This window comes from Ursus americanus, chromosome 16 (genome assembly GCF_024610735.1).
Source record: "Ursus americanus isolate L20-20 chromosome 16, mUrsAme1.1.p, whole genome shotgun sequence".
NCBI lineage: Eukaryota > Metazoa > Chordata > Mammalia > Carnivora > Ursidae > Ursus > Ursus americanus.
The window spans coordinates 59,019,666-59,122,785 of record NC_142142.1 but is presented as its reverse complement, the minus strand read 5'-3'; the positions used below and the strand labels follow the sequence as shown (position 1 = coordinate 59,122,785).

At 40.9% G+C, this 103,120-nt stretch overlaps 1 protein-coding gene, 1 non-coding gene and 1 pseudogene across 12 annotated transcripts; 2 read left to right on the top strand and 1 right to left on the bottom strand.

Annotated features, from left to right (window-relative positions):
• The first annotated feature begins 654 nt into the window (after positions 1 to 654).
• Positions 655 to 786, top strand: LOC123792744 (small nucleolar RNA SNORA61). The gene has a single exon (XR_006779785.1). It is a non-coding gene; the product is annotated as a small nucleolar RNA SNORA61 (small nucleolar RNA).
• A 19,784-nt stretch (positions 787 to 20,570) lies between these two features.
• On the top strand, positions 20,571 to 89,744 carry ELMOD1 (ELMO domain containing 1). Of its 11 annotated transcripts, none has more exons than XM_087868477.1 (15): positions 30,906 to 33,338; positions 35,911 to 36,697; positions 39,504 to 39,644; positions 42,409 to 42,510; positions 47,473 to 47,521; positions 55,778 to 55,911; positions 60,404 to 60,587; positions 60,727 to 60,755; positions 61,591 to 61,688; positions 65,348 to 65,477; positions 71,695 to 71,828; positions 75,131 to 75,199; positions 78,609 to 78,659; positions 80,108 to 80,241; positions 88,338 to 89,744. In XM_087868477.1, the coding sequence occupies exons 7-15, from the start codon at positions 60,443 to 60,445 to the stop codon at positions 88,508 to 88,510; spliced, it is 963 nt and encodes a 320-aa protein (XP_087724603.1). In that variant the 5' UTR covers positions 30,906 to 33,338; positions 35,911 to 36,697; positions 39,504 to 39,644; positions 42,409 to 42,510; positions 47,473 to 47,521; positions 55,778 to 55,911; positions 60,404 to 60,442; the 3' UTR covers positions 88,511 to 89,744. The 11 variants fall into 11 exon arrangements, with proteins under 11 accessions (XP_045653654.1, XP_045653648.1, XP_087724600.1 ...); XM_087868476.1 differs by having other exon boundaries at positions 47,426 to 47,521; XM_087868475.1 differs by lacking the exon at positions 47,473 to 47,521.
• On the bottom strand, positions 29,501 to 34,865 carry LOC123792456 (rRNA N(6)-adenosine-methyltransferase METTL5 pseudogene; annotated as a pseudogene).
• Positions 89,745 to 103,120: the final 13,376 nt, after the last annotated feature.

The window sequence follows — 103,120 nt, the reverse complement described above, 5'->3', positions numbered from 1 at the left end:
TGAAGACATTTATTATGAATTACTGTATAAATGAATTTAATCAGCTTAGTCGATACTATGTTTTAAGCATGGAAAAGCAGAGATCTGTCCCACAGTAGAGTTCCAGAAATAAAGGCTAGGAGCAACATATCATTCAGAATTGGTTTTAGTTGCCAATGACAGAAAACTAGACAGACTGCTTAAAAAAAAAAATAGTTATTTTACCTCAACTGACACGACAGCCAGACAAAAGCAATCACTGGTATTGGTCCTACTGTTCAAAACTGTCATCAAGAACCCAGGTGCTACCTACTCGCCCATCCCATCACCCTTTGTATGTGGACTTTTTGTCCTCATTCTTGATGTCTCCTTGTTACAAGGTGGCTGCTGCAGCTGCTCCAGATATCTTGTCCCCATACTCATGCCTCTAGCTGGAAAAAAAGGAGCGGAGTCTCTGTCTTTTCATCCAGGAAATGAAGTTCCCAATGGACTCCTTGTTTCTTTGATCATACATGGGTTGCACACTATGGGCGGCAGAATAATGGACCCCCAAAGATACCCCACTCTCATCCTTGGAACTTGCGAATACACAGGAATAATGAAGTTTGCAAACCTCAAAAGAGGGGATCTAGGGGCCTAATATAACCACGCAATTCCTTAAGAATAGAACATCCAACCCTCTGGTTCTCTTTCCCATCTGATTTGAACACTGGTCTTGGTGGTAGTTAAAGGAGGAAAAGGAACAATAAAGCTGGCGTCCCAGTGCTTATAGTCTGGTATATAGCTTGTGGGCTGTTTCAAACAAGGTTTGAATAAAAAACAAAAAACAAAACAGAACATCTACTCTGGCCAGAGCAAGAGAGATCGAGCAGAAGAAATCAAAAAGATTCCAAGTGTAAAGGATTCAACATACTGTTGTTGGCTCAGAGAGGTAAGAGTCTGTGTGCAGGGTCTGGAGAGAGGCTTCTAGAAGCTAGAAGCAGCCCCCAGCTGATAGCCAGCAAGGAAGTGGGGACCTCAGTCCTAGAACCACAAAGAACTAGATGCTGCCCACAATCTGTATAATCTTGGAAACAGATCCTTCCCACAGTATCTTGATCAGGGCCCAGCCTGCTGACACCTTGATTCTTTTTTTTTTTTTTTTTTTAAGATTGTAGTTATTTATTTGAGAGAGAGAGCATGAGAGAGAGAGATCAAGACCAGGAGGAACAGCAGAGGCAGAGGGAGAAGCAGACTCCCAGCTGAGCAGAGAGCCTGACGCAGGACTCAATCCCAGGACCCCAGGATCATGACCTGAGCCGAAGGCAGACGCTTAACTGACAGGGTCACCCAGGCGTCCCGACACTTTGATTCTTGATCAGGGCGCAGCCAGCTGACACCTTGATTCTGTCCTTAGAAAACTCAGAGCAAAAAAACCAAGCGAGCCAACCCAAACTTAGGGCCTACAAAACCGTGAAATAAGAACTCTATGCTAATTTGTTACAGTGGCAACAGAAAATTATTAACACGCTTACCTCCGACCAATCACTAGCTAAAGGGAGTGGGACTGCCACGGCTGCTTCAGGCTAGTCATGCTTAATTCCATGGGGCTGAGATGAGGCCCATGCTCCCTGTGATCAAGAGACCTTAACAGAATACACTGTACCTGGAGAAAAATAAAATTAGGGTTGTGTTAGCAAGAAAAACAGGAAAAACAGCTGTTAGGTAGACAAGTAACAGCATATTCCGTAAGGGGGTTGAACACTTCATCCGGCTGGATTTATCTCAAAACCTAAGAGAGAAGGATGCTAGAAGGATGAGCACTATACTATCATAAACTAATAAAGCATTGAAAGATAGAATTTTAATAACATTACGTTTCTACTTCAAGATTCCTCAATCGGAAAATACCAAAGATGCTCCCAATAGTCCTTGAGACTTATTATATATTTACTATGTTTCCAAATCATGGTATCATTTCACTGCAGTTTCAGATTTAAATCCTATTGAGAGGTTTCTAATTTCCCTCCCTCCCAACCCAGACCATTTGTTTTTGGCTACCTTCTGGCTTTTTCCCCACCATCGTCCCCAGTGGCAAGTGTACTACTTTTGCTTTTTTTTTTTTTTTTCCTATTTATGGTTTAAAAAAAAAAAACTTTCACTTCTCAGTCTTTCCACTTCTTCTTCTGCTACTTACTTTATCCCTCCTAGGTAAATGACAAGTTTGTATCAAATGACAAGTTTCCTTTCCAAACTTTTGTCTCTGCTGCTTCCCGGATTGCTGTCTTCTTAAAACTCCAGCAAGAATGCATTATGTAAAACCATTTGATGTTCACAGTGACATTTCAGGACTGAATGCATTATTCATGCTTTGGTGATAAAAATTCAATGAAAAGTTTGCAGTTTTGTAAGTCATATGGTGAAAGAATTCCCATGCAGTAATTAGAGGCCAAAAAAAAAAAAAAAAAGAAAGAAAGAAAAAAAGAAAAAAAAAAGAAAAGGGGCCAGTCTTCAATGTGTTACATAAAACATAAAACACTGCTTGGAGGATTGGTGGTTTTCTTGGTCAGGTGGAAAACATAAGATTTTACCTGTAAAACATTAATGTTTTAATGCCCACACCCCCCCCACACACACACACACAAAATGGTTTACTTATTACTCTTGAGGCTGAAGATCTGCTACTTCACAGAATAATTACTTATTTGCAACATACTTTTCAGGGAGATGTGGTCAGAGGACTGGGATTTGTGATTTATAAAATTATGGTCAAATGAGGCAACTTCTTAAAAATGTTTCCCTTTACAAGAATTTAAAACATATAATCTTAAAAATATATAAACAATTCATTTTAAAATGTCAACTTTGATGGCTTCCTACTATCATTAATCTCTCAAAAACGCACCTAACTAAAAAGATACTTGCTGAGAGACCGAGCTTCATCAGTAACTGTACTGGATGTAAATCCATACTTCATATCATCTTCATGATCATTTCTAATTTGGGGGGATTTCTTGTTAGATCTGATTAGATGGTCTTAGCTTTTCCTTTATGGCTAACGGAGACCTCCCTCGTGCCAGAAGCATCAATTTTGCCATTTTCTGTTGGTTGGGCTGGAATTATCTTTATTCACCTTCACCATAGGGAGTTTAGAATTTTCTAACCCACTTGTCCATTTTGCAAAAATAGTTTTTGGATTATGTAAGCAACTTACCAGGCACCAAAATCATGCCTCGCTTAAAGCAAAGGAGGGAAGGCACGAGAGGCAGCTCCTCTGCCTGAGAACTCCCACTCCGCTCTTCTTTTAGAGTATCTCTCTAAGTCTGCGACGCGTGACAATGCGACACGCAGACCTGATGAAGCCTCCAGTGTACCAACTGTGAGTGGAGTCTAACTTGCTCTGCATGAAACTGTAAATAGAATCTCCAACATCTTCCAGCTACTCTCAGCTGGGCACACGGTACATGAGCGGCCACAGCACTGGGGCAGGTTTCTCCAAGGGTGGCCCTCAGACTGGCTGTTATCAGCAGCATGGCAGGACCTGGTAAAAACAATTCCAAGCCCCACTAGACAGGAGCCAAATAAATGCAAATGTAAGTTTTAATAGCTTCTCTGAGCCCCAGTGGATTATAGGGTGCATTTCAAAATCTCTGCAGCCAGGGCCTGGTGATTTGCATGTTTAACAAGCCATGCGACTGCTTTTCAAATGTTCAGCCATCGAAGAAAAATTTTGCATGTTACTTATTAACATAGAGCTCTTTAAAAACCTTCCCCAGTGTAACAAATGGCCAGGTTTCTTATATTTTGGGAATTTATTTTAAGTGAAATATTTTCACTTTATAAAGTACGAGAGACAAAGAAACCAAATGGTACAGCACTCAGATTATCAAATTATTACAGAACCTGTAAAATGTATGTCTCAAAACCGTTCTAATTACTGTCATCTCCATATCCCATTTTACAGATGTAGCAGCTGAGACCTAAGACAAAGTGTAAGCTGGTTAAATAGGAGACATTTTTAGGAGAGTGATTCACATTCATGTCTGTGTGCTCACAGTGTTATATGTTAAAACACATCTATCTACTATCTTTTGGCAAGTACTAACACTGAACATACGTTATTATTTAACCCTAACAACAAAAACAACCCTAGGACTAAGTTTCATGCTCTCAATTTTACAAATGTGGAAGCAAAGTCTCCTCGAGATGAAGCGGCTTTCCCCAAATCACGCACTTAGTGGCTGAGGCAGGAGTCCATCCCAGTGTCCCTCCTTCCCCAAGCGTATGCATTATGCTCAAGGACAGCACTGGAGGAAGATGTCCGCTGGTATTCTGAAGTCTGTCCAAGCATCATGAGACAAATACGGACATGACAAACATGAACAATGTTTTGTTTAAATGGCTGCATCTTTAAGCAAGCACACTTGCAAGAATAATTTACACAGTATAACTTTTAACCTTCAATAAAGTAGTGTGTCCAGAATCCTAATTGCAAGTTTAAATACTCTCTTGTCAACTTTTTAAAAAGACAAGCAGTATTAATTGTCTTGTTCTCTTCGTTCCAGCTCTCAGCATCAGAAATAAGATTGGTCACCATAACTTTCTCACCTATTTATGATCATGGCTTCAGAGACCGTGGTTAAGAGGAAGTCAACTAGACCTAGAATTTACTTTTCAACATCTCTAGGAAGCCTGTTGACACTCTCAGGATGAAGAATTAATAATTAATTAGCACTGATTATGGAGCTCTTCATGAAATTTAACACACCATAATGGAAACAGATAGCTTCGAAATATCATTTGAAACAAGAAACTTAATGAACTTGAATTATTGAGGTGGTGATACAGATAGACCATGATCTCAAGTTTAAAAATGTTTTCCATGCCTGCCTAAATAGTTGTTTGAGGTTTAAGAGTCTCTGACAGATTTCTTATGTCATCCCTTCTGTTACAAATTCCTCCATAGTTTTAAATGTTCTTTCAGTGCAGTGACTATATGTTATTGTGACAGTGGCCTTGTGTTAACTAGTTCTGATCTAATCCAAGGAAACTGGGGTGGGGTGGGGTGGGGTGAGGAGGGTGGGCAGACAAGCCTTGGCTGGGAATCCAGGAGAGAAAAGGAGTTACGGATAAATTGTTAAACAATTTAGCGTCTAGGACCTAAAGAAATGCAGGAAGCACAAAGCATATCCCATTCAATGCAGCAGCACCTCCAACCAGGAGATGGCAGCAGTGGAAGCAGGAACTTACAGGAAAAAATAAAAATAAGTAAGAATCCATCCCTGGAAATCAGGAGCCTGCCTCCAGAGCTCCGGCATCACTGCAGGCTTCTGGCCGATATGGAAGCCTTCCAGAGATGCCGCGGCACTCAAGGGATCCCAGGCTTCTCCCACTCAGAGTCCCAACAGAAAGCGTTAGGCATACTGAGCAGACCTTAACCAAGCCTGGGTAGCAAAGGGTGTCTCAGAAGTCAGCCCACTTTCTACCAAGAAAAATCAACTACAAGTAACAGAGACACCAAAGCATTTCAGTAAGAAGCAAAATGATGAATAGGGATTCGGACCATAAGTCACAGACAAAGCAGAAAAGCCAATCTGACTGGGAACTAAAAATGTTGACAACGGTGGCTGGTGCTGAAGATCTAGGCTGGGCCTCCGGTTCTGCCAGTTCTTGGAACAGTGGTGGGGAGCGCCCCTGGGAGGACTCAGGTCAGCAGTCATGTGTTTGGGGGTAGTTCGGTTTCTGGAGCCATACTGAAGTGGTAATGAGAGCAGCTACAATCAAATGGTGCAGATCACAAACGCCCCCTTTCCATTAGCTGTTAAATAGAGCAAGAAGGAATGAAACCAAGGTGTCAATTAGTTGGATAAAAGAAGGTCAATGAATGTTTCTTCCCAGGAGCTTGAAGAGATTGTTGTTGGGGCTGGGGGGTCAGACCTAATCATCACAAGGAAAGATTACTACAGTAATGAATTCACTTCCAGTACAATGTCTTGCATTCTTGGTTGTGCCATTTTATAGAGCATGGCTTAGTCTCAAGATGATCTAGAATGGTCGTTAGTTCTTCTACCCAAGTCTATGACAGAGGTGATGGTTGGAGCTTTATGCTCCTAGAAACACTGACATTAGAGAAATGGGGTCAAACCACAAATTGAAGAAGAGCTGAAAACCTTTGTTTGGTGTTCTAAACAAAAACACTTGGGTTTCAGCAATCATTTCTATTTCCTGAGGGAAGATGTGGGTCAGGAACACTCCTTCCCTTAGCCATATTTTTCGGTTAAAGCAGCATTGTATCAGGTTGTCTGGTCCAGAGCCCAGGATGAAGCAAGAAATCAGTCATCCATCCTTTTTTTAAGGAATAGGGCCTGGTGCTTGGCCTCAGATACATAGCACAGCCTCAGCACAGCTCCTGCTCAGTCCAAAACACTCTTCTCAACCCTCTCCCCTTTCACTTCAAGATCCAAGGTCGTACTCTCCTGGTGAGTCAGGTTTGGAACAAGTGCTTGGCAGAGATGGCCCCCAGGTCAAGGATGGCAAGCAAGCGAAACCAGAGCACTCCACAGCCAGAGTACCCTTGCTTTGTTTCTTGCACAAACAAGAAAGGAAATCTGATATGTAGAAATTCCTAAGGAATTTGAAATTCAGACTTTGATCACCATGATCCAGGCCCTTGGACCATAAAACACAATGAGAACCCCGCCTTGCTCCCAACAACACTGTGAGGGAGACTGAGGATGCCATCCTACACGGACCTAGGAACTGAGGCTCCAGCCACTAGTCTATCATTAAACATGTAGCCACAGTTGGTAAGGGTCCAGCCCTATTAGAAGGGGGTAAATGTAAACCCCACCCCTCCAAACAAGGCACTTTCCATACCAACCATAGGCCAGGAAGCCAAAGTCCCAAGTCATACACAAATGCCAGGAGTGGACAACATAAGCAGCCCACACAGAGGAGACTGTCGGGCCTTTAATATGGAGCTGAGCCGTCTCTACCCTTGCTATACACTGGGCATACGGCTGGAAAATTCTCAGACTCTCACAGTGAACATAAGTCTCCTATCAACAGCTGGGGCTTGAGCTCCTCTCTGCCGTGATGCACTTCAATTTCAGTTGGAGAAAGACTTCTATTTGAATTTAAAAGCTGGGTTACTGCTTCTCTCTCACACCAGCACTGTTTTTCTCCCCCAGATTTGTCAGGGCTTTTCCATAAATGCGGTCCTTGGGGCGGTTACTCACATAGCAGGTTGCTTACTTCTTGAGACTAATGATCTTCAGCCTGATTTTCACCTGATCAGTAGAAGAGTCCATGACTAGATTCTAGGACCTAGAAAAATAGAAGAAGGTAGGTCAACACCAAATAGCTAGCCAGGACTTCTCTAACTCCTCCACATGGGTCAAACTGTCAGTGAGGTAGGCCGCACTGTAACGAGATGTCCCGTGTGCTGGGTCTTTAGGAGGTGGTCCTCCTGGGTGAGGAAGGAGATATAAGGCCTCAGAGCAATATTCTCCCATAGTAACTGCTGGTCTAGATGCCACACAGCCATAGTATTACCAGGGGGAGGTCAGGGCCTGGAAGGGACAGGTAAGGCTGCTAGTTCACTCATGCTCTTATTTGCAAATTAGGTTGCAAAAAACAACTCTCCACCCCTTAGTGACATAAAGGCCCGAAAGATACATATGCACTCAGGTCCACATTCAGTTAGACGGATTGCAGCTAAGACCAGGAAAAGCCACCAGCAAGGAGACAGGACCTCCTCGGGCACCATTGGCAAGGTCTGTTTCCACAAAGGGAAGATGCAGAGCTGCCCATCCACCAGTGTTGCCAGAAGACAGTCCATCCAGAAAGCAGGGCAGACTTACCAGTGCCATGCAAGCAACCCAAGGTAGCAGAGTCATCCCAAAACAGTGACAGAGAAGAAATCCAAAGCGGGCAATTACTGAAACTCCCAGCAAACCATCTTCAGGGAAGTCTACCAGCAGGGAAAAGCCCTCCGTCACCAGAGTTTAAGGACAAAGTCGACTCAGAAGAGCTCACAGTTTCAGGGAAAGCAAGTTCCCAGAACTTGGGCTCAGAAGCACGGGGCAAGAGGGGCCCCTGGCTGGCTCAGTCCGTAGAGCACCTGACTTTAAATATCAGGCATGTAGGTTTGAGCCCCACACTGGGTCTAGAGATTACTTTAAAAAAAATTTTTTTTAAGATTTTATTTATTTATTCGACAGAGATAGAGACAGCCAGTGAGAGAGGGAACACAAGCAGGGGGAGTGGGAGAGGAAGAAGCAGGCTCATAGTGGAGGAGCCTGATGTGGGGCTCAATCCCATAATGCCGGGATCACGCCCTGAGCCGAAGGCAGATGCTTAACCGCTGCGCCACCCAGGCGCCCCCTAAAAATTAAAAAAAAAAAAATTTTTTTAATTTAAAAAGAAGCAACAGGCAGCAAACACTTCTGAAGAGCTCATAGACTAAACCAGACACTGAGCAGCAGGGAGGAGCCCTGTGGGGGCTTTAAATCCCTCCTGGGGGAAGCAGCTGGGGCAGGTTTGAGCAGACAAGTGAGAGGTCAAGGACTCCAGGTGTGTTCAGAAGGCTCCCACTGTGGGGACAGTCCAACCCCTCTGGGAGCAGAGATGGACGGTGTCTGATTTATATCACTCCTGGCAGGTCCCGCCCCCTGGTCTCTTTCAACTATTCAACTTTTAGGTTATTAATTCAATTTCCCCCAAATAGGCTATAAACTCTTTGAAGGCCATAGCTTATACTTTTACATCTTGCGTTATTGCCTCCAGGAGCACGTACTGCATGTAAATAGTGCTAGTGTATATTCGTGTATCGATTCTGTTCACGGGTTGAAAGGCAGTGAGGTACATCCAAGAACATACTGCTGGGGGCACAAGTGAGGAGTATTTCATTCCTGCAAGTCTCGTCACCTTTCTACAACTCAACTGCTTCTCTGTGAAATGGGGCCTTTAGACCGAACTATTGATATTTCAGTTGTGTTTCTCAGAGATGTGTCAGGTAGTCACCAACCACAGCAGGAAGGGAGAGAGGGGAGGGATGCTGGCTCAAGCCCACTTTACGGACAGCACATCTGCTTCTATCCATCTTACATTGTGGGGTTCACAGTAGAAGGCCATTTATGCGGGTTCCGTGACTAAAATTTTTTTAAAATTACCTGACTCGAACATTTCAAAGGGCCCTTTCACTCTAACATAATAGGATTTTGCAATTTCATGGGACAAGAGTCTTACTAGGTAATAATCCATCCCTGTCCAAGGACCGTGCTTCCCTTCCCCACCCTGGCCTCCACTGCTGCCCTCCAGGTCTGCAGAGATGAAACAGACAGGGCTGGGTTGCATCGAACTGCATCCCTCATTTGTACCCCTCAGCTCACTCGTTCCTGACTTGAACCCACCTCCCACCTCCCTTTCCTCCAGCTTCGCAGGAACCTCATCGGTGTCCTGACAGGTGGGAAAGGCCCCTGGGATGCCCCTCCCTCCACTCCGCATGGATACATCCCTGGCTCTTTCAGCGTTTCCCTTCCACAGGGTTCTTACCTGTGCCTCCTTTGCCTGACATCACACTTGGCTTTCTTCTCCCACTCTGCTTATTTATACCTGAGAGTTCCCAAGAACACTAAGAATTTCTGCAGGTAATGTCTCTAGACTGACAGCCTGAGCAGTGGAAAAGGAAAAGTTGGGGCAGGAAGAAAAGGGAAAAGACAAAGGGGAGGAGGGAGCGAGAGCAACGGGGGAAGGAGGTGTGCGTGGTCTCAGCAAATAGCCATACGCACTCTTCCTCGCCCTCCTCTAAAACTCACCCCAGGCTGCCACTAGGTATGGGGCTGCTTCTGATGAACAATTAGTAAACAGACAAAGCCAAATGAAATATGCACTCTATTCCCTATCCCCAGATTGCAGTCAAGGCCATGACTTCGAGAGATGGTATCACCCAGTCAGTCGTTCAAATGCAGTTAGATTAGACAGCCTGGAACCTTGCTGGCTTCGTGACCTTGACCTCTCCATGTCTCAGGTTCCTCATTTTATTTATTTTTTAAGATTTTATTTATTTATTGGACACAGAGAGACACAGTGAGAGAGGGAACACCAGCAGGGGGAATGGGAAAGGAAGAAGCAGGCTTCCCACCTAGCAGGGAGCCTGATGCAGGCTCAATGCGGGGCTGAATGCAGGTTCTATCCCAGGACCCTGAGATCATGACCTGAGCCAAAGGCAGACGCTTAACAACTGAGCCACCCAGGCGCCCCTCAGGTTCCTCATTTTAAAGTGGGAATAATCAAAGGAGTCACCTTTATGGTTGTTCCGACGATGACGTGACAGAATGCAAGCACAGTGTTCTGAATTGAGGCTGGCCCAAAGCGAGGCCATACAGATGATGGACAAGATTCTAAAGAAATGTTTTGCTTTAAGACTTTTCCCCCATCCCTGTCTGCTACACTATGTTCCTCTATAAATGAACTGGTCCAGTCTCGGGTGGCCTTACCATGCCGACCAGAGCCTAATAAATGTTAATGGTAAGTGATGGCAAGCACTGCTTCTCTCTCTGGAGCGCCTATTAAACGCCCTTGCTGTCATGCTAGTTAAGGACTAGTGCCACTTAGGCAAAAAAAGGAAATAAGCACATTACAGTCTATTCACAATAGGCCTGTTCAAAAGTTTCAGCCTGGGGAAATGTACACATTTTATGATTTTACTGCAAGAACAGAATAAAATAGGAAACAAACAAGCTCCCGTTCATGCTTTTACAGAACTTGGCTTATCTCCTAAGTGTATGGTTCTTAATCAGCTGTGTGCATTAGAGTCATCTGGGAGAGTTTTTAAACACATACATGCCTGGGCCCCACACCCCAAGGATTCGGATTCCCTAGGCCTAGGTGATGTTCTGGCATGTTTATTTGGGAGATATTTACCCAAGCGATTCTGATGCAAAACTAGTGTTCCAAGTATTCCTGGCCCCTTTCCTCCCATTCAACAAAAGCCAATTTCAAGGAGAATGAAAACATCACCCGCAGTTTGGATGGCACTCTCCATACAACTAGGCAGACTGGGGATTTCTTAGCAAATTTTCCGATCACAGAAGAAAATGTCTGCAGTTCAGTTTCATCACAGAACCATGGAATCCTGTTCCATGAGGTCTGAGCTACTAGGAACTCTTCTAGCGGGTTCTTCTGCCATTTTAATGAGAACAACAACAAAACAGAGCCTTTGTGGATAATTTTGCGACTCACTTCCTCCAACTGAAGCTGATGTTGCGAGCGTGACAGCCTCGCTGTTGCCACTTTGATCTTTCCTTTGGGGGCTTCGCCCCCTACTTTCTTATTTTAGGGGCTTGTTCACATTCATATCCGAGGCACCCCAGTCACGCAGAACTTTGATCCAGAAACAACAGTGGAACAGGGAACAGGAAAAATGTAATAGATTCTCCTCTACTTAACTAATGCATGTGTTTTACTTTCATAAAGCGATAGATGTTATAAATAAAAAAGCCATATTGGTTCACCTACGGGTAGCTCCTCAGCACTGAAAGTTCGTATTACCATTGGCTGCTTCTCTGCCTTTAAAAAGTGTTGATAATCTGGCCATCTGTGCAGCTCCTTCCACACTGGCTCTACAGAAACACTGGCTAAAGTGATCTAGCAAACAAAACAGAGATTTGCAAAGAGGGCTGTATTTCCTCACATATTCAAACACAAATTTCTCATCTCCTTTATTCCCAAATGCACAGAAATCAGTTAAATCAGAGACGTGAGAGCCCCATGTCATTTTAGTTGAGCCAGTCTGTCGACTGCTTACAGCAGTGCTTGGCACATCATGAGAGCAATGTGGAGATGTCAGTTATTTTTATTATTTTGTATTACCTTCAGGTATTATTATTATCCAGGGGGCTACAGTTAATTTTCAGGACCCGACTATGTGGCCTCTCCCTAGAAATGTGTCTCATTTATAGTAGGATTTCAAGAAACGCCTGTCGAAGCGAAGGGAGTTAATTATGAATTTATAAGTAATGGTTTTGGACTTCAGAGACACTTCACAGAGGAAATGCCCTTCCTACAATAACAAAAGAACAGGTACTCTAAGCCTGGCTGTCACATGGAATTTCAAGAGCTGAAAAGTCGAACTTTCAGAGGCAGACTGCTCTACGTTGTGACTAATACACTTCAATACGAATGTAAAGCCACAGCCTTTTCCATAAACTGCATACCGACACTGCAAGAGTCACAGGGCACTGTCGTGACACGCCACTGAGCTACGAGGACACACGCGCTTTGATGGAAAAGTTCCCTTGTGTGTAGAAATTGCTGGTCCTTACTAAAGAGGGATATACGCAGACACTCCTCCCGGTGGGCTCCCCTCAGGAATCTGTCCATATCTCCAGTCCACCACTTACTCTTTTGCATTAAGTATGTCTGTTTCCATGACTCTTTTTGCTACCAGACTGCTACTATTTTTGAGGCTGGTCTCCACAGTATTTATCTTCACATCCCCGTTGCCCAACAGAACCTAGTACATAGCACTCAATAAATCCAGCATGAAGATAGGATGTCATGGTAATGTGTTTCTTTTTTTTAGTTTGCATATTAAATAAGTAGGAGAAATATCTCCATGTATATGGTAACACGACTTTTTTTTTTTTTAAGATTTTATTTATTCATTTGACACAGAGAGACAGCCAGCGAGAGAGGGAACACAAGCAGGGGGAGTGGAAGAGGAAGAAGCAGGCTCCTAGTGGAGGAGCCTGATGCGGGGCTCAATCCCAGAACGCTAGGATCACGCCCTGAGCCGAACGCAGACGCTTAATGACTGAGTCACAGGCACCCCGGTAACATGACTTCTGAACCAAAAATTGAGATTCATCATCTGAAACACAATCTGACAGTGAGAGACAATATTTGAAATCTGGAGAGTCTCAGAAAATTCTGGACAGATGAATGCCTTGTCCATGGTATTCATTTATCCCTTCCTTCCTTCCCTCCTCTGCACCTATCCACCCGTCCGTCCACTTATCCAGCCACTTATCCATCCATCCATCCCTTATTTACTCAAAGTACATTACCAATTCATACCTGTAAAATGGGGCAGGGGGTGGGATATATGTTGCTTTTGACATTAAATAAATACATAGTCACAAAGATTACTTTTTTTTGCTTATTAGTACAGAATTTCTTGCTAATACATCACATAATATGGGATTTAAATTAGTGAATACATTTGATTTTATTTTTAAAAATATTTTATTTATTTATTTGAGAGAGAGAGAGAACACGAGCAGGGGGCAGACACAGAGGGAGAGGGAGAAGCAGACTCCTTGCAGAGCAGGGAGCCCTACAAGGGGCTGGATCCCAGGACCCCGAGATCATGACCTGAGGGGAAGGCAGACGCTTAACCTACTGAGCCACCCAGGCGCCTCTAGTGAACACATTTTAAAACCTTCACCAAAACTTAAAACTTACACCAAATTCTTCTCCACCACATAGATAAATATCACGGAAAAAGCCACATTTTTATTATATTATTCCCTCTTACAACAAGCTGGTAGATCCTGAAGAAAAAATAAATTTAAAACACCAATGTCTATAACAAACTTGATCTTGATCTTGCCTCACCTGAAGATGAATGAATTACATCGATTTTCAGAAGAATCAGAATTATTCAGTTATGAAATAAAAATGAAAATTTCTGCTCCACAGACACACAAAAAAAGCCTTTAGTTTTGACATTGATTGTGAGGTAAATAGTATATTCAAGGTTAAGGCAAATGGTACAATACATATGTAAACATGTGGATAGTGTACCAGAAAATAGTTTGGAATAAAACAACCCCATAAATTCCCAATATGTGTTGAAATGAGAAACTTGGAATAATGTTATATTGTGTAATAGCTAATTGTCATAATGTTTCAGTCGTATCCTTTGAATAGTGTAACATGACCAAGCCATCTGTTTTAAATATAATTTTGCCAGAGGTTTTTTATCTCTATTTTTTAAATTATTATTCTAGGCCATACATCCAGATTCTTTTTTTTTTTTTTTAAGAAAGAGAGAAAGAGAGAGTGAGGATGGGAGAGGGGCAGAGGGAATCTTTTTTTTTTTTTAAGATTTGAGAGAGAGAGCACACACAGAGGGGAAGGGGCAGAGGGTGAGAAACCCAAGCAGACTCCCCACTAAGCACGGATCCCCACCCCAGGCTTGATCTCATAGCCCTGAGATCACCCTGAGATCATGACCCAAGCCGAAATGAAGAGTCTGTCCCTTAACCAACTGAGCCACCCAGGTGCCCCTAGAATTCTTTTAAATAAACTAGGTCCTAATACAAAAATTTTCACTGTATTCACAAAGAGTATGAAAAAGTCAGCAAAATGCTCTCCACTGGAAGTTTTACCATGTAAAGAACATAACATGAAAAATTATTTTAATGAAAACTAGATGTGAAATTAATTGTTGGGAAAAGTACAAATTTAAGATTTTCCATATGGCTCGTGACCCTCACTCAGTCCTTTTTTCCCCCCTCAATGGAAAATTATTTTCTTTCTAGTGATGAGAACTTTCCTTTTTTTTAGGAATGGAGACTCGTATCCCCAAAGAATGAGAAACAAGGAGCCACTTCTCTGCCATGCTGGCCACAGCCTGCTTGACTGTGTCCTCCTAGTCAAGGCCAGAAGCATCCAGGAGGTGGACACAGCTGCATGTGTGCTGAGACCCCTACATGTTGATTCCTTCAAGTCTGACCACAAGAGCCATGAGTTCTAGCTCTCAGCGGTTTCAAGATGCCATAAGCAATATAGTCAATTTCACTATTCCACCTAAAACCATGTGGAGCATGGCTCCAACCCTGGGATCAGCAATGAGCAATTTAAAAATGTAATACACCTGGGCCTACCTTACACCACTACTGAGATCCTAGAAGTTGACTGGGTTTTGACCAGCAAGGGAAATGATGTCATCTTTGTCTAGCCCAGCACCATCCACAAAACAAATGATATTCCCCTTTACTTTTATGTAGGTCATGTCATTTCCAAAAGATGCATTTTTTTAATTTGTTGTCCCTGGAAAATATGTGTTTTTATAGGTGACTCGAATTGTCCTGGAAATTTATCGTGGCATCCCAACAGATGACTTGTCTTTCCAGAGTTTCATCAAACGGTTTCCATGCAACCTAAGTAGCCTGGTTTTCATAGACCCATAGAAGCCTAAATTCTCTCCCATCCACTAAACGTGACGGTCCTCAAAAAACAAAACAAAACAACCCCTTCAAAAATGTTAATTTGCTCCTTAAATATATTCTAGTATAGAAACTGCTACCTATTAAACGTCAATGCCCCAGCTCCAGGCTGACCATCAGTAAAGGTCACTGCGGGTTGGGCCCAATAAAATTTCCAAGTAGAAGCATCATCCACAGAGTCAGTCACAACACAGTCCAACTTTTATCTTGCTGTCTGACATGAGTTTCTTGCTCTTGGATTCCTGCATGATCCGCCATCTTTCAGAGATTAACTAAACTCCATTGGACTTGGCTGACAAGAGTGGGGGCCTGAGCACAAGGACTCACAGATGGTTTTGGCCTGTGTTGTCACAGGGCAACGACATCTCAAACAAAAACCAGGCCCAGAGGAGTCTGACAGGGTGACTGAAAGGGGAGGAGAAAGAGGTTTGATAGAGATTTAATCCTGTATTAGCAAAAACCCAGAGAAAAGGCCCACACTTTGTGTGTGTGTGTGTGTGTGTGTGTGTGTGTGTGTGTGTGCGCGCGCGCGCGCACAGGTGTTTATGCTCTATGTGGATATGAGTTCCTCAAGATCACAGACAGTGTTTTATCCATCTTTGTCTCCCCAGTATCTAGTGTTAACACGTTATATACACTGCGTGTTCAATAAATGATTATTAAGTGGACTGCATTTTGGACCAGGGTTTAGGCCTTGGAAAGCCCTCTCTGTACCATATCCTGAGAACTCCTGCCATGGCAGCAGTCTCAGAGCTCTAGTGTATTTGGTTTCAAGCATTCTCTAGCATGATGATTAACTCTCATACAATCCCAGGCACAATTTTACCAATGTAGATATTAGGAGACATATTGGGTCCAACTGCCATGTCAGTTTTGTACCCAGAACTCCACAGGCTTATAAAATCCATTCTATTGGAAAACAGAATGGCCTTATATTAATTTCTAAACTTTATACAACAATTCAGCAAAATGAGACAAGGCCTAACACGTCAAGCCTACAGGTTGCCTTTCCGGTCTCATGATGAAGCCAATAAATACAACACATACATCCCCTACTACCAATTGTTCAAGTCACAACATTAAGACCAGAGCTAGATTAAAAATAAGTAAATGGGCCACGACTTCCACCCCACCCACAAAATGATCCAGGCGGGAAACTCCTACTTGCCCATTGTGCAATTGAACCTTGCTAAAGATAGAAACCTCTGGGTGGGGAGGTTTTTATTCAAATAAACACCTAAGGATGATGTTCCATGAGAAATCTCCTGAGCAAGGCAGCATAGCAGCACACCCACCTGCCTGGGAAAGACCCAGACTCTGTGTCACCTATAATGAGCTGCTGTGGACTCCCACAGATGACAGAGCACAGCACCCACCCACCCCAGCTCCACTGCTGTAACTGGGGCAGACTTTAGTGGCACAAGTTCCTCCTCTGTGGACCCTCTGCTCATTACATCTAAATGCTACATCAGATGATCTCAGTTCCTTCAGCTGCCACCTCCATTGATCCCATGGTAATTTGTTAAATACAAGTTTTATCCAAAAATAATGGAGCTCGAGTCATGACTAACATGTATCGAGCACTATGGGCTAGCCATGATGCTAAGCACTGTACAAATCATGCATTTAATCCCACCAGAAACACAACGAGGTAGACACTCTTACTGCCATCCTTACTTTAGACAGACGGCTGAAAACATCGAAGCCCAGATCCCTGAATTTCTAAGCTTGTGCTTTATCATTATGTAACATTGCTGTAGCAAGTGTCACCAAACACTTTACTTCCTTCATTGCAACAATTAATTGGTGCCAAACTACCTGGGCAAGGATCCCCATGATTGGGAAGCCCGTGAGGACTTCCTGGATTAATCCAAACAAGGTTATTACCTGAAATGCTGTACGTCTCTCTGTATGTCATTCCACTACACTATTAGTCATAGTGCTCCAGAGTTGATTAACTGGTGAGAAATGCTTTATTTGCCTGTGACAAAGCTGCATATCAGAGTAGTTTTCCTTGAGCAGTGCTTGGTTGGTACTCTACTAAAAGAAAACAGATGTCTGATGATGGAGATATTTAGAAAAGCTTTTTCAGTTAGCAGAGCATGAGGTCACACATCTTGGTGTACTTACAAGCTTGGCAGTTGTAACGGTAACCATGATGAAGCACAAAAGAAGTGCCTGGAGATGGGAAAGAGCCAACAAGGCTTCTTGAAAGAACCCCTGTGAGCGTCACACCAGACAGTCATTTTTAGACATCTTAAAGGGGCTTGGGTGTCAAATCAGGCTTCCCAACAAACTCTGGGTATGTTTATCAGAAGATGGAAGGTGGTTGAGAGAGAGAAGAGAAAGAGAGAAAGGTTGGTAACAGCCGGGAGAAAGTGAAGAAAATAGTCTACTGATATAGACTAGCACCCAAGAACAAAGATATTTACTCTGCTAAGATTGAAGAGGAAGAGGAGGGGGGTGGGTGGCATATTCACCGTAATGAGCTAATGCCTAGGGTGATGACCCTTGACGGTCTCTCTTCTCTGGGGCAGTGGGAGAGCCAGAAGCACATTGTTCAAAACATGGCGGGTAGGGGAGATGGAAAAGAGAAAAGTTTTACAGGTAGTCGCTGTGGACCAGAGGAAGCAAGAATGATACCGAATTACAGATAATAGGCTGTGGTTTTCATTATATCACACAAATTATTTAATGAATTAAGGTTTTCTTCAGAATGCTCTGTGGATGCTGAAGTGCAGAGATCTGTGGATTTGTGACAGGAGGGAAATTAGTAGAATAGAAAAGGGTGAAATTGAGCCAAATCGTAGGGGTAGCAGAAAGCGTAATTAAAAAAGAACTGTAGTCTGAGGGAGTGAGAAGAGTTGAGAACTTGTATACATTCATTCATTCATTTCACAATCTTTTATCGAAGATCTATTGGATAATGGTCATCTGCAAAGTGCTGTCTATGTAAGGGTGAATGAGATCCCGCCCTGGATTAAACATTAACCAGTGGCAAGGCTGTCACTAATTGCTGTGGAACACATATATACACATGTGCTTTGGAACAGTTCGTTCTAAGAGGTGCCAAGTCTGTCTCACACTCAGACAAGAGAATCAGAGAAAAAAGCTGGAGTCATTCTGAGAGCGGATAGATCCAAACAGTCCAATGACGTACAACAGAGATGACTACTGACATAAATAGAGGCCAAAGATCATGAGAGGGGAGGGATTGGAAGTGGTGCGTGATCCTGAAAGGTCTGGGACTCAGGAGAGCTGGGAATCCAGGTTGAATCCAGCCACTGGAAATGCCCTTCCTTGAATTTAGAGAAAGGATATAATTTGGTGTGGGGGCTAAACTCTCTAGCTTTACCCCATCCCCTTCCATTCCTCACATGGGATTGTAGGTACCTACCTAGAATGGTCTGGGATTAGGACTATTTTAGGTGAGGGAGTCAAATAAAAGGAGTAAAAATCATTGCTTCAGCAACAACCAGCCAGGGATCCATGTCCATGTAGTCTGGTCGGCCTAGTGCCAATATTAATATTATACTGATGTTCTTGGAAGGATGAATCTAGACTATGTACACTAATCTGAAGAATAACACAAAGACAAAAATATACATGACCTGTGTCCTTGGCGATTATCATTTAGGTGTTTATTGCCTATCTTCTTCCAACTAGACGATAAGTTACATGAGGGCAGGGACCCTGTCTGTCTTGTGTGTTGCTATCTTTCTGGTGCCTGGAACAGTGCCTGTACATAACAGTCGCTGGGGAGGTTGTTTCAGACGGCTTCGACAATGCCAGTAGATGGTGACACATGAAGACAGCAGAATGGCAGCAGGCACGAACTCTGCTGTGGGGATTGGGTAAGTCTTCAGAAAGAAGGTGGCAGTTGAGCTTGAAGAGTGGGTACGACTTTGTGAAGTGGAATGGAAAGGGAAGACTATTCCAGAAAGGGTGGGATACCATAAATAAAGGCAAAGTATCATAAAGAAAATGACATGTTCGGGAGATAATGAAAAGTTTACTTTTTTTTGAGAGAGAGAGAGAATGATCAGGGGCAGGGGTGCAGAGGGAGAGGGAGAGAGAATCTTAAGCAGACTCCATACCCAGCACAGAGCTGAATGCGGGGCTCGATCCCACCATCCTGAGATCATGACCTGAGCTGAAATCGAGAGTCAGATGCTTTATGAACTCGGTGCTATGTGGAATTTGAGAAACAAGGCAGAGGATCATAGGGGAAGACAGAAAAAAATGAAACAAGATGAAACCAGAAAGTGAGAAAACCGTAAGAGACTCTTAATCTCAGGGTTGCTGGAGTAGAGGGGGTGGGAGGGATGGGGTGGCTGGGTGATGGACACTGGGGGGGGGTATATGTTGTGGTGAGCACTGTGTATTGTATAAGACTGATGAATCACAGACCTGTACCCCTGAAACAAATAATACATTATGTGTTAATTTAAAAAAAAAAGTCAGATGCTTAACCAACTGAGCCACCCAGGCGCCTTTGAAAAGTTTTCTTTTTGAACATTGATACTTCTTAAGAGTGGGCAGTATTAGTGCAGAGTAAACTTCCTTCCAGACCTTACTTTGTGCAATAGTTGTGAAACAAGGACCACAGGGAATGCGCATCAATTAAACTACTTGTAGAAGACTATGGAGTGAAATTCTTATGTGGATAATCCTGCCCATAGTGAATGGCTCCTACCTGTGGCCGTGGTCTAGCTTTTCCCCAGAGGTTTATTCAAGGAAGTAGGAAGAAACTGGAGAGGTGAGAGAAAAGGTAACAGTGGCTAATGTTTTTTTAACAAAAAGTTAGAAAGATCCAAGTTAAAGGTTATTTAATGTGATGAGGCAACACCACAAATGTTCACCATTTCAAGATTAGCACAAACCCAACCTGTCATGAAAACGGATCAGTGGCCGTGGAACCTTCAGAGACCTACTTAGTGAACATCTGCTATACAGCAAGCACTCTGCCTACTTGCCTCACTTAATCCTCAGAACAATCCAGGGAGTCAGGATCGCCATTCTCCAGGCTACAGAGGCACAGAATGGCTAGGGAACCGGGGTGGTAGATAAACTGAGATCGAGGCCGACCTGGAGGCTCACCCTCTTTCCCTGACCCCACGCTACCTCTAAGATAAGAGGCGTCATTCCACACGCAGCCCAGCACAGAGAGCGTTCAGTGCGTCACTCTGGGCCACTCCTGTTGCACTGTGAAGCAGTGCTCCCTGAAGAGCCCCAGACCACGGTGTGTATCATCCATCCATTACAATTAACCCCGGGGTGAAGATACTGTTTCCGAAGCCCTGGTTGAAACGCAGATATGTGACCTGGGAGGCCTGACAGCATCTCTCAATTACACCTAATTAAAGGGCTGGCTCTTGGAGAACTTGACCCGGCTGGTCCAGGAGTCGGGAAAGGCGGGCGCTGCCGGCGCACCCGGGAGGCTGGTCCCCAGGCACAGGAAAGCAGGTGGGGCGCGCGTGCCTGGATTTCGGGAATCGCTCGGTGAGGCCGCAAGGGCCGGAGCTGAGCTAAAGCAAACTTTGCCTTCTGGACAATTCTCTGTGGAGCAAGCGAGGCGCACACCTTGCCCCTCATTGCAGGGCTTGCTGCAGGACAGACAGGTGTCCGGGTCCCCGCGCCTCCCGCAAGTCTGCCCGGCGCAACCCAAGCGGGCCACCGCGGCCGCGCCCCCGCTCTGGCCCCCAGCAGCTATCCCTCCCCCGGCCCCGCGCCCGCGCCCCCGACTGGGGACTGGGCATGCTCAGTCGCCGCCCGCGTCGCGCTCTCAGGGAAGCCTCCGCACGCCCTCCGCGGGCTGCTCTCGGTCGCCTCCCCGCCGCCAGCCGCCCGGCTGCCTCCCGGCTCGTTCCGCTCCCCGCGACCCAGATTCCTGGCCCGCCCCCGCCCCGCCCGCAGCCAGTGCGGCAGCCGCGGCCACCCAGTGCAGCCGCGGCGCGGGGGACGGACGGACCGCGTCCAGCGCCGCCGGCGAGCGCGCAGCACGAGCGCCTGCGGAGGGCGGGGATGGAGACCCGGCCGCTGCGCGCCGGGACCTGCTGAGCTTCCCGCCGCCGCCGGGGTCCGGGTGAGTCGCCGCGCCTGGGGCCGACCCCGGAGGTGCAGAGGGGCGAGAGGCGAATGCCCTTGGAGAGCTGGGAGGTGGTGATGAGGACGCGGCACCGTGCGAGCTGCGTTGCGTCTGGGGCGCAGCGGAGAGGTCGGGGCTGTGGCCAGAGAGGGGCTGGAATGAGAGTAAGCCCAGCCTCGGTGCAGGGCTTCAGGGGCAACCAGGACCGTCATCCTTTCCCCCTCCGCCCCCCCAGAACTAACGCCCGCGGGGCTGCGGGGCCGCGCGGGAGGCCGTTTGCGTCTCGGCCGGGACACGGGTCACCTAGCGACCGAACCGGGGCTCTGGAGGAGGCATCCCTGGCAGAGGCCAACATGGGAGGCGGGGACACTAAGGGCGGCCTGGCCCCGGCGAGTGACCGACCCGGGTCCTGCCCTCCACCCCAGCGCCGCGGCCTTGGGCCCCAGGGGCGGTGCGGAGCTGCGGGGCAGAGGGTCTTCCGCGCTGCGGTCCCCGAGGGGCTCCTGCAACTGCTGGGAAACTCCGCACTTGCGAGAGCACCTCTTTCCCGGGCAGGTAGAATCGAACAGGCGTGTGGGGAGCGACGGGCGGCGGAGCTGCTAAAAGCGGAACAGTGGAGTGTGGCGGTGGTGGGGGGTGCTGTTGCGAGTGCCTTTTTCCCCAAGTGTGGGTGCGGGCTGCTCGTACTCGGCGTGCTCCTGCTCCACCTCTCAGTGGCGAGTCCGGTAACACGCCTTGTGAATATTTCAGGAACGACCTCGCAGGCTCGCTTGCTTCAGATCAAGTTTAACGAGTGTGTGTTTGTCAGCCCCGCTGCTCTGCACAGCCAGGTAGAAGCCCCTTGCCTTAAGCTTTCCAAATTTCCTTCCTTTCTCGCGCCAACTAGGAAAATGCCGCTACTAACCCCCGGTGAGCTTTGGCATGGTCTCATAAATTGAGTGTGTCATTTGGAGAGGCCGGTTTTGGGCGGGCATCCAGGCATTGTTCTGCATCTCTGCAGTGTGTGCGTGTTGTGCCGGTAGCTTGACAACCGTCCTTAACCGGAGCTGCCAATATGGTGGAAAGCAGGTACTGTGCTTGTGTCGGGATAAACGTCTTAATTCATTATCCTCCTGTGACACCGGCAGTTAGGACGGACCTAGTCATTCTCTCCCTAGAAGTTGAAGCTGAGATCAGTCCAGTTGAAATTCTGAGGAAGGTACACCCGTATCCCTCTCCTTAGGGAAGTGTTTATCTCTCCCTAATGCTTTCATGGGAATAAGGAATGAGCAATCACTGTCAAGAACGCTGAAAGAACACATTAGTGTGGCAAACTTTCAGGACTGGAACAGGCTGTCCCTTGCACTCCCACTGCACCATCACCACCGGTAGACCCGCGCACACAGCAGTTTCCCTGGTGGTACTCCTTTGCAGAGGAAACCTGCGCTCCTTTCCTTACTGAGACAGGTATGTCTTGTAAAGACCTGTGAGGAATCCTTCGGTTGACCGAGGTTGCAAGCCTCCAAGATTTACAGGAAACTGAAAGAGGGGACTCTTTCCGCTTTCCACCCATTCACACTGAAGCTAACGCGCTTGGGTTTCCAGACGTTTCACATGTAGGGAAGGCTTCTCCCACAAAGACCCTCAGCAGTTACATCACAGGCTCCAGCTCCGCCTGCCACGCTGCTTCTCCTGGCCTGTGAGTGAGGACAGTGTGTCTCCCTGTGCTGGATTAGTGAAGGCAAGAAACCCGCAAATGAAAGACTTACTTATTTTCAATATTGTGTTTTGCGGGTTTAACTGAAAATATGAAAAATTTTAAAATTATTATTAACACATGTAGATAGGACTTGACGCAGGCATAGTAATAACGAATATCAGCTTTGTAAGAGATTTTGAGCAATGCTACAGTGTTCTTTCTGCTAAAATTATTAATAGATATTAGAAAGGAATTCTATAAATTAGTAAAATAAATGGAAATTATATATAGTAAACAACATTTCCTAAAGCATGTTACTGAGATGTTCGGAAAAAACCCAGCTGCATTAAAAGACATAAAATCTGCCCAACTGAGAAATTTGCAGAGCTGGGACACAAACCTCCAAGTGCCCTAAAGAAGCATCTTTAGAATTCTTAAGGAGTCACTGGTAGAATTGTCAGACTTAGCAAGTAAAAATAGAGGCTGCCCAGTTAAATGTGAATTTCAGATAAACAATGAATAATTGTTTTTAGTTTATGCCCCATGCACTACTTGCGACATACTTATTATTCTTAAAAAAAAATTGTTTATTTGAAAATCAGTTTTGATGGAGCAGCTTGTATTTCATCTAGCAACTCTAGTCACTGGAAATTTCTCACTCCTCGTTTTTGGGTCACTTATGGGTTGAAAATAAAGTGGAGCAGGAATCATATGCTGTTCTGCAGACAATCTGGGACAAGCTCATTTCTGGTTCAAGCTATTGAAAATAACTCATGCTTAAAAGTTAGTAGTTTCAGTTCAACACATATTTGTTGAGTACCTCTGCTTGCTAGGCTTAGTGAGAGGTGCCAAAGCTGTGAAGATGAGTAGGGACAGTGTGTGTGAGGGGGAATCTACGCCATGAGACATGAAACTTGCTATGCCAAGTGTGTGTAGGAGCCTGGGAGCAACACTGAATTCTGCTGGGCAGCTCCAGTCACAGAGATGACCAGCACTTTTGACGGGTCTGGCCTTGAATAACAGAGTGAGATATTATCCTTATTCTGGGAGGACAACCACCTCTCGATTTATACCTAGTGGAGGGGAGCCAGAAGTTGAAGGGTTTTACTTGATGTCCTCAGTCAGAGGACAGAGTGGCCTGCTGAGGAGGGAAGTGAGAAGGAGATTCAAAAAGAAAGACTTTAAAGAGTTGCTGATGGGAGGGAACTGAGATGGGGCAAGTGCAGGGCCCACTAAATGGTACTTGGGTGAATGCATCTCACTGCATTTAAAAAAGAAGTTGGTCTGCCCTTTGACTAATACCCAATGTCCTGCTTCACTATTCTGCTACCATCCTGGTTTCCTCAGGTAAACAGTCATGAAGTAACACTGGAGTGTAACACTTATATAGTATTTTGTATGAAAGTATTTTGTATTTAAGTGTAATATTGGAGATGTTGATCAATATTCAGTTGCTTCTGGCACAACTTCTGACAGGACTGGCAGATGTTTTAGTTTTAGCAAATCTACTGCCTCAAGTAGGAAAAGATACTAACTTGCAATCATTTTCTGATGTCGTCCAGCTATCTTTAAGGAAGCAGATTCTGATGGTGGAAAGAATGTAGATTTTACAGAAATAGCACTATGTGAAAATGACCATATGCTCGTAGTACCAGAGAGTACCTACTCAGAATATTCCAAATGCAATTAATTCCAAAAAATAGCACACTGCTTACATTCGTGTCTTTGAAAGCCCAGCGGCGTGCCTTCACTATTAATCAGCACAGGAAGTTTGCAGAGAAGTTGAAGATCAAATCATTCCAGGCCATGTAGAGAACTCAAAGATTCCAGTTTGTCAGTCTCCAGCGAAGGACACAGAGTGCCATTCTAGACAGCACTTCTGGCAACAACCGTAGTTATCTGAGGGGCCATCTTCAGAAGAGGATCATATGTTTGAGTATCCAGATGGTTAAATTTCCACTTCATATTTTATAATAAGTCTCAAAAATCATAAAAATTACTCTATGCTAAAATGCATAATGAAGTAGTTAATTAGGGCCTTTCTTATCAAAGGATTATCCTTTAAAATAGGGCAAAAAAAAAAAAAAGTTCTATTTCAGGTGTTTGTACCATTCCTCTTTGTAGTGTCTGCCAAACATGTGTTGCCTTATAATTCTGATAGATGAGAAAAAAAGTGATCTAGGACATACTGAACTTACTAAAATTTCCAGGCAATTAGAGCATAGGTTTTATTTTCAGCCAGATTTCCCATGGAAATGGCTTATTAAAGAAAGGCTTACTGCAGTGGTCTCTAATGACAGCTTCTGTGCACTATCACCCCGAGAGAGCTTTAACTGAAACTGTATGCTCGGTTCACATTCTAAGTCCTCAGTAAATACTCTGACTTTAAAGAACCTGAAGAGAGTGTGTTCTTGCATCCCAGGAGCTTTGAACACTCCAGCGCTCTTATGCTGACCACAAGCAAGTCTTATTTCACATCAGTTTCTGTGCTGTAAATTGAAAGATGGGCGCATTAAAAAAAAAAATTATGCCAACTCCACTCCTCTATGTCTATAAAATAAATGTTAGCTGTTACTACTCTTTTAAGGGATAAATAACTTCATTTTCAGGGTAATTAGACAATTTGTATATTGTCTATATACCCTCTGCTGTTTTAGACACCATTGAAATAATTCACAATTTGCTCTGTTTCATTTTTTGCTTTTTTGATACAAAGAGAGATGATTGTGGTAAATGCTTAAGAAGAGCTCATTAAAACCCTTTAAAAAAATCAGTCTCAAACAAGCTAATAACTGCAGAATTCAAAGGTCTTTACATAGTTTTTAAATGTAGTTTCCATTTTAATTATTGGTATTAGGACTTGGTTAATTAGAATGCTTAGTATAAGAGCTTATTTCAGCTGCTGTAACTCTCCCTCCCATTTCCCTCGTACAAGTAGATGGCAAAAAACTGCCATATGTTTTGAAGGTTTCATTCATGGTGAAACTAATAATTTATTTATCCCACAGTTGCTTTTTGGCTTAGCAAATATCAATGACATCATAAACTCTGTGTCCCCCCCCCTTTTTTTTTATATCACGAGTTGGCATTATAAATATAAATCAATCTCTGCAATGAATTTACTCTACAAGTACATTTCTTCCATTTTCCTTTAGAAGAAGAAGAAGAAGGTTCCACCCTTTAGAATTAAGAAGCCAGATTTTCTGAAGATTCTACATTCCAGTAGAACACTTTAATTTTAATTAGATTTTCTTTGGTCTTAGAATCCATTTAAGTTAGCAAAAAACTTAAAACAATTGTTTTTATTCAAGAAGTTAAATCATACATTCTCTTACAATGGTAAGCATTTATCAAAGTTGTTTTAATTAAAAGGTGCGTTATGCACATCATTAATTTTTAAAAACTACATTAAAATGCCTAATGTAGAATTTTAACTTTCATATTGACTCACGTACCATGTGTACGTAGCCCAATAGTAAACCGTTACTGCAGCATATGAAAATCAAGACTTACAAAAGGATTGGGTGAGAGTTTTTGCTTCACTGAAGAGTTCTGTATGTATCAGAAATTTCTCCTACTACTCCTTTAAACTGTAGATAACCTAGAGTATTTAAAATAGAGCCAGACCATCAGATTTTTTTGCCTTGACCCTGACATTTCTACAATTTTATCAATAACTCAGGTATGCTTAGACTATTATATGTATATTAGGTTTGCTGATGATGCCAAGTTCAAAGCACTAGTGAATTTGAATGACAATCACTATTAAACTTGATACCCCTGAGCCCAGAGCAAGGGCTGAAACTAAGACTATGTTTAAAAAGAATAGATGTTGGCTTCATTAAGTTCTAAAATCAGTTGCCCAAGGACATGGAATGGAATTCCTAGTTTAACAACAGTTTGGGTTTTAAGAAAGTTTTAGGTCACTTGAGTTTTAACCAACAAGAAAAAGAAATTAATGCTATCCTTCGTGAGATTCATAGACGAACAGAGTCCGTATCAGAAACAAACAACATAACACACTATACACCAAACAGTGCATTGTGGACCCCTGTTAGGGATGTAATAAGGGGGACTGCCTTTTTGGGTTGGACGCTGGCTCACGTGACCTTAATAGCACCTCCTAAATCTTATTATGCAGTTTAAACTGAGCTCCCAGGCACTTATACATGAGTCTGCCAATGTCTAACTCAGCCTGATCCAGTAATATTTATGTGACATGTAACTATTATATATCCTTTTGTTGATTTGTAGTGAATATCTATCCTTATTCTTTTCTACTTAATGATTATTCCCTAGATAATTAATCAATCATCACTTAAAGTAAGTGCATCTATTCTGTGACCACTACCGGGTTAAATTTAAAAGGCTATTTCCAGGTATTCATTCATTATCTAAGATCATAATTGAAATTCTTAGTTCAAAATGGTATGTATTGGGGCGCCTGGGTGGCTCAGTCATTAAGTGTCTGCCTTTGGCTCAGGTCATGATCCCAGCGTTCTGGAATCGAGCCCCACATCAGGCTCCCTGCTTGGCAGGAGGCCTGCTTCTCCCTCTCCCACTCCCCGTGCTTGTGTTCCCTTTCTCGCTGCCTCTCTGTCAAATAAATAAAATCTTTAAAAAAAAATGGTATGTATTTTGAATAGCCATAAAATAGGCATGTGTCCAGTCTTTAATATAAAATTGCACAGTACCCCTCATCAACTTAGACAAAGATGGATGGCAAACGTGTTCCCTCAGTGTACTTGCTGTGTACTCCATTACTCTGCGTTGTATTCTGGCTTTCAAAAGTATTTCTTTATAGAGTCGAGTGGACACTTGTTCTTTTTGAACGCTGCCATCTGAACCCATTTCCCATGTTGGGGGCTGTCCCACATTTTGAGGCAGTGCCCACTCCCCACTACAGGAGCTAAAATGCTAGCTACATCATGCTTCCATCTGGGGCCCATGACCCAGGCTCTGCCCCAGGTCAGACAGGTGTTCCAGACAGCAACAGCCCTTGCTCCCTGCTGGGAGATCAGCGGGGCCTGCTCCCGAGTCTGGACCTGGTGGCAGCAGAAGAGCTGTCTCTACTGGACCGGCTCCATGCCATCATTTTCAGGGTTATTTTTGGCTACATAACCTCTAAACCTAGTTCTCTGGCCCTCCCGGAGAGTCTATGGGTTACCTTCAGAACAAATTCCTTTTCGCTAAAATAGGCAGAGCTAGTTTCTGTTCCTTGTGATAAGAAATCCTGTTAGAGGGTGCAGGTCTGTGCTTATGCTGGCATGTTAGTCACTAGGACCTACTGAACATGATGCACTCTGAAAAGCACAAAAGGGAACGTTTGTTCATTTTCTGAGAATTTCTGGAATAAGGCACCTTGCTTGGCATTGGACAGAAGAGGCACATGAAGCTGGTGTTTTCAAATTAGTGCTATGGGGACAAGTTGGAGGAGGTTGTCCAACTGTCAAACAAGAGGGAGGCAGATATCATTTTGTGGGTTTCCTGATTCTGAAGATTGATTTAGCATGGGGATAAAGCGTTGGGATAAGAAAGGATGCTCTTTAGGAAGATACTGTGTTTCATCAATTCCAAGAGGCCATTTTTTTTCATGTTAACATTTCTGAAATTAGGAAACATTGTTAGAGTATGTCATATTTTAATTGCCACTTCTTTCTCCTAAACCCATCTACCATATTTCACCAAATATGTCATTGATATACACTAGCACATGTTTTAACCACTAAGGAACAAGCTCCATAAATATTTTAATTTTTTTTGAGAGAGAGAGAAAAAATGGAGAGGGAGAGAATCTCAAACAGGCTCCACGCTTAGCACAGAGCCCAACGCAGGGCTCTAATCATGACCCTGAGATCATGATCTGAGCTGAAATCAAGAGAGAGACGCTTAACCAACTGAGCCACCCAGCCCGCCCCTCAGTAAATATTTTAAAATGGTGACACCTAACACCATATGGAGGCTCTAAAGAATTTAAAATTCCTAAGAGAACTAAGTCAGTCATGGAAGTGGTGTGGGTTAGACACCAAACTGCTGTTCATTTTTGTTGCAGTCTCCCAAAGCTGTTAAAGAGTAATAAATTTACCTCTAACTTCTGTTATGAAAAAAGTCAGGTGCTAATCATCATTGCTTGGCTGTAAAAAAATGCCTCTTATGGTTACAGTGATTCTCAATTTTGTTGAAGGCACCTTTTTTTTTTTTGGTAAGTTTTTATTTGGAAAATGTCAAATATATACAAAAGTAGACAGAACAGTATAATGGATCCCAATATTCAAAAATCATCAACTCATGACCAGTATTGTTTAATTTTTAACCTATTGTCTGCCCACCCCATTTTATTTTGAAGCATATCCTAGACACATATCATACTACTTGTAAATATTTGTGTATGTATCTGTAAAATATACTGACTTTTCAGAAACATAATCACAATATCATTACTACATTCCTGAAAAATTTATAATTTGTGGAATCTTTTTTTAATAACAAATTTTGTATTCATTACTTAGGTTTTAAGGTGCTTTTTTTCTTTGGAGGTTTTTAAAAAGAAAACCAAATTAGGTTCATTTCCATGTCCATTGATTTCTTAAGAGATTAATATGATGCTGGTAGGTTATAGTGCAGCTTTGGAGTAGAACTGACCTTGACTTTCCATTCTGTAGCCTTCTTATGAATGTGTTTGCCAGTTGAGAATTTGTATAAATATACTGCTGTTCTTGCCATTTCCAAAGCAATCTTCAGAAAACTCATATCTATCCCTTTTTATTTTCATTCCTAAAAGGAGGGTTCATAATTACTGTATCAAATGACTTGGACATTCTGTTACATTACTGACCCATATTAGCATGTGTTAACGCAAACTCTGAGACTCTCCTGTTGAAGATTTCCGGTGCGTCTACATCTGTGTCACATCCAGCACTCAACCTGCAGCTGATGGCCTAGTTGGATACTGTTCTAGAAGTAAGGTGGCTTTTTGAATCCATCCACTTGTTGCAGGCAGTACTCTGGTTCCTTAAGCCTTTCTCTTTCTTTCTTTCTCTCCTTTCTGTCTGTCTGTCTGTTCTGTATGGGTTCACCGAGCTTAGGGCACTGGACCTCAGGAGGCTGGAAGCCTCTGTGTAGACATCTTCTTTAAATTTAAGTTTTTGTTTCTATCAGAGTAATACCCATCAGTTAAAACATCATATAATTTTCAGTCAAATAATTTGTCAGTTCATTTTTTTCATGAAGACATCCTTTGCTAAGCCCCCACTCACCATCGTCCTGAGAATTCCTTTCACCTTTCTCAAATATGAGATCTTCTGATTCCTGGGTCCAGTGTCTTCTCATTCTCTACCTTCATTTTGATGGAATGCTTCCTTCGGAAACTCCTAAAAAGCCATGCTTGGGAGGTACATGAAAGGCTTGTGTGTCTGAAATTGTCTTCATTCTCACCTCATACTTAATATTTTGGCTGGATATAGAAATCTAAATTGGAGAGAATTTTTTCTCATAATTTTTATTCTTGCTTCCATGTTCCTACTGACAAACTGGATGATCTGATTCTTAGCTCTTTGTATGCGAACTGTCTGTTTTTATTCCCCCACTGGAAACATTTATGTTGTGAAATTTCATCATGATATGCCATGAGGGTCTTTTGTTGCTTAAGGAGCTGGGTATCTCTTGGGCCGTTTTGATCTGGAGGCTAGGGTTCCTCAGTTCTTGGAATTTCTTGTATTATTTCTTCAGTAATTTTTTCACATAGTTTCTCACTTTTATTTCTTTCTGGAATATCTGTTGTTTGAATGTTGAATCTTTTCCTCCCATTTTTCATCTTTTTGTCAATTTCTATTCAGCAGATTTCCTCAAATCTGGGATATTTCTTCAACTTTCATTTCTATCATTTTAAAAAAATTAAGAACATTTTCTTATTCTCTTAATGTGGATTTTTATTATTTCTTATGTCTTTCATGAGTGCAATATTTTTTCTAATATCTACGAAAGTTAATTATGATGTATTGTTTTCTTCTCTTTGCATTGCTTCTGTTTCTTCCAAATTTCCCCTTTTCTCACCTTTCCTTGAGCCTCTATAATTCAGTCAAGTTAGAAACTTTTCTTAATTCTCTGATAATCCCTGGCTGTCTATTCATATTTAAGACTGAGGCACTAAAACACTGATTGGAAGCTTTGTATGCATCAGTGGGGCTCGTTGACCAGTAAGGGGCTGGTGCTTCACTGGGGGAGATCCACATGTGTGTCGGGTAAATTCCTGAGGGATAAATCCCCAGTAACCTGAGGAGTAACATTATGGCTGCCTCTGTTCCAGAAGCTAAGTGGAAGAAGAAGCCTGAATAAATCTCACATTTACCATGTAGACTTTACTTAAGCTTCTTGTATTCGGTATGAACCAAAAGTTCAGAGCCTCTCTAGTTCAACCTCTTCAAGAGTAAATCTCATGTCTTCTGCTAGAACAGAGTGCTTATACTTGATTTCAAAGAACAGGGAAAGAGATCTAACTATTCCTTATGGAAAATGTCAACCAAGCCTCCTGTGTTGACTTCATTGTACACTACCACTTTTAGAGGAACTAGGCATCACTAAGTCCTGAATATTAAACCAAGATTCTGTATTCTAAATTATATTGCCTTTGGGTCACCTCCCTCACTGCCGGCTTCATCAATTAGGCTAAGTAAATTACCACTTGTCCATCCTTTTCAAGCTCTAGAAGTCTGCTGATATCTCATGTATGCCCCTGTTGCCCTCAGCCTTATGGATTTATGGCTTTTTGATTTCTTTACTCTCATGTCAGTGGGATATCATGCGTTTTATTTGTGATGTTTAAATGGAAGTCCATGATAAAAGTTTTAAGGGCACACTTAAAAGGAATTAAAGAGGTAAAATACTGTTAAATACATCAGCAATAATTACCGTGAGAGAATTACTATGTAGTTAAGGATCTCATGCTGCCTATGTAAACTCACACAATTGCCATACTTGTTTTCCTTACTCCTCTTGTCTCCTAACCCACAGTAAAATTTCATACTCTCTTAACCTGCTCATACCAACTTCTTTGCAAAATATTCCACCTAACACACACTACTGTAAATAATATGTACTCTCCCCTAAAAAGAGAGAATTTCACATTACCACTGATCAGAATCTTATCACACATCCATGAAGAGTTCATAACACTGACAGATTGGTTAGGAAGCCTTGCCTAAGAGGATAGTCTGGTTTAGTCTGACATGGCTTAAATGTATTTTCATTTGAGACGGCTCAGAGCTTCTGTACTGACTTCAGAAAGGCCCCAGACTCCATGTGTGAGACCTACTAGAGTTCCCACTCCCGGAGGGCAAAGTCTGTGTCCTGTTTATTTTGCGTCTCTAGTGCCTAGAAAGAACTGAACATAATAAGTGAACATGTTTATTGACCAGAAATAAGAGCTGAGGTCTTTTCCTACCAATTGGTTGTCTGGCCTTGGACAAGTCATTTGTTGGATCTGATTGAGGCCCCAAAAGAGAGGGTCACTTAGAAGAGGTGAAGGGGAAGAAAAGGGTCAAGGGGAACACTTAGGCTTAAAAGGCAGGCAGAAAAAGAATGTGAAATAGATGGAACCAGGAGAAAAAGGATCACAGAAGCCAAAAAACCGGCCCTTCAAGAAGCAGCATCACATGAAATCATATCAACTAAGATAAGGACAAGAAAATGGAGCTTGGACTAGACGGTGCTTGTCTTCAACCAAGCATTTCCATACTCATTCATTCACTCTTTGTGTAGATAAGGCATGGTGCTCACCACTCTTGAGATGTTTATGGTGAGAGATAAGATGGTAGCATAAGGAAGTTGTGTGAGAACATGTATGTGTGTGAATTGTGCATGCTGTGTGTATACTGGAGGGACTATGATAGGGAAGGACACCAGAGCCCAGAGACTATGCAGTAAGGGGTTGGGAGGATCTCCAGTGAGTTAAAAAGGACACAAGTTGCTCATATGTAATCAGCCTATAACAGATCATGGAATTAGTTAGCCTGGTGTAACCTGAATAGAAATGTTTGAGTTGGGGAATAAGAATCCCCCAGTGTGATTTGCTGCAGGCCATTAGTGCTCTTTGTCATCAACCAATGGATTCTTCTGCAGAAACATCATAGCTTGGAATTTGGAAATAAGTAGTAGGCTTCAGTCTTACTATATTTCATTGATTCTAAGATTTCTTTTCCCACACCACTGAAATTAGGTTGCATCACAGTTTAATTAGCAGTATTTTATTCTTCCTTAAGGACACATGACATAATGGTGCATTTACCCTTGATGGCCCTGATGAAATACCATTGGAGAGAATAAAAGAATATTCACTCAGCAAACATTAATCAAGTCATGCACATCAAGTCATAGCTCTAAAGTGAGTTTGAAACTGTTGTGTTTTTTTTTACAGTACGAATTGTTGCAGAAGCCTAACGTAAAAGATCTACTTGTCATAAGTGAATGCTGTTGTCTCCTCTGTGTGATGAGGGTCAGCAACTGCCTTAGGGGCAGGATATTCTGTTTGCCCCCAGGGCCCTGAAAATGCTCCAATTTGCTTTCCTGTCCAACATTCCTAGCCGATGCCCTCACTGTATTTTCATTATACGAAAATTTTCAAAAAGTATCAGTTTAGATTGGCAAAATCATATCCACTTAACTTTTATGTAGACATAAATTTACCATTTTTTAATTGGTTTTATTTAGAAATTTAACTTTCAAAACTCAAATATATAATTGAGAATGTATAAAATCTACATTTAGCATTTTTATGTTAAAATGGATTAATACTTAGATTTTGAACTTTACTCTTTTATTTATTTAAAGATTTTATTTATCTATTTATTTGTCAGAGAGAGCACGCACAAGCAGGGGCAGGGCAGAGGGAGAGGGACAAGCAGGCTCCCTGCTGAGCAAGGAGCCCAATACAGGACTCAATCCCAGGTCCCCAGGATCAGACCTGAACGAAGGCAGATGCTTAACAGACTGAGCCACCCAGGTGTTCCATGAAATTTTCTTACTCTTTTAAAAATGAAAGACAAATTTGATCAATTCTGCTTTCCCCATCCTTAGCTCCCTCCATGAAAACAGTACAGACATGTAGGCAACCACAGTGAAAGCCGGAAAATCACTGTACCTTTAAAGCAGATCATAAATATATTTGCAGGCAGCCCTGAATTCTGTGGCTGGCATCGGCCTGCATTGCTGTAAATCAAAAAAATAAACCCTGGATGAGTGTTTTATTCCCGAAGAAGGAGAAAAAACCTTCCTAGTTGTCATTTTAGTGAGTGTCAGCAGAGCATCTTTCAAGCTAATTGCCAGAGGAGGAAAGTTCTGGAATGTGGCCTCCGGGAGAATGTTACACATGAACATTATACCTCTAATGTGGCATGCTGGCCAGCATGTGTGAAATGTAAATGCATAATCCGAAAGATTTTTCATTTCTTTAGGGTAGTAAATTTTCATATTGCTTGCGTTCTCCCTCATCTGCATACCTGTAATAAAGTCAAAAATGGCATTGTATACATGTTTCAAATGCTCAAAAGTAGCCTTAGAAAAATATTTCTTTCCCTTCTCTTTTCTCCCCTACCCTTCTCACCCCTCCCTTATTCCACATGGTGAGTGACTGCATTATATCCTTTGAAGACTGAGTCCCTCATCTGTCTAGGGCTCCCTGACAACAGTGCTTTTTAGGACTTGACAAAATAGGAAGCATGATGCAAGCTTTGCCATTCCCTAAACTTGCTAATCCGGACCCATTTGCTCACCTAATTTGTATCTGATACTTGGCCCACCAGATTTAAAAGACTGACCTCCCCCTTCTTGTGTTGCTTTGTGGGTTGGCTCAGCTAGAGCCCAGCCCCTCACATGGCAGGTGGCTTACCAGCCCCTCCTCAGCCACAGCCATCTGGACCCCTGCCTGTGTTCCCACAGACATGTGCTCCTTTGGGAGAGATTCTCAAGTAATCACATGCTAAAACAACCTTAGATTCAAACATCTGTAAGGTTTGGCCTTTATCAGAGCAGCTGCCTCTCCTCCGTTTTACCTACAGACATATAGTTATCACTGATGAATGGGTGGAAGAAGAGGAGCCTGTATCTTTTCCTGCAAGAGTCCCAAATCTCTCCTTGACTGATTGAGGGATGTCATCACTGTGACTTCCCTGGAAGCTAGCAAGGGCACTAGGAACATACTCTGAGACTATTCCAGAGGGAAACTGAAACTGCCCCACAGGTTAAGGTTCACTTGGGTTTATTATTGTCTCAAATACTTTTAGGAAACATTTAAAGTGACATAGTATAATAAAGACAAAGAATAAATGGAATTGAACCGAATTAGCCATAGGCTTTCTTCTGATACCCAAAGCAGCTTTTGATCAAATGTATTTTTAGGGGAGAAAGCTATAAAAGTTATTATTTCTGGACCTTATGGTTCAACGTGTCATTGTTTTCTTCTTTCAAGTGAAATGAGAAGAAAATCTCAAAGTGAAGAAATTAAATCAGTGGCCAATCATTTCGCTACTGCTGACCTTGACTTTATCATCTGCAGAGTGAAGTTGTGGGTGTGCCCCCCTCTCTCAACTGCTAAGCGGACTTTTTTTCACTACCGCTAAAAACTGTTGCCCAAACTTTGTCTTTTGAATCCAGACTCAGGGGAGGTGGGAATGGAATGTGTTTTCATCTCCAGATTATAATTACACATTTTGAGATTGACCTGTTTTTCTCCTTAGTTTTGCTGTAGCATGAAAAGAAAACAACAGAAGCAGTTAGGGAAATCTAAAGGAGAATGGAACTTATTTTGCTTTTCAGTGACTTCAAGAAAACTCACTCAAGTTAATAGATATCTCCTAGGTAGATGTGGAATATTTTACCAGCCATTAGATATGTCTTATGTACAGTAAAAAAAAAAAAAAAAAAGTAATAATAATAGGTAAATATTTTCATTTGCACAGGAAAACATGTAATGTATTATGAAAACTGAAACATACAGAGGTGGACTGAAAGCAAGCCCAGAGAAAATGCTGATTTGAAGACGCCGTCACACTGATCAATGACTCAAAGAATAATCTGGGGAGAATGAAATCACCACACAAACAGCACTATGCACCTGGAGCTTGAATTTCACTGGATTTTCCCCAGGGGAGCACTAGATTTACATTGAGGAGAAGGGAACTTTTACTATTAGTTATTTCAGAATTATACTACCAAGGATTCATCTGTCCTTGGAAATGTGGCCTCAAGAGAAGATAAAAAACCCAGCCGTTGGGGCTCTGTTGTGTAACTTCCCATAAAATGTTCTTGTTTGGAAACTTAGAGATCTGCAGTGCATTTGCTTCAGGAAAGGAAAGAAGTTAAATTTTAGTGGCACAGTAACCCTTATTATGCAAGAGTCCCCTGGCTAGCTCCCGGAGGAACACTAAGTTTTCAAGTGCAGATGTACATCCAGGCCTTGATTATCCCCAGCTCTGCAGTTTAGTTTGAATTGAATACACTATTCATTTCTTTCAGTCTTATGTCAGTCCAGAATTTTACTTCAGTGGTTTCCAGAGGCAGCACAGGAGAGTGATTAACAGCAATGCCTCAGGAGCCAGGCTGCAAGGCTTTGAATCCCAGCTCTGCCAGTAGTAGCTGTGTGACCATGCAAGGTTGAGGAGAAGGGAACTTCTCCTCTGTGCCTCAATTTTCCCAGCTGTAAAATGGAGATAGTAATTATTATTCACTTCACAAGATGACTGTTAGGTTAAGTTAATAAAAACAAAGCTCATAGAATATTGCCTGGCATATGGTAAGCATTTTACAAATATTAGTTATTATTCACAAAACTTTAGGCTGAGACTAAATATGTAAGTTAAATTTTATTTTTTAAATATGTTCCATATAACTTAAAAAAAAAAAAACTAGGATAATCCCAAATTAGGAAAATTGTGAGAGGAGAACACTGTTTACTTTGTAGACTGTCTTTTATTTACATATAAACATTATGAGTCCACAACCATTTTGGTTGTTATAGGGTAAGATTTAGTCAGTTAGAATTTGAAGGGCTACATACAACATCGATTTTTTAGTCTCACGTAGGGATTATGATTTTATTGAAAGGATTTCTTTTCTCTCTAGTCGAGTGTCTAATTCATTCCTGGGATGCTCAATAGATAGTTTGGTTTCTAAGAGGCAGGGTCACCGGGAGGGACTCTACAAAGAGCTGTACGGGGCTTCTCACTCAAAAGAGGCAGGGGAGATTCCCTGATACCAGGTGAGAAGATGAGTTCTCAAAGGAGCAGACCGCGCCTGCTGCCCCTTTCTTCCCAGCTGGAGAAAAAAAGTACAAAGGGGACATAACCCCACGCGCAGCACTGAAGTGTCAACTGATCTTGGATGTGTTTGATGCATCAAACGCAGTCATTTGGTCCTTCCCTTTGGAACAGGTCCGGTTAGTGGACTCATGCACATGGAGAGGAATCACTGCAGATAAACTGGAAGGATCAGGAAACCCACGATTATGATCATATTCTTTATTTTGGTTTTAAAAAAAAAAACCATCTACAGGGTTTTCTTTTTCTTCCAGTGGGGAGATTTTTCATTTGTTTTATTGATGCTGTTATGGAATAGTGCTGTTAATGAAGTGCATTGCTCTAGAAGGGTGCAGAGTTCATTCCAACAAATCCATACTGAGCCCCTAGTGTACCTGGCGTTGTATCAGGCCCTGGGGCTTCCCTGGTGGCCTAAAGGAGCATGTTGTCCAAAGGGAAAGAAACAGGAAGCACATCACTTCAGAACAACCAGAGAGATTTAAAACACAGCAGGGAACTCTGATGTCCTGGTTAAAAACCCCCCCTAGAGAGGAAGTTACAGGGAAGACACTGAACAAGAGCAGTCCCCACACTGTCCTTGCATGCTGCAAAGCAGGTGGCATTAGAGTTCCTGTCTGACCAAAAAAGGGTGAACTTTATATAAAATAAGACCCGAATAAATCTGAGTTAAACAAAAAGTTAGTATCAGTGTTTTTCAAGTAGTAAGACAGATACAAACAAGGCCAAGTGACTTAATTGAGTTAAGGTCAACAAGCTGGTGTGTAAAATACTTGAGAATCTATCCGGCCTACCATTTTGTTAAAATGCTGCAAAGAACAGAAGCAGCTGCAAATTCTCCCTGAACTCTGGCCCTGCCCGGTACTTGAAAAATGCTATTTTGGCCACAAAGGAAGAGATTAACTCAGCACCACTCAGGCGAAAAGCAACTCAAAATTTTAATTTTTTTAAATCATAGTGGCTCAGAGTATCACACTTTGCACACTATTTGTTGCATGTTCCTATCTTTACACAGATTGTCTAGTTAACAGCAACTAGGACATTGACAAATGTGCCTCCTTTAAAACAAAGCCAGATTTTAAAAACTTAGTAAAGCAGTAATTTTTTTAATAGAAAACATTTAAAGAAGCTATTGAATGAATACCCAGTGAGCACTGAGTTAAACAGCATTTACACAGGCTTTCCACCCAAAGCCATTTTTGGTGTCTCCTCTTTGGGGGACAGATAATTAGAACTAATTGCTGTCTTTGTTTCCTGTTTGGGGGACAGATAATTGGAACTAATTGTTATTTTCCATCCCTTCACTTTTCCCATCCAACCAATAAGTCCAGTTGATGCTACCTTCTGAGTATTTTCCACTTCTATTCACTTCTCTCCACTACCACTGTCAGTGTCCCAGTTCAGGTCACAACTTGGAATTTAAACAATCTCCTCAGTGATTCTTCACTTGACAAAATGACCTTTTATTTTAGAAGAGTCTTTAATAAGAATGATAAAATATTGATACTAACGAGTACCAACCCATTTAGTGCATATTGTACACCTGTCACTATGCTAAGCATCTTACATGATTTGGTTCATCCAATCCTTAGTACAACCCTACAGGGTAGTTATAATTTCTTTCCCCATCTACCAGGGAGAAAACTACACCCTAGAGGGGGTAAACAACTTGTCTAAAGCCACTTGGCAAGTGGTAGATACCAGGTATGAACTCTCTGTCTCTAAAACTTACGCTCTTAACCACCATGCACATAACTGCCATATTTGCTGAATTTTCCCTTAAGTAGTAAAGCTCCCTTGCAGTATTAAGCTATGTTATATTACCCAGCACGATGCTAGCATGTAAGAATTCAAAAAGGTTGTTTTTTTTTTTAATGGATAGATTCAGGAATACTTAAGTAGATGACAAGAAGCTGAAGTATTACAATACTTCACCTACCCCACATCATTATGAAATTTTTTTAGATAAACCAGTTCTAGATAACAAATTAAACCATTTAAGGATAGAATTATTTTTATTTTGATAAAATCTTTCTGAAATGTATTTCATTCTTTATTGCCTTAGTAGTACAATTCTAATTTATTACCCTAATGACAAAGAACTATTGTTATGAGCAACAAATGTGTTGTATACACTATTTATTTTGTATTTCCTTCTGGACTGTGGTTTTAATTACCATCTATATGCTGAGGAAAGCCCAGATCTTTGTCTCCAATGGGATTTCTCTCCTGACTTTCAGATCCATGTACATCTACACTACCACTTGACCCTGCAAGTTCAGAATGCCCCAAAGACCTCCAAATACATGTAGACCCTCAGATCTGCATCTCCAGAATTCCATATCTTAGTGGAAGATTCTACTGTCTAGCCACGGGGATAGGTATAATGTTTGACTCCTCCTTTTCCTTCGCTAATGTTCCCTAATCAGTAAATTAACAAAAGTCCACTTGATTTTACCTTCTAAATCTCTCTCAAATCCATCGCACTTCTGTCTCTGTCCATTGCCTTCTCTGGCCACTAAGCATCTCTGCGTGGATTGTTTTAACAACCCTTTAAATGGTGCCCCTCCCTACAATTCTAACACAATCTAACTAATTCTCCATACTACAATCAGAGTATATTTTTAAAACTAGAAGTCTGGTCACGTCACATCTCAGTCTGAAAACTTTCAGTAGTTCCCCATTGCTCATGGGATGAGGTTCAGATGGCTTTAATATTGCTTACAAAGCCTTCTGAGACTTTCTTGCCTTTCCATATCTTGCCATCCCTTTTTACCTGTCCCTCTCACCAAGCACAACTAGGTCAAAGAAAACATTTCCCCTCTACACACTGTGTATTCTCTTGCTTCTAGGACTTTGCATGTGCTATCTGTTAAAAAGACAACATAAAGAGTTCCCTTACACTGGCACCCAGTTTTCCCTATTGTCAACATCTTACATTAATGTTACATTAATGTGATACGTTAGTCACAACTAATGGACCAATGTTAATACCTAATTATTAACTTAAGCCATGCTATTCAGATTTCCTTAGCTTTTTTTTTTTAAGTTTAGTTATTTTTTAGTAATCTCTACACCCAATGTGGGCCTTGAACTCATTATCCCCAAGATCAAGAGTCACATGCCCCTTTGACTTAGCCAGCCAGATGCCCCCAGATTTCCTTAGTTTTTAACCTAATGTCCTTTTTCTGTTTCAGGATCCCATTCAGGATACCACATTCCATTTAGTATCGTGTCTCCTTAGGCACCTCTTGGCCTTGACAGTTTCTCAGACTTCCCTTCTTTTTGATGATCTTGAGAGTTATGAGGAGTAGTGATTGGGTATTTTATGGAGTATCCCTCAATGAGAATACATCTGATGTTTTTCTCATGATTAGACCAGGTTATGAGTTTGGAGGAGGAAGACCACAGAGGTAAAGTGCCATTTATATCACATCATATCAAGGATACAGAGGGTCAACATGCCTTACCACTGTGACATTAACCTTGATCACCTAGCTGAGGTGGTATCTGCCAGGTTTCTCTAAGTACAGAGTTACTAATTACCCCCCTTTCCATTTTGTACTCAGGAAGTCACTATACTATGTCCAGCCTGCATTTAAGGGGTTAGGAGTTAGGCTCCACCTCCTTGAGGGCAGAGTATCCACATAAATTATTTGGAATTCATTTGTACTAGAGACTTATATATTCCCCTTTGTTTGCTTGTTTGTTTGTTTATATCAGTATGCAATCGTGGATATTTATTTTCTACTTTGGGCAATAATCCAATACTACTTTATTTATTTTGTTACTTAAATAGTTCCAGCTTTGTCCATCAGGAACTTTTTTGGTTGGCTCCTGTGTTTATCTGACATATCCTTGACTCTGTCTTTCCAAGCACTTCCTTACTTTCTGACACAAGACATTTCAGGCTCACCTTGTATATTCCCTAGAATCAGCCCTTTCTCCAAGGAGCCCTGGTTCCCGTAATGGTAAACTCTATTCAAAACCACGATCTGGGCTCTGGGTAGGTACTAACACTTTTTAATACAAAACCAGATTCATTTTTAAAAACCACAAAAGCACAAAGACTAATGTATCTTCCCACCACCCAAAATGAGCAGATCTTTTTTCCCTTTGTTTTGCTTCAGATATATCTTAAGAAACAAAACGCGAAGTCAAAGGCCATTTTCCCCAGTGGCCTTTTCCCCAGTCCTAATCCCTTCCCTCGCCTCCCAGAAGCAACCACAATCTTAAGTTGAGGGGTAGATACTCTTTTTCAGGCATTCATGGAACAGTTACAGAAACATATGTATTACAGGAAAAACCTGGCTTTTATTGGGACTTAGCTGCCCACCTTCCTGGGCTGTTCTGGTTGGTAGTGGTGTCTGTGCCCCGAGCCACGTGTCTACACACTCAGCTCCCACCTCGCTCTCACCTGCTGGGCCTCCATTCATCTCTTCTCTCAGTCACCTCCAGCCACTCTCTCTTCTCTAGTCTGTACCTTTCCATCTCGTCCCAACTTGCTGCTTTGTAGGCAGCTTCCGGCAACCTCCTTGTCAGGAGGAAGACCAATAGCCAGTAGACTTTGCAAAAACAAACTATAAACTGGAAACTGCTAGGCAAAGAGAAATTTTTACTGTTTTGTTCACAGTGCCGAAAGGGGAGGGTGGTGGGGGCAAAACAGTCATCCGTTTGGAGTACTTGGCTCTTTAACATCTGATTTTTAGCTTGAAGACATTAGTGGTTGCTTCTAGTTATTTTCGAGTCAGACTTCTGGAAAGTTGAGGCTGCCAGATTTAAGACCACCAGATATCTAGAAATTAGGATTGTTAATTTCATGATTCTTCATTTCTATTTTTCTTACAAATTGCTGTTCTTCAAAATATAGGAATAATACCCAAAACAGAGAAAACCCTTACTACTGAAGAGATTGCTTATGAAACAAATTCTTTCTCCAGCAAGGGACTTACAATGAGAGACTAATTATGTAACTATGAAGTGAAAGCCTTTGGCTTTCCCACCGAACTGCAATGCTATGTGAGCAGTTTAGCTGATCATGTTCTGGGTGCACAGCACATTATCTGCTTACTAAGGTAAGCAGTAATCTTGGGTTTGGGACTTCTAGCGCCATTAATAGTAAATACATGAAATTTCTTCCCACAGCTTATACTTACTCTGACAAAGGCAAATTTGGAAGCAATTACTTGAGGACAGTTTGGATAACACCTAGATAATCAAAACGGGCACAATGAAGCACTTCCTGAGGTAAGTGTTTATGGTCCCCTGGTTGAGCCCTCTAAAAGGGAGAAACTTCCTTTCGAATTAGGAAAATAGTTCTGTTCACCATTTGTAATCCTATAACCAGGTCTCTTAGGATCCATAAAATAGCATTGTATTTTTGCTAAGAATAATTTGGTCACAAGTTTCCTCCGCTGCCCTATCTGAATACTGATGCTAAGAGAGCACTTACCAGTTGGAGATTACAAGAGAGTGTAAGAGAACACAGGCACAAAAGCATGGGGTAGGTGGACTTTGGACAACCTGGATGCCATGTGTCTCTAAAGCCTTAAGGTCAAGGTTTGAGGAATGAGCAAGTAAGTATTCAAGGAATCCGTATAATTTGTGTAGAATCATTTTCCTGAAGAAAGTAATTTTAAATATTCCTTAATTTAGATTTTGGTTGGCTGGTCATTCATACGGCATTTTCAAATGTTCCTTTTTGGTAAAAAAAATATATGTGTGTGTGTGTGTGTGTGTGTGTGTTCTAAGCTTTTGCTCTTCCTGCCTCCTTGATGCCTCTGAACTCTGCATTAATTGTTGGTTCCCTCAAGATTGTGCTGTGTAGAGTAACATATATGCTGGTGTGTTTTGTGGTGATATTGTATTGTTCTGAAAGCCATTTGCTGGACCTATAATTATAATTATTTTTAAGAGAATTTGATGGCCATTCACAATCTATTAATGAAATTTCCAGAGAAATTTTACATCATATTAAATATGACAAAACAGAGTTATTCTGGTTCCAAAAGTGAGAAAATAATACACACTTTCCAGAAGATTGAGTTTCTTTTCCTCAGGATAGCCTACCTCTATTACACATTCTTGCCCCTTGCTCTGGCTGTTTTCTCTAAGCAAGTAATTAGTAGGCTTACTTCTTTTAGGAAATGATTTCATTCTTTTAGTGGCTGCCATTTAAGATTTTCTTTTCCTCACTGATTTTGGTTGTTATCACTGTGTCTGAAACACCTAGATCAGTTTGTGTGGGATTCACTGTGTTTTGGTGAGGATTCTGGTCTTAGAATTATGGAAACCTCTCAGGTCATGTTCAACCGTTTACAGGCATTAGCTTTGGTTTTATTGTACAGAATACTCCTCAGCCTGTTTATCTCAGCTGTGTTAAAGGACAGTATTTGAAAAATCACTAGGACATCTGCCAGCAAAGTACTGACCTGACATGGTTGTGGTTGCCATGGTAATTAACCCATCTATTTACTTACACATTCATGAAAAATTGGTATTTATGAATCCCTCCTAAATGTAAACATGGTGTTTTTTAGTTGCAGAAGGTTTTAGTGTTAGATGAAGCTTAGAGGTCAGAAGTTCCTTTTGAAAAAGGGCTGATAGTAGTGGTGAAGTCCGGGGCAAGATTCGTACTACTGGATTTCCTCTTCAGAGTCTTCATTTAGAAAGACTTGAGTAGCCTCACAACTAACCGTTTAAGGAGAAAAGTAGCATTTGTTTCTGTTAGTCTTCTGTTAAGCTGAACAGCTGCAACACCATATCTAGTAGAGATGAGAACATTTTTGTAATGAACGTGTATTTGGGACTGAGCACTGGTCTGGTAAAAACCTACTGCTGTGACTTCACACAGGCTAGCACCAAGAACAGAACCAGCACATCCCGATCAGTCCCGTGTTCTGATACAAACCCTTCTCTTTCAACTCAAGACACGTATTTTATAAATATTATTTGACATTGATCAGCTATATGAAACGGAAGCTAGGGTAACATTACATATCAAGAAAGAAATGAAGATTTTCATCGACCATTGGTTTTGAAATAAGAAAAGGAAACTCAGTCACTGCCCCAAGTTGATTATTATTTTGGCCTTAGTTTGTGGTTTCAATGCTTTCTTCTTAAGTTATAATGTGTGTATATTCATTATATGTTGGTGTTTTTAATGTTTTTTATTAAGCTATAATGTACATATTCACTATATGTTGGTGTTTATGAAATCGGAAGGATAAGAGGGCAAAGAGAATTACCCTGAACTAAAGCTCTATCAAGTCATTTAGATTGCCTTTCCCTGCACCCCACCCCACCCCCCTGCAGTCCCTTCCCACAGATGTGGGACAATTTCGGCAATCTTTTCATTTGAGCCAAATAGGAGGTTATGTAAACACAGCTTAAACAAATTAGGTGTTTATTCCTGATCTCTGCAAATACATTATGCAGAATAAGGAGTTGATTCTGAAAAGAATTCAGTATTATTTAAAAGCCCACAGAGTGGTTAATCTGTCAACCTCTGAGTTGCTCTGGAATGAGACGCTTCATGTACAGCTCCAGAACAGATAAGGTTAATCTTATACCGAGTTGGAGGAAAGAATGCATTTTAATCCATAGTTAAGTAACATGATACCCACACTCCACTCTTTCTAGCTCACTGCTGCCATCAGTGTAACTGCCATCAGTCTATTAATGGTGTAACTGTTCAGAGCATAGCGGAGTGGAGAAAATATTTGATTAAAAAACATTACATGAGATATTAGAAATAAATGCTACAGGATTAGTACACCCAGCTGAAGGGTGTATCTGAAATTGAGAGTAGATATGGGATACTGGATAAGTAGCCTGTAGTCATTCATTTAGCCATGGTCTGCATTAAAGGAATACAAAGATAAAATGCAGAAGAAAGTGTATTTATGTAGATGATCAGAGAAAGAGGGTGCACTTTTTGGGCCTCAAATAGAACTGAGGCTTAGGGTTTAGTTTATATATTCTAATAATTTTAATTAACTTGATATATATAATAGGGATGGCTTAAAACTTGTACTAAAATATTTTCCCTTGCTAAGATTTTTTACTGAAATTGTATTTTTTACAGTTATCAGAACATTATGAAATTTTTAAATAAGGGAATCTTTTAAGTCCCTCCATATAAATAATTGCTTCCAACTATCCCAGCCTCAGGATCTCCCTTTCTTGGCCATGAACTTCACTGCGTACCTTCTTCCTTAGGCAGAAGAGAGGGAAGGAAAGCATCTGTCACACTCACACGTCTGAGGGAGAAATTTTGAGAAAGAGAACAAACTTATACCCAAGTCCTGGCTATAAAGCAATGAAGGGGAAAAAAGTATTTTACTGCTATCATTAGGTAAATAAAGGCTTCCAATTAGCAAAAATATCTGCAAATTGTTTTTTTAAGTCATTCACACTTGATTAATATTTTGGTCCACTGATTCACTTAGTAGGCACTTACTGCTAGTAATTCCAGTAGTATCCCACATTTTTAATTTTTTTTTTCTCTTTATAACAATTGTAACAAAGTAGGGATTACTATCCCTTTGTACAGAGCAGGGCAAGAAGGCTTAGCAAAGTTAAGGAACTCATCCAGGGGCACACAGATATTTGAGTCAAGCCTGTCTGACTTAGAGATGTTTCTCATTATTTCTGCACCACATTACCTCCTCATTCTGTGCCTGTTGTGAGGTGTTCTAGGTGACACAAAAGCGAGTATGAGGGGACCTCTGCTCCAAACCTACCACTTGCTACGGAGTTAAGGCACGCACAAAACTCTGACGTAAGTAGTAATGTGCCTACTGATGTGCCACAGGCATTTTGTGGCAGAAATTTTCAGGGAAGGCTTCACTGAGGTGAGGCTAGGGAAAAGGGAGTGTTTATTCCTGATCTCTGCAAATACATTATGCAGAATAAGGAGTTGATTCTGAAAAGAATTCAGTATTATTTAAAAGCCCACAGAGTGGTTAATCTGTCAACCTCTGAGTTGCTCTGGAATGAAACACTTCATGTACAGCTCCAGAACAGATAAGGTTAATCTTAAACCGAGTTGGAGGAAAGGATGCATTTTAATCCATAGTTAAGTAACATGATACCCACATGTGTGACCAACTGCCACAAGCAGCAGGTGGTCCAGGTTTATTGGCTATAGACCCTTTTTAGGGTGAGTAGAAGAGAAGTGGCAAAGATAAACTTGGGTCCGTTCTCAGAGACCTTTGCAGGCTGGGCATAACACAACCCAGAAGCATGGTAACATTTTCAGCCACATCTACAGTGGGACTTGAAGAGAAGGAAGTCTGATGAAAACTCTTGTTGCCTTGCAACATGTCTAGCCTTTTCTTAGAGCCAGAAAGCTAGTCCATTCCCTTCACCTGACGAATGAGAGGGCAGAGACCCAGAGAAGCCAAGTCGCTTGTCCAAAGTCACACAGCTCACAGTGGCAAATCGAGGATAGACTTGAAGTCAGGCTTTCAGACACTTCCCTATTTAATCAGGCAGTATTTCCACCAACCAATGTCCAGTGCTTTTAAAGGGCAGAAGGTATAGAGTCATGCATGTAGTTGTTGCAGAATTCAGTTAACATTGCTTGAGAGACGATGACTGAGCTTAGGAGATTCAGAGGCAGAGTCCGGAAAAGGGGAAGATTTATGGCCTAAGCATCCAAATACCTCTCTCACCGGAGACCAGTACTTTTAGCCATAGTTTTCTCTTTCTTAGGACACAAGCACGTGCACACGTAGATCATATGTATATACATACATGTGCATTTACACACATATATACATGAACACATGTATGTATATCTACACATACATATATTTTAAATTACTTTGTCCCCTGCACTCAAACAAAACAACAAAAAACTGTTTCCGTATGCTTGTTGAAATATGTTAACCTGAAAATTTTTCTAGGCCGTTTGCTGTGGGTGGCCTCACCATCCAGCTGCCATCAGAGGGTGTGTTAGAGCTCCACCGAAGGCAGCCCTGCTCTCCCACCCCTTTGCCTTCCCTCAGATTTTCAAGGCCGACTCTTCGGCCACTTCATTCTCGGGAAGCTCTTCCTCCAGAGCATGAGCAAGATAAATGAAAGCCATGGACACTCAATACGTGTTGGTTTGAATTTCACTCACTGAACTATTGTATGTTTCACTTTTGTTCTGAAGGGAGGAAGGAATGCTGATTTTCGATGTTGTTTCTGCCTCCCTGTTAGGAGAACCAGGTCACCGAGAGCTGGCTTTCCTGTCCAATCTCAGAGGAAGGTACTTTCTCTCCTCTGCCTCTCTAACACTCTGGGCCATTTCTTTTGTAGAATTATCACACTTTCTGTTTTTACTGTCATTTTCTTTACTAGACTATAAGTTCTTTGTGGACAAGGGATGGCATGGGATTTGCAGTGACATTAAGTTCTTGACTCCTATCCACCTCTTCCCCACTCCCTGTTCTTCTGTACTATACAATTTCTCATTTTGTATTTGTTCAGTTCAGTGAAGGAATAAGTAAACTACCTTCCAATGATCATTTTTCATTTTTCTCCCCAATTCATTTCAAATTTCTTTCCGTCAGCTACTCCAGGTCTTTAACTCAACAGAAATTAATATATTCATAATACCGAGAACATCCTCTATGTAGTGAATCTCTAAGAGTAACAGGCCCACTCCTTATCCCCTCTAGAAGATTCTGAGGCCTATTATGGATGATGACTTTACATACAGATTTGTTTAATTTGGGTTCTTTTAAAAATATTTTTGTTTAGGGGCGCCTGGGTGGCTCAGTCATTAAGCGTCTGCCTTCGGCTCAGGGCGTGATCCCAGCGTTCTGGGATCGAGCCCCACATCGGGCTTCCTGCGCTGCTGGGAGCCTGCTTCTCCCTCTCCCCCTCCCCCTGCTTGTGTTCCCTGTCTCGCTGGCTGTTTCTCTCTCTCTCTGTCAAATAAATAAATAAAATCTTTAAAAAAAAAAAAATATTTTTGTTTACAATAAAACTTTATATTTGAAATTATGTTTAAATACTTCTTTAGTTTCTTTTTTAAAATACCTTTTAAATGTCAAAGTATAATGTGTTTATTGATTCCCTTATAAATAAGTCAATAAAAGTATTCACCAAGTAGCAAAACAAAAAATCTGAATTTTAAAAATAAATCTTGTAAAATATATGTATTTAAGCGTCACGTTTTTGTTTTTCTTTTTATTTATTTTTTTTGTTTTGTTTTTTTTGTTTGTTTTTTTTTTTTTAATGATTTTTTATTATATTATGTTAGTCACCATACAGTACATCCCCGGTTTCCGATGTAAGGCTCGATGATTCATTAGTTGTGTATAACACCCAGTGCACCATGCAATACGTGCCCTCCTTACTACCCATCACCTGTCTATCCCATTCCCCCACCCCCCTCCCCTCTGAAGTCCTCAGTTTGTTTCTCATAGTCCATAGTCTCTCATGTTTCATTCCCCCTTCTGATTACCCCCCCTTTCTTTATCCCCTTCTTCCCCTACTGATCATCCTAGTTCTTATGTTCCATAGATGAGAGAAATCATATGATAGTTGTCTTTCTCTGCTTGACTTATTTCACTTAGCATTATCTCCTCCAGTGCTGTCCATGTTGTAGCAAATGTTGAGAACTCGTTCTTTCTGATAGCTGAGTAATATTCCATTGTATATATGGACCACAACCTCTTAATCCAGTCATCTGTTGAAGGGCATCTCGGCTCCTTCCACGATTTAGCTATTGTGGACATTGCTGCTATGAACATTGGGGTGCATATGGCCCTTCTCTTCACTACGTCTGTATCTTTGGGGTAAATACCCAGTAGTGCAATGGCTGGATCATAGGGTAGCTCAATTTTTAACTTTTTAAGGGACCTCCACACTGTTTTCCAGAGTGGCTGTACCAACTTGCATTCCCACCAACAATGTAGGAGGGATCCCCTTTCTCCACATCCTCTCCAACAATTGTTGTTTCTTGCCTTGTCAATTTTTGCCATTCTAACTGGCGTAAGGTGGTATCTCAGTGTGGTTTTGATTTGAATTTCCTTGATGGCTAATGATTTTGAACATTTTTTCATGTGTCTGTTAGCCCTTTGTATGTCTTCATTGGAAAAGTGTCTGTTCATATCTTCTGCCCATTTTTTGATTTGTTTATTTGTTTCTCGTGTATCGAGTTTGAGAAGTTCTTTGTAGATCTTGGATACCAGTCCTTTATCTGTAGTGTCATTTGCAAATATATTCTCCCATTCCGTGGGCTGCCTCTTAGTTTTTCTGACTGTTTCCTTGGCTGTGCAGAAACTTTTAATCTTGATGAAGTCCCATAAATTCATTTTATCTTTTGTTTCTCTTGCCTTTGGGGATGTGTCATGAAAAAGGTTGCTTTGGCCGATGTCGTAGATGTTGCTGCCTATGTTCTCCTCTAGAATTTTGATGGATTCCTGTCTCACATTGAGGTCTTTCATCCATTTGGAGTTTATTTTTGTGTATGGTGTGAGATAGTGGTCAAGTTTCATTCTTTTGCATGTAGCTGTCCAATTTTCCCAGCACCATTTATTGAAGAGACTGTCTTTTTCCCACCGGATATTTTTTCCTGCTTTATCAAATATTAGTTGCCCAAAGAGCCGAGGGTCCATTTCTGGGCTCTCTATTCTGTTCCATTGGTCTATGTGTCTGTTTTTGTGCCAGTACCATGCTGTCTTTGTGATCACAGCTTTGTAGTACAGCTCGAAATCCGGCATTGTGATGCCCCCAGCTTTGTTTTTCCTTTTCAACAGTTCCTTGGAGATTCGGGGCCTTTTCTGGTTCCATACAAATTTAAGGACTGTTTGTTCCAGTTCTTTGAAAAATGTCCTTGGTATTTTGATCGGGATAGCATTGAAAGTGTAGATTGCTCTGGGTAGCATGGACATTTTAACTATGTTAATTCTTCCGATCCATGAGCATGGAATATCTTTCCATCTTTTTATGTCTTCCTCAATGTCTTTCAAGAGTGATTTATAGTTTCTAGAATATAGGTCCTTTACGTCTCTGGTTAAGTTAATTCCAAGGTAACGTATGGTTTTTGGTGCTATTGTAAATGGGATGGATTCCCTAATTTCTCTTTCTTCGGTCTCGTTATTCGTGTATAGAAATGCAACTGATTTCTGAGCATTTATTTTGTATCCTGCCACGTTACTGAATTGCTCTATAACTTCTAATAATTTGGGAGTGGCTTCTTTTGGGTTTTCCATATAGAGTATCATGTCATCTGCAAAGAGAGACATTTTGACTTCTTCTTTGCCGATTTGAATACCTTTGATCCCTTTTTGTCGTCTGATTGCTGTTGCAAGGACTTCTAGTACTATGTTGAATAATAGTGGCGAGAGTGGGCATCCTTGTCGAGTTCCTGATCTTAAGGGAAAGGCTTCCAGTTTTTCTCCATTGAGAATAATATTTGCAGTAGGCTTTTCATAGATGGCTTTTATGAGATTGAGAAATGTACCTTCTATTCCTACACTCTGAAGGGTTTTAATCAGGAACGGATGCTGTATTTTGTCAAATGCTTTTTCAGCATCGATTGAGAGGATCATATGGTTCCTGAGTCTTTTCTTGTTGATATGATGTATCACGCTGATTGATTTGCGAATATTGAACCACGCTTGCATCCCAGGTATGAATCCCACTTGATCGTGATGGATAATCCTTTTAATGTACTGTTGGATTCTATTAGCAAGTATCTTGTTGAGGATTTTGGCATCCATATTCATTAGGGAAATCGGTCTGTAATTCTCCTTTTTGAGGGGGTCTTTGCCTGGTTTGGGGATCAAGGTAATATTGGCCTCATAGAATGAGTTTGGTAGCTTTCCTTCTGTTTCTATTTTTTGAAATAGCTTTAGGAGAATAGGTATTATTTCTTCTTTGAATGTTTGGTAGAATTCCCCAGGAAAACCGTCCGGGCCTGGAGTTTTGTTATTTGGAAGGTTGTTTATCACTGACTCAATTTCTTCATAATTAATTGGCCTGTTTAAGGAATCAATTTCTTCCGGTTTCAATCTTGGTAGTTTATAGGTTTCCAGGAAGGATTCCATCTCTTCCAGATTGCTTAGTTTATTGGCATATAGCTGTTGATAAAAATTTCTAATAATCCTTCCAATTTCAATGGTGCTCGTCGTGACCTCTCCTTTTTCATTCATAATTTTAATAATCTGGGTCCTTTCTCTTTTCTTTTGGATAAGTCTTGCCAGTGGTCTGTCAATTTTATTGATTCTCTCAAAGAACCAGCTTCTAGTCCTGTTGATCTGCTCTACTGTACTTCTGGTTTCTGCTTGATTGATTTCAGCTCTAATTTTGGTCAACTGCTTCCTCGTGCGTGGATTAGGCCTGTCCCTCTGTTGCTGTTCCAGCTTCTTGAGGTGAGAATATAAAAACTGCATTTTAGATTTTTCTATTCTTTTGAGTGAGGCTTGGATGGCTATGTATTTCCCCCTTAGGACTGCCTTTGCAGTATCCCATAGGTTTTGGACTGTTGTATTTTCATTCTCATTGGTCTCCATAAATTGTTTAATTTGATTTTTGATTTCCTGGTTTATCGAGTCATTCCTGAGCAGTATGGCTCTTAGTCTCCAAGTGTTTGAGTTTCTTCCAAATTTTTCCTTGTGGTTGAGTTCCAATTTCAGAGCGTTGTGGTCTGAGAATATGCAGGGGATAATTTCAACCTTTTGGTATCGGTTGAGACCTGTTTTGTGTCCCAGAACATGGTCTATTCTTGAGAATGTTCCATGGGCATTAGAATAGAATGAGTATTCTTTGGTTCTGGGGTGTAGTGTTCTATATATATCTATGAGGTCCAACTCGTCGAGTATGGCATTCAAAGCCTTTGATTCTTTGCTTAGTTTTTGCCAGGGTGTTCTGTCTATTTCTGATAGTGGAGTGTTGAGGTCCCCTACTATTAATGTATTTTCATTTATATGTCTCTTTATTCTGGATAAGAGTTGGCTTGTGTATCTTGCTGCTCCCCTGTTGGGGGCATATATATTTGTAATTGTCATATCCACTTGTTGAATACTTCCCTTAAGAATAATATAGTGCCCTTCTGCGTCTCTAACTATAGTCTGTAGTTTAAAATCCAATTTATCTGATATGAGAATTGCTACCCCAGCTTTCTTTTGAGGACCATTTGCGTGAAAGATGGTACTCCATCCCCTTACTCTCAGTCTGAATGCATCTTTGGGTTTGAAATGAGTCTCTTGTAGACAGCAAATGGATGGGTCATTTCTTTTTATCCAATCTGCAACCCTGTGGCGCTTTATGGGATGGTTCAAACCATTTACATTAAGGCTGATTACTGAGAGATATGATTTTAATGTTGCCATGTTGCCAGTAAAGTCTTTGTTTGTATTGGCTGTGACTTTCTGTTCTGTATCACTCTTGGGGCCTTTTTACTTTTATAGAACCCCCCGTAATATCTCCTGTAGGGCTGGTTTCGTAGTTACAAAATTGGTTAGTGACTGGCGATTCTGAAAAGTCTTTATTTCTCCATCAATTCTGAATGATAGCCTTGCTGGATAAAGGATCCTTGGCTGCATGTTTTTCTCTGAAAGAGCTTTAAATATGCTCCCCCAACCCTTTCTCTCATTCCAGGTCTGTGTAGACAGGTCTGACGTAATTCTGATGCTTTTGCCTTGGTACGTGAGAAATTTCTTTGCCCTGGCCGCTTTCAATACTGTATCCTTGCATCTAATATTTGCGAATTGCACTATGACGTGACGTGGCGTAGGTTTGTCGTGGTTGAGCTTGGGAGGGGTCCTCTCTGCCTCTTGGACACGAATGTTTGTTTCCCTTGCTAGATTAGGGAAGTTTTCAGCTACAATTTGTTCAAATATCTCTTCTAGACCTCTGTTTTTCTCCACCCCCTCGGGGATGCCGATGATTCTAACATTGGATCGTTTCATTGAGTCAGTAATCTCCCGTAACCTACATTCGCGGGCATGGATTTTTTTAAGACCATCTTCTATTTTCATTTTTTCCTCTATTAACCCATCCTCCAATTCACTAACCCTTTCCTCTGCTTCTGCAACCCTGGCTGTCAGAGCCTCTAGTTTTGCCTGCATTTGGCTCATAGAATTTTTAATTTCTGTCAGATTCGCTCTCATTTCTGTCCTTAGGGATTCTATATTCTCAGTAACCTTTTCGTTTATACTTTTTTCAATTCTACTCATCATTTTGACCATCGTTACTCTGAATTCCATTTCTGATAATTTGGTTACATCCATATCCATTGTTTCTGTGGCAGAGGCCACAGTCTCACTGTCTTTTCTTTGCTGGGGGGGCTTCTCCTTCTTGTCATTCTGATGAAGAGAGGTTGCGGGGTTTCCAGAGCCCAAATTATTGACTGGGTCCCAGGCCGTGCCCCTTGTTTTATAGGGATCTTAGGGATGTGGGCTTCTTCTTTAAAGATTTTATTTATTTATTTATGTGGCAGCCAACCAGCGAGAGAGGGAACAGAAGCAGGGGAGTGGGAGAGGAAGAAGCAGGCTCCCAGCGGAGGAGCCCGATGAGGGACTCCTTTCCAGAACGCTGGGATCACGCCCTAAGCCGAAGGCAGGCGCTCAATGACTGCACCACCCATGCGCCTTGGGTTGTGGGCTTCTTGATTTTTCAGCCTGCCTTCTGTGTTCTGGGGGAGGGGCCTGCCGCGCCGATACTCAGGCAACCCTGTTTGGGTAGAGTCTCCGTGTCCCCTGCGAGGGGGGATGGGGATGGGCACTCTCTGAGCCGGTATTTCCAGGCTTTTGTTCTCTGGCGGCTTTCCCTGGCGGTTTGCTGTGCCTCTTCTGAGCGTCAGAGCAGCAGCGGCCGAATCTCAGCCTCTGTCATGGAACAGAAGGATTGCGGCCCGTTCTCTACTAATGTTCTGGCCACTTTAACTCTGTTTCTGTTGGTGCTGCTCAACCCTGCAGCGTCCCGGGATGTGCGCCCCACACCCGGCGTCCCAGCCCTCACTTCCAGGGCCGGCGCGTCTCTGTCCTTTGTGTTTCTAATGCCGCCAGCCACCGGCCGCCCCGCGCGCTCCCGGATCTCCCGGTCTCAGTCTGGATCCAGTGAGCGCACCGGGATTCCGGGGTTCTGCGAGATGCCTGGTGGCGCGTGCACCCGGCTCACGGTCTCAGTCTGCTGTTTTGCGGGTGCCGTCCGCGAGCCCCGCCCGCTCCCCCGTGCAGGTGGCCCGCCAGCCGCCCTGCGCGCGTTCCGGGATCTCCCGGTCTCAGTCTGGATCCAGTGAGCGCACCAGGATTCCGGGGTTCCGCGAGATGCCTGGTGGCGCGCGCACCCGGCTCACGGTCTCAGTCTGCTGTTTTGCAGGTGCCGACCACGAGCCCCGCCTGCTCTCCCGTGCAAGTGGCTACCGCTTCCTGGCGCCCGAACGCAGCGGCTCCCTCCCCCTTCCGTTTATCTTCCGATATCTGTGCACAGTTTCATGGCTCCCCGCTTCATACCTCAATACTCAGCGCTGGAGATGTTCATTTGTAGAGATCCAGATGCGTCTTCCTGCGTCTCAGGCTGGTTCCGTGGTTGTTTAGGCTGGTCTGGTACCTATCCAGCTCGACTCGGAGGACCGGCTGAAAACGGTGTCTCCTACTCCTCCGCCATCTTAACTCCTTGTTTTTCTTTTTAAAGATTTTATTTATTTATTTGACAGAGAGAGACGCAGTGAGAGAGGGAACACAAGCAGGGGGAGTGGGAGAGGGAGAAGCAGGCTTCCTGCCGAGCAGGGAACCCGATGATGCGATGATGCGATGCGGGGCTGACCTGAGCCGAAGGCAGACGCTTAAGGACTGAGCCACCCACGTGCCCCTAAGCATCACGTTTTTAATAGAGTAGTGAGTCATCAATAAATCAAAATAAGCCTGTGCCTCCTTTCCTTTGAAATGAAACAGATAAACCATGAATTTATTTATTGTTTTAGTTATCCCTCTGTCAGCTATTGCTCTCTACACCCTCAGATGAAAGTTCCCTGCAATATAAAAACAGTGCCCTTTGCTCTAGCAGTAAGATCTGGAATGGATCCAAGCCATGGTAAATGTATACCACTACTTTTCAAAGGCACTGTGATCCTCATGCCCAGGCCAGTGGGCATGGCCTCACTGAGGCTCGATGGGGGGGGGGGGATTACTCTTGTTCTTCTAGAGGCCCACAAATGGCTTCTTTGTGATTTCATATTATCCGTTCATGCATCAGGTCCTATCCAGCTTCTCTTAGTAGTAGCAAGCTCATTATAGAGAGGGGCCCATTTACTAAGCCAAACCCCTACTGACAAGTTAATTTCAAATTGATTGCCAGTGCCCCTAATTAGGAACTCCAATAGAACAACTAAAATTTTTTAAATATCATTTCAGAAAATGCATAAAATGCTGGAAACATTGAGAAGTTTATGTTCTTTATGGCCACTTAGATGGAAAGTGTTTCATTTAGGAAACTGGTTTGAACCAAGAACTGTGATTATTTTGTATGTATCCTTCCTCACCAGTAGTGTACTTCTTATTTATTACAGGATTTCTTCAAGCAAGAATTAACTTTCATTAGCAAACTCATTGAAACTGTTCAAAATAAGCCACTTTTCTCTTATTATTCCAAACGAAGACATCAGTCACAAATTTAAGATGCTGGAGTAGTATTGCACTACAGGTACCTACACCCCCCACCCCGCAGGCAGGGGCCTGCATGGTTCTGGGTGATTCTCCCATTTCAGAGGCCCCGTCCCTGCTGTGGGGACTCCCCTAACAAAGCACCACAAAACAGGAGCTTGCTTTTATTTGGTGTTAGAGATATGATCCACTTTGAATAATTTACATTGGATGGCTATTCTGGTTCAAGCCAGAGAATGAATTAACATAACTGCCTGTGGAAAAACACTGCTGTGAACTCCACCATAAACCTTACTCTGCAGCATATTAATAAACAGTTGTAATAGAAAATGTTGGAAATAAGACACACATAAGTAGTTCTTATTATTAAATCAGTTTCTCCCAGTGCTTGTGCAAGGCATTCATGTTAGGAAGCCACAGTAAGTCCTTCTGGAAGACTATCAAAATACGGTGATTAAAAAAAGAAAGAAACAGAAATAAACATAAAAATTGCTGTCCATGCATGCAATTGTTAAAAACGGCATAGTGATCAGTATTTTCTCCTAGTACTCTTGAGAATGTTATTGTTCCTACAAAATGTAGATCTTTTCAGTAGTGAGTTGAGAATCTTCCATCAGAACTAAGAAAATAAGTCTAGTGTTATAAAGAAAAAAAGCAAAAGATTCCCCTAATTAAAAGTAAGCCTCTTGTTTTGGTGATTTAGGCCAGGAGGAAAGACCAAGCAGAATTATAAAACCCCTGAATATAGAGTTCAGATGGTGGATAGGGTGTGGCTGTAATTCTTATTCAGAGTAGGAACTTCCTTCCTTCCCTTTTCTCCTAAACCAACCACTGCTCAACTTAAGACCATTTAAAGATCCATTCCTTAATTTCTTCCTTTTCAGGGTGAACATGCCAAACGAATTTAACATTCTCCCAAAACATTTAATCATGTTTATTCTCCTCTGGACCTTCAACAGTTTTTTCATAAACCTTACAATTTAGGGACTTAAATAGGTTCAAAAATTTAAAAAGTAAGCCCCTGGCAACACTTGATGGTGAAGAACAGCCATCCTGAGACGCTCATAGGGAGGCTTTGCCGATCTGGTCCCTTCATGAGGAAGCAAGTTGGATATTGTTCAAGTCATCAAAATAAGCCTTCCAATGTAAAGGGCAGCAATGGTGTTTCCATCTCTGACCATGCCTTCGATTATGATCTGAATGCAAAATAAATTATATCTGTCAAAACACTGTTTGATGATCTGGCTGGAAAAAATACAAAGTACCTAGCAAAGCAAAAAACATAGTGCCCAGCATAGCAAGCTGGCTTTTTAATGTAATATTTGTGGGTGTTTTGACCCATTAGGAAAAATAATTAAAATAATATCCTTAATAATTAATATTATCAGGACAACTGGCCCAGAAATTACAAAAGAGTAAAGAAGCAGTGTATAAATGTCACTCTGCAAGTGAATGGGCATTTCTTGTGCACAGTTTGTGACAGTGCTTCTAGGGCTGTGTGAGAGGGATGCGGTACACCTCAGAGAGGTGAGCCCAGAGGAATGATGCAGCATCTCGAACGCCTCATGTACGTTTCCACTGGGTTTCCCTGTCTTTGACAGTAGGAACATCCTCAGGAGAGTTGAAAAAAAGAAAAGAGAAGAGCAAACAGAACATGATGTCTTTTCTCTCCTTTTATATAACGCTGTCTTAATGCAAAACAGTTCCCCAGGCATTTTCTTCTTGTGTGCAAGGAGGCCAGTGGGAGAAATTACGGATGGGCTAGAAGCCACTGTACACCTGGACACTCCCTGGCCTTAGGAGGCCCCTCCAAGCCTCAAGCCACATCTTTGTATGGATCTGATGTAGAAGCTGCATGGGGGAAACTTTCTAGTTTAATTTAAACGATAAAATGGTCTGGTGGCTTGCACCCTAAGTAGAATAAATATAAAGATACTCCTTAAACAAGAATCAGAACCCTTTGGTCTAGGAAGATCTGGTACCACAAGAACCTGTCACAGGAGTCCTGACACATGAACCGAAGAGGCTTCGCTTGTGGAGCTGGAACACGTGCTAGGCAAACTACGTGGGCACCATAAGGACAGATCATGGAAAGCTTTTATCCTCCACTGAGTAACAGACATAAAGCCAACCTGTAATATCATTACCACTTGTGGTAACCAGTTAACAAAGATATTGCTCAATCTTTTCTTCTGGCATAGCTACCTACTAGGTGGAAAAACAGAAAATTTTTTCCAAAAGAGAAAGTTGACGTTTCATAAAATTTTTCACTCATCTAATTAAAACATTCCTCTAGGGGCGCCTGGGTGGCTCATTCGGCGAGTGTCTGCCTTCAGCTCAGGTCATGATTCCGGGGTCCTGGGATGGTGCCCCACATGGAGCTCCCTGCTCAGCGGGGAGCCTGCTTCTCCCCCCACCCCTTGCCCCCACTTGTGCATGTACGGGTGCTCTCAAACAAATAAATCTTTAAAAAAAAAAAAAAAAACAGTGTTCCTCTAAATTTATTTCTAGGTTAACTTTTTTGCAGGGAGGGAAGCTAATAACCTCAATCCTAATACATTTTAGGATGTATTTGACTAAAATAGTTGAATTCCAGATTTTATGATATAGTAAATCCATTTTTTATCTTTCAGCAGAATCTGACTTCACATAGATATTTTATATGCACTTTTGTAATGGCTTTTGATGATCATTTTATACATCTTGATTGTTATAACCTTTTTTTTGAAATAAAATGTACTTATTATACAAAAGGGAAAATATACTTAGCCAAAAGTAAAAATTAAAAGTATTCATAATTCCTTTACCTAGAAATACCACTGTTAACATTTTTGTTGTATATCCTGCATCTTTTTCTCCTTGTTCATACATCACAATGTTTTGAGAGGGAGAGACGGGTGGGGAGAGACGGGGGAGAAGGAGAGAGAATCTCAAGCAGGCTCTATGTCCAGCGCTGAGCCTGGCACAGGATTCATTCTCAAGACCCTGAGATCATGACCAGAGCTGAAATCAAGAGTCGGATACTTAACCGACTGAGCCACCCAGGCACCCTATCACTAAATTTTTTTTTAAAGAAAAAGTAGATCATTTCATGTGTTTCTTTCTAGTTTTTTCTATTTGTTAAGCATACTATGACATATTCTCATGTTATTAGATCTTCTAGAACATAATTTTATTGCCTACAAAGGATTCCATTGTGTTATCTTAGCGTAGCAGTTTGGTTACTTACTGTTTCCTCTGTTCCCTTTGCGTTTATATGATATAGATCCCATGCCCTTGTACAAATAAGCCTATTAAAATTTTTATTTTTAACACAGGCTGTCCAAGATATTAGGGCCAGAGCAATTAAGCAAAGAAACACAATCAAAGTGTTGGTTCATATTCATAGATGGATCACATCACTAAGGCTATTAACTACTCTCATTAATCTGAGTGACCCTGGATCACCTTATGTTAGAGTTGGAGGGAATTAGTGAACATTTGTGAAAAAGAAACATCTTTTAGAAATGACACCAATAGAACGTTATATAAATAATTCTGCCTCCTAGGAATGCAAAGTAGGAAGAGAAGATGGGTTGAATATAAGTTCCTGGATGAGAAGTCCTCTTTACTTGTGTAGCCTGAGTCATTTTGAGACTCCAAACAGTACTGTGGAGTGGAAGACACTCACATATTAGAAATAAAAGTCAGCATAAAACACAAATCCCCTTGTGCCAAAGATGTTGTAAGTACATGATTGGTGACTATATACTTCATAGTTTGTTGAGGAATTATTGGAGTGAGATCGAGGGTGCTATAAAGAAAACTTTGTTAACAGGAGCCAAGAACAAACCTGTCAAAAGGTGGAGTTTGGGGAAGGTTTTAAATCAGAGAATGTTGGAGAAATAAAGGTAAACCCACTTGTTCAATGAACTGATGAGGAGCCTTCTAGCAAGTCCAAGAAGTGGTGGGACTGGGCAGCAGGGAAGACAGGTGCTACACAAGCAAGTCCTCTAGGGGAGCAACAGTGCCTAAAGGAAAGCAGAGAGATGGAGGGAAAGAATGAGAGCAAGGGAAGACTCAAAAGAGGGCCCCCTCCCAAAAGGCAGCAAGGAGGGGCTGGTAATGGACCAGAGCTAGCTGAGAGGCTGTCTACAGAGGCAGAAGAAGAGAGCTGCCATAGCATGTTCTTCCTCACGACCAAGGGAAAAACAACTTCCAAAACACAAGGATACTATTTTCAAGGTACTGATTTATTTTCAAAATGTTTTTAGGCAAAGGTAGGAAAAGTAAGGATTCTTGGCTGAGCCTCATCTTCAGTTTTTGGAATATCAAATTTGCTAGAATAGAGCATTCTGGAGTTACTTGCAGTGATAGATAGTGCATCCTCACAGACCTTGGGCTTCCCTCCCAATAATGGGTTTTGTAGATACGTCAAATAAAAATAACATGGGATTAGAAAAACAAAATATGCTTGTAAACCCAGAAGTCTAATGGTTGATTTTCTTCTGGGCTTTTCCTGCTGGTGGTGGCTGCTTTCTGTTCTCTTTCAGAATTCTAGTGGAAGGGTGCTGTCTTTTGTCTTTGACAGAATGTTCTTCCAGGTGTGCCTGTATTTTTACTGTAAATTTTTGTGGCGCTGCCTAAAATTTGTCATGAGGAAGCTGACTGGAAGATGTGAATTGCAACGGATCTGTTACAATACCAAGCCTGGGGCTTCTAGAACCATGAAAATAGGTAAGCATGAAACAAGAAGTAAGCAAAATGTAAGCTTGGTGGGATTGTGGACATACTGTGTTATATTTGTGTATAGTAATTTTAAGCCACTTGTAAAGGAAAATTTTTGAATAGCTTTTTCTAATTGTCACTTTTACAGAAACATCACTGAGGGATTCAAAAAGTAAGGTAAGTAAAATTGTTTCTACATTTTTCAGCAACTTTTCACTTGGAGGCTTACCTCCATCATCAAAAAATAAACACTTTAAGAAACAAAAATATACCAATGGCTGTGCAAACTGAGAAGAGTTGTTTGTCCGTCACAAGCCACTCCCCTTTTGACATGAGAGCAGCTGCAGTATGTGAATTTCTAAGCAGATTTATGATGCATTTATGACTTCATTGTTGAATTAATCCTTTTTTATACTTTCAAAAATCATAGAATTAATATTCCTTGAAAATAAGAGCAATGTTAACTCTCTGGCATTTCTTAATATCCAAATCATTTAATTTTATACTCAAGATTTCCCAAGAAAATCAGAGAAGCCACTATGCAAGCTTTTGTAGCAGTTAAGCATCCACATAAGAGAGAAAATCTGGGTTTTTTTTCCCACAACTCTTGAATATTATTATTTAATTTTGGCATCCTTAAGACTATATCCTCCATGTACTTCACTTAGTCATAGGCAATACTGCCCATTAACAATGGAAACCATGTATATTGGATAAGAAAAATAAAATAGTATTTCAATATAAGTAGCTTTAAAAAGATGAAAATAGTAAAAAAAAATTTATGCATTTATTTTATGTTAATTACCTTAATCAGGAAAACTGCAGTACCCCCCCACTATGAAAATGTCTAATTTACTAGAATTCAAATATGAAACAAATTTTTGCTTTTAGTTTAGTTTTAGTTTAGTCTCATTTAGGAGCTCTAAGCAAATACTTGAAGCCCCATCTAAATAGACCCCGCTCAAGGCACTGATGCTCTTGACAAGGGAACTGACTGAGCCGTGTCTTCCAGCTGCTACAGACTTCAGTGAGTGTTCACCCTGACGCCATTGAGAAAACTATAGAGGACATCATGGAACTGAAAAAAATTAACCCCGACATAAATCCACAGTAAGAATGCATGTATGCTGTTGAAAACACAGAACACGTGGCACGTACTTAGTATTTCTGTAGTGCTGAGCTCGCTAGCATGCTCTCCCTCTCTCCCTGCCACAATCATCTGCAATGTGTCTGATTTTCAGATGAAGGATAAAGAAAAAAAGGTGCCTCTTTCATATTTGTAAATAGCAGCAACTCTCTACTTCTGTTATGATTTATGCTTACGCTTCTGAGTGCAGTAAGAAATCTGATGGATGCCCTGATATCAGAAGATGAAATCAAAGGAGCCCGTTTATCCACAGTCGCTCTGTGCGATGCCTGTTTTACACTAACAGTAAATGTTCACGTTGTAAAGTGCTTAAGCTGATTCTGCTCCATCAAAAATATCCCTTCAGTTTATGACAGGCTGATAATCTTGGAGACGGTTCCTACTTGCTTGTCAAGAAGACTGGCATGTGTGGGAGGGAGAGATGGTTTTTATATGAAGACTTCAGAACTTTGTAATTTAGTCATCTCATCTTGGAAATATTAAAATGCATTTGGCAATGTACATGACGTTTAAAATTAGCTTTATATTTTCCAGGGTACAGGAGTTTTTCAGTAAAATTTTGGGCTAAGGATGTTGGGTAGAATAAATTCCGCAGGCAGATATATTTAGAGACAGTTTAGGTAGGTAACAATCAAACTGTCTTTTAGATGTGCATAGGCGAGAACTTCACGTTATTGCTGAGAAAGGCTTTTAATTTCCAAAGACAGGGAGCTGTAGTTGAAGGGACTTTCAGAGTGCATTTCATATAGGTCTGTCTCTTGGAGGGATTCTGGGTACTAGCTAATTGGGGCTCATCACAAAACTCCATTTCCACGTGGTCTCCACAGCATTCTTCTGTAGACACTTCAGCTAATTAGCTGTCTTTTCCTTATTCAGTCATTAAGGGTGATTTAATTATATGGCAAATGTCTTTTTGAAACCTCTGACATATATTTTATTTCTTTGGGAAGATGATAAGAAGGCAATTCATTTTAAATTAACTTGAACCAAAAATTTAAGACTGCAGTTGGGCATGAGGGATATATTAGACCCACAATCGTATTTGGAGATTGGATTCAATTTAATAGTAAATCTTTTTTGTCTCTTCTTTGAAAGTTATATGTTTCATTCAGAAGCATTTCCTTGCCATCTGTTCTTTTGCTTTCCTTTAGGGTGGAAAAAACCCTTACAGGCAGTAGATGGTGGTTTTACATCTCAATGTGGATTTCAGTGCTTTTTTTCTAGAGTGACATGACAAAATATAATTTTTAAAAATTAAATAATTTTCTGGAAAAAATCAGGAAATAGAGAAGGCTAGGGGAAATACTTTATAATTTATCAAGCCATTACTACTGTTGACCACACTGTTTTTTTTTTAATTCCAGTGTAGTTAACATACAATGTTACATTAGTTTCAGATGCACAATAGTGATTCAACAATTCCATACATCACCCAGTGCTCATCATAACAAGGGCACTTCTTATTCCCCATCACCTGTTCCCCTATCCCCCACCCACCTCCCCTCTGGAGACGAGCAGTGTGTTCTCTGTAGTTCAGCGTCTGTTCCTTGATTTGTCTCTTTTTTCCGCTTTGGTTTTGTTTGTTTTGTTTCTTAGATTCCACATATGAGTGCAATCATATGGTATCTGTCTTTGCTGACTGACTTACTTCACTTAGCATAGTACTCTCCAGCTCCATCCATGTTGCTGCAAAAAAACAAGATTTCATTCTTTTTTATGATTAATATTCCATTGTGTGTGTGTGTGTGTATATATATATATATATATATACCACATCTTCTTTATCCATTCACCTATCGATGGACACTTGGGCTGCTTCCATAATTTTAACCACATTTTGTTTATATTTTTTTCAATTGCTGCTTATGCACTTGAAAAATTACTAGAGTAAAAATAGGGGGGGAAATGGAATTGGCTCCTCTTGTTCCCTCCTGTTTTATTTCTCTTGCTCTCTTCCTCAAAATCAACTCTCTTCTCAGTCCTACATTGATTCTCTGGGTGATCAGTGCCACTCTGCCCTCTTCCTAAATTTAAGTATCTCATTTGGTTTTTTGGTGCTATGGTAACAGATAACTGTAAGGGCCATTTAATTGAACTTATGGTTTTATTTAAGTTTAGTATTTGGGTTATCTGACCCTGTGCTCGATGTGTGGAATAGGTATACAATCCTAAAACGTATAATTCTCTATGGCTCCCAACATTAGACTTAACCTCTAAACATCTCATTTTCTCCTCAAAAAAAAAAAAAAAAAGACGATCATGATTTTAATAACCACCACCACAACAAAAATTCTCAAATTCAGTGTGAATTGGGAGTAAGAGCATATTGGACAGTAACTCTGAGTGGAATCATGAAATTGCCAATGTTCAACTATCTTACAAAAGTGAATGGCTATAAAGAAACAACAGGAATACGTAAATGTGAAATACTACCTTTAGATTTAAAAATGCCATCAAACAAGTACAGGAGAATAATCTACATGACAGTAGTTTATAAGAAAAAATGATCTTGGTTATTATTTAGTCACCTGTTTGATAAAGTTGTTATGTGACTACTTGAAAAGACTCTCTTTTATCTGCTACATTGTAGGAGAGAAAAACAACACTGAGGTCACAGAAAGTAGTGATCCTCTGTGTATCACGCTTGCCGCCGGACTGTTTTCTGTTCTGGTGATATGTTTTAAGGGGGCTGTTACTCAAACAGAATACATTCAGAGAAGACTGAGCAAGAGAGTAAAACATGTGAAACCCATGTCCCATAAATGGGAACTGAAGGAATCCGGGATTTTTTTTTTTTTAACCCTGGAGATCAGACTAGAAGAAAGAATCACTATCTTAAAATAAGTAGTCACGGCAGGGGAAAGTTGGAAATAAATTTGCTGAGAGAACAAAATTTGAACCACTTGGTAATAAGGAAAGCAAATTTTGTTTCACAGTAAGAAAAAGCATTCAGACAAATAGAGCAGTCAGAATAGAATGAGAAATTTTATAAAGTGAGTTCTTTCTCTTGGCATTGCCTCATCTGTCAGGGATGCTCCCGAGCACAGGTGTTTTCGTATTTGTTTTGTTATTGTTGTTTTGAAATCTTCCTTCCACTGTGCCCCTGAGAGCTATCTCTCTCTCTCTCACACACACACACACCCCTGAGGTACTTCTCATATAGCCGCTTAGCAGGGCTAAGCCATCCCTCTGAACTCATTATCACCTATATTTTCTACATCTTACTTAAGTCACTGGCATAAAGAACTCCCTTGTTTTTTAAGCCATACTGTTCCAACTTGGCTTAAGAAAAGGTCAGAATGAAAGGTAAATTTTAGCCGAGTTCTACAACTGTCCATATGGAGCTTCAGTAAGAAACTGTGCTGCCTCCACTCAAGTAAGAAGTGTCTGTGAGACCAATGCAGGAAATGTTACATTGCTTTATTTTTCTAAGTAAACTAAATATGGTTCTAGGTCCATAAAAAGAAAAACTGAGCTTCGATTAAATACATCCCACATGAGCAATTTCCTCAATATTATATAAATATGGAAAGTTCTATTGTGCACACATCAAGTGAACAAATGCCAAAATATATGTTTTGTTTTTCCTCACATGCATTTCTTCTGTTTTTGAACACCTTAGGTTGGGAATCTCTCTTCAGGCTTGCCTTCTGCAAATTGTTGGCTACAGAAACCTTATCGCAGATGTGGAAAAACTGCGCAGAGAACCCTATGATTCTGATAACCCCCAACATGAAGAAATGCTTTTGAAGGTTAGACCCCGAACACATTTCAGTGCTTTTCTTAGGTCAGCTAAGCTCTGCCAAGTACCTGCTAAGTGCTAGACACTGCTCTGACAGGGAGGATACAAAGATGAATAAGACACGGGCGTATAACTGGTTGGTAAAGCCTACTTTGCTTGCTGGTTCAGATGTAGGAGGTAACTTCTTCATTAGAAAATTCACGTGGGAAGCTAAATGTAAAGCCAATTTTTTTTTTAAATCTGAGAGATCATCAGAGGTGATTTCCATGAGTGCTCATATTCTGGCTCAGGTTTAGGCTATTTAACTGTATTGAAAGCCAGTAGGAGAAAGAGCATTTGTCAAAGAGTGACCTGGGATTTCCATTTATGACTTTTAATAGACATCAAAGAAGATTAAGTTGGTTTCTGCTTCAGCAATAGCCCTCTTGGGAAATTACTTAAGATCTTATTGCTGATTATTTATTCATGTAACTTGGAGAGTATCAGAAGAGGAGGTTAAGGTTTATATCTGGTTTATTAAAACTCTTGGAAGAACAATATGCACTTGTAAATACTTCTTCTGGCTGTTAAAGCAAAGCCTTAAAGATCTTATATGATCCGATGTACATTAAACACCAATAAAACTTGACCTCAAAACACTGAATTTGGAACTTAAGAAATTAAGACCCAACCTTTAGAACTATTCGTCTGAAATATTTTCTAAATTCACTTCTGAAAATAGATGCTTTTTAGGATGGAGTGCTTCCTTGTCCTTTGCTAGAATACAAAAGACACTAACAGAATCGGAAGGAAACATTCGTTTAGCTGCCGTAAGTTTATCTTATTGAAAAATGTCAATAGGAGCTGTAATTTTGTGTGAAGGAGTGCGTGCTTTTGTGTATGTAAATACTTACGCAGATGACTTGTCTCTGCTAATTAGTGCTACATCTGATGTGAATCCCTGAAAATGAAAGAAGGCTCAATCTTAGCAGTTTTTCTTCTTCCCTTTCTGCTCTGCTTAAATTTAGCTAATCTACTGGCTGAGCTTCATTTCCTGCTATTGCCTTTTTTATCTTATTTTCTGATAGAAGTAGTCGAGTTCAATTAAAATGACCTTAAGGTGAGAAATAAGAGGTGAACGAAAGAGAAAAGAAGTGGAAAAAATAGCAGAGTGGCCACAGGCAGCTGAAGAATTCATTAGAATGGCCATGATGCCTTCAGAATGAGTGACATGCGGGTGCGAGCTGCACACCATCTTAGCTGACCTGTTGTATGGTTGCTGTACATAGTGGGTTTTCAACAAATACGGGTGAATGAATGAATTACTGTGGTTCATTAGATACTAAAAGTCAGGAACTTTTTTTTTTTTAAGATTTTATTTATTTGACAGAGAGACAGTCGGTGAGAGAGGGAACACAAGCAGGGGGAGTGGGAGAGAAAGAAGCAGGCTCCCAACGGAGGAGCCTGATGTGGGGCTCGATCCCAGAACGCCAGGATCACGCCCTGAGCCAAAGGCAGACGCTCAACGACTGCACTACCCAGGCGCCCCAGAAAGTCAGGAACTTTTATAATATACCTTTTATCTGTGGTCATGATTTGAGTTTGTATGTATTATTTTTTACTGGCACAGCTGTAGGAGGTAAGCAGGGTGATGGCTGGTAGCTACAGTAAGCAAACTACAAGCATTTCAGTTCAGATTCTGATCCATATGGCTAGTAAGTTATAAAGCCACAACTGTCCACTGCTGCCTTAAGCACTGTGAGGAAAGGCATCTTTTCTGCAATCTAACTGGGGAGATACTATGCATCTACAAAAATCACTAATCCTTATCCATAGAACTCCCTCAAAATAGCTCTTGAATCTTTCCCAAGCCCACCACCTTATTCTAGCATTATCTCCAGCTTGGCCCATTATAATAGCCTTTTTTTTTTTTTAAGATTTTATTTATTTATTTGACAGATATAGAGACAGCCAGCGAGAGAGGGAACACAGGCAGGGGGAGTGGGAGAGGAAGAAGCAAGCTCCCAGTGGAGGAGCCTGATGTGGGGCTCAATCCCAGGACTCTGGGATCACGCCCTGAGCCGAAGGCAGACGCTTAACGACTGAGCCACCCAGGCGCCCCTATAATAGCCTTTTAATTCTGCCACTAAGTATTAGCTTCCTCCCTTCCACCTACTAAAATACTGTGGAGGAATTAGTCATGTTATTGCCTAGGTTAAAAACTTCAGGTTCCCTGTATCTGACAGAAGAAATCCCATGCATCTTCACATGGCATTTTGGACCCTTTCCAATCTATTTCTCCAAGGTGTATCTCCTGTATCCTCCATGCTCCGTCACTCACCTTGACCCAGAACAGGCCGTGCCATCCCATATGCCCAGGTTCCCTCTATTACCTATTATTCTCACAGCAAAAGCCAGCTCTTTTTAAAATCCTTACTCATTCGATTTTGAAATCTTTTCTAGTTTCCCCAAGAACACTTAGGAGTGGGATCTTTATTCTCTTCTTTAGTTTATTCAAATTCCAAGTATGATAATGAAATCAGTAATAATAAAGCATTAAGTGAATATTTAGCACACGTTAATCATTACAGTAAATGTTTTAAAGCATTATTTCATTTAACGGTCACAATAACCTTGTGGTAAGATATTGGTATTATCCCCATTTTCAGGGAGGAGGATGAGACCAGGCAGTTAAGTGCTGCCCAAGCTCACACAGTTAGAAAGGGCTCCATACTACTGCACTACACTACCTCCCAAGGGAGAAGCCATGTCTGTTCCCATTTGTATTTTGAGAGGCTGGCCCGTGGTTTGTGTTTAACTGCCTGATCTTAGGCTGCTTCATCTTTAAAATGGGTAGTAATAGCCTTGTTACCTACTTCATAAATTGTTTAGATCAAGAGTCAGCAAACTAAAGCCTGTGAGCCAAATCTGGCCTGCCATCCATTTTTGTAAGTAAAGTTTTATTGGAATATGTCCATTCATTGATGTATGTACTATCTGTGGCTGCTTTTGTATTACAGTGGCAAAATTAAGTAATTGCAGCAGCGACCGTTTGGCCACCAAAGCCTAAAATATTTACTCTCTGGCCCTTTACAGGCAAAGTTTGCCAACCCTTGATGTAGAGGCTTAGGTAATATATTGTCATATTGATTTAAAAAAACGGGAGACCATTATCAATGCTTATAGTGTTAAAGTATTAAAAAAAACCTGGATTTTATGATCAAATATAGGGTGAGATGAAACTGAATAACATTATGTTCATATAGCACTGTCTATAAGAGTTATTCAAATAGACAAGTCTATTAAACATTTGCTAACCACATTAATAATAAAGTGAAAATTCTAGGTTGGAGTCATGTACTTAACAGGAAAAAAAAAAAAAAAAAAGGAGTTCCTGGGTGGCTCGGTCACTTGAGCATCCAACTCTTGATGTCAGCTCACGTCCTGATCTCAGGGTTGTGGGATCAAGCCCCACGTTGTGCTCCGCACTGAGTGTGAAGCCTGCTTAAGATTCTCTCTCTCCCTCTGCTCCCCCCCATCTAAAACAAAACAAAACAATACAAAACCCAAAATTAAAAGATCCTCTCCTGAGGGAAGAGATAATCCCAAGGTGGCCTTGGTGGGAGGCTGTTTCTCCTTGAATGAATGGGTAGACAAATGGCCTTGCCCTTGCTCTTCCGCAGCAGACCTGAGACAAGGGGAAATGTTGAAATAAGCTTGTGGTAAAGGCTCAGTGCAAAGAGAACAAACAGAGCGTAGACCATGATCGATGACGGTCTGACTCAGGGTGCAGCTTCCACACCTGTAGCTTGTCATCTGCCACAGGAATCACCCTTTCTGTCTCTGGTCTCCTGCCTGTAGCAGGTAACTTTGTAATAACTCCACTCCCAACAACATAGTTTAGATGGCTGAACTCCACAGAGCCCCCCATCAGAGGCCCGCCACCTTTGTTCAGATTTCTGGTCAGCTCCATAAATGCAAGAAAGGACCTCACCCTTCAGGGCTACCCTGCCTCCTCCCCTTACTTTTTCAGGGAAAAGCCTATCAGAAGAGAATCCAGTAGCTCATTCTTACAGGAAATGTACACGTGGTAGCACTTCAGATAGGCACTTAAGCGTAACTGACTTTCATTTTTTGAGAAAGTAACCCTTATTAAAGCAGAAAGGCTTAAGAATTAAGAATGGGATGGGGCGCCTGGGTGGCGCAGCAGTTAAGTGTCTGCCTTCGGCTCAGGGCGTGATCCCAGCATTATGGGATCGAGCCCCACATCAGGCTCCTCCACTATGAGCCTGCTTCTTCCTCTCCCACTCCCCCTGCTTGTGTTCCCTCTCTCGCTGGCTGTCTCTCTGTCGAATAAATAAAATCTTCAAAAAAAAAAAAAAGAAGCAAAACTGCTTTTGAAAGAAAAAAAAAAAAAAAAAGAATGGGGGCGCCTGGGTGGCTCGGTCGTTAAGTGTCTGCCTTCGGCTCAGGGTGTGATCCCGGCGTTCTGGGATCGAGCCCCACATCAGGCTCCTCCGCTGGAAGGCTGCTTCTTCCTCTCCCGCTCCCCCTGCTTGTGTTCCCTCTCTCGCTGGCTGTCTCTATCTCTGTCAAATAAATAAATAAAATCATAAAAAAAAAAAAGAATTAAGAATGGTTTTTAGGCATTGGTCTAGTCTGTCGTGATACATGAAATTAATACAATGGAATTTCTTTTTTAAGCATCATTCAAACTTCTTACCCCCCTAAATTATTCCCCTAATGAATGAGGTTTATAACCTACCTATAGAAATGAAATGTTCGCTGTTGCCATTTCACTCCACTGTGTAGGGCCCTGAGATTACTTTGAATTATTGGCCAAATGAGTGCAATGAGCTTTACCAAGTTTTTCCTTTCGTTCTTTTTTTTTTTTCATTGTGGCAGTAACCAAATCAGTTCCTAAAGAATTTTTAAAAAGAGGGCCTTTTCTAATTTTTTTTTTAGTGCTCCTCTGTTGAACTCAAACATTTTCTGTCCTGATGAATGCAAAGCACTGGCAAATTTTCATATGCATGATATAAAAAGAGATTTCTTATACTCACCTTTGCTATTTTGCTTTCAAGCAGGATAGATTTACTTTCTTCCCTCTGAATTTTTTCTCTCACCCTTTAGACTGCATTTACCTGTTATGCCACTAACATATTGTATCCTTTGAATTATACCTTTTTTTTTTTTTTTGGTGTTTCCTGTCACTGAATATTTTCTTCTATACTGTGTCAGATGTGACAATTCACTATAAAGCAAGCTATTTCTGTATTACTATTCTCTGTAAGATTTAAAATCCATACAACACAGAATAAACAATTTAGAAGTTGAATTATGTCTGAAATAGTAACAAGAAAATTTTACATTTGTATTTGTCCCTGTCTATAATAAAGATTTATTATTAATAGTCTAAAAAGTAAATTTGCTTACATGCCCATCTCTATTTGTTAGAAGGAATAATTTGAGCATTATATATTTATGCAGTGGTGGGTCTCACTCTTTCTCAAGTAATAGTATGTGCTGAATCTTTCTCTAGAAAACTCGGGAAAATAGAACCCACATAGTGTTTACACTTTGTATCTGTCAATTAATATATACTGAGTGGAATTAAAATTCTTTTAGGTAACTCTTAAAAATGATCATATATTTTGAGGTTTATTTATTCATGAACACGAGTGATCCTCCTTTATCCAGCTCTATGATGCTTGTTTATTCTCACCTCTGCTACAGGTGAGAAATGAAACTCAAGTCAATCCACTTTTCTTTTTGTTGATAATGCTGTAAAAATAATACATGGCCTCAAATTTTTCCCTGTTCACCCCTTACCTTCTTTTGTGGGTGATTATACAGTTATATGTTTTTATTAGAAATTAAAACAGAAAGATATAAAACACTTAAACATACAAGTACACATTCCATAGCCTCCTGAGTAATGACATCGTCACGTCATGCAGCCTCTGGAAAATTCCACTGTATACTCATGAGAAGATCAGAGGGAAAAGGCAAATAACCTCCTAGTTTTACTATGGAATAGTTTTTACCTCCCAGGCCCTCTGAAAAGGTCTTGGAGTCCCTCCAGGGAGTCTTCAGACCATACTGAGAACTGCTGTCATAGATCACTGAAATATGATCAACTCTATATCCAGCTTTGTAAAGCTCCTCCTAATAATGTAGTTTACAAAATCTGCCATAGGAAAGAGTGTTTGTGTTTACATCAACAGGCTTTCTGTCTTGTCTTCCAGTTATGGAAATTCTTGAAGCCCAATACTCCATTGGAATCTCGGATTTCTAAGCAGTGGTGTGAAATTGGTTTCCAAGGTGATGATCCTAAAACAGATTTTCGAGGAATGGGACTTCTGGGCCTATACAATTTGCAGTAAGTAAAATGGAGAAGGGTCGAACATTAAAAAGTGATGTCCTGGTCATGTGGAAATGACAAAGTTGAGTTACTAGTTCCAAAAGCCACTTCACAGAAAACTCCAAGAAAACACTGAAGTCCCCTGAGAGATAACTCAGGTTCCTAAAATTTAAAAAGCTCTTCCTTTTCTTTGGCAAACTTCATTGTGTTTTACAAGTGGATCTCAAATGTTTTTATTTTTAATTTTGTATTATGAAAAAATTTAAGTAGATACAAAAACAAATGGAAGACTGTAAGGAACTCCCTTATACTGCCCAGATTTTGAAACACCTGCAATAAAATCCTATATTGTTTGTCATTTTGCCCTCGCATTTCAATATGTAGCTCTAAAAAAAATCAATATTACCTTATATTAACCACAGTGCCATCATCACACCTAACAAAATTAACAGTGATTCCTTGGTGTCATCTGTATCCAGTCCATATTAAAATTTCCCAGCTCTCTCAAAAATGTCTTTTTATGGCTGGTTTCTTCCAATCCAGTTCCATATGAATATCTACACATTGCACTTGGTTATTATGTCTCTCCCCGTCTGCCTTCTCCTTTTGCCCCCTCCCCAATGTCATAAATTGTGCAAGATCCCAAGTCAGTTGTCCTCTAAATATCCCATGGTCTGGATTTTCCTGAAAACTGGAGGTATTCAGAAAGGCCTGGGTAGGTTCAGGTTGACATACAAGGGCAGCCCGCAGTGTCCCCTTCTCAGTCCTGTGCTGAGAGGGATGGGAGGCATCACAGCCTGATAGCTCCACTGTAAAGTCCCCCATCAGCCCTTTATCCAACCATTTCATCCTTCATTGATCTTCACTGGACCAGTTAATTAATTGTACAAAAAGTGCTTTTCCAATGCTGTGATTCCTCCCACAAATGTTGGCTGGAATTCTGTAAAGACTTGGTTTCCTTCATCAACTATAGTTATTTACTTTCTTTAACATATAGGCAGAACAGATGCTCGATTTTTCTCTTTAGTTGCCAATTATCAGAGTGAGGAGTTGGTGCCCTAGTTCCCTTGTTAGTGACCAAAAAAAAAAAATTTTTTTTACTTTAACTATTTTTTAAATACCATTTTTAATTCATGGTTCTTATATGTTCATCATGATTCAAATAACTGTGTGCTCATTCTTTTTTTTCATGTTTAAATTAATTCATATGGGGGCGCCTGGGTGGCTCAGTCGTTAAGCATCTGCCTTTGGCTCAGGGCGTGATCCCAGCGTTCTGGGATAGAGCCCCATGTCAGGCTCTTCTGCTGGGAGCCTGCTTCTTCCTCTCCCACTCCCCCTGCTTCTGTTCCCTCTCTCGCTGGCTGGCTCTCTCTCTATCAAATAAATAAATAAAATCTTTAAAAAAAAAATTAATTCATATGGAGTCACTATTTTTTAAGCCAAAGGGAGTCCTTTTCAGTTGGTTCTTTGCGCTTTGACACCATCCTATTAGTTAGGATAGCTATGTATTTTTAAAAGAAACAAACCCTGGGACACCTGGGTGGCTCAATCGGTTAAGTGTCTGCCTTCGGCTCAGGTCATGATCCCAGGGTCCTGGGATCAAGTCCCACACTGGGCTCCTTGCTCATCAGGGAGCCTGCTTCTCCCTCTGCCTGCCGTTCCTCCTGCTTGTGTGCTCTCTCTCCCTCTCTGATAAATAAATAAAAGCTTTTTTAAAATAATAAAAAATAAAAGAAGCCTTAGTCATTTTTGATGCACCCCATTTTTCTAGATTTTTGCCTTTATTTTAATTTGGGATGTTTAATAATCACCTATTCGTTTATGAAATGTTGTAAATACCACATTATTATACAACATGAATGAATAAAAAATAAATTTTGAGGACAAAGGTATTGTAATAAATAAGTAGATAACGGATGAGCTTTTGAATAAGTAGAGCTGAGGAAAAAAAAATAATAAAAGCTCTACCTCTGTCTCAACCTCAGTTTCATAAATTGAAAGTCCAAACAAACTTTACAACTTTACAACTTCTCTGAAAGAGAAAATCTTTCAGATATGTAGGGAGGGATCCCTTAAAGACACACACACACAAAAGCACAAGCTATTAAACAAAAATCAATACATCTCACACATTAAAAGATAAGCCACCATAAACAACATGAAAAGACAAGCCAAGTCTAACACTCACATAAATGATAAAGGATCCCCATCCAGTATATTATTCTCTGTAGGGTTATTTGTCTTATTTGTTTGAAGACATTTTTAGATATGCTGGACCAAAAAATATAAACAGATAAGACACAAAAGACATCCAGGTTTTCTAGATGGTCAATGAAAGTATGAAAAGAGACTCAGTTTCATTAATAATCATGGACATGTGTATTACAACTGCTGACTGTGGTCTGAAATTTTCTGAGAGAAAATTTAAGAGCTTGTTTTATACTTCAGCTTTATGTGGGAAATATATACACTTCAAATTCAATAACACATGCTGATGTTTCATTTTGTTACTGTCTTTATGAAATACTTTTTGTGATATATTTTATAATGTATGTAACTGTATTTTTAAGAAATTTCATTGCCCTTTTTCCCCAGGATAGAATTTTGCTTTTAGCACCATATTTTCCATTCATCCAGAATTCAAATACCCATGAATATTGTCCAAGAAAAATGCACTTGAAGTACATCATCTCTCACCTCCTCTACTCTCTTCCTCTCTGTCCCTTGGCTGTCACAGCCCCTCCACATGTCCTCTCATCCAGGCTGCCTTCTGCCTTCTGACAGGCCTCATCCTCCCCCCTCATCTATAACCCTTCTTACTACAAATATCCTTAGCTCCCCGGGGAATGGCAAAGTTCATAACTAAAATTTCAAACCTGTGGCGCCTGGGTGGCTCAGTCGGTTAAATGTCTGCCTTCAGCTCAGGTCATGATCCCGGGGTCCTGGGATCAAGCCCTGCAACAGGCTCCCAGGGAGCCCGCTTCTCCTTCACTCTCTGCCTGCCACTCCCCCTGCTTGTGCTTTCTCTCTCCTTCTCTGTCAAGTAAATAAATAAAAATCTTTAAAAATAAAAAGCTTCAATAAAATTTCAAACCCACTCGATACATTCCTAGGTCTGTGTAGGTTTTATAACTGCCCTATTATACTGTCATTATATTTGGAAAAGTCTATTATGAAAAGCTGTCTGTTCTCTGGAGAGCTGAAACAAGTGGGAATCTTCTGCTGGTGTCTACCTCTGAATGCAAAATGGCCTGAAACTGGATTAAAATGAATGCATCCGACAGGTATGGAGCTGTTGTTTTCTTTCCTTCCAACTACAGGTATTTTGCAGAAAGGGATGCTGCAGCAGCTCAGCAAGTCCTCTCTGACTCTCTTCATCCAAAATGCAGGTAACTGCTGAAAATAAGGATGGATTAGGGTTTATGGATTAGGTAGGAGGAACTTCTCCTCCAAAGATATGTCAGTGGAATTCTCAGGAGCATCAACCCGCCAGAAGGGAGGCTTAAAGCTCTTTCAAAAGAGCCCTTTGGACAAATACTGAATAGGAGGGTTAAAACTGCAGGAACTTCCTACAGGATTCAGGATGTAAAGTGGCACCGTTCAAGTGAGAGGAGTATTTAAAGGGACTGACAACATCGCTGGAATCCAGAGGACTAAGGAGTTGGGCAGGAGAGGAGAAAGAGTCTCAAAGAAAGATTTCAGAGACAAGGGAGCACAATGGGGTAACAGAGGGGAGACTGGGAGCCACGAAGTCAGGGGCCAACTGAGAAAATCCAGAATGCTGAGGCTTTTTTATCTTCCTTGGTAAAAATCTAGATTCTAAATATTTTTCATTTTCATTTACCTTCCTAAATTTTTCTTTCTTTAACTGATTACATGAAGGGATATCACTAAAGAGGAAATAAGGTATTTTTTGTTTGCTTTTGTGTTTTGTTGCTTTTTTTTCATTTTAGAATAAGTATGGGTAAGAATTTTTACAGAAATATAAATTCATGAAAATTTTTCAAAAAACAAACATTTTCCAACTTTTTATCTAATATACTTCATTATATTTAGGTTGTGTTTTAGTGAAGGAAAACCACATTAGACCAACCTAACAGAAAATATCAAAGAACCTTTGTACAGTCATGGCTGTACCTAATCGGAGAACCATGTTGAGCACTGCACCTAATGGCTGAACACGTCACCACACATGCTGTGACCTCATCTACTCCCCAGAGAGGGACATTTTATTTGGAAGTTTTGTTGCATAGAGCAATTTTGTTCTTCTATGTATTTCTAATTTCATTATTATAAGTAGTAGTTACTGCATATAAGGAGTTCTGCCATTTTGCAGTCATGCTTTTATATCACTTTTTTCTCTTCAGCATGCCAAGCTCCTTGCTAGTGTTCATATTTAATAAATCAACCCAAAATTATATCATACCATTCTCAAAAATCAGAAACTGGTTAACTTTGTCCCCACCACCTTACTATTATATTTATTCAAGCTTCATTTGGCTTAGGTTCATTAAATTACACTATACTTTCTAAATTTGTATTTATAAGATTTCCATTTTCTTTACCTTTTATTTATTTGAGAAAAACAGTAAAATCACTTAGCTCTTTCTTGATATATATAGTACATGGTTGAAATCAAGCTATTTTAAGTTTTTTAACTCCATTTTCTGAATTGCATATTTCTGTAATGTAGAGACTCTGAACTTACTCTAATTAAAATTGTCTTGGGGAGTCTGTGTCTAAACTCAGGTATGCCTGGAAGAGCATCAGAAAAACACATGAACCCTCCATGGTCGTTGGCAAGTGACAATAAGCTTGAAATATTTTTTTGATTAATCATTATAGGGTGATAAATTTTAGCTGTGAGCCATTCTTAAAGCTAGGCTTTGTAGTTTTATTTCTCGTGTCAACCATCAGAGACAACATATTTGAGAGTTTATGTGTGAATACTCTTATTTAAGAAGAGACTACAATGTGTGTGCGTGTGTGTGTGTGTGTGTGTGTGTGTAGGCATATAGATAAGCCACCACGCTTTGTCCCTCAAGCCACTATAAAATTGAGTAGATGAACTTCAAATATTAATCACTTCATATTGATGGTAAATGTCAGTAAAAACAAATCAGAATGTTTTGAAAATGCTATTCTCCTTCACAACGTCTAAAATAAGTATCTATTGACCACTTGTGATAGCAACGTAGGTTCTGTCAGGCCCTGAATATTTCAGGTGTCGAGCAGCAATGTACACTAAGGAAACTCTCCCCAGTCTACCCAACAACAAGTATTATATACATTGCTGTTATTGCCCTCGTAAACTTCCATCTGTTAAGTCCTAAAGTAGCTTGAGGAACCTAAGTACATTCAAGCTTAAGAGGAGAATTTTGCCTGTTGGATTGTTTGTTGTTGTTGCTATTGTTGTGTGTTTCCTGAAGAAAGGGATTCATTCTATTTGGTACAGGATATCCTGTAAGTGATTAAATGAGTGGGGGTCATTTGGCCTTTTCTTTTATTTCCAATGCAGAAAGAGACTTTATTTAACAGATGCAAAGACACTATGTATTTATAAAGCTTTGTTAAGAGAAAATAGGTGCTTATAAATTTGTCTATTTAAAGTTTCTTAAATTTCACTCCTAACTCAGTTTAGTTCAGATATGAGTCTTTTAAGTAAAAATCTCCTAATGCCATTTTGGCTGGCTGGTTGGTTAGTTGGCTTGCAGGCAGTTACTTTAAAAAGAAGTGGCATATTTTAAAATGAATGAAAAGCAGTTACTTTGAATTACAACCAGTCATTTACAGAGTAGAAAGTACATATAGTTAAATATCAATTTTGCATCATGTTTTTGTGGTCTTTTTCTGCGTGTATCACATGTGTGTCTTTTAATGTAGTGTTTGCAAGGTATTATAAAGAACCCTACTTATATGGAAGTTAAATGTTCATAACTCTAGTTTTAAAATGTTATTTAGTTAAATGCTAACTACATTTTTTTTAGTGTAAAATGAGGATTACATTAGCCACAAAGAGGAGTGGAACATGGTTCCTGTTTACAAAACACTGGCAGTATGGAGTGGGGGAGAATGGGAAGGACTTGCAAGTCCACAAAGAAAAAGAATGCAAGGCAATACTTTCAGAATACTTCTATGATAGAGCCCTTTCTACAAAGTCTTATTCAGAAGCTCAAATTATAACATGGATTAAAATGGAACTGCTATGGTTTAGCTGTCTTAGCTTAGACAGAGGAAATGCCATAGCACTTGTCAGAACAGAGTTTTTAAGACCTATATATCCTTCATTCCTCTCTCCCCGCCCTCCTTCCTTTCACTAGTTCACTACTTTATTCATCAATAAACATTTATTTGGCATCTACAGTAAACCAGACATCACAAATAAGACTGAACAGGATAAATGCCATGAAATAAAACCAAAAGAAATGCAGTCAGGAATTATGAGCGAGCAAGGGAACATCTGGTTAGAAGAGACATACCATGCAAAGGTTCTTGGAGAAAGTATTGTTTGATAATCAATGATCTCATAAAAAAGCACTTTAGCGCTTCACCTTAAGGACTGTCTCCCACTGCTACACTAAAGGGAACAGAGGATAAGTAGCAGGGCTTTAAATAATCCCATTTCTGAACTCCACATAAATTTTACTGTGGATTTTTAACTGATAAAATTTAAATTGATTAGTATTTGAGAACTGAGTTACAGACATCTCTGCATCTAGTCAACAGTTTTAATATAAACATTAAAAGAGAAAAGTACCGATTACAGATTAAATCTTATTTCTTTATTCATTCACTCAGCAAATTCAGCAAAGCAGAATGGGAGAAGAAAAGGATGGATAAAGCAATTGGGTGAGTGTGGGATTTCATAATATAAAGGTTGTCAGTCAGAACCAGAACCAGAAAAAAAAATGTCCTAAGAACACTGTAAAAGATGACAAAGATGAAAAATGTCCTGATGGAAATATATAATCCAGCTGAACTTTTAAAAGAACCTGTTTATATGTTTTGGGATTTATTTGTGTGATTCTATGGTACTACTTTGCCTTTGACCAACTGACAATCTTTACAAAGTTATAAATGTATGGAAATGATTTTCAGAAATCATCACTCAGAATTATATTTGGTAGGGTAGGGCGGCTCAGTTGGTTAAGCATCCGACTCTTGATCTCAGCTCTGGTCTTGATCTCAGGGTTATGAGTTCAGGCCCTGAGTTGTGCTCCATGCTGGGTGTGGAGCCTACTTTAAAAAAAAAAGAACTGGGGGCGCCTGGGTGGCTCAGTCGGTTAAACAGCTGCCTTCGGCTTAGGTCATGATCCCAGGTTCCTGGGATGGAGCCCCACATCAGGCACCCTGCTCAGCAGGTAGCCTGCTTCTCCCTCTCCCTCTGCCTGCCACTCCCCCTGCTTCTGCTCCATCTCTCTCTCTGTCAAATAAATAACATCTTAAAAAAAAAAAAAACTGTATCTGGTAGTTCTTTTTTTTTAAGGATTTTGATCAAGCATCAGGCTATTAGATTATAAATTTACTTTATTAGGTTTTTTTTAATGCCCCATTTCATTCAAAAATATTTCTGAATGGAGAAGTCCTATTTTTTATGTGCTGGATTTATATTACCCAGAGACTTAAGACCTCAATTCCATTTAATTTTTGGTAGCCATGTAGAAAAGGAACTAGGAAATATACCCTGAGTGTCAAGATACTTAAATTTTGCCTCACTTAAAAGTAATATATGACTTATTATGAAAAATAAATACAGGAAAGCAAACAAAAAAATCACCCCTGTCTCATTCCTCCAACATAACATAGTAATATTTGGTGGCACTTCATTCTCGCCCTCTTTTTGTGCACACCTGTGAGCATATAATAAAACCTAGATGGTTTCATACATAATGTTTCCAACTTAAACAGTCTATAGGAATACAGTATTTATTGGCTGTAATATATGAGATTACCAAAATTTATTTCACCAGCCATCTTTTTTTAGAATATCTGAATAGTTTCCATGTCTTTGCCATTATAAATAATGCTATAATGAGTATCCTTGAGTATAAAGCTCTTCGTTTCTGATTTTTTTTCTCTCATATATTTGGAAATGAAATTACCAAATCAAAGAATATGACTCTTAATTCCCTTGGTTACCTTACTGGCATTTTCTAGTAAGTTACAACATTCAGGGTAAAGATTGGGAAGAAAGGGAATGGCAATCTGCCACTGGTAATTTAGCAGTAATTTAAAAATTAGGTTATTTTTAAATGCATACGTGACACACAGTTGGTTTTGTGGTTTGCACTTTGCAGGTACTCATTTGCAATTGTGGGCATCAATATAACTGATCTGGCATATAATCTACTGGTGAGCGGAGCTCTAAAAACTCACTTCTACAACATCGCCCCAGAAGCTCCAACACTGTCTCATTTCCAGCAAACATTCTGTAAGTGTCCTGTTGCTAAATTATCAATATAGTTTCTATGGAACATTCTACGCAAAGAGCAAAGCTGAGAGATCTTAGTGATTTGGCTGCTTTGGGATCTTTGAACTTACCCTTTGGTATTAATTTTGTTGTTGTTTTCTCATTTAAAAACGTAGAGTAATATTTTCAGGCATCGTGGATGTTTCTCTTTCCCAGTTCTTGCATAATATCCACTGTATCAACTTCTGATCTGGGTATCTCTCTCCCTCTGACCCAGCATGGCATAGCACGTAAGAGTGCAGGTTCGGAAGACAGCCTGAGTTGACTCTGAGATCTATGTTTACCAACCATGCCTAGGTTATGTCAGGTATAAAGAGTCCTTTCCTCAAAGAGTTGCTATGAAGATAAAGTGAGATCATGGATGAAAAGTTTTTATTAGCTCACTACATAGTTAGTGCTCAGTGAACATAAGAAAGAGGAGGTGTTGGTTTAGTGGGTGATACTGATGACGGTGGAGCTGTCAACAGCCTTACTTTTCCTACCACCCCTAGTACTGCTACAGAAGGAAGTTATTAACGAGGGGCATCCTTTGGGATTGCAGTTATACTGAGGTTTCAGAAGATAAAAACTGACACTGTATGACAGAGCCCTGGGATGGTATTTTCTATTCTTAGAGACAGAATCCTAAAATCTGAATGTCACTGTGACCCTTGTGGGTCCAGACACAACCTGGTTTGGAGGAACATGGAAAGACGTTCCAAGTCACTAAGCAACCCAGGCAATTTGAAGGAAAAATGTCATTTAAACCATGCTTACTGCTCTAAGGGCCTTATACCCAGGATTTCTTAGAAATTTCCTAAGAAAATTTCAATGTTTTTCTTCTTTAAATTTTTTCAGCTCTTCTCTTCTGTTAATTTGCTGAGCAGGTCTGCCACTCTAAGTATGATTAAGACACAGCTGTTCATCCCAAATCCACTGCAGGGAAACACTTGTCCCCACTTTATTTTTACAATGTGACAGAGTTAACAGCAATTTCTTTTATCTAAACTCCTAAATTAATAGTGATTATGTTATATAGGATTTTGTCTTTTTTAGTGTCTGCTTAATCAGGACTTCTGGTTAGAGATGGCATAATTAATGCATGCATTATGCTCCTTTTGAAACTTCACTAAAGTTAATGTAAAAGGATTTTTCCAAGAAAGCCTAAACCCACAAGAACAGGAAAGATCAGGAACGAGGCAGGAAAAACTTCATTTTGGAAGCTGGAAAACAGATGAAGTGATAACTGATTTAGTAGTCCTGAGAAAGCAAATCCCAAATAGGTAGCATGGAAAAGAAAGAAGCAACCTGATTTATTCCATGGGACCTCCCAAAAGGTTCAAGAATTGGCAGCATTGGGTGTCTCTGGAAATAGGGGTGAAGGCAGGATCAAAAACCACAAGACTGCTTGAAAATATGTTAAGAAACTCTTAGAGGCCCAAATTCCCCTCCCTAGGACACAGCTTCTATCCTTACCTGCCCCCCAGGAGAGGCTGGTGGATTATTCTAGAGAGTTAAAAATAAAGGGTCTCTGGTCTGATGAGAATTAGATATAGCTGCTGGCCAACCATATTGAAAGTGATGATGGGGACTGAATCATGCAGGTGCCTTCTCCTTCCCCATTCCTCTAACTTTGTCAGCCAGTCACAAGATTCTCTGGGTTATTGGAGCAGCCCAACATTAAAGAGCTGAAGATGCTGACCTCTGGGGCTCCCCGGTGAAACAACCCAGCCATATCACTCTGTAGTCATGCTCACACTCAAAAAGCCCTACCTACATGCACAAAGCTTCCAATAAGCTTTTAGTCCCTGGCTTTTTATGTAGTAAAAAAATATTCAGACAGCCAAGGATTATCAGATGTCTTAATGTTAAAAACATGTCCTCAAATTCTTCAACACTCCTCCCATTAAGAGGTTGGGTTTATTGGTTCCTCTTACCCCTTGAATCGGGGCTGACCAGTTGGTTGGCCAGTAGAATATAGCAGAGTTAACACTATGTGACTTCCCAAACTATGTTAGAAAAGGTTTTTGCCTGGTTCTCAGGGACTGAGCTATTTTTGAAGGCATGAGCCACCATGAAAGAGAGTCCAAAACAAGCTGAAATAAAGCCACTAGAAGGAAAAGGAAACTATACAGGGAGAGGAAAACTTCAAAACTATGTATCATTAGTATCCCCCAAGGAATTAAGAACAGAAATTGTAATTATGAAACAAGAACAAGGTGCTACAGAAAGAACATTCAGAAGACAAAAGAGCCCTTAGAAATTAAAAATCAGATAGCAAAAATGAAATCACCAAAAAGGATTAGAAGATAAAGCTGAAAACACTCCCAGAAAGTAGAACAAAAAGTATAGATGAAAAATAGAAAATAAAAGTCAAGATATTTAAAGGACCATTTTATAAGTCTTATATATGAATAATGGAATTTCCAGAAAAAGAACAATGACACTAAAGGGAGGGAATCAAAGAAATAAATCAAGAAAAATTTCCAGAACTAAAGGATGAGTTTTCATATTTAAAATAGTAAGCACCAGCACAATAGATTAAAATAGAGTCACACCAAGGTCCATATCACTGTGAAATTTTATGACACCAGAAAGAGATGATTCTAAAAATTTCCAAAGCTGCCACACGAAGAATTGGGAATCAAGATGACACTGGCATTCTCAATAGCAACACTGTATTCTAGAAGACAGTAGAATAATGTCTTCAAAAATTTAAGAGAATGTTTTTTAAAATCTAAGAACATATTATTTCAATTTAGATTTCTATACCCAGGCTAACTTCCAAATTAAGTTTGAGAGAACAATAAAGACATTTTTTTTAAATGCAAAGTCTTAAACATTTTACCTCCTTGTACCTTTATTAAGAAGCTCCTGAAGGATATGTTTTCACAAAGAGAGTAATCCTGAAAGGAATAAATGGGGTCCAGAGAGCAGGAAATCTATCACCAAGTGAAGAGAATCTTCAAGGATGAAGGTGAAGGGAAAGCCCAAGGTGCTATCTGTGCAGCAGGATGAGAATAATAAATCTAGATTTAGCAGGTTGGAAGGCTCTGGCAGAGACTCTTTGAAGAATATGAAATTGATGGAATATCTACATGTTTGAATACACTGCAAAGATGCTGACATAGTTTAGAGTTCATGGGTGAAAACGAAGCAAATAAACAGAGAGGGCAGTTGGCAATACTACACAAAGAAAATTGTTAGAAAATACGTGAGAATGTGGTTGGAATGGGTGAAAGGGAGCTAAATCTTCGTCGTCTTATAAAGGAAGTCCAAAAAATCAAGCAATGGCACTCATGTTATATAAAGCTATGGAGGTCGATAATCGAAAGTATCAGCACAAGAATTGTTATGTTCCTTTAGAGAAGCAATAATTAAGGCAGAAGGTGTTGCTGGTTATGTGTTTGTTTTTTGCAACAAGACTTGTTAAACGACATGACTCTAAACTATGTGCATGTACAACGTAGATAAAAATGAAGAGCAAATTTAAGAATACATATACTTTGTGACATGTTAAAAATGGAAAATTAAAGTCCCTTACATATGTGATTATAGCTCCTACTTTGACAACTAGATGATTCTATTCACTCTGACCATTTCTGACAGATATTGAAGTTTTACTACAGATCAGGTTCTGTGCATCTAAAAAAATAATTAAAACATAGTGGAAGAATTTTGTGATTGGGAAGTAAAGATACTGTTTTTAAAAACTGAAAAGGCTTGGGGTTTCTGGGTGGCTCAGTCGTTAAGTGTCTGCCTTCGGCTCAGGGCGTGATCCCACCGTTCCAGGATCGAGCCCCACATCAGGCTCCTCCGCTGGGAGCCTGCTTCTTCCTCTCCCACTCCCCCTGCTTGTGTTCCCTCTCTCACTGGCTGTCTCTCTGTCAAATAAATAAAATCTTTAAAAAAAAAATTGAAAAGGCTTATGACTGGCACAGCTCACTTAGTCGGGGAGTTGAGGAAAACTTCCCAAAGCAAATGCCACTTCCCATGAGACCTGAGGGATGAGTGGCAGGAAATCAAGAAATGGTGGCTGAGTGGTCCAGCCACAGGGGGCGGCACAGGCAAAGGCCACAAGACAAAGAACATGGTGGACTCAAGGAACAGAGCATAGGGTTTGAGGAGGCAGGTGACAGAGCTGACAATAGTAAGAGCAGGGATGGGTGGTGGGGAGCACATATCTTGAAGAGCTTTGTAAACCATCTGAACGAACATCAACAGTAGATAAATAAGTCCCCTTGCTTTGCTTCCCTACCCCTTGTACGTATCCTATTCTATATTTACCATGCTTTTTAGGAAAGCAGTTTTGAGGGAAAATAGAATGAGTTTTAGTTTCAGGCATACTGGGGGTGAGTTCCTTTTGGGAAATCCACATGGAGCTGAATAGGGGACATTCCAGTGTAAGGCCCTGGAGCTCTGAGGAATTATAAGGGCAGATTTGAGATTCATGAGCATTAAGGAAAAAAATCAGAGCCACACAGTGGGGGAGCTTTAACAGAGGAAAATCAAAATTAGAACCATAGGAACTGACTTTTAAAGACAGGCATTTTGTTGTTAGTATTCACTACTGTATCCTCAGCATAGAGCCTGGTACAGAATAGGTACTCAGTAAATATTTTTGGATGGATGGATGAGATGGATGGAAGGGAAGCTAAAATACTGGATAATGTCTTTTGTGGAAGAAAGGAATTCTAGTTCCTCATGGAAAATTTAGCCTTGGCCTGAACTGACAGGCTTTCAAGACAACCCTAGCCTAGGTGAGTAGCATGCAATAGGGTTACTTATTTCCCAAGGCCCTCACCAGGTTTCAGAAAGAATAGCAATCCCCCTATGAATTGGGATGTACACAGAGGAACTCATGCCTCCCCAGAAGAAGCAAACCGTGCCCTGAATTCACTGTTCCTCCATCAGACATGATCAGTTCTGCACGTTTCCTCCATAATATTCTTGCAATTACCTGTGTCCTTGCTTATGTCTCTGCTGTCTACTAACTGAATGCAGTGAAGCAAAACCAAGATACATTCAAGCAACAACAAATACACTGCAGGCTTGGGTTGGAAAGCCAAATTAGTATTCTAAACAGGTATCTCATCTAGGTGGAAAAAATATAAGAAAATAATAGCTCTATCATTCTGACTTTATAGTATTATTCAGTGAATACTGCACTGCCAAGGCAGTATGCTACAAAGATTGCATTCAATCTAAAGCCCCACTGAACATACAGTTCCACTGAAATGAAGTAAGGCTAGGTGTAGTGAGCACAAGGGAAGTGTAATGATCAGAAGAGGAAAAAGAATTATCTTTCCTTTGGCCTTCAGAAGAAGGGACTGTTCAGTAAGAATAAGAACCAGAGGAAGAGAATACACTAGGAAAGACAGCAGGTACACTGGTGGAAAGTCAGCTGATTTCAAGTTCTTGCTTCCTGCCTCCAGCTATATTGTGTAACTGTACACTATTCAAATATCTTTTCTAAGCCCAATGTTCTCATCTGTTAAATGAAGATATATCTGCACTACCCACTCCACAAAGCTGTTGTAAGAATTAAGAGACTGTAAGCAATGACCTGGCCTCTAGTTCCTCCCTCTACTTTCCATGCCATTTTGTTAGCTTCCTTAGCTAATACATCATCAGCTGAAATTGTCTACCTGGGTGTCTCTCCCCAAGAGACAGAGAATTGGGGAGCACAGGAACTCAACCTTTTCCTTGTATCTGCTGCATATTTGTTATAATTGGCAGATGAGCCAACTGATCAATTGACCAAGTAGATAAAGGAACACTCTATAATGTTATAAAAATGAGTGGAGTTAAATTTTAGTGACCTGAGATTCATCTTCCTGCACTGCAGTGAATCTGGGATGGGAGGACTGCACTTTTAAAAAGTACCCCATAGCATTCGTGGGATACTTCTGGAGTTTGCCCAGTCACTGAAATGGACAGATGACTGAATTCTTTTGGTTAAATAAATTACTGAGATTAGAGGAAACCACTCTCTCTGGGTGTGCACTAAACCCAGCATAACAGTAAACAGACCCCCAGTTGCGGCGTGTGAGAAATGGTGAGGAGAAACAGGAATGCTTAACCTGGAAAAGGGAGCAGCTCAGAGCATAAAAGACACTTCAATTACATGAGCTGGAGAAGGACTGAATTTGTTCCAAGAAATACAGAGTAACAGATTTTGGCCCAGTGTGAGGAAAACCCTTTAAGAATCAGGTTCTTCATCCATGCGACAGGCTAATGTCAGTGTTATCACCAGAAGAGCTCAAGGCTAGATGCTGCCTCCGAGACTCCAAGCACCAGACAGAGCAGAGATGGACTGGACAGCCCCTGGAATTGCTGATACCTGTGATCTGGGGCTTCCCTGATGTCATTAGGTGTCCCTAACAGTGGCAGTGGGCCCTGGGGTGTGGCCCAGAGGCATATGAGTGAGGGTTGGTGTGTGTCCCCATCAAGAGATATTAAAAACAGTCACATCAGTTAATACGTGTGGAGGGCCCAAAGATAATCCAATCCTTAAAAAATGCAATGGTCAAACCCCCAAAATAAGTTTTCTCTCTCCTTACTACCTTTCTTCCTGTAGTTGTAGAGAGACCATATACTTAAAGATGTATAAGCATATTTAGCAATGTAATGAATGAGACACCAAGTTTGTTTGTGGAAGTGGACCAAAATCTGGAGTGTGTTCAGGGTGGGAAAGAAGGTCACTTCTAATTTTGTATTACAGTGAGATATGGTAAAGATTTTTAAAAATACGTTTATGGACCTATGTTAAAGGTTTTCTCGTAAGTAGCTAGTTAATAGAAAAACAAATGGTATTAATTTCTTTTTTTTTTTTTAAGATTTTATTTATTTATTCGACAGAGATAAAGAAAGCCAGCGAGAGAGGGAACACAAGCAGGGGGAGTGGGAGAGGAAGAAGCAGGCTCCTAGCGGAGGAGCCTGATGTGGGGCTCGATCCCATAACGCCAGGATCACGCCCTGAGCCGAAGGCAGACGCTTAACTGCTGTGCCATCCAGGCGCCCCTCTTTTTTTTTTTTTTTTTTTACTATTAGCATTGAAAATGTTTGTTACCAAATTCTCTCCCCATGCCCCCTGTCATTTCTGCTGTTCACTCCTTCCTGTGGAGGTGGAAGAGCTAGGATTCAAACCAGGTTTCTAGCTTCAGAATCCTTGCTCCTATATTCTGCAGCTTCTAATGCTAAAACCAAGAAAAGCTTCTGTCATGTTTGGTTTTTTTAACTAGGATTATTTCCTTAAGTGCTTTTTTCTAATACATAATGAGACACTTGATCTTGTAATAGGTTTACTGCATACAAATATCTATTATTGTCTTTTTAAAAAGCTATTCATATTTCAATTTTGAATGTGGTGGGGGGAGGGTGCACAGTGGGGAAACAGAACACAGTGAATAGATTCAAATATTTAACATTTATCCAAAAATGTTGAATAGAAAACTCATAGATAACACTATTCAGATCACTCATAGATAACACTTTTGAGACACAGAAGTTTTGGAATATGACATTATGCTTCAGAGCAAGAAGGTCTTATTAACAATTTCATGTAGTTTAATGACCAGTCTGTGTTGTTCAGAGTTGATTTAAATTTTTATTGTCTCATAAAAGACTGTCAGAATGCATTTGTTTGATTTGTCAGAGTAATTTAAAACTTTACTCAAATCAAATAGCAAGAGAAAAAAAGCTGAGTGGAGTAATTTTGAAAAATCAGACCATTATGTTAATTTAATCAGGAGGGGAAGGATGAAGTAGTCATTGTCGGCCTTTCGGATTATGTTCCAGATGTGATTCATATTCAAGAGATGGCGGAACTGATTTGTCTTCCTCCTTGGGAAGAGTGAGAATAATTCCAGGACCAGTTGCAAAAATCTTGCAGATTCCACTGCACTAGTTTTAAAGAATAATCTTTAACAGTAATATCTGCTGCATTTTGATCTCTTCTTTGAGCTCCATGGTTGCTGTCATTTGGTCTGACATCTCTTTCAGCATTCAGTGATTCTGAATGTAATTAAGGACTTTTTTTTTCTCCTGCATTCTTATCACTGTCTTATCTCTAACAGGCTATTTGATGCATGAATTTCATAAGTTTTGGATTGAAGAGGACCCCATGGACATAATGGAATTCAATCGTGTGCGGGAGAAATTCCGCAAGAGGATCATAAGACAGCTGCAGAACCCAGACATGGCGCTGTGCCCACACTTTGCTGCCTCAGAAGGTTTAATCAACATGTAGTCACCCACACTGGTTTTAACGGATACCCCGGAACACTGCCTCATTGTTATGTTAGATCCCTGCTTAGCTCCCAGCTCACACACTGAATGCACAGTGATTGTATGCATGCCTTTTGGTACAGTATTTTCATCTCTCGGTCATAATTACCAGATCCCCAGATACCACTATTTCTGGAGTATCTGTCATCCAGTGACTGTTCATATTGTGGCATTATGCAGTGTTACATTTGCCTTGACACCCAGGTATGGAGAGAGTTTTCTATTTTTTTAGATTGTTTTCCTCCCCCTCGTAATTCAGCATTGAAGAACTGTATTTCTCTAGCTGTATTTTGTATGTGAGAGATTTAGCTGAATCTAGTTATGTGAAAGCCTTTTAATTTATTGATATGTTTCATGACTACGCTGCTAGATCTTCGGGCCAGGTTCACACTTGGATCTCATTCCACTAAAGTATATGACTTTCAAATAATACAGACAGACACATGATAAGCCAAACCATTCCTGCAAACACAGCCGCGCTTCGTGAAAATGTAACGAGGCTTACAAGAAGCAGATTTAGGTAGGTGCTGTTTTTGTTTGAAGAACCGCAGAATTATATTGTAACTTCCCCCAGCTGCAACTGTGTCATAGTCATATGGATACCAAATTATTTTATTCCCATAATTTTACTGGCTTGGATGCCTAAATATGTTTATGATGCTTGGAGCCTCAGAAAAGAAGTATGCATACTTCAAAAGCTGCAAAAGGTTTTTCACTGCCTGCCTCTTGCTGAACTCAGAGTTATACCCTGGCACTGTTCTGATCCAAGCATCTTTGCTTGGGGAACTGAGTGCTGACTGGTTTGTTTTCAATGTCAAGAGGTTATATCAAAAAACAATTTGCAAGGAAATGTGTTGCAAGAGAGGGACCTACGCTGTGTCCTTCTGTAATATTTCTTGAAAATAATGACCTTGTCTTGTATCAGTGAAAAAAGTAAATTGCTTGGAAGGGGAAAACATCAAATCATTCCAAAACTGCTAAAAATCATTTTAAAAACCATGATTTAGTTTGGAATTATGATTGTAGTCTGTTGAATAGTATTTACCATGGCATTTCATACCCATGGTATTTTATACCTTCTGACGATCAATTTTAGTATTATTAGACATTTGTGTAATCACTTGCTTATTTAAATGAAGTCTGAGTACTGCCTAACTGTCAGTTACATGAATAAATTACATGTCATTCTACTGTAATGTATGGTGGATTTCATTTTAATATTTTTGTGCTTGTACAGCTTCTGAATATGCAAATATTTGAGTGGGCAGAATGTCAAAGACAGACAACCAAGAGCTGAATATAAATCACGCCATCATTCAGAGTAACCAGGTGTAAATTAGAGTGTCATGTCTGAGAGACTTCTTTTATTTAATCTTGAGGCCTGATGGTGCTTTAATGAAAGAGTAAGATCCAGCTTCTTCTTTGTAACTTCCTATAAAGCATGGTTTGTCTACTGCTAGACAACTGATAAAGGCAACATTAAGCTGCCTTTTGTTTCCTTGTCCCTTCTAGCTCCTCGGGGACTGTGCTATACTTTCTCTCTCAGCTGCTTACCGGGTGGCAGCATTTTGCATTGCATCTATTACAGCCCTGTGCCCTTCAAAAGAATGGAGAAGGGAAGGAGTTGATGAACACGTGATGTGTATGATGAAGAATGACAAGAATATAGATTCCTCTCCAGGGTGAGAATGTGTGAGCCTGCTAACTGGCCTGTCCTGGGAGCCGTGAGTGTGCATCGCAGCTGCCGCTGCCAAGCGTGCAGACAGCGCTCGGCTCAGTACAGCCTTTGTCAGCCACATGTGTGCCCTGTCTCTTTCTATCCACCACGGCCGCGTGTCACTGACGCGGCTTGATAGTATGTGGCATTTACACCAGCTCACGTCTCTTCTGCTCAGGTAGAGACAGTTGATGGTAACAAAGCTGGGAGTTTTCCCTCCCCGTTCCTTGCGTCTCTCTCTGTTCTATCTTAACATGGCTGCACAATTTGAGGATGAACCAACTGCCAGCTCCTTCTAGTTCTGAGTATTATTAGACTTCTTGTTCACACCTCTTTGTGAAAGATGCGTTCTACCCAGTAACATGAAGTGAGGTGAGAAAAAGAAGAGGAGAAGGTTTCAAAAGCATAAAAAAAAAATGTGTGATGTGTATGTGTTTTCCCCTTGAGCATTCTTAGCTTGCTTATCCTTATTCCAATGAACAAGGGTTGACCACTTAAAATGTAAATTATGTAGCAAGCCTCTTACAAGTTTTCCAAAACACTGCTTGCTATGATAAAAACACATTCCGGTTTGCACTACAGGAAAAAAAACTCTTTGAAGCACTATTTTTTAAAATTATGACTTCCATCTGACTTTCCTTATCACAGTTCTTATTATTGTAACTGAAAAAATAGTTTTTGCTTGATAATCAACCATCTTTTCCACTTGAAACAAAACTTAAATATATACCTATCCCAAAAGGTAGGATGACCTTACAATGTATCTTCCAAAGCTCAAGACACTTTTGAGAGAAAAAGAAGATGCTATTAATAATTTCTCTAGGGCAACAGTGTGAACTGGGACAGTATAAGGAAACTGAGATATTAGGTGCCTGAGAGAGACCAAGAGTCAGACTTAAGTAGGGACTGTCTACCCACAGCTCAGACAAATGCAAACTGATTTCTTCACATTCATGCCTCTGGCAGAAGTACACCATAGGGATACAGACATTTTGATATCTGGGATATTACCCAACAACTTAAAGACCCATCAGATGCACAAGCTTCATCTGAGAAGCTCACATGAATAGGCTAGGCTTATTTATAGAAAGTCAGCAGTAGGGAAACAAAACCCAGCAATCAAACTCCATGGCCCTAAATTATCTTGATCTGTAAACAGATGGGTCCAGAACCAAACCGAAGAAGTATCAGGAGCAGACCAGAGTTGGTGAAGTGTCAGGATCTGGCATGAGAAACAGAAGGAAAAGGGGACAGGGGGAAAAAAAGTGTCAGCTAGGTCCACAGCCATACCTAGGAAACTTCAAGCCACAGTGACATACTCTATCAAAGCAATGCCTCTAACTCCTCAGGAAGCTTGAAGTAACTGCTCCAATCTGGAAACAAAATGGCAGAAAAACAATCAAATATAACATCAAGTCCTAGAATGACAGAGATTCTAGTATGCATTCCATTTCAAGAGCGAACAGTTACTGAGTGCTGATGCTCTGTGCCAGGACCATGCCAGCCTCTATTTGCATTAGTTCATCTCCTCAGTAACATACAAAGTGAAATTGCTTCCTTCTTTTTCTAGACAAACGGCTTAGAGAATCAGATATATTGCCACAGGTCTCAAGAGAGCGAGGTATCACCTCACACAGCAAAATGTTGGTGAGGATGTGAAGAAAAGGGAACCCCGGGTGGACTGTGGGTGGGAATGCAAACTGGTGCAGCCACTCTGGAAAACAGTGTGGAGGATCCTCAAAAAGTTAAAAATAGAACTCTATGATCCAGCAATTCCATTTCTGGGTATTTATTCAAAGGAAATGAAAGCACTAATTCAAAAAGATATCTGCAACCCCAAGTTCACTAGAGCATTACTTAAAATAGCCAAGACATGAAAACAACTTAAGTATCCATCAAATGATGAAAAATGTATAGATATAAATATATCTATATCTATATGTATGCCATGTTTTCTTTATTCATATATTTTACACACACACACGCACACACACACACACACACACACACACACAATGGAATATTATTCAGCCATAAAAAAGAAGTAAATTCTGATATTTGTGACAACATGGATGGAACTTGAGAGCATTATGCTAAGTGAAATAAGTCAGAGAGAGAAAGGAAAATACCTTATGATCTCATTTATATGTGGAATCTAAAAAACAAATAAAACCTGAACTCACAGACACAGATACATACTGTGGTTGCCGGAGCAGGTGGCAGAGGCTAGGTGAAATGGGTAAAGGTGGTCAAGAGGTACAAAAAAGAAGTAGTAAATGGCACAGCTAGATCTTGAACCAAGGGCCTTAAGCCCTGACTTTTAATCATCATGTTGTCTCCCTAACTGGAATTATTCACTATTGCCCAGAGTAGATTATAAACCTAAGTACACAACCTACCCCCCAAGTGATAATATATTTGTAAATATCAGTTCTTGCTCAGGTCTCTTCAGGATGAATTCATACATTACAGATCACAAATGCTCCATATTGTCCCTCAGGACCTCCCCCATTTTTGGTTAGATTTTTTTCCTTGATACACAAGGAACAATTTTGTCAGGATTGTAAGCTCCCTCTCCTGACCTCTAACCCCCCCCCCCAAGAGTCTGGAAGCCTGCACACCACCTCCAGGTCCCCCTGTGGGAAACTTCAGTGAGGTTCCTCTGTGGGCCTGCAGGGCCGGGGCTGCAATATGCTCACAAAGATGTTTAGGAGAGAGGTTAGGGCAGGGTTACAAAGAATAAAGTGTTGACTCAGTGCCTTCCCATTATTTATCTATTATGTACACTGTGGCCTGCTTTGCAAAGGAGGCTATATAGATGAAAGTTTATGGTGGGGCACCTAGCTGGCTCATTCGGGTAAGCACCCAACTCTTGGTTTCGGCTCAGATCATGATCTCAGGGTCATGAGACTGAGCCCGTGTCAGGCTCTGCGCTCAGCATGGAATCCACTTGAGATTCTCTCTCTCCCTCTGCCACTCCCCCTACTCATGTAAGCGCCCGCACTCTCTCTCTCTTAAATAAATAAATGTTTATGGCAATGAGGTAAGTGTGGCAAAGAGAAGAGAAAGCTGAGATTCAGCTTGTAAAGCAACAGTTGAACCCCCCCCATCATGCAAGGTGGGTTAAGGAAGGTCCCATCAAGACTGCCACCTACCGTAACAATAGCTCAGATGCATTACACAGCATCACAAGGCATGGGAATCAGAATAGACTTTATTAGGGACATTTCTAAATCAAGGATTAGCAAGAGGAAAGACGATATGAGTGCGTCCCATGCTCCAAGGCATACCAGGGTCTGTGTGCTAGGCTAGACACACTGTAGGTGAGTTCGGGTGAAGAACCCCCAGCCCCCTGTTGTCCTCCCTTCTTTTAGGGCAAGCCTGAAAGCAACCATGGGGGAGGTGGTGATCTGACAGGATCACTTTGTACCCAGGCAGTCTGGATCTGGCTGCCAGCTGCCCCGTGCCTGCAGACTGTGGTGTGTGCAGGATGTTGCCCTGGGGAAGGAAATCTCTGGTCCTAATGGAAAGTAAGCATAGATGCAACCCCTTCTGAAGGGAGAGAAAAGAGCCTTCAGGCACAGATAGTTTGGTCAAGCAGCCGAAAGACAGCTTGTGAATTTTTTTTTGACAAATCTCATCATATCACTCCCACACACTTATATTTTAGATATAATAGCTCTTCTATGCCAAGTGTGTAGCAATTAACAAGGAATAGGGACATCAGCAGCCTCTAGGTGTATGTAAAAGTTACATAATCTGCTTTTGGTCAAGTTCTTACTGTATCTGCAAAGTACAGAAGGAAAAAAACTGGCAGTCAGAAGACCGACCCTGCAGCGTACCTGCTGCTAGCCTTCATGAGGCCAGTGACTTGCCCTCTGTGACTTTGCTTTTATCATCCGTAATAGAAAAATAATGACAGCTCCTCTTCAGAGGATCATTGTTAAGAGTAAAAATCAAATAAGCTCTCATTAATTAAAGTGCTTGGGAAACTCCAAAGTACTGGGTAAACGCATGTTTAATTACGGTTGGTATTTATCCATTTGGTTTTTGGCTATGCGCTTACTCTAACAGAAAATTAAGCTATAAAATTTGTCCTTGTAGACAGTGTCCCCCATTAATTCAACTCAGCAAATATTTATTGAGAACTCACTTTGTGCCAGGCATCATGCCAAGACTGGGGATAAAATGGGAAACAAGACAGTGTCCTTGGTCTCACAGACCTCATTGTCTAAATAACGCCTTGCTTGTCAAATGTGGTCTTCGGCCAGCGGCATGAGCACTGTTAGAAATGAATCACTGCAACCCCTCTCCAGACCTACTGAACAAGAATCATGTAACACTCTCCTGAGCTGGTTCACGTGCACTTTTAAGTTTGACAAGCACTGCTCTAGAGGGTATTGATCCAGTCCCTCTCCACTGAAACCTGACGAAGCCCAAGCCTCAACTGTTAATGGTTTAGAAATAAATCAAACATTCCCTTTGTTTTCCCACAACTTACTCTGGAAAGCAAAGAAGGACTACATGTTCTGTTGTCATCCGCTCACAAGTGCAGACAGGAGTCAACGTGGAAAAGGAGGAGGGCTGTGACGGACTGGATGTCTGTGTCCCCTCAATACACTGTGTCCCCTTCATACTCTGAAATCCTAACCCCCACTGTGATGGTCTTAGGAGGTAGGGCCTTTGGGGGTGATTAGGTCATAAGGCTTCCTGGATAGGAGAGGTCCCTTATAAGGAGAGACGTAAGAATCTCTTTTCTCTTTCTCTCTCTCTCTTCCTCTCTCTCCCTGAATATACAATGACAGGATGGCCATCAACAGACCAAGATGAGTGCCCTCACCAGGCAGTGGATCTGCTGGCACCTCGATCATGGACTTTCCAGCTTCCAGAACTATGAGAAATAAATTGTTGTTTAAGCCACCCAGCCTATGGGTGGGTGGCCCAAACTGACTAAGACATCAACTTGGACACAGGAGGATGGCCTGCCCTTCCACCCCAAATGCTTCTTGAGAAGCCAAAGCTGGTGCTGCCCCAGATGCATACTCTCACTGAAGGCCATTCTCAGAGTTTTGTTCTCAAAGTTATCTATCAGAGTGGCCAGCCTCTTACATGCTGGAGAAAACAAAGAGAGTCTTCACATATTAGCCAAAGTCTTCCCCTTGCCAAACAGAAATCAACCAGTTGCAACTCAGCAACCATCCAGAAAAGCCATTAGAAGTCTGAGGCATGTGCTTCCTAGAGCAAACCCAGAGAAACTTGGAAGCATCAAGAGGGTAAGAAACAGAATAATGCAACTCTGCCACCCAAGTGCTCTGACTCTATTTTGAGAGAAGACCAAGGAGTGCACCTGCTGTGATGAGCACCAGGTATTGTACGGAAGTGGTGAATCACTATATTGTACACCTGAAACTAATATTACCTTGTATGTCAACTGAAATTTAAAAAATTTGTAAGTAAAAATAAAAATAAATTTTAAAAAAATTTTTAAAAAGGGGTGCCTGGGTAGCTCAGTCAGTTAAGTGTCCAACTCTTGATTTCAGCTTAGGTCATGATCTCAGGGTCATGAGACAGAGCCCTGCCTTGGGCTTTGCACTGGGCGTGCAGCCTGCTTAAGATTCTCTCTCGCTCTCTCCCACTGTCCATTCCCACTCCTCTCTCTCTGTAAACAAACAAAAACTTCAAGAAATTTTTTAAAGAGAGAACCAAACATTTGCAGAACAAGGTAGAGCCAGTATTAAGTAAACCAAAGAATTTCACCTGACTTATAAAAATCTGAATCTTTTTTCATGATCTAGAATAAAAATGGCAAATTTAAACCAATTTAAAATACTAGTCAATTACAAGAAAGCTGTTTAAATGTCCTTATGAAACTGTTACTTTTGGGGTCATGCTTATCCTCACAATAAGCCACATAGCTAATTTCCTGGCTTTAGGTCTTTTCCTTGTTTATACTTGTGTTCCTGACTCTATTTAAATATAAAATGAATTAACATGTATGAATGTGCTACACAAATGTGACAGTTTATTTTTTTTTAAATTATTACTATTTGAAGAAGGATACATGGATCATCTAAACAGGATTCATCTAAAATGCCATTAACTTGCTGTGGGTTTATTTTTTTTTATGGGTTAATATGTTTTAATTACATTAATTTTGTTTACTTTCCCAGCTTCTGAAAGCATTTTTTAATCAAAATTGTTAAGATAACTGTACATCTTACCACATGCGGTTGTGAGGAATGATATGGGAAGATCCCATATACCCATCATCCATTTCCCCCCAATGGTAGCCTCTTGCATAACTATAGCACAATATCACAACCAGGAAACCGATACTGATACAATCCATCTCAGATTTCATCAGTGTTACATGTACTAATTTGTATGAGCTCTGTTCTGTGCAGTTTTATCCTGTGTGTACACTTGTGTAACTGACACCACAATCAATGTTCAGAACACTGCAATCACCATAAGGATGCCTTAGACAGCCCTTTTATAAGCATGCCCACCTTCCTCTCCCACCCCTGTCCGTAAGCCCTGACAACCACTAATTTGTTTTCCATCTTTATCATCTGGTCATTTCAATAATGTTTTATAAATGGAACCATACAGTATGTAACCTTTTTTGATTAGCTTTTTCACTCAGCGTAATTCTCTTAAGATCCATCCAATTTTTCCATGTAGCAATAGTTTATTCCTTTTTATTGCTGAATAGCATTCCATCGACTAACCATACAGTTTCTTTAACCATTCATTTGTTGAAGCATATTTGAAATGTTTCTAGTTTTTGGCTAAACAAATAAAAGTTGCTCTGAATATTAGTGTGCATATTTTTATGTGAAAATAATCCCCATCACTTATTTCACCCCTCTCCCACCAACCTCCCCTCTGGTAACCATCAGTCAGTTCTCTATAGTTTAAGAGTCTGTTTCTTGGTTTGTGTGTATATGTCTCTCTCTTTTCCTTTGCTCATTTGTTTTGTTTCTCAAATTCCACATGTAAGTGAAATCATATAGTACTTGTCTTTTTCTGACTAACTTATCTCATTTAGCGTTATACTCTCCATCCATGTCGTTGCAAATGATAAGATTTCATTCCTTCTTATGGTTAATATTCCATTACGTATCTATGCACACCATACCTTCCTTATCCATTCATCTATCAACGTACACATGGGCTGCAATGCACATTTAATTTCATAAGAAACAGCCAAATTATTTTCCAGAGGAGCTGAACCACTGTACACAAAAGATGAACAGGAATTTCTAGATACAGCAGAGACTGCCAGGAACTCCCCAGTATCTGACTGACCCATCTCTCATAGTGATTGAAACCCCTAATTTTGGCTACCCCAAAGTAAAGATTTACATTCCCTGTCTTCCCTTGCAGCTAGGTATGATCACTTGACTAATTCTGGCTAATATCTTGTAAGTAGGAGTTTTGTGGGAAGCTTCTAAGAATATTCCATTAAAGAAATGCAGAATATACCCTCTGCCCCTTTATGTATTTCTTGGTTCGTCCTGCTGCTATAAACTAGATGTGATATTTGCCATCTTGGACCATAAATACAAGAGCTGAATCCTCAGGATGTCAGAGTGGTAAGCTGGAAGTAGCCTAAGTCCCTGAGGACCCCGGCAGACCAACTAGCCCTAGACTGTACTGCCCAGACTTTTATGTGAAAGTAAAATAAACTATGTGATTTAGGCTGTTCTTTATTTAATTCCCTGTTATTCATAGCAGGACTGAATCCTGACCAGGTACCAAAGCATAGAGACATAAATAATCCATCCAGGAAACACCATTAGCTCAGGACAGTGTGAGCGCGGAGTTACCTAACTTGTTACCTAACTAGAAATGAAACAGGAGCCAAAGACAAAAGCAAGGTCCAGTCATGAAGGGTATGGTATACCAGGTCTGCTCATTTACAGCAACAAAGAGCTCTCGTTCAAAAGCTTACCTAAAAGGTCTAGGAATACCCACGCATCCAGATGGGTTTTCCCACTAACCACTGAGAGGGAAGCTTGGCCCTGGTAGTAGGCTGGAGCCCTCCTTGAGGCCACTGCCTCCCAAGGATCTGCTGGGCAGCTCAGCCTCCTGGCTTTACTGCTGCTTTGGCAGCTGACACTGCAGCTGTGGTGCAGATATTATGACAAATAATTCAGAGTCTCCTGTCACCAGATCTCTCCACCAGCACTCCTTGTAGTATATATCACCAAAAATGCTTAAGAAGACAATGCCTTTGGGGCGCCTGGGTGGCTCAGTCGTTAAGTGTCTGTCTTCGGCTCAGGGCGTGATCCCAGCAGTCTGGGATCGAGCCCCACATCAAGCTCCTCTGCTGGGAGTCTGCGTCTTCCTCTCCCACTCCCCCTGCTTGTGTTCCCTCTCTCACTGGCTGTCTCTCTCTGTCAAATAAATAAATAAAATCTTTAAAAAAAAAAAAAAAAAAAAGACAGTGCCTTCAGACTCAGGCCCAAACTCCCCTCCCCCATGGGGGGGGGGGTCTCAAGACCAGATGGGATTTCAGACACCTTTCTACTCTCTCCACACTTCTGGAGCTAAAGCACAAAATTCCTTCCCTCACCCTCAGAATACACACACACACACACACACACACACACACAACATATACACACATTCACACACTTTCTCACTCTCCTGCATGAATCCACACACGAGCATGCATGGAGGTAAACATAGCAACCCCGTGACTATCACAGGGCTGTGATATGGTCAGATTTACACTTAAGAACTTCTCTCTACTTGCTGCATGGAAAATGGTTTCAAAGGCAGCAGGAAAAGAAGCAAATAAAATTGCGATGCCCAAGCAAAAAATTCTGAGGGCGTGAACCAAAGCAGAAACTGGGGGGATGCATTTGAGGATCTCCTCCCTGCAGAGAGGAGGAGACATATTTGAGTAGCATGTAAAAGTAAAATCAACAGCATTTGGTGACTGGTAGATGTAGAGATGAGGATAGGGAGGAGCATGGGGAGACTTCTGGTCTGAGATAACTTAAGTTATTAATACTAAAGCTACCGGAAACAGTTGCCAATCACTGGCCACCAACTCCACACTACTCCCTGAATCTAGTGCTTCATATTTGTCACCTCTTAATTCTCAGACTCACTCCGCGGGATAGTTTTCATCCACACTTTACAAATAAGGAAACTGAGAAAAGGAAAACTTGAGTATCCTACTCAGAACTTCCCAGGTAGAAACCAACAAGGATATGCCTCAAGCCCCATTCTCTGGCTCAGTGCAGGTCTCTATGACACAACCCTCTGCTATGTCCCCCAGTTCAGCACTCAGATTCTATGTTTTTCAGAAAAGGAACTGAAAGAAAATATAACAAAATGGTTACCTTTGGATGGTAGAAGCTGTTTTTATTTTATACACATCTATGTTTTCCAGATTTTCTTCCATGCATTCACATGGTATCTATAATCTAAAGGAAGCAATGTTTCTATTTAAATAATAATATAACACTCTGAGAAAGAATAGCTTTGGAAATCTAAACATATGCACATATTCTTTGGCAGGAAACAGGGGAGGGTCTTAAATCACAGGCCCAGGTTGCAGTAGAAGTGAGAGCCAAGCCTAATAAATACTCCCAGTAAAAGCCTTGTCAGATGGCAGCCCCTGGTGCCGGCCAGGAAGGACCCTCCTTTCACAAAGCCATTACCTTGAGAGATTCTCATTATCTCACTGGCTCTGAGACCACTAGTTTGTTGGTTTTTCCTCTTTAAAAAAAAATTTTGTCAGTAATAATTTCAGGCACTGAAGCAAAAATTCCAGACAGCACATCCTCTGCCAACACTTCTTAAGTCTCTGAATAATGGCACCATGAATATTTATGTCTTGTTAGTATCACGGCTACAAGAAATGACAGTTTCAGCACAAGTGACCATATTCGTTTTCATCTCACTGTTTGACCCTGAATATTCTTTATTTCTCCCACTCAGCAGCATCATATACCCCGCTGCGGACTTGCATATGGTCCTGTTACATAGGTGGAATGCTCCTGGAAGAAATGTTCAGTTTTCCTTTCCTGTGCAACCAGAGAGCTAGGGAACCATGCATTCGTCCATCCATCCACCACCAAATACTCACTAAGGGCCCTGTGCTGGGCTCCAGGACACAAAGCTGATATGTTCTTTGCCTGCAAGTTGGGTCAGGAGACAGACACATCAACAGCCTGGTGTTGAGGTTAGGTGAGTGCAATGAGTGGATGGCAGTAGGTCACAGGTGCTGTAGCAGATACCACTAATGGGGACAACATGAACAAAGGCACCAACCTGAAAAGAGCAGTAGGGGCAGAGCATGACAAGTCGTTCAGTGTTGTCAGAGAGCAGGGAGATGGGATAAGAATGGCCTCGAAGACTTCAAGAAAGAGCTGGGACTTAAGGCTGAATTTAAGGGATCAAAAGTAAGGCAGCAAGATTAATGGGAGCTTTGTAGTACAGTCCAGGAAACAAAATTATGGGGGCCCAAACTGAAACTGGGGGTGGGTATATGGAAGAGTAAACAGATTCAGAAACTACTGGAAAGATTAAATCAGAACACATTGGTCCCTGATTAAAGGAATAGGATGGTTTGCATTTGGATGAGTTGGGAGAGGAGTATCAGTGTAGGAGAGGGAGAAGGAAACAATACTTGGAAAATTTGCAGATTATTTTATGGAAATTTCATCTGTTTAAAACATGGTATCTTCCAATCCAGGTTCTTATTGTCTCTTCAAATATTCAAATCTTCTTCTAGTCCCTCAATAACATTTCATCATTTTTTTCACTTTAGGTCACTTCTTTCTTTCTAGAAAATACGTATGGATTTTTTATTTCCCTGTTGCTATCTTAAATGGGCTCTCTTTTTCATCATATTTTCTCATTAGCTGCATCAGTTAAGATTCACTTGGTTACAAATGACAGAAAATCCAACTCAAACTGATATAAACAAATAATAGTAACACATATTGAGTGCTTATTATTGCTGAATATTGATCCAAGCACTTTGTATGTATTAATCTTCTAACTCAATTAAATAAAAGGAGAAAATTTAAATGAAAAAAAATGAGTCATGTCTGTCTTCAAATACAGATGGATCCAGAAGCTCAAAAACCCACACCAGGACTGAGTATGTCTCCATCTCTTGGCACCACAGGGGCAGTGATTGAAGCAGCTTCCACACTGTCTAATTTTAGGTGCAGGCCTGGCAAGGATTTAGGTGGAGGAGCCTGCTCCAGATAAAGACCTCACATTGCGTCTCTCACTAGCCCAACTGCAGACGCGTGCCCATCACTGCTACTAGAGGGAAGTGGGGCTTTGATTGACTAGATGTGGTCATGTGCCACTCTCCCAAAACTGTATACACTGAGAGTAGGTGAGGAGTCACTCAGTCTTAAATCCTTCGCAAGAAGTAGGGACATGGGGGGAGATGGCAAAAAAAGAACCAGTGTCCATTCCATTGGTCACTACTCCATCAATTACTATTATTACTTTGGATTAAAACTACATATACACATATACACATGCCTAAATATTACATGTGTAATATACACATAACAAGCAACCAGCCTGGATAATTTCAAGGTTGCTTTATTTGGGTGTTGTACTAGATCGAATGTACTTGTAGCCCCAGTCTTCACACTTCCCTGAATCTGATCTCTCTGCTCTCCCCACTGACTCTGGACTCAAACTGGTGCCTCTCTTTTACCAATGGGACAATCTCAAACCTGATACAAACAGGCCTGAAAAAAAAACTTTAGGTTTCCTCCTCCTCTCTTTGAACTTGGCCACCACCAGGAAGACAAGCTTGGGCTAGCGTGCTAGAGGATCAAAACCCAAGTAGAGGAAAGTCAAGATATCCTAGGTAAAGCTATCGGAGACCCAACCAGCCCCAGCTGACCTGCCAGCTGACTACAGATGCGTGAGCAAGCCCAGCCAAGACTAGCCAAGTTCAGCCCAGATCAGCAGAACCACCCCACCACAGACTCATGAGAAAAAAAAATGGTCGTTGTTTTAAGCCACTACGTTATATAGTGATTTATAATGCAGCAACAGGCATCTGAAAAACACATTCTCCATTTATGCCTAATAATGTGATTATCAAAATTAACAAAGACAACAAAACCCAATATACTAACGGGCTAGTTCTGGTGCTCGGGAAGATAGCAGGAAAGAGACAGACACATGGCTGCAGCCTGAGCAGGTTGCTACACTAGCAGCCTGAGATCCTGGAGATCAGGGCCAAGAGTACTGAAAGGCAGAAGTAAGTTGTTAACAAAGGTAATTTGCAAAGCGAACCAATCAACATACAAGTTTCAATTCATGCATTTTTTGGTATACTATTAAGTGATGCAGAGGTCTAGGCCTTGAGGCAAAGATAAAGGAGATGGGGAGAGGAGATACCAGCTCATGAAATTAGAGCATAATGATCCTTGTGATATGACCAAGTGCACAAAGGCAAGATGCAGGAGCAGAGTGAAATAGAAACTGGAGAAGGGAGACGGCCAGCCCTGGGGTGCAGGAAACTTGAAGGAAAGAAACCAAGCAGGAAGAATATGGGAAGAATATGATCCCTGGAAATTTGGAAGCTCTAATAGTTTACTAAAGGATCTGAATCATCAAACCACAAAAAAATCTGGAAAATTTTATTTCATTGTTTTTGTGCTAGAATAGAAAAAGCAGAGCTGACATCAGGAGATGCAAGTTTTGTTTCTGCTTTACCTTGGGTAAGCCACAGAATGTCTTTGGGTTTTTTTTGGGTTTTGGTGTTTGTTTGTTTGAAGATTTATTTATTTATTTTTAAGTATCTCTACACCCATCCCAGAGCTCAAGCCCACAACCCCAAGATCAAGAATT

What these genes read in the sequence shown, in the direction of transcription:
- ELMOD1 (XM_045797698.2), top strand. An exon ending in AACCCCGACATAAATCCACA is followed by an intron (nt 61,689 to 65,347) that starts GTAAGAATGCAT and finishes TGAACACCTTAG; the next exon opens with GTTGGGAATCTCTCTTCAGG. An exon ending in CTGGGCCTATACAATTTGCA is followed by an intron (nt 71,829 to 75,130) that starts GTAAGTAAAATG and finishes TTCCAACTACAG; the next exon opens with GTATTTTGCAGAAAGGGATG.